Source organism: Myotis myotis, unplaced genomic scaffold (genome assembly GCF_014108235.1).
Source record: "Myotis myotis isolate mMyoMyo1 unplaced genomic scaffold, mMyoMyo1.p scaffold_m19_p_11, whole genome shotgun sequence".
Classification (NCBI taxonomy): Eukaryota; Metazoa; Chordata; class Mammalia; order Chiroptera; family Vespertilionidae; genus Myotis; species Myotis myotis.
This window is the reverse complement of record NW_023416315.1, coordinates 31,278,461-31,422,639: the sequence shown is the minus strand read 5'-3', so window position 1 is coordinate 31,422,639 and position 144,179 is coordinate 31,278,461. Positions and strand designations below refer to the sequence as shown.

The following is a 144,179-nucleotide window of genomic DNA, read 5'->3' as shown; positions in this document are numbered from 1 at the left end:
CTTGCCCTGAAGAGCAGGAGTATTGCAAACGATTTTTTTCTCCCTCTCTAAATGTGCTAGATTTAAATATCCTTGCGCATGGGCAAGTGTGTAAATCTTTTTAAAAGAAACCTGATTTTCTTGTATAAACTGATTACTTTTAGAGCTATTGCTATTGTCCCCCCCGCCCACCTCTTTTTAAACCAATTTAATGATTTTTTTGTATAGTCAGTGTTGTATAACCATCATCAAAATCCATTTTAGGCCCACCTGGTATTGCTCAGTGGTTGAGTGTTGACCCATGAACCATGATCCCCTTCACCCATTTATCTCACCCTCCCTCCCCATCTCTGGCAACCACCAGTCAGTTCTCTGTATTTATGAGCTTGAGGGTTTTTTTTTGTGTGTGTGTGGGGGGGGGGGGGGGGTCAGCGAGAGGGATGGGTGGTTGTGTGTTTTTTTTTAGATTTTACATATAAGTGAAATCATAAAATATTTGTCTTTCTCTGTCTGCCTTATTTTACTTAGCATAATGTTCTTGAGACCCATCCATGTTGTGCAAATGGCAAGATTTCGCTCTTCTTTATGGCTGAGTAATATGCATTATATACACACATCACAAGCTCTTTATTCATCTATCAGCAGACAGGATGTTTCCCTACTTTGGCTATTGTAAATAATGTTGCAATAAACATGGGAGTGCATATACCTTTTAAAGTTAGGGGTTTTTTTCTTTAGATAAATACCCTAAGAGGAAATGCTGGATCATATGGCAGTTCTATTTTTAATTTTTGAGGAACCTCCATACTGTTTTTCATAGTAGCTGTACCACTTTAAGTTCTTACCAGCAGTGCAGAAGGATTCCCTTTTCTCTGCATTCTTGTCAACACTTGTTATATTTACCAATTATAGCTATAAATAAGTAGAACTAAGAATTAATTATAATTTTACTCTTAGATACAAAACATTACATTCTCTTAGATACAAATATTACATTCTTAAGTTGATCTTTTGATACTAATAGGTTAGCAACTATTGTTCTTATGGTCAGATTTTAACACACACACACACTCACACACACACACATCTATAATAATCCCAAAATATTCTGGTAGATCATTTATACTTTCTGTATACATCTGTTTTAGAATGAAATAAAGTTTTGTTACAGTATGAGACTAAAATGGTGGGATTGAGTTCCATTTTGTGTACTGTGTCATAAGCTATTTTATATAGATCAGGACTTCAAAATGAATGCTACTTGCCTTTGTAATTATTCAACACACAGCTTTCTAATATTTCAGCTGTTTCCTGAAACACTGTTGTCTTATAATATTTAGTGTTTAGGATACCTTGGAGACAAATTTAATTTCAGAATTACAGAACTACTTGAGAACCTGTCTTAGTACAACATTTCTATCTAATGTCTTAAGCTATGATGTAAAGCAGGGTGACTTCCCAGTCTGAATATCTGACCAATTTAATTTTAGGTTCCTGAAGAAGTATACTGTCTCTAAGTTTAATAAGCAATCCAGCCTACTTTCAATTTATATCACAGAAAATTACTATTCTAAATAATATAGACCCGTTGCTTTAACGTATGATGGTCATTGGGGCACTAAGAAAACCCCCAATTTTCTATTAAAAGGCAGTTTTATCTTTAAATAAAAGACAGCAGGGCAACTCCACAACACTAGTTATTTTTGTGTGAGGGTTAAACTTTAAACTCATTTCACTCCCTGACTTTGAAACTACATCTGGATATGTCTTAGGACCATAAAATCCTTCTGGATTGAGAACGTAAATTTGTTGCCAGCTCTCAATACATTCCAGATTGATTGCTATTCATCCTTAAATCTTATATCCTCATGATAAATGAAGCATACTGAGGGGTTATTTTGCTAAAATCAGGAAATGTACTTTTAAACAGGGACATAGTGCTCTTCCATTTTTTTTTTTTTTTTTTTTTTTTTACTGCCTTAATCTGTTATAGTGGAAACCTTATGAAAGAACCTCTTTCCTCCTCCACACTCCACATCCCAGAGTGAGTCAGCATGTGGTCACAGGCAGAGCCCTGACTTGGAGTCAGCCAAGTTACATCTCCAAAACACTTGTCTAGTGACCCTCAGAAAACGAGTCATTTAACCTCATGGAGCCTCAGTTTCTCCATTTATAAAATCAGACTAAACCACACAGATCTTGCTTTCCTTATAAGGCAGTTGGAGGATAACTGATAAATAAGGAAAAATTTTTAAGTAATTTTATAAAATGTAAGTGCTCTTTATTCATTTGTTTAACAAATACTTATATTTATAAAAATGCAAATGACTTATCAAATGTCAAGTTTCTCATTAAATTAGTTGAACGTAGACAGCAATTTTATTACTTTCTTCAATGGAAGGTCAGAAATTATGAAGTCTCTTTGCTCAGTTTACCTGGTTCACACCAAAAATACTCAGTACCTTAAAATAATTTTAAATCCTCATTTCTTATGACTAAAATGCTGTTGATTTAATAAATTCTGTAACCTTTAGGAAGCTAAAAAATAAAATATCGATAAAGTATTGTGTTATCTAACAAATATTGGTGTTTTGCAAAAGTAACTTTACTCAATGCACTCCCACAAAGAAAACCCAAGGAGGAAATGACGCACAAAGACTCTAAGCACACTTAATGTATTTATTCTACAGATATTTTCTAACTTCCTGTCAGTTGCCAGGGGCTGGATTAGTATTAGAAAATAGGAGAATTCAGGTTCTGTTTGCGTCTTCCTTTGACACTGTACCACCTACAGAGGGCGCCCTTCCCACTTCTGTCTCTGATGGGCCTTGTCAGCTTGTTCTACTTGCACAGCACACCCTTCTGGTGAAAGGAAGACCATGTGTCAGCCACCTAGCAATGCTGACTCAATTCAGCTGACCAGTAGCAATTCCTTCCTCAGCCTCTGCCCAGCCCTCTTTGGGTTCTGATCATGATATTGATACACACTGAGCTGCATTGTTCACGAAATGGAGAAGCCGTCTCCCCTGCCAGAGCAGATACACCTCTTCTGACCTCCTCCTGGCAGTTGGGCAATTGCATAAAGTAATATAATTTTTAAATTGCTAAGTATGTGAAAATACAGGCTTTCCTCCAGATTTCTGTCCTCCCGTCTTCTCTAGTAATCACACCAGCCGTGCATCTATGCCAGAAACCCTGGTGATTTATCCTGCACCTACTTTTATCCACAGCTTCAATCAAGGATTTCCAGCTACTTCTCATTCCAGAAAGTTCTAAAGACCTCATTCCTAGGTAGCCTGCTTTAGTACATCTAGATCTGAAAACTGTGAAATCATTTGAGCATACATTAGAGTTGTATTCCTAAAAGACCATACATTATCACCAAATATGCTATTGTCAATGACAAATGAAAGAGAGTTAGGAACTAAAAAGTTTCAGTCACATAGAGAAATAATTTTTTCCTGTACCATTTAAAAATGATAATAAGAGTATGGCTATAAAATAGCCCTAGCCAGTTTGGCTCAGTGAATAGCGCATCAGCCTGTGACTGAAGGGTTCCGGTTCGATTCTGGTCAAGGGCACCTGCCCAGGTTGCTGGCTCTATCCCCCAGTAGGGGACATGCAAGAGGCAGCTGATCAATGATGCTCTTTCATCATTGATGTTTCTATCTCTCTCTCCTCTCCCTTCCTTTCTGAAATCAATAAAAATATCTACACATGCAAATTTGTGTCACTCTGCTATGCCCACCAGCCAATCAGAGCAACTAAGCAAATTAACCCAACAAAGATGGCGGTTAATTTGCATACACAGGCGCAGAGCGAAGACAGAAGGCTCCGGCCGGAGTGAAGGAGTGAAGACTGAAAACTGAAGACTGAAGACTGAAGAGGCTTGGCTTCTCCGCTGTGGCTAGACCAAAGGCCTGGATCCTGGGTGCTGGAGGAAAACCAGTGCCGGCAGCCAGGGGAAGGAAGGCCTATTGCGCGAATCTCCGTGCAACGGGCTTCTAGTATAAACATAAGAGAAAAGAAAATAGATACAATATCAAGCAAATTCACATATGATTTCATATAAGTTTGCCTACAATTGACCTTTCTCCCCACCAGAGCTCTTATTAGCACTGGGATTCTTATATACAACTTTCCACTTTTATTTTTCATTTTATTTTTTTATTGATTTCAGAGAGCAAGGGAGAGGGAGACAGAGATAGAAACATCAATGATGAAAGAGCATCATTGATCAACTGCCTCCTACACGCCCCACAGTGGGGATCGAGCCAGCAACCCTGGCATGTGCCCTGGCTGGGAATGAAGCCACGACCTCCTGGTTCATAGGTTGATACTCAACCACTGAGCACAGCAGCCAGGCCTGCAACTTAGACTACTTTAAAAAACTGTTGACATAGGAGGCACAAAGCCGAGTAAAGCAGCTGTTACCCACGAAAATAGCGTTTACTTTCATAATCCTGCTGCTGGATTTCCAATCATTATTTCCCTGCTACTTTCTGCTCACGATAGCATTATAATCAATGGTCGTTTGTAGCAGTGTGAGAACATCAAAATGTGCTCCCTGCTTAATAATCAGTCATGATATATCAGCCTATAATCTAAAATTCCAAGTCTAATAGAAATCTCTGCATTAAACCAACAGACCTTAGTGGTGATTCTAATCACAGGTTTGAAAACCACTGGGCTAGACCGTTCTCTATGTGTAAATCACCACCACTGCAAACCTACATGCTTATTTCAGACTTGCTGTCTTGTCTACCACATTGATTTCAGGTCAATGTTGGGCTTCCTATTGTTTGTTAATGATTCCACTGTTTTTGTAGTTACTCTGACTGAATACATAAGAGCCACATGACATCCTTGCTAGGAAGTGCTAGGAAGAAGATGTAAGGAGGGGTAAGGGATAGAGAGCGGTGGCAGGGCAGGGAGGGCAGGACAGATACCTTAGATAAGATGCTCAGAGAAGGCCTTCCTTAGGAAAGAGCCCACATGAGAGGACCAGGGACACAATGGGCATGAACTGGAATGACGGCAGTGGGTGGCGAGAAGTGGTCAGGTGTGGATGTGTGTCCACAGAACCTGCTCCTGATGAGTGTGGTGTATGAGGACAATTCCCAGGTTTTGCTCAGAGGAAGTAGTGAATCGGGTTGCCAATACATAGGATGAGAAATGCTGAGTCGGAGGGGTCGGTTTAGGAGTTGTTAGAGGTGCTTATATTCAGTTGTGGAGTTCAGGGAAGAGGTCCAGGTTTAGAGACAAATTTGGGAGAGTAAGGGATTTTTCAAATCTTGGTACTGGAGGCAATTATTTAGGGGCAAAGTAAAGACCTAAACGCTGAGTCTTGGAGAACTCCAACCACAGGACATGAAACCCTTGTCAGAGGGTATTAAAATGTTCATGATGGAAGACAGAAATGCAAAAAGGATTGGACAGAAATGGATTGTGAAATAAAATATAACACAGAATGCCAGTTAAACTGAGAAGAATCAGGACTCAACTGTTCTGATGTAATAGCCTCGCTGGGGCCCTGTTGGACTGGACATTCTCACTGTCAATCATTCCAGAAGAGGCAGGTCCAAGACAGGAACAGGGACATAGGAAGTAGGCCTTGAATGGAGGGTGGTGTCACACCTTTCTACCGCTTGGCCGTTTGGCAGTGGTGTCCAGATGTCCACGAGGGCCCCCCGCCCCCCAGAGGAAGGAACAGACCGCCTATGCCTAGAAACTGAGTGGGCCTCATGAGGAGGGTTTTGGACAGGTGTTTCCAGTGGATTCTTACCTAGGAGTCATTCTAAATGAATTTTAGATTGCACTTCCCTTCTGACATTCTGTCTTTACAGACTTGTCCAAAATTATACCCGGCTTTATGCTACAGTGAATCAAAGCGAATTAACTAAATGTGGACTCCCTAGAGTGTAATGACTAAGAGAACAGACTCTGGTGCCAGACATAGGGGACAAATCCCAGCACCACTGCCCATGAACGAAAAAAATCTGTCAGGAGGTGAATTAACTAGTTTAGGGGAGACATCTTGAGAGCCAGATGTAAGGAGCGGAAATGGAATGTGAAGAAAGAAATGGATTAAAGATGGGGTGAGGGAGGCCATCATAAGTGGGGCATAGGATAATTTTTAAAATGACTCCGAGGTTTCTACTTGAGGCTATTAAATGAATTACCATCAACCCAAGCAGGGACTAAAAGAGGAGGCCATGTTTTAGCAGGAGGGAAAATGAAGTGCTAATTAAGTTTTGAACATGCTGGGTATTTGGCAGATGAGTTCAAGAGGCAATTAGAAATGGAGTCCAGCTCAAAAACACTTTCTGATTATAAGGTAATGAAGCATGAATAAATTACCATGAGTATTTTGGTAATGAGTATTTTTGTGAATGGTATTGATACACTTCAGAAACATAAACTGCATCCATTTTTCTCCCATCATTCTATCAAAAGGCTCGGGAAAATGCCTTGTTCTAGCACATTTCCCCCAGCTTTACTGACATATAATTGACATGCAACATTGTGTAAGTTTAAAGTGTACAACATGATGATTTGATAGACATGTATATTGTGAAGTGACTACCACAATAAGGTTAGTTCAAATATCCATTATCTCACATTGTTTCCATTTGTGTGTGTGTGTGGTGATAACATTTAATATCTACTCTCTTCTTTCAAATAGCAATGCAGTATGGTTACACTATAGTCACCATGCTGTACATCAGATCTTCATATTTACCTTATAACTCAGTGGTTCGCAACCTTCCTAATGCCGCGACCCTTTAATACAGTTCCTCAAGTTGTGGTGACCCCCAATTTCATTGTTACAAATTGAACATAATTAAAGCATAGTGATTAATCACAAAAACAATATGTAATTATATATGTGTTTTCCGATGGTCTTAGGCGACCCCTGTGAAAGGGTCGTTCCACCCCCAAAGGGGTCACGACCCACAGGTTGAGAACCGCTGTTATAACTGGAAGTTTATACCCATAATGATTTGACCAATATCTCCCTTATTTCTCCTTCCCCCGCAACCCTGGGCAACCACCATTCTACTCTCTGATCCTATGAGTTCAACTTTTTAAGATTCAAATATAGGTGATATATGGTATTTGTCTTTATCTGACTTATTTAGTATAATGACCTCCAGGTTTATCCATGTTTTTGCAAATAGCAGAGTTTTCTTCTTGTTTAAGGCTAAAAATTATACATATCACAACTTTTTTATCCAAATATCCATTGATGCTTAGGTTGTTTCCATGTCTTACATATTGTGAATTATGCTGCAATAAACATGGTGTGTATATCTCTTAAGATAGTGATTTCCTTAAAAGATATACCCAGAAGTGGGATTGCTGGGTCATATAATGTATCTATTCTAATTTTTTTGAGGAACCTCCATATTGTGTTTCATAGTGGAAAACCAACAATACACAAGGGCTCCCCTTTTCTATGCATCCTTGACAACATATTATCTCTTGTCTTTTTTATAACAACAATTTTAACAGGTGAGAGGTGATATCTCATTGTAGTTTTGATTTGCATTTCCCTGATGATTAGTGATGTTGAGCAACCTTGTAACTGTTGGCTATTTTTATATCTTTCTTGGGAAAATATCTGTTCAGGCCCTTTGCCCATTTTTAAGTTGGATTATGTTTTTTTGAAGGGAGAAAATTTACCCATTTCCTCAGAATGTTGAATCATTAATTACCTGAGATATTTGTTGAAAATACAGATCACTAGTCCCTCTCCTGATTATTCTGATTTGGCATAATCTATAATTTTACAGACATTACCAGGTAATTCTTATTATTAGCCAATTTGGAAAATCAGAAATAAAGACAGAGTTTCACACAGTCCCTAGTGTCTCAGTAATTTTTTCATGGTGGCTCAGGCCGAAAGAAATAATCCAAGCTTCCATTTATATAGATAGATCCAGACACCTTAATATTTGTAGTTTTTAAAATGTCCAACAGCCCTAGCTGGTTTGGCTCAGTGGATAGAGCGTTGGACTGCGGACTGGAAGGTCCTGGACTGGATTCCATTCCAGTCAAGGGCACATGCTCAGGTTGCAGGCTCTATCCCCAGTAGAGGGCGTGCAGGAGGCAGCTGATCAATGATACTGTCTCATCAATGATGTTTCTAGCTCTCTCTCCCTCTGCCTTCCTCTCTGAAATCAATCAATCTATATCTATATATCTATCTATCTATATATATATATATATATATATATATACACACACACACACACATATATATGTATATACGTATATATATGTGTATATATATATATGTATTTTTTTAAAATAAAATGTCCAACAGATGGCACTATGTTTCCCTCAAAAAGTAAAATATTCTATAGAATCCCCATGAGTTCCCTGAGCTGCTCAGCACAGTTGATGAAATATAGCCTAAAGGGAGCATTTTCCTGGCATAGCATCTAAATATAAGATCTGAATGGGCCTTCTACAGGAACATTGTGCTACAAAGTGGACAGTGTATTTCATAAATTTCATCACTTTTTATATCATTTGTTGCAGTTTTATATGATTGTTATTGCTCATAAAGCAGGAGTATCACTTCCCTATGTAGAGCCAGAGAGCAAATATTTTTAGGTTTTGTGGGCCACAGACAGTCTCTAATGCACATTCTTATCTTTCCTGCTGCAGCCCTTTAAACATGTAAAAAACATTCTTATCTCTCAAATTTGGCCCACAGGCTGTAATTTGCCACCCCGTTCTAGTTATAAGCTTGCTTCTAACGTTAGCGTGCCGTTCAGTGGAGGTGATTCTGCAAGGCTGGAAGCTCTCAGTGTTCTCCTATCTCACCTTTCGCTCCAGGGAAGTCTCTGCAGAAATGCACCCCTGCACCTACTATGGGAAGGACCTACTTGATTCCAAAGCTTTTGTAAACAGAAAGCTGTCCTTGCATCATGCTCTTAAGTCTTGTTTTAATGAGAATCTGCAAATTTTTCCAGTTTAATAATGAATCCTGTTAAATTTCCAAGAAAAAGACTAGACCAGGGGTGGGCAAACTTTTTGACTCGAGGGCCACAATGGGTTCTTAAACTGGACCGGAGGGCCGGAACAAAAGCATGGATGGAGTGTTTGTGTGAACTAATATAAATTCAAAGTAAACATCATTACATAAAAGGGTACGGTCTTTTTTTTTTTTAGTTTTATTCATTTCAAACGGGCCGGATCCGGCCCTCAGGCCGTAGTTTGCCCACGGCTGGACTAGACTTAGTCATTGCATTAAGCCCTTTATCACTTGCTTACTGGTTATTGTATACTAGAGGCCCAGTGCACGAATTCATGTGGGGGGGCGGGGGCGGGGGGGGGCGTGTCTCTGGGTGGCCTGCAGGGATTGGGCCAAAACCTGCAGTCCAATGCCACCTGCAGCTCATACCTGCCGCTCTTGCTCATCCAGGCCCCTTCTGTGCCTGCCATGGGGTCGCGCCCAATCAGTCCAGATCAGGAGAGGCTCGCACCGCCGCCGCAGCACTCACCAGCTATGAGCCCTGTGTCTGGTGCCCTCCCAAAGGGAATAGCCTGAGGGATCTAGCTGAAACTGGTTCTCCAACATCCCCCGAGGGGTCCCAGATTGCGAGAGGATGCAGGCCAGGCCAAGGGACCCCACCGCTGCATGATCAGGCCAGGGAGGGGCCATGGGAGGGCTCCAGGGTGTGTCCAGCCCATCTCACTCAGTCCTGATCCGTCAGACCCCAGAAGCAAGCTAAGCTATCGGTTGGAGCATCCGTCCCCTGGTGGTCAGTGCACGTCATAGCAACTGGTTGACCAGTTGACTGTCTGCCCCCTGATGGTCTGTGCATGTCATAGCGAGTGGTTGAGCAGCCTTAGCATATCATGAGCATATTATTCTTTGATTGGTTGTTCGGTTGTTCTGCAGTTCGAACTATTTGCATATTACCCTTTTATTATATAGGATGGCTAATGGGAGTCCACAATTATAACTAATAAAACAAGTCTTACCTTATACTGGATTCAATTAATAACTTGGTAAAATATGCAATTTGAGGCTTTTAGCTTTATTTTCAAAATTAATGTGACTGTCTTGGAAATAGCATCATGCTTAGTTCTTAGGCTTTATGTCAGTTATTTAAAATCAAGTAGAACAAGTACTGTTCCTATGCTAGTCATAAAGGAGATAAATATCACTAGCAATAATGGTCTTGAGAAAAATCAGGACATTTAAGGACATTTCAATCAATATTTAAAAAGTGTAAACTTTTAAAAATAAAGTGCACCATATAGATTCTCCCAAGTTCCAAACTTGCAACGTCACCAAAAGATGTTTGTTCATTAATGCCTTCTCAGAACTTTAAGTACCATTCCTTCTCTATTGTCACAAAGACTCTGACATCATCAACAATCACATTTTGTTAAATTTATTCATATGGAAATCTGGTTACTTTCTTTTTCTCCCACAAGACTTCAGTATTCCAGGAGAGCAGAGACAATGTCTGCACTTGCTCACCATTCTACATCCAAGCACATAGAATTGTTCCTACTGCCTATTAGGTGTTCAAAAAATATTTGCAAATTTATGGGTCAAATACATAATTGCACTTAGTCAGAGTTATCCAATAGAAGGCATTATGCATTTAATGACTAGTAGACTTTATTTTTTAAAATCTTTATTGTTGAGAGTATGACATATGTCCCCCTTGTCCCCCGAGATTTACCCCCTCCAGCCTGCCCCCGCCCCTGCCCCAGGCCTTCACCGCCCCATTGTCTGTGTCCCTGGGTTATGCATATATGCATACAAGTCCTTTGGTTGATCACCTTCCATCCACCCACCCTCCCCTGCCTTCTTAGTAAACTTTAAAATCAAGTTCCAGGACCACCACTAATTTTCCTTGGGTCATTAGAAGCAGCCATTTAATTTTTCCGTGTATGTCCTCATCTATGAAATCGGGCTATTTCTATCCGTCGCCACCTCACAGACATGCTGCTAGGATCAAGCGCAAAGAGAGTACTTATTTGCTTTGCAAAAGAAAGGTGCGTTTCAGACACCAGTCAGGTCCAGGCCACTCAGGGCAGTGACTGAGTGCACGTCCCAGTCACCCGTTATATAAGGGGCCCGCCCGGCGGGTGTCCCCTGGAACCCCTGACCTGCGTCACGGATAGACAGACGGCGCGGCGCGGGCTGGGACAAGGGTGGGGTGTGGGTGGGTGGGTGGGGCCCGCCTGACCCTAGCCGTGGGCTGCAGAAAGCCACGGCTCGCGGGGCGGAACCCTGAAGCCCCACCCGAGCTCGCGCGCGCCCGCAGCGCCGGGAGGGTCCGAACGTGACCTTGTTTTGCGGTTGCTAGGCGACCAGCGCCCGCCCGCCCCTACTGGCCCGCGCCGGCGAGGGGGCGGGGCCGCGGCAGCTCGGGAGCGGTCGGCGGAGCACCGTTAGGGCAGCCTGGCCCCGGCGCCCGCCCGGCACCTCTCGCAGCGGCGTCTGGGCCCCCGCCCCGGCCCGGCCTCGCCGGTGCCCCCGCAGGTCCCAGCGCGCTCCCGAGGGGCAGTGAGCGATGTGGGACGCGGACGGTCCGTCAGGTGAGCGCAGCGGGCGGGCGGGCGGCGGCGATGGCCACGCCCTGTCGAGGCGGACTCGCTGGCGGGGTGCGGAGGGGCGAGGGGAAGGCTTCCGGCTGCGCGGACGCTGGGTGTCGCGGGTCGGGTGCGCTCGCCGGGGAGCCAGCGCGGCCGCTGGGGGGTCCCTCCCGCCAGCGGAGGGTTAAGGCGCCGGCGGCGACGCGGCCCCGGATGTGCGAGCCGCCGAGTGGCGCCCGTGGGCCGCGCTGCAGGTGCGCCCGGGCTGGCGGGGCGGCGGGCTGGCGGCCCCACGGACCGGCCGGGGCGCCGCTGTCCTGCAGGGGCCGCTCGGCTCCCTCCGCGGGCGCCTGGTTTTCTAACTTGAGGGCAACAGGTGGTGCGTGTGGACCTACGGGGAGCCCGGCCCCGCCGCGCTGGGAGCGGCAGTTACTCCCCCGACAAGGGCGCGGGGGCGGGCCTAGCGCGGACGAGCTGACGCGGGCGGCCAATGGGGTTGGGGCTCCTGGGTGGGCCGTGAGGGGTGGGCGTGGCCGAGCCTGAAACCAGGGTTTCAGTGCAGCGAGCGCCAGAGCTGCGTGGACATCCGAGCTGAGCGGCCGCGCGGGGCTTCTCCCCACCGCGTAGCGACGCCTACCAATGCTTTCTCCTTGGGAGAGTCCAGTTCGGGAGGTGAGCCTTGGGGGGTTCTCTGCGGGGTGCGTAAGGTGGGAGGGTACCAGTGACCTTGGGCATGCTTTTAAATATACGGAATTAGCTCCTCTAGATGGGATGTGTGTTTTCAGCCAAAAAAAGGCACTTGTATGGTTACTGCAACCTGGACTGGTTGGTGGTGGCTAGGTTGTCTCCGGGGTGAAGTCTTTGAGGTTTGGGGACTCAAGGGGGCAGGGAGGGGTAGAGAAAAGTACGCATTACTGCAACTTCACTGAATGTTAAAGAATTTCAATCAGTGATTGTTCTCTCCTTTGCCTCGGTTTGCGTACGTTTCATATCTCATTTGGTTTGTTTACTGAAGCACGTTTTATTTATCCGGTACCTCGTGTTGCTTATTTTATACAAAGAGAGAAAAGCCGTGCATTTTTTTTTCCACAAGAATAACTTATTCATTTACCCCCCTCAGCAGTCTGGTAGCTGGATCCCCTGGGAAGAAAAGTTGTAAAGCATTGAGAAGAAAGCCTTTCAATTTGGAACACTTACTTGCAACTGGAAATGGGGAATGGACTGTCAGACCAAACTTCTATCCTGTCCAGCCTGCCCTCGTTCCAGTCCTATCACATTGTTATTCTGGGTTTGGACTGTGCTGGAAAAACAACTGTGTTATACAGGCTGCAGTTCAACGAATTTGTAAATACTGTGCCCACCAAAGGATTTAACACCGAGAAAATTAAGGTAACCTTGGGAAATTCTAAGACAGTCACTTTTCACTTCTGGGATGTAGGTGGTCAGGAGAAATTAAGACCACTGTGGAAGTCATACACCAGATGCACGGACGGCATTGTGTTTGTTGTGGACTCTGTTGATGTTGAAAGGATGGAAGAAGCGAAAACCGAACTTCATAAAATAACTAGGATATCAGAAAACCAAGGAGTCCCTGTACTTATAGTTGCTAACAAACAAGACCTGAGGAACTCATTGTCTCTCTCAGAAATTGAGAAATTGTTAGCAATGGGGGAACTGACCTCGTCAACTCCCTGGCATTTGCAGCCCACCTGTGCAATCATAGGCGATGGACTCAAGGAAGGACTGGAGAAACTACATGAGATGATAATTAAAAGAAGAAAAATGCTGCGGCAACAGAAAAAGAAAAGATGAGTGGTGATAACCTTTCATATCTGTGTGGAGTAGATTTCCTCTGGTCTGATTTTGACAAATGGAAGCCTGGTTTGCCTGCCTGTCCTTCTGGATGCTGTTAAAGCTTTGTTTTGTTGAACAGTCAGATGCCCAACTCTGTTTCCTTGTGGAAGATGAGTAAATGCAGTGCTTCTTAAAATGGTCTCTTCTCCCTACCCCACAAATCTTTTGGTACTGCCATTTTGGGAAGCCAAGCAAGGATAGTAAATTGACCAGAAAACAGTTGTTGAAATTTGACCTGAAGTTAGAGAAATAAAACTTTGAAGAAGAATGTCTGCCTAGTGTTTTGTGCTTATGTTTTCTTGAGGGGCGGGGGTGGGGGAGGGGAATGGCTTTGCAAGGAAATTGCTTACAAGGCTTTTTATGTAAAGATAAAATGCTAATGGATGGAAATGTTAAGGTAGATTAATATATATACAGTAATATTGGTTATATTGGTCCACCTAGTAAGGGACAAACGGAAATGTTTGTTTTTTTAAGTTTTGGCCAAATGAATTTTGATATTTTCTGCAGTCAAATAATGTAATGCTGTATCTTATTTCTAGACAATGTTTAAGTTGGTCTAACTTAAATTAATAAAGATGAGCTATTTGAGGCATATTCAAATCAAGTGCATGGATTAGTTCTCCCAACACAGCATGTTTTGGTGTGTAGTCTTCTACTTTTTAGAAATAGCTATACATCTTTCTACACAGTCAAGTTTAAGACACCTTTTGGTGGGGGGCAGGGGATTTAGAAATAGTTTGTTATCAGAAGCACTTCTACTTGGAAAACCTAATTTCACTTAATTCTTTCATATACTAAATTTGGGCATGTAGACTTGTTATAAATGCGTATGTTTGGATGTATGCCTGGATTTATGAAAAAAGCAATTGATGAATTCAGACAAGAGGATGTAATTTGCAATACTTGGTCTTTAAAGTATTCCAGTTGTAAAATGCTTTATTAACATTCGCTGGCTAAACACAGATGTGATTTTTCATATATTTTTGTAATGTTTTGAAAGGAGCAATAGCTTTATAAACAGCACCTGATGCACTGTGGAGTGAAAAATGTAAGAGATAATCTTATCTTATACTCTGAGCTTTAATTTTTTGTTTACAAACAACAGTGTTACACAGGCAGAACAGTCCTGATTATAAGGTAGGAAGAAATGATACAGTACTGCAGAAAAGAATTACAGTTATAGAAAATGAAGGGGAAAGTAGCAAAGCTGTGTTTTGTGAAATTCACTGGTGCTGTTTACATTGGAATGCACAAACCCTATAAATTAAAAGGAGGAAAAACCTTTATCTAATTCTTATCTACAGGCAAAGACTTAACTTCCAGTGATCATATATGAACAAATCAACATAATTTCTACATGTAAAGCCAACATTTATTTGTAATGAAGATAACCAAAAGAAATTCACTTTGTTAACAAGGTATTTTGGGGTTTTTTTTTGTGGCACAGCTGAGTTTTGGAGCCTTGATTCTTGTTACACACACCAATGAAGTAGCTTCCTGTGGAGCTACTTACATATATTAAATGTACCTGCACTAGTGACAGTCACTTAGAATGTTTATATTTATAGAAATGTGGAGAATGACTACCAATAAACTACTTGAGGCAGGAGAACAGTGTTTGAGTTTAATGTATTTCCACTTTCGCTTCAGCCTTTAGTTAGGCGTGTGGTGTGAAAACTTTGACCAGCTGGGTTACCTAGTCCTATGGTAGTTGGGTTCTGCTCATGTTAAGAGAGGCACTGAAAGCTGTTTTCTGGGAGGACTATTTTACCCTTCACTGGTATGGAATCATGTATTATACTACAAACTTCATTAGGTTCGTGGTGGATTAACAAAGCTTGCTGAGAAAAAGATTGAAAAGATGCCCAGACTTCCTATACTTTATACTTGCTGTATAAAATAGTACTGTTTTAACTGTCTCTTAAAAGTTTACTTCGTGTTTATTTTTTTTTTGCATTAATATTTATTTTGTAGCCTAAGAATTTGATAAACAGTCCATTATATAAGTTTTTAAATTTAGTGAACAATGAAAAAAAGTAATGTGATCACCATACCAGCTTTTATTTATAAAGTACATTTTCAATTACAGAACTATTGTAAGATCTTCCCGGGTTGCTAAATTCAGGTTCCTCAACACTTATTTGTTAACACTATAGCTGTTAATACCATTAGGATAGTAGGATAATGAGTCAAACCCTGAAGAATAGACAATGTTTTTATATCCAGTATTTTTTTTTAAAGTTAAGGTTTACCTTTTCTAAAGTGTATTTCTAAAATATTTTCTTATAGGCCCTGGCGGGGTAGCGCAATTGGTTAGAGCGTCGTCTGTCCCCATAGGCCAAGGTTGTGGGTTTGATATCCGGTCAAGAAGCAACCAGTATATAAATAAATGGAATAGCCCTGACCGGTTTGGCTCAATGGATAGAGCGTCGGCCTACGGACTGAAGGGTTCCAGGTTCGATTCCAGTCAAGGGCATGTACCTTGGTTGTGGGCACATACCCAGTGGGGGATGTACAGGAGGCAGCTGATCGATGTTTCTCTCTCATCGATGTTTCTAACTCTCTATCCCTCTCCCTTCCTCTCTGTAAAAAATCAATAAAATATATTTTAAAAAATAATAATAAATAAATGGAACAATAAATCGAATCGATCTCTCTCCCTCTTTCTCTCTTTAAAAAATCAATCAATCAATAAAAATATTTTCTTATATTCAAGGTTATTCAGTTTAATACCAAATAAAAATCAAGGACTCGACAAATCTAATTTCAAATTGCTATTAAAGGCAACATTAAATAATTTTTTTTAAAGCCCTTTGCCCAGCCAGTAAGCTCAGTGGTTGAGCGTCAACCTATGAATCAGGAGATTCCCTGATAAAGCACATGCCTGTGTTGTGGGCTCAATCCCCAGTAGAAGGTATGCAGGAGGCCGATCAATGATTCTCATCATTGAGGTTTCTATTTCTCCCTTTTTCTCTCTGAAATCAATAAATACATATATATATATATATTTTAAAAACAGCTTTTTGGTACTTACAGTGACTTAAATGTCCAGAGTTGTTATAAAATGGATTATAAACATTTAGGGGGGAAAAAAGGTATACTTTGCCGTAGTTGGTTTGGCTCAGTGGATGGAGTGTCGGCCTGCGGACTGAAAGGTCCCAAGTTCGATTCCGGTCAAGGGCATGTACCTTGGTTGCGGGCACATCTCCAGTGGGGAGTGTAGAGGAGACAGCTGATCGATGTTTCTCTCTCATCGATGTTTCTAGCTCTCTATCTCTCTCCCTCTCTGTAAAAAAATCAATATATATATATATATATATATATACACACACACACACACACACACACACACACACACACACACACACACTTTAGCCTGCATAGCTTCACTAAGAATCATAAAAATATGAATAAATTATGAAAGCCAAAAAATGAAGTCACTAGGTATAAATATATGTATATAGAGAGGATTATTAGTCTATAGAAGAATGATGGCTATGAACAGAGGGAAAGGCATAGACTTAGAATGTTTTTGTTTGTACAAGGCATTTGACACTTAAAGAATGTTTCATTAATTATACATGTTGACCTGGAAGGAGGTCTTTGGTGGAGTGTTTCAAGGTACTATTTAATACAATTTCATCAGTAATGCACACAGGATGGCTTCATCAGCGATAACACACAAATAATGTTTTTTTTTTTTAAATATATTTTATTGATTTTTTACAGTGAGGAAGGGAGAGAGATAGAGAGTCAGAAACATCGATGAGAGAGAAACATCGATCAGCCGCCTCCTGCACATCCCCCACCGAGGATGTGCCTGCCACCCAGGTACATGCCCTTGACCGGAATCGAACCTGGGACGCTCCAGTCCACAGGCCGACGCTCTATCCACTGAGCCAAACCGGTTTCGGCACACAAAGAATGTTTAAACTTTTCAGTGATACAGCACTTAACGTTTAGCTAATACAACGAATCTTAATTTAAAGTTTAAATTTAGCAGAACATTCTACAAATGAATAGTGATGATGCTTGTGCAACATTGTGAATGTACTTAATGCCACTGAATTATACATCTAAAAATAGTTAAAATTGTAAATTTTATGTATATGTTAGCACAATAAAAAAATGTAGCAGAATGTTAAATGTACACTTAGTTTCAAAATCAGCTAAGAGCAGAGTGAGAGCAACCTGATGTAGAGACCAGATTTAATTACATTAAATGGAAGACTGAAGTATTGAACTAAATTAAAGCTGAATACAAACTGCTAGAGCATGCTAAACTAATAAAGTTAATATTAAAATGTTTGACAATCAGTCTCAACTAACCACAGCTGAAGTATTATTCTGGGTATGAGAGTTATAAATATGCCTATATGGAAGGCTACTTTAGGGGGATTAAGTGAACTAGCTTACAACAGTATGAGCTTTGGGGTCATATCAGGGTTCATATCCTGGCTCTCTTGCTATTATACATGTGACCTTTTGGTAAGTTCCTTGAAACTTGCCATCATACAAATGCCCTCCTGGTAAAATGAAGACTCACATAGAATTTTGAGGAGTTTGAATGAAATACTGTAAACTATTTAGAAAACTAGTTTGGTTAGTTACCAAACATTTGATAACTCCGTAAATGGTAGATATTATAGATTCAATATATGTTGAGAGGCAGTGTAGTATAGTTTATAATAACCATTCAAGCCCAGATTTGAATCCTAGATCACCACTTACTCGTTTTATCTTGGACAATTTATTTATTCTCAGCCTTGCTTTCTTCATTGGTAAACTGAGGCATATATATAACTACCATTTAGGTTTAATTGGTTGAAAGGATGAAATGAAACATTGTATGATATTTAGCAGAGTCCTTGACACATAGTAGACATTTAATTGATAGTTATTAATAGAATATTTTCTGACCTGTACTTAAGAATACTTACTTTTAAGGGGACTATTTCAGAAAAAAAGCTCTTTTTTATATCTTTTTTTAATTTTTCAATTACAGTTGATATACATTATTATATTATTTTGAGGTGTACACCTCAGTGGCTAGACATTACATAGCTAAGCAATCAGCCTGATAAACCTTGCACCCATCTGACACCCTACATAGCTATTAGACTATTATTGACTGTATTCCCTATGCTGTACTTTACTTCCCCATGGCTATTCTGTAACAACCAATTTGTACTTCTTAATCTCTTCACCTTTTTCACCCATCCTGCCAACCCCCCTCCCACCAGGCAAGTGTCAAAATGTTCTTTGTATCTATGAATCTGTTTTTGTTCTACTTGTTCATTTATTTTATTTTGGATTCAATTGTTGATAGATATGTACTTATTGCCATTTTATTATTCATATTTTTTTATCTCTTTTTCTTCTTAAAGAAGATTCTTTAACATTTTATATAATACTGGGTTGCTGGTGATGAAGTCCTTTAGCTTTTTCTTGTCTGGGAAGCTCTTTATCTGTCCTTTCATTCTAAATGATAGTTTTGCTGGTTAGAGTAATTTTTGTTGCAGGTCCTTGCTTTCCATCACTTTGAATATTTCTTGCCATTCCCTTCTGGCCTGCAAAGTTTCTGTTGAGAAATCAGCTGACAGTCTTATAGGAGCTCCCTTGTAGGTAGCTCTTTTCTCTTGCTGCTTTTAAGGTGCTCTCTATGTTTCTAATCTTTGGCATTTTAATTATGATGCGTCTTGGTGTGGGACTCTTTGGGTTCATCTTGTTTGGGACTCTCTGCACTTTCTGGACTTTTATATCTATTTCCTTCACCAAGTTAGGGAGGTTTGTCATTATTTTTCAAATAGGTTTCCAATTTCTTGCTCTCTGTCTTCTTCTGACACATCCAGAGGCTCCTTTAGACTATCCTCTTTTTTTTTTTAATTATTTTTTCTTTTTGCTATTCTGATTGGGTATTTTTTTCTTCCATGTATTCCAAATCACTGATTTGATTCTTGGCTTCATCTACTTTACTATTGATTTCCTGTAAATTATTCATTTCAGTGAATGTGTCCTTCATTTCTGACTGTTCCTTTTTCATGCAGTTGAGATTCTCACAAAGTTCACTGAGCATCCTTATAACCAGTTTTATGAACGTTGCATCTAAGTGATTGCTTGTCTCCATTTTGTTTAGTTCTTTTTCTGAAGTTTTTTTCTGTCCTTTCATTTGGGACATGTTTCTTTGTCTCCTCATTTTGGCATCCTCCCTGTGTTTGTTTCTATGTATCATGTAGAGCTGCTATGTCTTTGAGGCTTGGTAGAGTGGCCCGATGCATTAGGTGTTCTCTAGGGTCCAGTGGCAGAGACTTTACAACCACCCAAACTGGGCGCTCGAGGTGTGTCCCACTTGTGGGCTGTGTACACCCACCTCTTGTAGTTGAGCCTTGATTGCTGTTGGCATGTCAATGGGAGAGATTTACCCACAGGCCGATCAGCTGCAAGGACTGACTGACCACCAACCTCCGCGACAGTGGAGGATCAGCTGTGTAGGGGCCCACTTGTGTAGATGACTGGGTGGTGGTGCTTTGATGTGGTTTTTATAGTCAGAAAAATTATGAGGACTTCTCTTCCTGGCACTGGAACCCTGGGCTGGGGGGCCTGGTGTGGGGCTGGGACCCCTTGCTCCTCAGGGGATATCTCCACAGCTGAGATATCCGTCCTGATTTATGTAGGTGCGGGACCAGCCCATTCAGCATCTCCACTTCTTCTCCCAGTCTTGATATGGCTTCTTTATTTTCATAGTTGTAAGACGTCCATTCAGCCAGATTTCAGAAAGTTCTGAATAATGGTTGTTCTGCAGTTTAGTTGTAATTTTGATGTGGTTGTGAGAGGAGGCAAGCACTGTATATACCTACATTGCCATCTTGACTGAAAGTCTTCAAAAAAAGCTCTTAATATGTTTTTCTTAGCACTCGTGTACATGGCACAAAATGGGAGCTTAATAGAACATGGGAAATACTAATCATACTAAATTGTCTTGAAATATGGGTCAGTTCCTTCAATTTCTAAAGCACCAATCTATTTTAGCAAATATAATCTCATCTTTCTCTGTAAGAAACAAAATTTAAAATCATGGTTCTTTTCTCATATAGACATAATTTACTTTTCAGTAATTAAAAATCTGGAACTGTCTATATATTGTGGTTCTTCAAACTGTTTCAAGATTGATAGCAGTCAATTCATAAATTTTATCTAATGGTAAGTAGGGATCTGTATTCTGACCCTTCTGTGGAAACTTGACTGTGTTGTGGGTACATCTGGTAGATGATGGTGGTGGTTTGTGTTTGTAGGGCAGGTGTGTGTGCTGTGTTATTTATTTATTTATTTATTTATTTATTGCTTAAAGTATTACACTGTGTTATTTTTTAATTACTTTGAAATTTCAGTCTTATATCTTCTACTTATGTTTTATTGGAGTTGAGATTACTCGTACTAGGCACAGGGTCATAAACAAATTAAGTAGAAAACACTGAGTTATTAGTAAAAAATAAACCCATATTTTCTTGGGCCCTGTCTTCTCTACGTCTGAAATAAGGAAGAAGTTAATGCCCCAACAGAATTACCTGGAGCATTGTTGCTGACCCCCACTCCTCCTGTTTGAAGACTAACTCAGGTAATGCAGCTTCAACGTATACTGTATTACCTGTTTTCAGTGATGGGAATTGGTATGGGTTAATACAGTGGTTTTCAAAGCATGGTCCCTGGACCAGAAGCATCATCATTACCAAAGAACCTGGCTAGAAATGCAAATTCTCAAGCTCCACCCCAGACCTACAAATATATATTTGAGGTTGGGCTCAGCAATCTGTTCTCATAAGCCCTCCAAGTGATTGATATTTACTAAACTTAACCATTAAGTTGACAGAAAATCCATTTTTAAGTCATTTCTCATGCTTCAAAAAATTAATATTTTAAAAAGTGTGATTATGTCACCAACTGTTACATGTTTAGATACATGAGTTTCACATTTTTAAAAATTTGCTTTATAGAAATGTTAACTCTGGCTTGTTTAATATATATAATTTTTCCAATATATTTAAAGTCTTTAATTTAGAATAAAAAATTTACACAATACATTTTAGGAGCCTCTCTTTTATAAATTGAGCTACATGAATATTTTCTACAATCAAGAAGAATTTTTCTCTAGGTATTCCCTCCCCGCCCTGTTTTTAGTTTGAGACCCATACTTTGCAGTATAATTATTTCATGAAAATTTAAGTTCATATAGTTTGTGTTGGAAGACATCTGCTGTAGAATGGTCTCTGGTTGAAAATGGACTCTTGCCATCCTATTGCAGCTGTAAGTAATATCAATAAGAATATAAATAGTCATTTTTTAAATTTTAAATGCAGAAACTGAATAACTAAGCAGCAAGTAATTAGAAATCATGGCATCCAGTAGGCCAACATATTTTTTAAATATTAAAACAAGATGTACTTGTTTCTCTTAATCTTTCATCTCTGTAGATCTTCTGAAATGGGTCAATGACAAAAGGGAATTCCTTAGAACAACATTTTTCAAACTGGCTTTACTTCAAAATGGCTTAAGGCACTTTTGAAATCTCTGGACTCTACCTTGGACATTTTGAATCAAATCTCTAAGAGATGGAGCCAGTACTTTAAAATTCGAACTCTTCTTAGGTTTCCAGCACACTTAGATCAGCCAGAATTAGAAACCATTGCTTTGTTGGAAATGACGGAGGGATGTACTTTTAGTGGCAGGAAAAAAAGCATCATAAATAGGACAGTCCTAGTGAAAATTTACCTGGCTCTCTTTGATTCCCTTTCTTCTGGATGGTGGGATTTTTTTCATCAGCTTGACATTGATGTCAAAGTATCTAAACTTGAGAACATTGATCCAGGGATGTCTCAGAACAGATGGCTTAGGGCAAATTTGAGAGCATTCAGGGGAAAGGCAATGTGGAATAAACGCTTTCCCTTCTGTAGGCCTTGCATATACTTTGTGCTAAGAAGAGTCAGGTGTCCTAGAAATTAACAAGTAACCCTGCTCATCTCACAAAAGATAGAGACGAGTTAGAGATTCAGAAATAAAGTGCTAATTGGTGCCCACAATGCTGCTTTTTCATAATACTCTTGGAAACTTTGAAAATCCTGAGTTATTAGGAAAAAACCCTGAGTTATTAGTAAAGTAGAAAAGTGTCATAGATTTCAGGATCATGCCAATTATTTTGGGACTAAAGGTATGGGAAAGAAAAAGGTATATGACAGTAGCAACATCTTAAGAAAATGGGCATTGTCAAATGGCCTAGACTAAAACCTGACACATTTGATTAATCAAATAAATAAAACACTTTCAGGCTTTCAGTTTGGCAGAGAAAGATGGTCCTTCTTGCTCAGTCTGTCAACAACTCCCCATGCTAAAAACTGGGTGTTTGCTTTAAGTTTTAGAGAGGTTAAATCATTATCTTTACATGCATTAGCTGTGTGACTAAATGTAAATTACTTAGTGTCTCTGAGCTTCACCCTTCTCACTTTAAAATGATGATGCTACCTCTCTTTAAGGGTTAGGTAATGAAAGGTTTATAAGTCATCTGGCATGGTTTCTGGCACATAGATCATTCAATCAAGAAGTATTTGAATGACTGCCTCATGCTACCAGGTATTTGGGATACAGCAGTAAGCGAAACAGAGGTCCTGTGTCTATCTCCTACGCTGGAAAGTCAGCTCCAATAGGGCAGGGAATTTATCCACTGTTGTATCTTTAGCTCTTAAAACACTATATGACCCATGCATGCACATACTGCACATCCACATATGTACATAATGAACAAATGAAGCTTAATTTTCATTGGGAAGCCAGTGGTGGTGATGACCTGTAAAGCTTGCTGAGAGAGGTTGATATTAAGAGCTTGGGTTCTGGAAACTGCTCGTATTCAAATGCTGGTTTTTACCCATTTATCAACTTTGGATAGGTTACTTAACCTCTCTGGGCCACAACATTAAAGTGGGACAATAATAGTCCCTTTTAGAGTTGTTATGAGGATTACAAGAATCATTACATGTTAAGTATTTGGAATCTTACCCACTTTAGTAAGCATTCAATTTATTATTATCATCATCATCATCATCATCATTATTGTTAATCACCAGAGGATATTTTTCCATTTGTTTTTAGGGAGGGTGGAAGATAGAGGGAAAGACAGAGAGAAACATGGATGTGAGAGAAACACATCGATAGCCTCCTGCTCTGCAACCAAGGTATGTGCCCTTGTCCGGAATCGAACCTGGGACCCTTTGGTCTGCAGGTCGACACTCTATCCACTGAGCCAAACTGGCTAGGTTATCATTATTATTATTATTATTTTACCAATAAAGTTTTCTCTGAAGTTTCCCAGATAGAATAAGGTTGGTGTGGATCTCTGCAATCCCTGACATTCTGCCAATCAATGTAATTTTTAGAGATTCTTCGGCTGTCTAAATGAGCTATGACTCTCCTTTATATGACAGTCTGTGGTCTGTAGAATAACAAGCAAATGTTTATTTGAAAACTTAGTGTTGGAAAAGGGAAGGAAGACTTTGACATAAATAAACATGCAAGAAATAAAGACATTTTTCAAGAGTCAGCACTAAAATTTTGCCTCTTGGCTGCAAAAGGGAATGTTTAGGGAGCTCTGATTCAAAGGGAGGAGCAGCAGCCAGCCACAGGTTTGTCTAGGTGCTGCCTTTACTGGGTTCCTCTGACCCCATTTGTAAATGAAAGTCAGGTAGACAGAGGGCTGCATCCTGGAAGTCAACAATAATGTAGGTAGTAAGTGTTACCTCTTTAATTACACAGCCTTGCCAGAATGTTGATGGCTCAGTTTCACAGGTGTACTGTAATACTAAATTGCCTATGACCACAACAGGATGTCATTGTCATTCCTTTCAAATTACAGAGCAGTAATTTGGTAATGTGTGAACACCTGGATTTGTATCTCCTTTAACCTGAAATAAAAGGGAGAAGAATAGCTGAGTCTAGTTTTGTCTTTGGCTCTCTGTCCCTTTATAAACATTGTATTTGGATATGTGCCCCTGTATATACGTTTTTATTTTTTTTAGAAGTGCTCCTTGAGGGAACCAATACTTTTGCCATATTATATATAACAACGCGGGTGCTAGATAAATGTTAAGTATTAATAATAACAATAATAGTAATGCATAGATGAGGCATTTGGTGAGTTACCACTTACTGAGTGTTTAGTGTTTAAACTTGGTTTGGCAAATGTATTAGATTATTTCTTATATGAACTTTACTATTGGGAAATTCAACCATTGGAGTCATGGTAGAAAAAAGAGCACTTAAAATTTTTTTTTCCATTTTTAATTTTGGAACAATTTCAAGCTTATAAAAAAGTTGCAAGTATAAAAATTTTTGTATAATCTTTCCCCAGAGACTTTATCCGTGGTTGACCAGTTGTCTAATGTTCTGTAGATACGAAATGCAATCCTGGATCTATTGTGGTACCTGGTTGTCTCATTTGTTCTGGAGCAGTTCTTCCTTCTTTCCTTGACTTTCTCAGCCATGCCATTTTGGAAGATTATAGGCCAGTTATTTTGGAAACTGTGCCTCAATTTGGGTTTATTTAATGTCATCTCATAATTATATACAGGTCATATAATTTTTTGAACAAAACTTTACAGAAATGATGCTTTGTTTTTCTGTGTGTTCTTTTTTCATTGTATCTAGTCAGATGGCAGGCACACGGTGTCAATTTTTTTCATTACTTGTGATGTTAATTTTAATCACTTTAAGATGGTGTCTGTCTCTGAGGTTTCTCTACTATAAATGTGTGATTTTTTAAAAATTTTGAAGTTAATCATTATTTTGTGGGGAGAATTTTGAGACTATAAAATCCTCTTCCTCAGCCCTCATTCACCAATTAGTTTTAGCATCCATTGCTATTTCTTGCCTGATTAAGTATTATTATATTAAAGGCCCGGTGCATGAAATTTGTGCACTGGTGGGGGGTGGTCCCCCCTCAGCCAGGCCTGCACCCTCTTGCAGTCCAGGACCCTTCGGGGGATATCCGACTGCGGGCTTACGCCAGCAGTCGGACATCCCCCGAGGGGTCCTTAGCACTGCTGGGCTTGCCAGCTGTGAGCCTGGCTTCTGGCTGAGTGGCGCTCGCCCTGTGGGTGTGCAGTGGCCACCAGGGGGCAGCTCCTGCATTGAGCCTCTGTACCCTGGTGGTCAGTGCACATCATAGCAACTGGTCGTTCTGCTGTTAGGTTGATTTGCATATTAGCCTTTTATTATATAGGATTAAAGGTCCAGTGCACAGATTTGTGCACCAGTGGGGTCCTTTGGTCTGACCTGCGGGGATCAGTGGACCTCCATGCCCCTGCAGCCCAGCCTTACCTGCCAAGCTCATTGAGCTCCAGCCCGTTGTCTGTGTCGATCCCGCATAGCACAAAGTAGTGTACCAAGTGGCAGGCAGCTGAGGAAGAGCCTGAGCCTGGGCTGGGCACCTTGCTGCTCCCTCTCATCCCAGCCCTGCTGCACCTGCCACCGCTACCACTCAGGTGTGCAGGGGGAGTGTCCGTAAGAGTATCTGGCACCCATCTGTCAGCAGAGCGGCGCTTCCACTGTGGGAGAACACTGACCACTGACTCCTGCGTTGAGCACCTACCCCCTGATGGTCAGTGTGCATCATAGCTACTGTCTGGTTGTCCGGTCGCTTAGGCTTTTATATATATAGATTGGTTGAAAAATGTTGATTTTCTAATCCCTTCATTCCTTCTACATTATGAGATATTAATCTGTAAGGAAGAGCGTTTTGTTCTTCCCATTTATTTATTTATCTATAATATTGAGGATTCATGAATTCCTATTTTATTCAATGAGTTATAATTCAGTGGAATCATGCCCTGCATAATGACATTTCTGTCAACAATAAACTGCATATATGACAGTGGCCCCATAAGATTGTAATAAAGATGAGAAATTCCTATTGCCGAGTGCAATGCATTGTTCATGTGTTTGGTGATGCTGATGTAAACCTACTACGCTACCAGTCCTATGAAAGTGTAGCACATACCATTTGGTTGTTAACTCACTCTATGCTGTTTGCACAAGAGCAAAGTCACCTAATGAAGCATTTCTCAGAACATACACCCATCATTAAACAGTGCATGGCTTACTGTTATTATTTATTTTGATGCTCAAAATTCCTAGATTTGTCCAGTAAGAGCCCCTTTATTGTATAAAGTGTGTTTAAAACATACTTATTGGCTAAGCCTCTCAACAATGTGGAAATGTGGGTTGATTTTACTGCTCTCCAAATAAAAGTTATTGCTCCATGCCTTCCAAGAAAGGAAGGTAAGGTACTTGGAGAAATTGGTTCAATTTTCCATGCTGCAAATAGAATGAATCAATCCAGATGAATGATCCTTGACCTGTTTTCTCCCTCAACTCATCTGAGAGATAAATAGATGAAATTGAGTGTCAAATTCTACCTCAGAAAGCCATGTGCCTTGTCAGTATTGGCCTTCAAAAATTTGAAATGCTCAATTTTTAATTAAAATCAATTCACATTAAAAAATATTCTTTGAGCTTACCAAAAAAAGGGCAATTGTAATGTAATTAAAAATCCATTAAAACTCTTTTCTCTCTGCATTACAGAAATTGACAGCTCTTTAATATTATATTAACCCTGTTACACCACCATTGTATAGGATGTCCCAAAATTCACGCAAGATTTGAATTTTGCGTGAGCATTAACAACAACAAAAAATAAAAGCCTAATTTTACTTGGTTTATTGAATCATGTTCTAATATCTGTTGCCCTTTGATTTCAGTCCCTTCAATTTGATAAGCATTACCAAGTACCAATTATGGCTCAGGAGCAGGGACAATGAAGACCAATGAAGACCATAGCTTTGCATATGTGCCAGCAAAGCTATGGAGGCCATTTACCCAATGTGCTATTCCATACATAACCCTATACTATATACTTTATGAATCAATAAAAATTTACAATTTTTAATTATAAACCTGTGTGTTCTATCAAAATTACTTCTTGCGTGAATTTTGGGACACCCTATATATTTTAAAATATAAAGATATTTCTTAAATGAAGGACTAGTGTTACTTAGAACTGCATTTGTCTCTCTATATTTGATATGGGGCATGGATACTGATCACATCCTGACAAGGATCTCAGGCCTGTTGAAAGCTGATTGAAACTCAGGGTGGAGTCTGCAGGAGAGGCCCATTATAATTACACCTTGGACACAGCACAGGGACACTTTCCTTATAGCTTACAAGTTCACAAAGTTCATAGGAATTCATATAAACAAAATGCATGAGTAGCCACATAAAAGGCAATTTGTACTTTGGGGGCACCTAGGTCTCAGTTTTTATTCATTTCTATGTATCTAGAAATTGTCACGGTTGTCACCTTGGAATCCTGTCTTGGTGGAGGTACAATAAACTCTCATTACTTGCTTTGGATTTGGATGATTTTAAAACCAGAAAATCACTAAGTCCAGCACAATCACCTTTTTTATTCTTTTAGAAATTTCTCCCTACTTCCTTTGGTTTCATTTTTAACTCTGTTTAAAAAAAAAAAGTCATGTAAGTAGAAAAGAGTTTTTGAAAATCTGCTTTCAAAGCTGTTAAAGGAATATACTTTTCTTAGATTTCCCTCCTGGATCGCTTTAGTTGGTAGAATACTATGATACATTATTTTCACAACTATTTTATCAAGCATAATATTCAGCAAATTATAATACTAACCTTATCATACAGGGCCTCAGGAAATAGGTAATAAGTATTATTATTTTGTGCTTAGTGATAGAAACATTAAGGCTGACAGTAATGAGTGATTTTAAAATAATCATTAAGTTCTAGCTAAACTAGTCTTTTGACAAGCATTTACTGAAAATACGTATTTGAGAAAACAGCAGTGTAATGATAGCGATAATAAAACATAGCAGGATAGACTTGCTTCTTGTATGCCTATGACTCTTGCAATGTGTGTAATTAACAACCATCGAAACCACTGAAGGAACATCCTATAGCATGGTTCAGAGAGACCTTTGTCCTTAGATTTATTAGCTAATGATATTCTATAATGACTTGGTAAATCATTGAATCCTATTGATTCTTAAATATGTGGGAATATATAGTTTGACAGAGGACTTGAAGTTGGCACCTTTTCTTTTAAATTCCTCACACTAGCCTTCCAACATGTTCTCAGCTTTTATGGAATGCCTACAGTGTTTGTCTCTCAATAAAGGAAATGAAGTGTCAACAAGAGACTTTCATTTTGAAATCCAGCAATTTCATCAGCCCACTGAAATTATGTTCATTATTACAAAACTCCACTAGTATAAATATTACATAACAAAATCATTACTTATTGGTAAGTCAATTCCTTTGAACTTTTGTAACACAAACATCAGGAAACAGCACATTCTGCATTTTTTTCTGCCAACAATATCTAATGTATTTTTAAATTATAATAAATGTCACAGGACTTTGCAAATACACTGGGTGGAGGGAGGCAAAGACGGGGGAAATGGGGCACATTTGTCATACTGTCAGCAATAAATTAAAAAAAAAACAAAAACCAAAAATATATATGATTTTAAGGAATAAAAGTTGTATGAGGTGTACCAACTCACAGTGGTGGTGAATATTACTGTTAAACTGAAGTATAAAAGTCTGGTTGAGGATTTGTTAAAATAGGTTTGTAAAATGTGTTTTCAAGAAAAAAACATATAAAGATAGACTGAAAGTATTTTGTTTTAAACAGCTAACAATGTAAGATAATAATATTACTTGAAGACCTGGATCTACCTAAAATATAAACAGAAATCAATAGAAATAAACATTGAAAAGACTCATCCTAAAATTAAAGATATACAAGCATAAAAGCATTCATTTTTTTCCTTTACACAAGATATGCTCTTTAAATGAATAATAGTTATGGCCCTAGCCAATTTGGCTCAGTGAATAGACTGTTGGCCTATCGACTGAAGAGTCCCGTGTTTGATCTGGTCAAGGGCATGTACCTAGTTGCAGGCTAGATGCCAGGCCCTGCTCAGGGCTTGTGTGGGAGGCAACCAATTGATGTGTCTCTTTCACATTAGTTTTCGCTCTCTGTCTCTCCCCCTCCCTTCCACTCTCTCTAAAAATCAATGGAAAAATATCCTCGAGTGAGGATTAACCAATAAATAAATATATATAAATGAACAAACAAATAAAGTAATAATGTAACACAAATAAAAATGGTGACAGGCTCAACTTCCTCTCTAACCCTAGTCTTTGAATACATATACCTCTGCATCTAGATGTAGATACTTCTTGTTTTGTTTTCTACCTCATATGCCAACTTGCCTTTATCACAGTGTTTTTGGAGATCTTGCTAGGTTGGTCAACTGGTCCAGGTTTGTAGGGAATGTCCTTATTTTAACACTGAAAATCCTGAGCACTGCCCCGACCCCCAATTCCAGACAAAGCAAGATTCTGGTTACTGCAGATCTCTGTCAGCATATGTACGGGCACCTTAAAAAATGTAGCTATCAGTTGTTAAAATGTGTATACATTTTCTCGGGACACCCTGCAAATCTGTCTATCTATCTATCTATCTATCTATCTATCTATCTATCTATCTATCATCTATTTATCTAATCTATCTCAGTTTTAATAACTGCATAATAGTCCATAAAAGAGGAATGCTTCAATTTCTAGTTACTGAAATCATTTTCAATTATTTTTGCTATTATAAACCACTAGAAGCCCGGTGCACATAAATTTGTGCACTCGGGGGGAAGGGGGTGTCCCTCAGCCTGGCCTGTGCCCTCTCACAGTCTGGGACCCCTCGGGAGATAATGACCTGCTGGCTTAGGCCTGCTCCCGGGTGGCAGAGGGCAGGCCCAATCCCTAGGTGCAGCCCCTGGTCGGGCTCAGAGCAGGGCCGATTGGGAAGTTGGGGCGCCACCCCTGTCATGCACAGAGCAGGGCGGATCGGGAGGTTGCGATGGCACCCTCAGTCACGCTCAGGGTAGGGCTGATTGGGGGGTTGGGGCACTGCCCCCTGTCACACTCAAGGCAGGGTCGATGGGGAGGTTGCGGCGTCACCCCCTGTCACTCACAGAGCAGGGCCCATCAGGGGGGTTGGGGCTCCGTACCCTGTCACGCACAGAGCAGGGCCGATGGGGAGGTTATGGCTCTACCCCGTCACACATAGAGCAGGGCCTGTGGTTGGGGGGGGGGGGGGGAGGGTTGGGGCCCCGCCACTGTCACACACAGAGCCGCAGGGCGATCAGGGGGTTGGGGAGCTCCCCCCTATCAGGCACAGAGCAGGGCTGATCAGGGGGTTGGGGCGCCTTCCCCTGTCACAAACAGAGCAGGGCCGATAGGGAGGTTGTGGCCCCGCCCCCTGTCACACACAGAGCTGCAGGGCGATCAGGAGGTTTGGGCCTTGCCCCCTGTCACGCTGATCCCGGTGCCGGGAGGTCTCGCGGCTCCGCTGATCCCGGTGCTGGGAGGCATATTACCCTTTTACTATATAGGATAGAGGCCTGGTGCACGGGTTGGGGCCGGCTGGTTTGCCCTGAAGGGTGTCCTGGATCAGGGTGGGGGTCCCCACTGGGATGCCTGGCCCACCTGGCTGAGAGGATGATGGCTGTTTGCAGCTGGTCACACACCCTTCAGGGTGGGAGTCCCCACTGGGGTGCCTGGCCAGTCTGGGTGAGGGGCTGAGGGCTGTTTTCAGGCTGGGGGTGACTGAAGCTCCCAACCGCTCCTTTTTTTCTTTTTTTTATTCTGGGCCAGCTTTAGCTCTGAGGCTCCAGCTCTTAGGCCTTCTGCTGCTGAAAGCAGGTATTGGGTTTGTTTCGGTTCTATAATCGAAACAATGTATAACTCCAGCTCTGAGATCCCGGCTAGCTGAAAGCAGGTTTCTGGGGTTTTGTTTAGCTTCTATATTTGTTACAATGTTTCAAACTGCAGGCTCAGAGGCCGGCAAGGCAGGCGGGGAATGTTGGTTTCCTCTGTCACTGAAGCAAGCAAGCCTCATGTTAGTTTCAAGCTGCCTGGCTGCAGGCCGCCATCTTGGCTGGCAGTTAATTTGCATATCGCCCTGATTAGCAAATGGGAAGGGTAGCGGTCATACACTAATTACCATGTTTCTCTTTTATTAGATAGGATTAGATTTTAATTTCTTTTATCAATTGTATTTGTTATACATCAGGTATACGAACCATTCTTGCTCTAAGAGAGAGTAAAGCAATGACCTATTCAAGCCTCTTAATTGTTTTTAAAATACCTTGCTTTCTGATTTGGTGAATAATTTTAGGAAATTTGATCAAATACGAAAAGTATGCAGGACCAACTTTAGATTACCCTCCAGTCATATCTCGAGGTGTCGTGTGTTGTGGGTGGCACATATTTTGTGCTGGTCCCCAAGAGTGTTCCCACCCCTTCCTGTTGTCTCCTTTGAAGTATGGAGTAGAAAATCCAGGCTTCCCTATCATTAATTGTTTTCTCCTTTTTTCCAAAAATTGCTGTGTTTGTCTCAGTATATTCCATTTCCTTCCCCCTCTTTTTTTTTTTTTTTTTCTAAAGAATTAAGACAATTTTCAAAAGGAATTACGTTGTGAATGGGGTAAGTTTAAAGTTATGCCCTGTATGACTTTCCTGATGATACAAGAAAATCAATTAAAATCTTAAAATTTTCCTAAGGAACTCTCATTTATGGAGCCTCTCTTCCTAAGTAGGTTCTTCTGACCTCAGGTTCACACATTTTTCTCAAAGTGCCTCCTCCTCCTAGCCTTTCCAGTGAGGAACTCTAATATGCTACACAGAAACTCCAAACCCTGCCCACTCTGCAGTTGCATTCACTACAGCATCTTTCCTCTCTCAGTCCATCTCCATCCTACCTTCTTTGTTCCCCACGTAGGACGTCTCTGGTACATGGTGAGAAAGTGTTTTCTTGGTCAATTCTGACCCTCACAATTTCTCAACACTGTAATTTGCACACACACTGTTTCTGCTCTAGGGCTTTCGCTATAGCTTATATCTGGCATGTTGTCAGTATCACATTCTCATGGAGGCCTTTCTCAACCTCCCAGTTTCAGAAGTCTCCCAGGTAGGTATTCAGATAAAGCACAGGAGTTTCAGATAAGCAATGTATGTATTTTAAATAAAAGTATGTCCCAGATATTATATGGGACATATTCACACTAAAAATTATTTATTATTTAATTCAAATTGAACTCAGCTTCCTGTATTTTTATTTGCTAAGCCTGGCAACCCTACCTCTATTTATTTATTTATTACAATCTGTTGTAATTTTCTTTTTTGCAATCTCCCTTCTTGTTGATTTAGTTGCTTATGTGTTTCAATGCCTGCCTTCCTCCACAGGAATATAGGGTCCGTGAGAACAGCAACTTGTCTGTCTTATTTCCTACTGTTAGTCCCAGGATCTGGGTGGGACACTGCCTAGTATACACTTAGGTGTTCAATACACTCTCTTCAGGGGGTAAATACACATCTTCCAAAGACAAATGTCATTTTAAAGGGTAGTATTATTTTTAATTTCAATTACAGTGAACATTCAATATTAGTGGTTAGATATTTATATAACTTATGAAGTGATTCCCATGATATTTCCAATATCATTAACTGTATTGCCTGTGCTATACTTTATAGCCACAGGACTATTTTCTAACTACCAATTTGTACTTCTTAATCCCTTCACCTTTTTCACCCAGTCCCCCAAGTCCCCTCCCACCTGGCAACCATCAGTTTGTTCTCCGTATCTATGAGTTTGTTTGTTTTATTCATTTATTTTGTTTTTTAGATTCCACATATAAATGAAATCATCTGGTATTTGTCTTTCTCTGTGTGACTTATTTCACTTAGCATAGTACTTCTCCAGGTCCATCCATGTTGTGTGAATGTTAAGATTTCTTTTTTATGGCCAAGTAATATTCCATTGTTCATGTGCACCATTTCTTTACCCAATCATCCATCGATGGACACTTAGGTTGCTTCCAAAAATATTCTCCACCGGCCTCATATTTTGTAAGGAACCTTCCTTTCATGGATTCCAATTATCACATCATTATAGGCAGTGTAGTTTATCTTTTGCTACTCCCCGTTTTGCACTTCAGAACTTCTAGAATAAGAAAAGAGTCATGTAATCCAGTCAGAGTAAGAAAAGCTTTAAAAAGACCAATTTAAAAACACCCACCCAAACCCTATTACATTATCATATTTACTAATCTAGATGAAGGGAAATCCCATATTTTACCAATTATATATATTTTAACTATTTTTTAAAACTTTAATGAAAAGACTCATAAATATATAAAATTTTAACCCACAGGATATTGTCAGCAGATTAGGTTGTTCTGGGGCTAACTTCAAATGTTTTTTGGCAAAAAGCTCACAATAAAGCTTCTTTTAACTATCTTCATATTTTGGAACTTTTTTGGGGGTAAATGTACCATTATGTTTAATTCATGAATTTTTAAACAAAAATTAATTTGGCCCTGGCAGGGTGACTCAGTTGGTTGGAGTGTCATCCCTCGCGCCAGAAGGTTGCAGGTTTGATTCCCAGTGGGGGCACATACCTAGGTTGCAGTTTTGATCCTGGTCGGGGTTCATGAAAAAAAACACACAATTTCTGGAGGTTTCTCTCTCACATCGATGTTTCTCTCTCTCAATCAATAAACATATCATCAGGTGAGAATAAAAAATTAATTTGTTCTTAATCAGTTTTCTGGTAGTTTAAGAAAAGGTAAATCAAGTGTTTCTTGTTCATCCTAGTACATTTTTTTCCTGAATATATGTTTATTTGGATATAAGCTCCACAGAACATTAATCATTTTTAAAATTTTTATTTATTGACTTGAGAGAGAGAAAGTGAGAGAGAGAGGGAGAGAGGGAGAGAGAGAGAGAGAGACATTGAGACATTGATTTGTTGTTCCACTTATTTATGCACTCACTGGTTGCTTCTTGTAAATTCCCTGACCTGGGAAAGAAGCCGAAACCTTAGCATATTGGGAGGAGCTCTAACCAACTGAACTACCGGGCCAGGGCAGAACATTAATCTTATTAATAGAATATGAAGTTCTATCTGGTCTTTATCAGGAAAAGTTTCCACATCTTTAGGTGAAGCTGACTAAGTGACATTTAGACAAAATGATCTGAGTCAAATTAGATTTGAGCAATTACAAGGAAAATCTAATCACTATGGCCTGATTTTGCATAATTGAGACCTCCTTTTTTAAAATTTCAGATACATGATCAGAGGATTTAAATTACCTAACACTTTCTAAAATGTGCCCTGTTTACTCGTGAAGCCTAAATTGGTGGTGGTAATGGTGAGTGCCTGTGGAGAACCTTCAAAAGTACCTGAGCAAAACCTTGCTAGATTTTAACTCACCAGTTAATTTGTACGAAATGAATGTGTAACTGTCAGTATTTTGCTTTCAAAACACAGGTCTCTTTTGGACATTGATAATCAAAGCTTCTATTTATAATGATATTCATTGTAAGACACATGCTTCCCATTCATCTCCATAGAATAGAAACAGCATGTGGCCAGGCCCTTCCTGAATTTCCCAGAGCAAACAGGATGTGGGGGGTGGGGAGAGGGTAGGAGAGCTGCACCATGGCTGCTGGCACATTTTACAGGAAGATTCCCCAGGGGGAGGCAGCTAGAAAGGTCTCAGCCCCATATGTTAATGGCCCAATGGGAAACAGCAAGACCTAGGCGACCTGTGGGGGGAAAAGGCGGTCTCACAGGGCTCAGCCAATGAGAAACCGGGGGAGGGACTAAATAAAGAGGCTGTGTCCCTGCCCCACCTGTGTCCCTCTACAGTGGGCACCCGCTCCCAGAGTGTTATTAAAAGGCTCATTTTCGCCTTGCTTCTGTTCCCCAGTCCGTCATTTGAAATTCGGACCGGTGAGCCATTTCTCACTTCCCTAAGTCCCCCCAATATTAACTGGGGGTGTTTGATGCGCCCGCCTCTTTCACCGCAGCTGTGAGTGGTGACTGAGCGCAGTAAAGGGCCCCCCTTCCCCAGTCCCTGGAAGCAACCAGGTTTCACTTGAATGAAACCAGGATGAGGCAGGGGCCTGGAGAGAGGTTGCCAAGAGCGGGTGCTGGGCTCTCCCCGAGCTCACCCCGGGCTGGTCTCGTCCTCTGCTCGGTGCGCGAGCACGTAGCTGGTGACCCCCCTCCGGCCGGCCGGTGACAGCGCAGCGGGGCGGGGGCCGCCTCCGAGGGCTCCGGAGGCCGAGCCCGAGCTTCCTTTCCCACCGCTTTCCGCTGAGTCAGTTCACGGCCGGCTCGGCGGGAGCTCCGGGCCTTTGTGTTCAGATTATTTTACTCGCGGCCGAAGCCACACCCTGTGCTACACAAACAGAACACTGTGTCCTTCCTGGAGGTCTGGACTTCGACCGCAGCCCTGGGATTTCTAAGCGGCCTCTCCGGGGCTCGCCTATTGTGATGCAGTGTCCGGCCGGGGAGATTCTCTGGGTCTAAGGCAGAGTCTTAGGACTGGGAACTCAGGGACTCACAGGCTGGTGAAGGCTTTGAACGAAGATCCACTCCATCACTTAAAATAGGCTCAGAAATCCATCTGTTATACACACAGGGAAAGTGCAGTGACAGTGAGAAAGAAGTGGGCTGATCTGTGTTTTGATTTAGAGAAATTCATACTTTTATTTGTAACAACACATTCATGTCTAGCAAATACCCACTTCTGTATGCCAGGATAGTAAAGGAACCTTTGGTCTCCACAGGCAGCTCTAGGAAGCGGTGTTAGCCCGGGAGGGCTGACCTTGGAACCTGACCCGAAACTGGAGAACTAAATCTCCTGCTTCCCAATCACCTCTAACAATCACCTTCATGAGATTTTAATCATCTTCCTAGTCTCCTCACACCCTGTTACAGGTTCAAATGCATCCTATGTCACATTCCATTCCGAACTCTATTGTATACGAGAGATAATACAAAACTATCTTTTATTGAATGCTGATTACAGGCAGCGTGCTGAATGCTGTTAACCACAAAATTCAACTAAGTAAATGTGAACATTTTATTGGCTTTATTAAATGATTCATGAGTGAGGCCGGCACCCCATTAACAACCTTCGGGGCACTCTGAGGAGTTGTACAAAATGCAAGGTTTTTATAGAAAGAAGGGTGGGGCAAGGGAGCTATTAACAAAAGAAAAAAAAAAAGGTTATTTTTAGACCAGGATATCTTCCTTTGGAGGAAAGGAAGTGGCAAGGATTTATACCAGGCAGATTGCTTCTTCTTCCTATGGGGGATGTGGAGGGTCCTTGTGACAGCTTACGTCACTGGTGCTTGACCAGAAAATTCCAGACTGGTTGATGGAAATTACATTTCTAGGAGAGATTGAAACTGCAATGAAATCAGGTATTAAATCTAGGTTTGATATCATGGGCTTTTAGCACAAGTGACACCATTTTGGGTCTGTGGTTTTTGCTTTAACCATGCTATATTCATTTTCTCATTTAATTTTCTGCATGATGTGGTGGGGTAACTTCTATAATCCTCTTTTCACTAACAAGGAAAGAGAGGCTTAGCGGTGTTAAGTCTCTTGACATGGCCACTCAGTTAATAATGGGAAGAACTGGAATTCTAACAAGGCCTGCCTGGTAGAGTGCAGAGCTCAAGATCTTAACCAGTAAGAAATTCAGCCATTCATTACACCAGCCTTTGCATTAAAAGGCGGGCTTGGGATGTCGGTCTGCTCAAACTGGGGACCAAAGGACTTCCCTTGAAGGTGGCACAAGAAGCTTGTTGTTTTTATTTAGATTGGATACTTACTGGAGGAGGGGATGATGTTGATAGATATTATTACATAGTTAAGCACCTTCCCCCAGTGGCCTCACCCCACACCTAGAATCACCATGGTCTCTTCTATAGGTTCACAGACTTCATAGACAATTTGGGATTATCGTCTTCACTCCAGCCAAGTACACCTGATTGAAGTTTTCCTTTTTATTATCAAACCCCCTTCTCTGGGATAGGTGTTCACTATTGGCCATCAAACTATATCCTAATCCTTCTGCAAGTGAACCTCACAAAAACTTGTTATCATCGACATTTTTCTAAAGTCTCACACTTAGACTAATCCTGCAACCAATTTCAATCATTGCAAGAAATATTGTAAGGCAACTTACTCCTGCCTTTTTTTTTTTTTTTCTTAACAAAATCCAATTGGGTCTGGTCTGAGGCATTGTAAAATATTTTTGGTTTATGTATGCTTATGTTATTTTTAAAATTTTTTTAAAATTTTAGATATGTGGCTTTAATTTAGCCAATACCAATAGCGCTCATTTGGTGAGCCCTAAACTGAATGCTAGTAATTCTAAAAAGTGTTTCTTTTTTTAGGAGAGATGACTTGCTCACCTGTTCTGGAAGCACTCTGTGCTCAGGGCTTCTGTGGCACCGCAGTTATCTTGTTTTCTTTCTGCCTCATTTGCTATTTCTCCTTGCTTGTCTTTGCTAGTCTTTCCTTCTCTACTCACCTGCTAAATGCTGAAGGACCTTGGATCTGGCTGTGGTCTCCTTCTCTATCTATTCTCTATCTCTTTCTGATCTCATCTGACCCCACAAATTTCAAAACCTTCTCTATGCCCATGAGTCTAACATTTCTCTCTTCAGTCCTGACATCCTCCTTAGTTCCAGATGTGTAGTCCACACGCCCTTCATCTGTATAATGACAGTGTTTTTAACGTGTACCAAGGAAGACTTTTTTAAAAAATATATATTTTATTGATTTTTTTACAGAGAGGGAGAGGGATAGAGAGTTAGAAACATCATTGAGAGAGGAACATTGATCAGCTGCCTCTTGTACACCTCCTGCTGGGGATGTGCCCGCAACCAAGGTACATGCCCTTGACCGCAATCGAACCTGGGACCTTTCAGTCCACAGGCTGACGCTCTATCCACTGAGCCAAACCAGTTAGGGCACCAAGGAAGACTTTTAATTTTCACTATTTCACTAATTCATTAAAGCACCACCTACCCTATTGTTCAGGCTATTTCATGGCCTCTTGTTTCTATACCTCTCCTCTACATCTCTTTCATTCTTTTCTCTAAAGACCAGCTTTTCTGCTGTATATTACTTCCCAGTGCTAGCAGCCAGGAGAAGGACTGAAGTATCTGAAACCCAACTCTATTCCTGGCTTAGGAAAGCAAATCATTTGGATGAGCTCTTGTTCCCTTTCTGCCCTGATTCACAATTGCCAGAATGGGACCAAGATCTTGTTCTATAATCAGGTCTGGTTATGGGAAGGGTGTTTTTCAGAAAGGGGGAGTTAGTGGTACATGGGTTAGTCCGACATCCTAATAATATTTACTATACAATATTACCAAATTTTCAATAATTTTTATACTCATGACCCCCTTTACTTGAACATTCATGTAAAGAATCATAAAAGTTAATGTTTGGCCGTGGCCAGGTAGTAAAATTGGTTAGAACATCATCCCAAGTTTGCTGGTTCAATCTCAAGTCAGAGCACTTATTTATGCATTCTTTGGTTGATGCAAAGAATGCATAAATAAGTGGAAACAACAAAAACTGGTCTTCCTCTCTCTCTTTTTAAACAAAAGTAATCAATTATAAGAAATAAAGGATAATGTATTTTTTTGTTGTTGTTATTATTAATGGTTGTTAATCCTCACCTGAGAATATTTTTCCCATTGATTTTTAGAGAGAGTGAAAGGGAGGGATGGAGGGAGAGAAAGAGAGAGAGATAGAGAAAGAGAGAGAGAGAGAGAGAGAGAGAGAGAGAGAGAAAGAGAGAGAAAAGAGAGAGAGACATCAATGTGAAAGAGACACATTGATTGGCTGCCTCCCACATTTACCCCAACCAGGGCCAGGGATCAAACCTGCAATCTAGGCATGTGTCCTTGACTGGGAATCAAACCTGTGAGCCTTCAGACACTCAAACCACTTAGCTACACTGGCCCGAGATAAGATAATGTTTTTATCAATAATGATTGTAGACAAAAGACTTCTTTTTCTGCTCCATCATTTCTTCTTTCTCCTTACTGATTAAGAAAGAATTTAGACTACATGATTCCCCAACACTCCTTGACATAAGCTCTTTCTCTGTCCTCAGCCCTACAAATTTTATTTTTATTTCTTCCCTGAACATGTATGCCTAGTTTAGACTGCCAACTTTTGCCTAGTATGTCTTTTGGGAGTAATCAAATATAATAGGAGTGGATGGTGATTAAGTAGCCTCTAATTCAGTGGGTTTGGCTAAGGTTAATTTAATTATAAATTTTATAATATGATCTGGAGTAACTGACAAAAAGTGTACAACTGCAGGAATTCCCCCAAAGAGAAGGAATCTAGTTAGAGAGAACAATAGAGCAAATACTCTTAATTTGGACAATTCAGTGAAAGTCTATGGATGGTATTCACCTTTCCTTTGGATGGGATTTTGATCCATATCAAGTCAGTGTGCATCACAGAAGGAAAAGCTGGATTGTACACGATGACTCATCTTTCTAAGAGAAAGTGCATTCATGCCAGAAAAGAAGGGGACGGCCTCTCTTTTCATGAACTGGAATTATTCATCTTATTTCTTACCTCATCAACCTCTCAATAGTACTTTTTAACGGAAATCTACCAGTGTTTTTTTTTTTTTTTTTTTTTTTTTTTTTTTTTTTCTGGGATGGGCCTTCCTGTCTAGCAATGCCGCTATTTTCATTTAATTATTACATAATTATTATGGAAATTCCCCTTTAAAGGCATTACTTTAGAAAATTGTGCAATATTTCTGCCTAAACTTCTTCTTTTTTTATATCTTCACCTGAGGATATTTTTCCATTGACTTTTAGAGAGAATGGAAGCGAGAGGAAAAGACAGAGAGAAACATCAATGTGAGAGAAAAACATTGATTGGTTTCCTCCTTCATGAGCCCTGACCAGGGCCGGGCCCAGTAGGAGCCTGCAACCGAGGTATGCCCCCTTGACTGAAATTGAACCTGGGACCCTCAGGCCGATGCTCTATCCACTGAGCCAAACCTGCTAGGGCCTGTCTAAACTTCTTAAAGAATACGTATGTTGCCCCAAGAATAAGAGATGTGAAATTGCTTCTCTGTGACACTGTTGCCTTTAGAGATAAATTAAAACAAGTTTTAGTAGCCTGTTACTTTACAAAATAAACATCATCCTTGTCATTCTTTATTAATTGATTTTTGTCTTTTTGACGACAGAATTTTTCACATAACAGTTAAATTGTTTTGATTACTTAAAATGTCACAGTACAAAAGATGGTACAACTTAACTTCCTCACCTTTTTTTCTTTATCTAATCCAGTGATTTTCAGCCTTTTCACCTCAAGGCACACATAAACTAATTACTAAAATTCTGCAGCACACCAAAAACTATGTGTTTTTGCCAATGTGACAAAAAAAGAAAGGTCTTCTTTTGATTTATTCACATCAGACAGTTATTGTTGTGATTTTTTTATTTGACGATCTAAGGCAGTGGTCAGCAAACCGGCTCGAGAGCCACATGTGGCTCTTTGGCCCCTTGAGTGTGGCTCTTCCACAAAATACTAACTTCTGTGCATGGGCTACGAAGTTTCAATTGCACTGTACATGCGCGTCCGCACATGGTATTTTGTGGAAGAACCACACTCAAGGGGCCAAAGAGCTGCATGTGGCTCGTGAGCCACAGTTTGCTGACCACTGGTCTAAGGGAAAAGAAATTAGCGTCCCTGACTAAATGTCAGGTATTGCATGTTTTAAAAATTCTTGCGGCACACCAGTTGAAAATTGCTGATCTAATCCAAATTGTACACCAAAACTGAGAAAAACAAGTCATTGGATATTGGAAATTCACAAACAAATGAAAACTGAATAATAATAATAATAATAAAAAGAATGAATCAAAATGTATCTTGTGTTAGATAAATTCTGTTTGTCCTCACGAATGATATTTTTATAAGTTTTCAAGCAAATTGATAAAAAGAATCCTTAGCAAAATGATAAAGACTATGGAGAAGATTCAGATAAGGCCCCTGCTACCTTCTTCCTTGCTTTCTTTAATGACAATCTCATTGTTGAAATAAATGGGGAAGGTTCACGGATAAAGCTTCAACATTTCCCCAGGACAGAATTCTAAACTCTTTTCAGAATACTTGCTTTGGCCAGATGAGTTTAGGGATCACTGGTGTATACATACTCCATGATTTTAGCAACGGCCCTGAAAGTGTCAGCCCATACAGCCAGCTTTGTAAGATGTCCTCCTGGAAGCCCCACTGGCAATGCAAACCCCAGAACTGAACTCACAGTTTTCCCCTGCTTTCCTCTATTCATTTCCTGCCAGATATTCATTCCAAATACCTTTCTCTTTGTTACCTCCCCTTCCCATCCACCTTGGCTGAAGTTGTCCAGGTCTTTAATTTTATGCCTGTCTGATATTTCTGACAAACTCTTTTTTCAGGTTACTGTCCAGGCTCTGGCCTGTCCAGCCTGCATTCATCCTCTTCTTCTAATTCATCCTTCACACTGTCGACACAGATTTCCCATGCAAATCTGCCCCAGCCGGTCCCCTATTAAAATATTTAAATGGTTTCTCTTCAGGATGAAGTTCCTACCTCCACACTTTTCCCTCAGATCCCCATCTCCATTACATGAATCCTGTGCTTCACAAGTTCCCTGAAATTGATGCTCTTTTTTTCCATCCTGACTGCATGTACTGTTTTGCAGAAAACACCCTTCCCTTCCTTGTATGACTGGCCAATTCCTTCTCTCAAGGCTCAGTTCTTGTGTAACCTTCCTGACACTTCTGTCTCAACCTTTCTGAATAATGTGCCCCTCCCTCCTTTAGGCTTCTGAAACAGGGCTCTGACGTAACCCTAAGAGGCTGAAAGATTATTGTCACTGAAATCAGACAGATCTGGGTTTGAATTATGAGTCTTCCATTTATTCTACCGAAACTCACACATATAGTTTAACCTCAATACATATCAAATTTTTATTTGTAATTAATTATATTAATAATACCTGCCATAAAAGTCCATATATGTTTTAAGTAAAATAAAGTTTATAAAGCATAAAAGAAATAGTACATGCTGTGATAGGCAGATGTAGTTGGATCTCCCCTTAATCGTGGTTATATGTGTTCTCCTTTGGGTTTTCAAACTAGAACAGAATTGGCCCTCATATAATGCTGATAAGATGTCAGCATTTTACACTGTTGCCAACTTTCTCTTAAAACATATTCTCCTGACTTGGATTTTCTTAGACAATTCTCATCTATATGTCTCCTATCATTCTGGCTGTTATGTTTCCATACATTTCATTGGGAGTTCCTCATATATAAAAGGGGTGAAAAACTTCCTCTACCCTCTTAGGTTCAGTCTCAGAGGACTGCAAATTAAACTGGCAAAAGACCAATTCACAGGAGGAAAAGCAAATAGTTTTATTTTTTACTTTACTTGCATGATATGTTTTTTTTTAAAGATATTCTTTTTTTTTAATATATTTTTTTATTGATTTTTTACAGAGAGGAAGGGAGAGAGATAGAGAGTTAGAAACATCGATGAGAGAGAAACATCGATCAGCTGTCTCCTGCACATCTCCTACTGGGGATGTGCCCGCAACCCAGGTACATGCCCTTGACCGGAATCGAACCTGGGACCTTTCAGTCCGCAGGCCGACGCTCTATCCACTGAGCCAAACCGGTTTCGGCGCATGATATGTTTTAATAGATGCAAAAAGATAATAAGTTCAATTGAGGAAAAGATTGACCTTGTCAGGGAAGATACCGGCCTAGGAGGTGACTGACTACCCACCATAACTGCTTAGCTAAAGTTTAATTTCAGACCTTCTTTCATGGTTACTTTAGGTCTTTGAGTTTGCGGGACTGCCATGCAGTCCTGCCCTGAGCTTGTCAGGTTAGCATGTGGCCCCTTTTGTCCACAAGGCAGAAATGGGGAGGGCAGAGAGAGCTTTTCTCTGTCTGTTCTTTCTCAATTGCCTTCAGCTCAAAATCTTTATGCTAAGTGGTATATTTTGTGGTGGTATATTCTTATCCCCTTCATATATTTACCCTTTATTATTATGTTTATTTATTATATATATTATTATTATTTTAAATCCTCAACTGAGGACATCTTAGAGAGAGGAAGTGGGGAGGGGAGAGAGAAAAGGAGAGAAATATCAGTTGCCCTCCTGCCCTCCCCGTATACACCTTGACTGGGGATCAAACAAAACCCAGGCATATATGCTAACGGGAATCGAACCAGCACCTTTCAGTGGCAAGCCTCTTCAAACTTGCAGCCAGTGGGCCACATGCCTTGTTTATGCTGGCCGGCCGTGAGTGTGCCATGCTTGGGTACAGGATGATGCTCAACCAACTCAGCCACTTTGGCCAGGCCATACATTTAGCCTTTAATTGGTAGAGTTCATCAGATCCTGTCCTAATCCTCCCTCTTGTTATTCATTCTCTCCCTCTTTCAGAGTTTCTTAGAGTTTAATCGGCCAAGTGTATAAAAGTCACCTGTCATCCCCTCCCTGGATACATGCAGAGTAGGAAGAGTCTGGGTTGGAGGGAGGTGGGAGCACGGATCTGCCTTTCTAACAAGTTCTTCGAGTGAATCTGGGACAAATTGCACTTGAAAATTTTGGCCTTAGAAATTTTATTCTCTCCTGTGGCTTTAATTACCATACATTTGCTCAAGATTTTCAAATTTCTGACTTCATTCCACACCTTAGAGAACCAACAGCCTCTTGGGCTTTTCCTTTGGGAAGGCAACTTGTTCAAAAGCAAAATTTTTATGTTCCTCTGCTCAGTGTTTCTTATCTTCAAGGAAGCAACATCTACCCAAATGTTCAAACTTAGGGCCAGCTCTCTGCCTCCTCTTCCTTCCTCTTCTCCGGCATCAGAATGCATGCCGTATCTCATATCTTTACACTTTTCTCTAACTCCATTGTCACACCCCCTAGTCTAGGCCACAGTTATCTTTTATCTGAATTTCTATAGTGGCCTCCTAACTAATCTTCTGGTATCCACAGTAAATAGCAATAAAGTGAGGGCTCTGAGGTCTGACTTCTAGGTTTCAAAATCCTTGCTTGTCCATACCTTGCTTAGCCTCAGTTTCTCCTTCTAGGAAATGGGGATCAAATAGTATTTCCCTCAAAGGGTTTTCATAGGTAATGTGTGTAAAGCTCTTTGTATTGTGTGTGGCACTTAGGAAGCTCACAATTGTTAGTTGTTGCTACGATCCAGCTCCACTGCTACCCGCTTCAGCCTATCAACCACCCAACATTAGTGAGCTTTTAAAAATGCACATCAAATGGTCATATTTCTACTCAAAACTTTTCAGTGACTTTGAGACAGATTTAGAATATTGACCCTTATACGATTTACATGAACCTTCATGATCTGTCTACTGTAATTTAAAGCCCCGATGCTATCTCTCACTACTTTTCCTTTTGATTCTCCCCACCCCCCAAACCCACCCTCCCACTGCCCCCAGCAATTCTGGATTTCTTTTCATTAAACATACCCCCCTCCCTTTTGCATCCAAGCTTGTCTAGCATAGTCCTGCCACCCACCACCCCAAAGTCCTTCAGCCTTTAGTTGTTTAGAAAATTCTACTTTTCTGTCAGTTTTCTTTTAATAGATCTTAAGGGGGAAAAAATACATCTTTCTTGGGGTGGGCACCTTCCTTTGGATTCAGTTTTTCCTTTTTGTAGCATTCATCACAATTATAATTTTTTCCTTTGGCCATCATTCCCATGTCCCACTTGGATGATGGGGAACAGATCTCTTTTCTTCATGACATGTTTCCCAGCCCACAGCATATTGAAGGCATTCAATAATATTCATTAAGTGAATGAATAATACGATCAAGGTATTGATATGTTTTCATTTCTCCTCTGTATTTTTCTTCTCTCTTAAGTATTAAATCAACATTTTATTTTCTCTAGAATCTCACTTTGATGATCATATTTGAATTAGTAGTAAGAAGCACTGAACAGTGTTCTAAACATCCTGAGATTGTTTTTTCCTCAGAAATGTCTACATCTGCACAATTTTCCCTAGAGAATAAGTTCCCAGGAATTACACATTTTCGATGTTTAATAAATAAATTATTCATTCAATAAAATTGAGTGTTCTTGATTATAAAAACATTTTAAATCATGTTCAGGGGATATTGCTATTCTATTTCATATGACAAAACTGCCTTCAGACATATTTTACCCTCAAAAGAAGGATGTTGGGTTTTATTTGGATATGACGAAACATTTTATAAAATTTATTTTAATTATGTTTTGACCTTTCCTAGTCTTTAATGTGATAGTTTATACACAGAGAATTGTCAGTTCTGTAACCTAATGGAAAATCTGGGGTCTATTGTATTGAAGGAAGTGGGACTCCTTAGCTTGTTTTATTATTATTTTAACAGCAAAGAGAATCTTTAGCTTTTTCTTCCTCCAGACTTGTTCACAGCTGCACCTTTCACCATTCTGTTGTTTTCTTCACCCTTTTCAAAAATCCTCTCCCTTGTCTCACACAGCTCATTAGAACCCACCCTTTTAATTAGTTACACTCCCATGGACCCTGAGCTCCCAAGCCTGCACCCACATTGCCTCTAAGATTGATAGCCCTGGGTGGTAGCCATAAATAGCTCATTTCTATCTACATTTAAGTGTTTTTTGTAGTAGTTGTTGTTTTTAAGGAGCGTTGCTGTGGGTAAGGTCAGAAGTAAGGTTCAGTGAGTTGTGGAATTCTGGTAGGACTGCTAACCAGCTGCTAAGTAGAAAATATGAGGAGAGCCCAAGGTTTTCACTGTGCCTACACTGTCATAAATCTTGATTCCTATGGCTCTTGTAACATTTATTTCAGCGTCCTTCTGTGCTTCGGATATTAACTCTCTCCCAGGATGTACATAGGTATTTCTGAAGTGAAGAAAGCACCTATCAGATCAGCATGGTTGAGTAACGCGCCCAGATTCCCCTGTACAGTAAGTTGTGGGGTGTGGTGTTCAACCCCAGACATTCCCGACCGTAGAGTGTGTTCACTTTCCAGAGAACCTCAGTGCTTCCCCTCAACATGTGGAGCAAGACAGCTCTGCATCCAAGTGGCTGATTTCAGGAATGGTCCTTCCCTTTTCATGCCTAATGCAGTTCTCTGACCCTTCCCCACAGGTGGCATCCATTGGCTCCTCCTCGGTTAGCTTTCCCCTCTACTCAACACCTCCCTTCCTTGAAGGCCAGGTACTATTTCCGTTAAGAGATAAGTCCATGAAGAGCAGAGTTTGTTCATAATAAAATAGACTGTTTTTGAACAAAGTATAAAATGAGGGAAAGCTTTAGCCAAAATATATTCACAGAAATCTCATCAATAAATCTTCCTTTGACTTTACAAGTCACTCACAGCTATGTAATTTCCCTGGAGGGTTAACACTTCTTGCCACTATTTAGCTTAAACTGAATGTTTTCATCAATAGCTTTCCTTTAATCAATAAGCTGAGATGAGCTTTCCTGAGCAAAGAAAGTTGTTGTTTTTAAGATTTTTTTTTTTATTGATAATCTTTAAGGGAGAGAGGAAGGGAGAGGGAGAGACATTAAGGTGAGAGCTAGATATTCATTGGATGCCTCCTGCGCACCCCCTACTGGGTTCGAGCCCACACCCTTTTGGTGCATGGGACAATCAATGTCCAGCCAACTGAACAAGACTGGCCAGGGCCCGAGTGAAGATAAGTTTTAACGTGGGGTGGGGTAGGATGGTGGGAGTGGGAAGGAGGACATAGGTAGAGATGGTGTTACTGTATTAGAAGTTCAGTTTTGGAGTAGAGGCTTTTCTAGGAAGAGCAGTTCTGGAACAATGCTATTTTCTGAACACTAGTTTTGCCAGAGGTTGGCAAACTCTGATGTGCCTTGAGAGCAGGTAACATGAGACACAAGGAAGATGTCTGGTCTCAGTCTTGGAGATAAAATGTTCTCCAATGTGGGTTAAGGGCAGTCCCTGAACTCTGAAAATTGTTTGCATTCCCATCTTCCCCGACTAGTTTTCCCATAGCAAAAAGGCTTCCATCTGAGCATACTTTGTTTCATTCTAAGTCCTATCTGTCTTGGTGCGAAATTACTAGGTTGCCGTGCTACCCACTCAACCTGGCTTAGGAATTTTCTAGGGAGCATCATGGTGGCTCTCATGAAAGAAAAGTGCAGGGCATGTAACTGGGCTCACACAAACTGGACGTTGGTTAGGAACTGACTGACTCTCTGTTTTCATCCTTTCTTGGGCCACAGGGACTCTTGTCTCAGCTTCTCCCTGGGAGTTAGCTGTATTCTTTGGTCTTCAGAGACTAATTTCCTATAAACATTTCCAAAATTTCTGTATAGAAAGGGTTAGAGACAACATTCTCTGGTGGTTGTGGTGGGAGTGTAATGGGACTTGTACAGAAGATTTGAGCAAACAGTTTTAAATTAGGCTGTATGTTAATTTTGGATGAGATTATGGGGGTGTTTAAGCCACCCACTTGCACACCATCACGCACCCCCTGCACTGGGCTGCCTGTGAGCATTCTGGCAGAGGACTCGATGTGCCCTTTCAGCGTCCTGATTCCAAGTTCCCAGGCCAGGGAATATTGTCCCAGCTTCAGTTTCCATCTGGTAAAAAAAACACATCACATCAGCACTCAGCCTGTTGTTCATTTTCCCTTCCTCTTCCTGCATGTTTCAGCCCAAATCAAGAAAAGCTGGCACGAGGTTGCAAGTGAACAGCTTTCACCTGAAAATGCTTGGGGCTAATGCCCTCCTAGATGTTATCACCTTGGGATTTCTGGTTCGTACATGTGGAAGGCAACGCATGTATCCTGACTTAGCATGGAAAGCAAAACAAAAGTGCCCACTGGGAGAAGCCCTCCTCTGATTCCCTGAACCAGACATCTCCCATTTCCTTTGCTTAAGCTCATTTCCTGACATCCAGCCTTACGCCTGTCTGAACCCTTTTACTAGAGTTTACGAAAAAACAAGTGGTTCTCCACACGCCTCTTTGCACGCTGACATCATCTGCAGGAGGTTGTTTCTGAGACTTTCCTCTGTGTGAATTCTTTGATGTGATTAAATTTTATATACACGTTAATTTTAGAGTCGCTGTTCACTAATACTTTTGAAAGTCTAGAAATATAATTGTTGGCAAAATGATATGCCTTTTTATTTTCAGATTTTCTTCTTAACCACCAAGAAAAACATTGAACTCTTGCAGACTTACTCCAAGGAAACGGTTTTCTTTCCTCTGTAGCTTCCGGCAGGAGAGCAAACTGATTTTTAATTTTTTAAATTTGTGTCAATGCATGAAGTTAATATTGGTGATATGTTTGAGGATTTCTTTCAATAAGTTGGACATGCTTGACTCCTTTCTTTATTTCTTTCTTCTTTAGCCATGCTATTCTATGATAATCATTCACCTAAATTTATTTCTTTTTTTTTTTTTTTTTTTAAATATATTTTATTGATTTTTTACAGAGAGGAAAGGAGAGAGATAGATAGTTAGAAACATCGATGAGAGAGAAACATCGATCAGCTGCCTCCTGCACATCTCCCATTGGGGATGTGCCCGCAACCCAGGTACATGCCCTTGACCGGAATCGAACCTGGGACCCTTCAGTCCGCAAGCCGACGCTCTGTCCACTGAGCCAAACCGGTTTCGGCCTAAATTTATTTCTTATAACATTAGACAATCATCTAGAACTCATTTTTCTGGGGTTTCTCTTTTAAATAAATAAAAGAAAACTTCTGTCTGTGTGTAGGTCAAAAAGTGTGTGATCATTCAAAGCAAAACAAAACTAAACCACACACGCAGGCTACAGCTCTGGCCGGTTTCCAGGACTCCCTCAGCCAGACAATGGGTGGCTCTGGCTGACAGGCGGGAGGTGAGGAGGGGGGGTTGTCTTACCCTCTGTGGGGTGTCAGGACCCCGAGCAAGGTCAGCAGCAGGTTGAGGCTGGGAATGGGATAGACCAATTGTTTTATAAATGGTTAGTGATAAATATCTGCATGGCCTGCTTCACTTAAACTTGCATTAAAAATGAATTACATTTAGTAGTGCATACTTAGAAATCCATTATACAAGTTTATTTCCCCCCCTCTTAGAACTGTACAAACTAAACCATGGCCAATTTTGGAATAACTACAGCCAAGCAAGGGATGGCTTAGCAGGAAGCCAAAAATAGATGTCTTCCGTTAGATTTTTTGTCTTGTTTATTTAAAAAAAAACAAAACTTGCCTGTGTATTTGGGATTATAGCCTGAAGACTAAGTTAGTCAAATAAGATAATGAAAAATGCAAGGAATAGCATTTTCTTGCATAAAAAAAATTGCTGCTTTCTATATTTGAATTTCTGAATTCTTAAGAGAGGATATTTTAATTTTTAAACATAACATATAAAACTCAGTTTACCATGTGTTATTTCAGTTACTCCTCCAGGTAAACCTACAGTTCCTAGAATGTATAATCCACCAAGGTGGGGGGCTTGGATTACTAATCATGGCATCCACAGACGCGGGAGAAGTCTGGCTTCCCAGCACCAACATGCAAGCCTCTCAGAAAGGGAAAGGGAGAAGAAATCACTTTCTGAAGTAGGACGTGCCAAAACTATGTTGGTGTTTCCCATACATAATCTCATCTCCTAACACCCTCAGCCACCCTCTCTTCGCCCCAGAGTTAGGAAATTTTATCACATTTTACAGATGAGCAAACTGAGGTTGAGATAAGACTGACCCATTCTTATTGAACATTTCTTTCCTCTACTTCATTCTAAAGCACAACACCACAAAAATTATATGCTGCAAGTTGCACAGCTTCTGATTGGCAGACCTCGTACATCTACCCACATGTTACATTTCCAAGTACAGTCCTCTTTCTCCCAAATGTCACCTATTTACTGTATTTTTTTTAAACCCATCATTTTATAGACATGGAAAAAAAGGGAGACATCATTAAAACTGGGCTGGATAGACAGAATTTAGGTTTCACCTTGGGAGATCTGGCAAGGGTTTGGAAGGAAGATTGAATCTGGGAATGGGATAGACCAAACCTATATAATGAACGCCTAATATGCTAAGTGTCAGGTCATCCAGTCATCCGTTCAGCCAATCAAAGTGTAACATGCTAATGATATGCTAAGGCCGCTCAACCGCTCGCTATGATGTGCACTGACCATCAGGGGGCTCAATGCAGGAGCTGCCCCTTGGTGGTCAGTGCACTCCCACAGGGGGAGTACCGCTCAGCCACAAGCCAGGCTCACGGCTGGTGAGTGCAACAGTGGTGGCAGGAGCCTCTCCCGCCTCTGTGGCAGCACTAAGGATGTCCCACTGATGGATATTCCCCGGGGGCTCCCAGACTGCGAGAGGGTACAGGTCGGGCTGAGGGACCCCTGAGTACATGAATTTTGTGCACTGGGCCTCTAGTTGTTTTATAAATGGTTGTAATCCCTCCCAGTAAGATTACAAAGGGTAGGAAAACAGCATATATTCCCCAAATTGGCACACCTAGCAGCAAGGTAGGAAAACAGGATCCAGTCCTTCAGCATCCCTGTGTTGCTCCTGCCTTGCCCACTGCTCTTTCTCTGTTGTGAAATACTCATTGTTTAAGATCTACTCCTTTGTCACCCTCCTCTTTTCTCTTCTCCTCATCCTTTAATGAGTAGCTGTCTACCCCAATCTTTTAAAGAAAAAACCTAGGGCCTTCTGGCTTGGGCTTGGAGCAAAGGGTGAGCATCTGGGGAGAAAAAGATTCCCAAGTCTTGTGCATCAACATGTGTTGACTTGCATATCTGAGTTTCAATTTTAAGGGTATCCCAGTCACTTTACAAAACATTCATTCTAGGTCAGTGATGGCGAACCTTTTGAGCTCGGCGTGTCAGCATTTTGAAAAACCCTAACTTAACTCTGGTGCCGTGTCACATATAGGAATTTTTTGATATTTGCTACGATAGTACAACAAAGACTTACATTTTTGATATTTATTTTATATATTTAAATGCCATTTAACAAAGAAAAATCAACCAAAAATGAGTTAGCGTGTCACCTCTGACACGTGTGTCATAGGTTCGCCATCACTGGTCTAGGTTATTTCTAGCATATGAATGTGGCCAGGCAGGGGGAAGGCAGTGCTGATACATCAGGAAGAAAACACCACACACGGGGTAAGGCAGGCTGTTTTCTGTAAGTAACAGGGTCTACATGACCTAAGGAAAAAACAAAAACAACAAAAATTGTGGGCACAGTTCACATAAGTTTCTGTCTGTAACAAGAACAAAAAGAAATACTCTAATTTTCTTTTGCACACTCGTTATTTTTTTTAATTTATTAAATTAATTGGGGTGACATTGGTTAACATGAACATATAGGTTTTAGGTGTAGTGTATACTTTGTTTCTAAAGAAAATATATTTAAAAATATCTAATCCTTACTGTGTACTCATTTTTCTTCATTTCTTCTATTTTTGTTCTATTCTTTTATAGTTTAACATGTTTTATTCTGAATATAAATTTGGTCTAATATATTGGTAAATCTAGATTTCCTGTTTTGAATTTTAAGAGAAACTAATACTAGTTGAATTCACAGAGATTTATTTTCTTTTTAATAAACAGGTTTCTATGTTTGTTTTGGTTTTTGCCTTTACTTAGAACATGTTTGTGTGTGTTTTTAATCAAAGGACTACAGGTTCTTGAACCACACCCATGCCCATGAAGTCTCTTGAAAATATTGATAAAGCTAAAGCTGTCACTATAGACACATTTTTAGGTAAAGGGAAATTAACACATTACTGGTGTTGGAAATTTGTATTTTAGAAAAAAAAAGTATACTCTCTTTAAGTTCAAGGTCTAGCAAAATATTAGAAAATGTGTACACGTGGTTGCATTGATATACACTTTTTAAAATTGCCATCACACTTTAGATTCTGATTTTACTCAACTTCACTGAACTCCTCTGAGACATTCTGACTTCCACAAGTAAATTAATTGTGTACAGAAGTTTACAAACCCAATTTTGGTGAAGTGAAAAGGTTAGTACAATACAAGTAATGATTCAAAGTCAGGTATTTTGAAGCATCTATTATGTCTAGACTATAAAACAAGTACAGATTAAAAACAAGCGTACCTCTAAATTCGTCAGCAGCTGCTATTGTAAAGGAGGATTTGAAGAAAAAGTTTGCATTCAGTGGAAAAAACTGGTTATTAGCTGGTTATTAGCTTATTATCATCTCTTTATTTTAACATGCAGAGTACATCAGTCTAACCTGCATATTTCCCAATTAGTTTATAGATATACTCTTAAACTTCTTCAATCAAATTTTTTTCTTCAGCCTTTCGACTTGGTTGGTGTATCGGTCAGAGTTATCCAGAGAAACAGAACAAATAGAATGTATGTATCTGTCTGTCTATCTATAGATCTGTTGTGAAGGAGGAAAAGTAATTTCCCCGATACTCTTCTAGGTTCTTGGCTGAGACCCTCCTGTAATAAAAGACAGGTTAACAGGAGGAAAACACACATATGTGCCTCTGTGAACATGGGAGATACCCAGGAAGTTGAGCACCTCCCTGAAATGGCCCATGCCACCATCTTAAAGTCCATCTCCAGCTAAAGACCAAAGAAAGCTGTTGGCGGAAGGGAGGCCAGTTATGGGAGGCCACCAGGAAAAGCACAGTAAACAAGGGTAGTTGTTATGGGGGTTTAAGTTGGTGCCTTTTCCACTCCTAAACGTTTCTAAAGATTTGATAAACCTCCTCTTTGTACTGAGGGAGACACCTTTACAAATGAAGATGCCCCTTATAAATATAAGTGTCTCTTTTAAAGGAGTAAATTTTACTTGGTTTTCAGAGCTTCTGCTGTGTCTGCAGGAGAGGCGCATATTAAAAGTAGCAAATATAGCAAATACTGCATTTTCAGGGATTGTTTCTATAGTTCGTTAAAAATGGCAGAGCAGCCCTAGCCGGTTTGGCTCAGTGGATAGAGCCTGCGGCCTGAAGGGTCCTAGGTTCGTTTCCCGTCAAGGGTATGTGCCCTGGTTGCAGGCTTGATCCCCAGTAGGGGGCGTGCAGAAGGCAGCTAATCAATGATTCTCTCTTATGTTTGATGTTTCTATCTCTCCCTCTCCCTTCCTCTCTGAAATCAATAAAAATATATTTAAAAAAATGGCAGAGCAGAAGAGAAGAAGGAGTCTGGTTTCTTGAAGGATCATGGAGTTAATGCACTGGCCCTAAATTTCCCACTTTAGAATTTCCTGTTATGTGAAAATGTAAACTTTACTTGCTTAAGCCACTATAGTTATGTTTCTATTACATGAAGCTACACAGAAGCCTAAAAATTATTGATTTCTGTCAGTCTTTTGGAATCAAATTCAAGGAATACTTTGGTCCATTTCTGTAGGATACACATTCCCCTCTTCTTGTCTATGAAAAACAATACTTTTTGCTTCCTGATTCCTGAGTGAGTTTGGAGATAGATAGAATTGTGTCCAAGCCAGTCTTGAGGAAATGATAGCATTTTTTTCTTCTTTCCTTTTTTCCTGTATTCTTTGTACTTACATACACACATATGTGCTTCAGCATAGTGTGAGGAAGAGGGAAAATTCCCCTTTCCTCTGCTTCTTTATGGCTGGCCAAATTGTCAAATCAACAGGAGGCAGAATGACTAGAGAAAATCACATTTAATCTTTTGCCCACAGGAAGCCCACATACATGAGAGAATCGGAAACCCTGCATACATTTGAGGTTCAGAGATAGAAAGGGGGATTGAAGTATATAAGACATCCTGGGCTTGGGATGAGGTGGGGTGTCTTGGGGGCTTCAAGAGGTCATTGAAGGGTAAGAAGAACAGACATTAGTAATTAATAAATTAAATGGCTGGCTCAGTGGTTGAGCATCGATCTATGAACCAGAAGGTCAGGGTTCAATTCATGGTCAGGGCACATGCCAGGGTTGCCAACTCGATCCCCAGCAGGGGGCGTGCAGGAGGCAGCCAATCAACGATTTTCTTTCCCTCTCCCTTCCTCTCTGAAATCAATAAAAAAAAATATATATATATTTTTAATATATTTTATTGATTTTTTACAGAGAGGAAGGGAGAGAGATAGAGAGTCAGAAACATCGATGAGAGAGAAACATCGATCAGCCGCCTCCTGCACACCCCCCACTGGGGATGCGCTCGCAACCCAGGTACATGCCCTTGACAGGAATCGAACCTGGGACCTCTTAGTCCGCAGGCCGACGCTCTATCCACTGAGCCAAACCGGTTTCGGCTGAAATCAATAAAAATATATTTTAAAAAATAGTTTGTTCTGGCCTATAGAAAAGCCAGAAGAAATTATTTCTTATAGTCTCTTGTAGGCAAGGCCTTTAATTCAAATTCTTCTGAATAGTTAGAGAGAAAGAAGTTTCTCTTAAGCCTGAAGCTAAAATCACCTCTAGCTCAAAGTAATCTGCAAACCACTGATGTACATCTCGGGGTGGCTTGTTCTGGACCCCAAGAACAATAAATTTTGTCAACTACCAAAATAAAAGGATGGTTTACACTGATAACAACCATGGGAGCAAGAAAAAGGATTCCCTTTGAATCTGCCCCAAACCCCTATCTTTAAATTCTGTTCCAAACTCTGTTGCTCCTTATTAGACCAAGTAAATTTAAGAAACAAGATTGTAGTCAATTACTTTTCCATGAGATCTAGTGAAAAGTAGGCATTATTGAAAAGTAATTCAATAGGATTTAGTAGTCTGTGAGACTGTACTTGGAACAAAGGGGAAAAAAGTACTCTTAGTTATTTCTAGTAAATCAAGTATTAGATACAAGTTAATCAGGTGCTTGAACAACATGGATAATCGTGGTAAACATGAATACAAGTATTTCTGTATCTAAAAAGTAATGCAACTCTCTCATGAGAGCCAACAGAGTGTATGTTTATCAGATACACTATAAATTTAGTTACCTTCAAAGGTACATTAGGAATCATAATCCCATACGAAGTCTTTATCATCCACCCATCCTGGACCTCTGCTCACTTCAAAGTAATTTGTGAGTTGAAAGGCTTATTTGTGGCAAGTAGAGGATTATATCTAGTCCTTTTATTTTAATTAATTTTTAAAATATTTTTATTGATTTCAGAGAGGAAGGGAGAGGAAGAGAGAGATAGAGACATCAATGATAAGAGAGAGAATCATTGATCAGTTGCTCTCTACTGGAGATTGAGTCCACAAGCTGGGCATATGCCCTTGACCAGAATCAAACCCTTCAGCCCAGGGCCGATGCTGAGCCAAATCAGGGCCTCTCTGGTCCTTTTAGATCAACTACAGGTAGAGGACATAGTGTTTGTTTTAAACCAAATAAAACTACACCATCCAACCTTTCTAAACCCTAATTTATCAGGATAAAAAAAATTAAGATGATCATAAATGCGACTCATTTCTGAGGGATGTTAAAATAATTTACAAGAAAATATTAATATTCTTTGTGCAAGAAAACAGGTGTTCTATCATATAAATTGTTTCATATTGTTTTTCAGGATATAGGAAACATATTTCTTTGGTGAATAAAACCATATTTGACAATAGTCAGGAAGTAGGTATATGAGTTTTATCCCTGAAAGGAAATACAAAAAATAAGAATGTTTTAAAAGCAATTTGTTTTTTGGACAATATATATTGACCATTATTACACTTATAAATTACACTATTATATATAGCTTATGAAATTTTAGAGAACCCAAACTTAAAAGACATGAAAATAATTGTATTTTTCACGTTAATCGAATCACTTAATGTTTTAGATTATAACTGTATTTACAACACAGTAAATTTTAAACTACATGGAAAAAAACTACTTTCTGACTTAATGTTATAGGGGTCCAGGATGAATGACCCTTACATGCGACTCTGTGGCCTGAGATTATTTTGAGCAAAAGGGAAGTTTCCCATAGAGGAGAGCTTCTTTCTCCTCCACAACACAATGACATCAGCTCTGCATTACTGATATTATTGAAATAATACCTGAAGTTTATTTAAAATTAAAATAAAATAAAGTTTTATTTTAAAATTATTTAAAATAACACCTAAATTTCTTTTATATAGAAAAAGATTCTAGTTCTTAGAATTTAATGAACTAACAGCCCAGATGCAGCTGTGCTATGTGCATAACCAGAAAATATTCTTATACTCTACTTTAAGATCTAAGAAAAATGTTTCAATCTTTGATAGGAAGCAGAGATTGGTATTCCCTGTGTTCTTTTATAATTTTAATATTTACTTATTTACAGATTAAACAAATAGGGGAAAATGATAAAATAGAAAGCTACTAAAAGGAGGGGTAGGGAATGACAAAACCACCCTGGCACTGTTTTTGGTCACCTCACATTTAGTCTAGTTTCAGATTTTTGGGGTTATTCCTTAGGGCTACAACAGTGATTGGCATCTGTACTTTGACCAAGTCCTTTTGCCAGATTAAGTAGTTCCAATTTGTGCTACAAAGACCTGTGTATATCAGTCTTTTTCACTGTGTTCTTCATATAGCAGATTTCAGTCTATTTATAATTGAAACCTAGTCTCTTCATCATATTCGGGGTAAAAGCCAAAATATATTCAGTGACCTACAAGGCCATACATGAGCAAGACCTTGCCTAATGTCCTGCTCTGGCCCACTTGGCCTTAGCTCATGTCGGATTTCTTGCTGCCTTAATGCAGGGCAAAGTTTGCCCTTATCTGAGTCTTTGCAGTGCCTTCCCCACTGCCTAACACACTCTTTGCCAAAGCCTTTTCTTATTTATCTCCATCACATCATTAGGTTGTTTCTCAAATGTCACCTTATTGAGAGATTTTTCCTCTAAAACTCTGTTCCCTTTCTACTCTGCTGAAATTATATGGTTTTTAAATATATATATTTTTATTGATTTTAGAGAGGAATGGAGAGGGAGAGAGAGAGATAGAAACATCAATGATGAGAGAGTCATCAATCAGCTGCCTCCTGCATGACCCACACTGGGGATTGAGCCCGCAACCCAGGCATGTGCCCTGACCAGGTGCAGGAAGTCACCCACTGCCCATACTATCATGAGAGTGCATCAAGGAATGCGGAAGGCTGATGGACCTTGGGCGTTAGCAGGGCTAATGTCAAGCATCATTGTTCTGTTGAGATAGTGGTGGCTCGAAGCAATTTCCTGACCTAATAGCCTCAAAGTAAATGTTTACTGAACCTTACTGATCTTTACTGATCTTTATTGACCTCAGAGACGGTCTCTTTGCTACCTGTTTGCCGTGCTTTATTGAGGGCAAGATGTGTGTCTAAAATTGAATAAAAAGCAGACAAGGCCAGGTTTCAGTGTGCCTCTCCAAGAGAGAGGTCTCCACCTGGCCTCCCATGCCTTCTAAATTCATATTTCTTGTCTAGTGTTTTCATTTGTGCATTGGTCCCTTCTTCAGATCCTGAACCCCCACCACAAAAGGTTGCGGCAACTGGGAATCGAACCGTGACCTCCGGGTTCATAGGTTGACACTAAACCACTGAGCCATGCTGGCTGGGCTGAAATTATGATTTTAAAAACATGTTTGGTGTCACTACCTGAAATTTTATGATTCACTTATTAAATAAGGGTGGCACCTAATTTAGCTTTTTCACATCTTATAGAGTTAGCACCTGGTACATAATTAATACTCAGTGGGTGTTTGTTGAATTAACAAAGAATCTATTAACACTGTGTGCGTGGTTTTGTAATTCTTAGTGCATGGAATTGGTAGGAATCTCTTCTCATAATGTTTTATCACAGACATTTTGAAATTGGTTATTCAACTTGTATATTTCTTTATTCTTTCTTCAGAAATGTAGTGAGAATTTATTCATGAGCTTTGTTGTTAAAAGGAGAGATTTAGGCCAGAGCCTAGCATTCCTGCTATGATCGGGTTTACTTACCTTCCTAAAAATATGTTATCTCATTTTGTTTTTTAAAATGGTATAGTACAATTTCTTTAAATTTTTTAAAAATTGATTTTAGAGAGAGAGGAAAAGAGAGAGAAACATGGATTTATTGTTATTTATGCATTGCTTGATTCTTGTATGTGCCCTGGTCAGAGATTGAACCTGCAACCTTGGTGTATTGGGATGACACTCTAACCAACTGAGCTACAAGCTGGGGCTGTTACGTCATTTTTTAATTTTAAAAGCAGGGGTAATGCTTCCTACCCTTTTGAGAAAATATTGACAAATAATATATTTAATTGTGTCTATTATAGAATTCTGCACGTCCTCTATACGTGGCAGCCTTTCCCACCATTGCCCCACACCGTATACAGCCTTCACACACATTGAATTTTTTTAAAAAACAAGGAATAAATCTGGGCATTTGAAGGTTATGTGATAAAGTAAAAAATCCACTGGGTCAGGAATCAGAGACCTGGCCTCCAGCTTTCCTAAGAGGTTAAAAGCATATTAAACCCTTTGATCCTTTGAATCTTCATATATAAATTGAAGGTTGTGGGGTGGGCATGGAGAGTGGAGAATAACTGTCTTATTTTTAGATTTTCTAGGTTCCATCACACTCTATAAGTGCTGTGATTCTATCTTTATGGAAAGCTGTTTTCCAGTCTCAAAAGAACTTGATGAGAGTTTCTGTGTCAAACTTCATGTATTTCAAAATGGACATTTCTCAATGCAGTTTGCATTTCTTCATCATTTGTGGGGTGATTGAGATAAGAGTGTGGGATTGAAGCCACTGGTGAAAGAAACTGATGTTTCCAGAGATTATTTGCACATATCTCAGGCTTTCATTCTAGTTTATCTAAGATGTTAACTGCAAGTATTGAAAGCAGGTGTGACTTGCTGGCCTCTTCAAGCTTGATTTTGGAAAATGGGATATTGGCACACAAAATCAGTCATTTTGGTCACTAGTTGTGTGTGAACAGATAGGTCAGATGAATTTAAGCCTTCTTCATATGTGATACGTCTGTCAGGGTATTTTCCATAGTTTAAGTGAACTCTGACATGCTCCTAAAATATGTTATGATATACAGAATAATGGCTCCACAGAGTTGCCCATGCTCTAATCCCTGGAATCTGTGAATATGTTACCTTGCAGGGCAAAAGAAAATTCGCAGATGTGATTAAGTTAAAGATCTTGAGATAGACATATTTTCCAGGATTACCTGGATTATCCTGATGTAATCACTGGATCCTCATCAGAGGGAGGCAGGTTAGAGGAGAGAAGAGGCTTTGAAAGTGGAGGAAAGGGTCACAAGACAAGGAATATAGTTGGACCCTAGAAACCAGAAAAGGCAAGAAAACAGATGATCACCTAAAGCCTCCAGAAGGAGCACAGTGCTTGGACCTATTTTATGCTTCTGATTTTGGGGATTGTAAAATAATGATTGTTGTTTTAAGCCATTAAGTTTTTGGTAATTTGTTATAACAGCAATAGGAAACTAATACATAAAAATGTATCATAAAAATGACTGTATGATGCAATTTTCATTAGAAAATCTTCCTACTAATTTTTATAATTAGAAGGTTCAGTGAATAGTTTTAATGAAAAACTTTAAAAAAATTTTTAATCATCTGGAAGTGCTAGCATATGTAACAAGTTACCTATAGCTATATTTAGCCACCAGAAAACCACATGGAGTAACTCTTTATTATGAATCATACCCTTTTTAAAAAATTAATTAATTATATTTGGTAAGAACACATAGCATAAGATCTACCTGCTTAACAAAATTTTGAGTGTACACTAGGATATTGTTAACTATGAGCACAGTGGTATACAGATTTCTAGAACTTATTCATCTTACATAACTGAAACTTTATACCCTTTGCATTTCCCTCTACCTTAGCCCCTGGCAACCACAATTCTGCCTTCTGCTTCTATGACTTAACTGTTTGACTTAGACTACTGATATAAGTGGAATCATGCAGTAATTGTCCTCCTGTGACTGGCTTATTTCACTGAGCATAATATTCTCAAGGTTCATCCATTACTGTTGCATCTGGTAGAATTTCCTTCTTTTTAATGGAGAATTATTCATCTACTTTTTGAACTTTTTATTTTGTTAACTTTTATTGATTTCAGAGAGGAAGGGAGAGGGAGAGAGAGATAGAAACATCAGCGATGAGAGAGAATCATTGATTGATTGCCTCTTACATGACCCCTACTGGGGATCGAGCCCACAACTTGGGCTTGTGCCCTTGACTGGAATCAAACCCAGGTCTGCAGTCTGATGCTCAAACCTGCTAGGGCTTCATCTACTTTTTGGATGGAGATTCCAGATATTGTATATGAGATTGCTGAGATAAGTGAACTTCACATAGGTTTCCCCTGTGTGATAATTTTAAAATATGTCCACAAATTCCAAAGGTTGAACACAAGATTCCTAGAAGTCAGAAAAGGCAAGACTTTAGTTAGTGGGTTGGCCTAACTAACTTGCTTCTAATAAAGAGAGAATATTGCACAAATGATGGCATGCGACTCTCAGGACTAGATCTGAAGGCATTGTCCATGCCCGTGCTCTTATCCTAGGAGAAATCAGCTTCCATGTCATGAGGACACTCAAACAGCCCTGTGGAGAGGTGCCTGTGGTGAGCTGCTCAGGCCTCCTGCCAAAGGCCGTATAAACCTTGGAAATGGATTCTTCAGCTGCCGTGGTGCCTTGAGATGACTGCAACCTTGTTCTAGGTCTTGCCTGCAACCTCCTAACAGACCCTGAGCTGGAACCACTCAGGTGTGCCACTTCCATCCTGACCCTCGGAAAATGTGTGAGGTGAATAAATGTTTATTGTTTTGCATTGTAAAGATTGGGATAATTTGTGATGTATTAATAGAGAAAAATACACTCTTTCATAGTACTTTTCCAGAGCTAAGGAATACAGGTCAGGCAAACGTAGATGTACAGTTGTTCATATGAAAAAAGACATGCAGGTCTTGATGATTACAATAGCTTTATTCATTCTGTGTTTTGTACATACTCACAGCTGTAAAACCATTTTTGCCCAACCATGTATTATTATTATACTATGTGAAGAAACTGTTCTAACATTATTGAGATGGTTCACTCTCTCTCTCTCTTTTTTTTTTTTTTTTTTTTTTTTTAAGAGTACAGAGAATGGGAATGAGCCAGCCTGGATTGTGCTTACTATTTAGAAAAAGTGGAAAAGTAAGAAATCACACATTTCTTTTGAGAAGCAAACTATAGAATTCACAGGAAAGTGACTAATGAGGGATGAAAGGGTCAAAGAAAAAAGGCTTTTCTTCTGCCTCCTTTATTCTGTCTGCCCAGCAATTAACATCATTTACCTTCACAGTTCACAATCAGTTCGTATAATTAGAGAAGGGTAAGCTCTTCTCTCTGGGAGAGGATGGTTAATTTAAACTGTTTGGAAACTACTTAAAAAAAAATCACTGCTCTGAGGGATGGAATCTAGATATTATGGCCTATATGTAACCAAAGCCAGGACGATAACTCTACACCAGTACCTGTGCCAAATTGTCTCAAGGTGAAATCACGGCAGAAAATATTTGTTATTTGTAGTTTGTCTGAGTCTAGAATGTTGCCTTTCATTGCTGCCAGTGTGTGACTGTCTTACCACTTATTGACAGGACATCATCATTTATGTCAGATAGTATGATTAGAGTTCACATAACTAAATTCTTTAAGTTTTGTTTTGTTCTTAGATAGTCTCATTCTTTTTGTATTTATTTTGAGTATCTACAGGTGTCAAAACAAGGATCCTAGACATTTCCCACTTGGTAGGTGGAATGACTTGAAATTTGTACTTTGAAGGAAGTGGCAGCAGTAGCCTACCAGCCTCTGAAACTCAACTGTGAAAACATTGAGTGGCAGAAGGACACTGTGAGAACGTGACGTCTCGTCCTCAGTGTAAGCGTCCAGCTGCAGAAATAGATTATGTTCAATCTTGTCGGTTGCTTTGTTGAATCCAAGTCCTCAAGTAAACAGAAAGATCGCGTGATAAAAGTCTCACTGATAAAAGCCTGAAATTGTGTGTCTGGCACAGAGGTCAGACTTTAAACACAATGGAGATCACTCATTGTCCTTCATCTGGAACAATGTGATTCCTCCAGCTATGACAGGGGCAGGAGACGGTATGAATATGGCTTCAGTCTAATCCTGTTAAAATTCTCCACTTCTTTCTCATTCTCAATGAGAGCAGGCACACAAGGTCCGGGTTTCCAATGAGAACTGCCTTCTAGAGCCTGTTCAGCCTTATAAATTAGTCTACAGCTGCATTTGCAACTGAATCTTTGAAGGATCTTCCTTCAATCCCCAACCTGTCTGTGTGCCTCTTCAGTCATTTTATTATAGACTAGAGGCCCAGTGCATGAAATTCGTGCACTTGTGGGGGTGGGGGAGGGGGCTCCCTCAGCCTGGCCTGCACCCTCTTGCAGTCTGGGAGCCCTCAGGGGATGTCCAGCTGCTGCTCCCCAGAGGAAGTGGGCCTGAGCCAGCAGTCAGACATCCTTGTGGGGAGCGGGCCTAAGCCGGCAGTCAGACATCCTTAGTGCTGCCATGGAGGCAGGAGAGGCTCCCGCCATCACCACTGCATTCTCCAGCTGTGAGCCTGGCTTCTGGCTGAGTGGCGGTCCCCATGTAGGAACGCACTGATCACCAGGGGGCAGCTCCTGCGTTGAACGTCTGCCCCCTGATGGTCAGTGCGCGTCATAGTGACCGGTTGTTCCGACATTTGGTCGATTTGCATATTAACCTTTTATTATATTGGATGACAGCGTTATTGATGGCATGAAAGAAAAGGCAGATGGAGGCCCTATTTTGGTGTCACCAGTTCAGGCAGCCACATCCCTGCACTCCTAAAGTGGAGTGGTAGGTCTGGGACAACATTCCCAGCATAGAAAATGCATGAGAAACAAAGAAATCTGGCTGACCATGGAGACACTGTGAGCTCCAGGTCACACGGAATCCCTGCATCACTTCATTGAGAGATGTTAGGCTGCAGCTGTTTCCTCTAATTCACTCATATTGTGGCTGTGGGCCTAGGTCAAAGCTTAGTACTCCATTCCCCCCGTTGAAACCCCTGATGTTCCATCTCCTCTCTGAATGTACTCCAGGAATGCAAGAAAATAAACCTCATTTTATTGAAAGCACAACAGATTTACTGCGACTTATCAGACTATTTATTTAACCATACTTACTTAAAAAAAAAAGAAAAGACTGCAGTAAATGACCATGATTTTTCTAGGAAAAAAAAATAGAAAGAACTCTGAACATGCCAAGCTTTGCTGGAATTTATACAATGATTATATTTGAGTCAAATATTAAGAGCAAAATGCATATTTTTGTCAAGTTTACATGTACTTTCCTAACATCCTAACTTGGAGATTTTTTTACTTAATTTTTTTTACTTTCTCCATCTTTTGTTAAAAAATTTCCCCCCTTACATTTGACCCACTGACCACTATTGGTTCCTGTCTAGAGGACACATATTCAAAATGTATTTGAGGAAGAAAATAAAATAGTGTTAAAGTTGAATCAAGATGTTAGAAATATCCCATGTGACAGCAGGGTAACTCCTGAATACTTTAATTTAAAAATAAGTAAAGAAAAGAACCAAAATCAATATATACATTTCTCTTTTTCACTAACCAAATTAGTCACTGAGAATGATCGAGTCAGGCTATGTTGCCAATATTTATATTCTAGAAAACAACTAATCTTCCATGAGAATAATTCACCTGCTATGTGAATTTTATTTGATTGCCCCAGAAAACCCAGCCCTGTTATTAAACAATGTTCTCAACATTTCTCCTTGGATAGTACTTAACACAAATAAATTGTAAGATTCATTACTAATATCCTCTGTTCCCACCTTGCTCTCTTCCTCCATCCCCCAAGTTCATGGCATTAATGGTTTTGTCACTGTTTCTCAGCTGCATTGTTGTGAGCATATTTGTAAGACAAAGAATAAGCAGAATAACCAAAGAGCTTCTAAGATGGGATGAATGCAAGTAGAACTGGCAGGAAAATAAAGCACCATTTACAGCCACTTCAGAATTCTTCTTTTGAGATAGGACAGCTGTGCAAGTTAAGGAAAAAATGATAACCATTAATCACTGTTAAGGAATGGGTGTGCTCATTTTCATCACATACATCAGTAGCCAATAGAGTAAATAGTGGATGGTATGGGGACTAAAAAAAAAATAATAATAAAATAAAACTTTTCCTCCCAACTCCCAAATTCTTCTAGCTGGGCTAATCAAATTAATAGAGACAGATTAATAGGAGAAAATGAAATTTTAATATGTGTACATGGGGAATATAACATAAACATAAAAATCCCCAAAGTGAGGTAACACCGGGTATATATGTTATTTTGGACAAAGAATAAAGCGGGTAGGGGGGCCTAAGCTTCCAAAAGTGAGAATGGGCAATTTACAGGTAACTGGGGAAGAATGGAACACACACACACATCTCAGGTAAACGCTTCCTTCCGTAGAACACAGGGGGTGAGCTAGTAAACAGGCCCCTGCTCTCCCACTCACCATATTTACTTCAAATCAGGATAAGGGCAACACCCTAAGCTTTTCTTCCTGGAGTAGGCCTTTCAGATCTCTCCTTTAAGAGTTTTATTTCTTAATAACCAGCTTAACATCAGTAAACCAAAAGGCAGCTTTACGGTTTTGGTCCCCCTCAATGGTTATAATGTTAGCCTTTGAATGTGCAGTGTCATTGAAAAATTGAGCACTGTACTTTATAGGAAAATACTTGTTTATATGCTTGGATTTTTCAGCTGACCTGACCCACAAAACTTGTTTCTTCATCAGTTAGATATCACAGGTTGGGTTCTCTCGGTAGCAGATGCTAAAGCAAAGTTTAGGGTACAGGATGTTTATTAGGAAGTGTTTTGGGATTAACATCTGTAGAAGAAAGAAGGAAACAGGACTGGGTAGAGGAAGAGATTGAATTGCTATGCAGATCTCAATAGTCTTGGTTGACTCCGTAGAAAGATATGTTGCTAAAATGTCCTGTCAGAGTTGTCTTGGTTTGGAACAAAATAGCCTGGTCTTTTTTTTTCATGTCAATTGTTGGATGTGGGACACCCTAGGAAGGGTGAGATCTTAACTGAGGTGTGAGGTGGGCCTACAGCAGAGACCACCCTGAAGGGGCTGATAGCTGAAGGTGTTTGATGACAGCCTTTTTGCAACTGGACATCTGGGTGGCTAATCTTCATGTCCATTACACCAAGTCAGTGACTTTCAACAATTTTTTACTAAAGTCCACAATAAGAAACACCTTTTACACCACCACCCAGGCACACATGCATGCACACATACAAAAGTTTCACAAACTAATAGTTTAGTACTTGTCTCTGTTGTATGTGATATACTCTGATATTTTCTATTTCGAATTTGGTTTGGTTCCATCACGTATTATTTTATTTTCCTTCACTTTTAAAAATGCTATTTACAACACACTAATTTGATTTCCACATGCGGTTTGAAAATATGGAATTGGATTGATTATGGAAGTAAACCAATATTGAGCAAGTTCTCTAGTGTAAGTAGAATGGGCCAGCAGAGTGTTCCTGCACGTGGTTGGATTATTTGCATTTCTAGGAAACAAGAGAAGTGCCACAGAACAGCTTTGCAGATCTGTGGGCCCAGAGAGGGTGTGGTTCATCACAAATCTACAAATCCTCGAATGCCTCGTTTCAGGTGGAGTGCCATTTGGATTACTTGTTTTAACAATCTGAGCTCCAGGCAAGATTTTCAAAGAAGGATCATAATTACTAGGGAATAAAATAGTCACTGTCAGGGAGTACCATGGTTTCCACTTACTTGTAGAGTTTCTGGATGAGGTCAGGTATAAATACCTTAGTTTTCCAGGCAGTGGATACCTGTGATCTGTTTTGTATTACAACTTTCTCAGGAGAGGAAGTACTAAGAGAAACGTTTGATGTCATGCTATAGAGCATATGAGTGTTGAAATATATAGGGTAAATGCCTGCATGGCATCGTATGGCTAAAAATTAAAGTTAAGAAAAAAGACTCAATTTTTAGACAAAGATATAAAAAAGATCAAATTCAGGAAGATGACAAATCAATAAATGTTTTTTCTCTGGGCCAAAAACAACAGTAACAAATGAAAAGAAGTCCTGTGTGCTTGGAAATAAAGCAATGAGTTTAGGGTACTTACTTGTACGACATTTACACAGGAGCAAAGTAGAAATTTTATTACATGCACTTAAAATTTAAGATATATAAGCAGAATAAATATGGTTCCATTGGAGAGGTATATAAGCAAAGATGTAGTAAGATATCTACTACTTTTCATGTTTTATGCGAGGTTGTCTACAATTTGTATCACATTAATTCTTGCAGTGACCTTCCAGGTAGACTTGGCAGCTTCCAATTTTATAAATGAGGAAATTGAGGCTAAATTGTAAGTGACTTATCTAGCTTGGTGGATTCTCTCTTATTATTGATGTTTCTGCCTCTCTCTACTTCTCCCTTCCTCTCTCTGAAGTCAATAAGAATATATTTGAACACAAAAATCCAGCAGCCAGGTTTTTATCAACTCAAAATAATAAGGATGCTTATAAACCGAAGAAAGGTTGACATTGAAGTCAACAAAGGATCTGAAAGCCAGTGAAAAGTTTTATGGTATGGGAGTCCAGAATGTGCCACCCAGATATGAGCCTTAGTGGTATACTGATTACTTTGAGCTAAAGGCAGTTTTAGCTTTAGGCTTAAGAGAAACTACTAGAATAATTTGAATTAGGGGCTTTGCTCATAAGAGGTTATCAATGGTGACTTCTTTTGACCTATCTATAGGACAGGGCAAACTTCTATTTACTAAAGGTTTGCTCTACTTATCATCCTGCACTGACCTTTTGAAGGCCCTAAGGCACCTTACCTCATCCCTAGTTCAGGGTGCCTCATGTACTTCTCTCTTTCTCTCTCTGAATCTCTCATGTATGTGGGATCTCTGATTCTCTCATGTATGTGGGATTCCCTGTGTGCATGAGATTAAGTTTAATTTTCTCATATCAATCTCCCTCCTATTGATTTGAGTATTTGGCTTGCTGAAAGAACAAGAGGAGGGAAAGGGGAATTTCCCCCTTCCTCACAAAAGACACATTCCATATCAATTATATGTATATAGTAATATCTAATATATCTAATATATATATTTAATTTGTATCTCTCCAATGCCTGGCTGTTTTCAAGCACATCACATCTAAAAACCGTATATCATTTTTAAAGGCAATATCAGATTATGTTTGATTTGGCAGGGTATATCCACTCATGAACTTATGTTCGCTTCAAATGTTACTGGTGTATTACTAACATTAGTTCTACAAAAGGCGAAAGAAGTTTATAAAGGACAGATTTTAAAAAATCATTATTAGCCCAGTTCCCTCAAAATAGCACAAGAAATTAAGTGATTGACCTCATTAAATTGCTCACCTCACATTTTTTATTCTCCGAAATTAGAGGACTGAGCACTGTTAGAGGACAAATTTAATGTCAACAATAGAGATGAAAAATAAACTAGAAAATGAGTTCAGAAGTTGATGGAGATACTAGAAAGGGTAAAACATAATCACGTTTTCTGTTTGTTTTGTTTTTTTTAATTCTCCCCAGAGGATAATTTTTCCATGGATTTTTAGAGAGAGTGGAATGGAGGAAGAAAGAGAGAGAGAAACATCAATGTGGGGGAGACACATGGATTGGTTGCCTCCTGCACTTGCCCTGACCAGGGCTGGGGATCAAACCTGCAACTGAGGCACATGCCTTTGTCCAGGAATCGAAACCAAGACCCTTTGGTGTTCCGGCCAATGCTTTAGTTGCTGAGCCACACTGGTTAGAGCATAATCACCTTTTCTCTGTTCACATTATCCATACAAGTGAAATTTCTGAGTTGGGCTTGTTGTGCAGTGGCTTTCATATTTCTACTAGAGGCCCAACACAAAATTTGTGCACAGGTATGGCCCTAGGCCTGGCTTGTGATCAGGGCTGTCTTTTCCAGCTGCCTGCAGCCAGCCTCACCTCCTGCCACCACCAACCCCTGGTCCCCCATTCACCATCAGGTGTTTGGTGCCTGATGGCCAGGGGGAGGGACCGAGAGGTTGGCTGTTCCTGCCCACTTACCGGCCCCGCCCCCACCATGGGTGGCCATCAGGCGATCGGAGCCTGCTCTGGGGAAAGGGACTAAGAGGTGGTCAGTGCACCTCATAGTGACTGGTCCAGCGGTCATTCTGGTATTCTGCTGTTAAGGTCAATTTGCATATTACCCTTTTATTATATAGGATGACCTTGATTATGCAACAGTTTTTATATTTCTCTTAACTTGGTCAAGTCATAACACTTCTGGGTCTAACCTTTCCTTCCTTGTAAAAGGGCCAGTATTTTTTAAAAATGTGTGTTTTGAGCTACACTATTGTTTTTTTCAGCTACATTTTTCATCAGAGGAGTGATTATAAGAGACTGTATGACGATTTTCAGAGTCTTATACTTGAGGAACAGAAGAGAGCAGTTTCTTGTTTGAATTCTAATGGGATTCTTCTATGTGATCTTGAACAGGTCACTTAAATTTTTTGTGACCCGATATCCAAATGATAAAAGGGAAATTCTAATTCTGGTTGAAACTGTTGTATTTAATTAAAGTTTTATTATCAAATATTAGGAGAGCATTTTAACTTATTTTTTTATTTAACAATTGAATCCGTACAATGACTAAGTACTGTGCTTTTCACTATGGTACCAGGATAACCAAGATGTGTCTTATATCTTCAAAGTTGTTTCTAGTTGAGTTAGAGTGAAAGGCATGTACCAGGATAATAAAGGGAATGAGAGGAGGCAATGGCTGATTAGGGAGATGATGTGAACGAGGGTGGAGTATGGAGCTCCCTATTATCCCCAACTTAAATGCTAGCTTAACGATGCCAATGTGCTGACTACCCCACCCAGCCCCTTGATTGGCTTTGAGAACCCTCACCAAGGGTGCGCCTGTGTTTTACAAACTCATGAACATTTACGTGGAGAGTCATTATGATAGAATGACTGGTTCCAAAGGCTTTCTTATAAGAGAATCTTTCTGTGCTTAATAACAAAATAATTCAGAACAATCTAGACATCACACAAATTCTAGCATCTCCTGACACATGTATTTTCTTTCTCTAATCCTTAACGTCAGCATTTAGAATAAAATGAAGACAGCCACTTCACAAAATCATGTGACATAGGAAAAAGATGAAACCATGAGAGACCGCCACTGGCTCAAATCCTGGCTCTGATATCTAGCTCCCAAATGACGTTGGGGGGAATTTCTTTCCTTCTTTCTGCCTCTCTTAGAGCCTGTGAAACAGTCTTATGGCATCTCACTCAAGGGATTATTGTGCGGGAGGTAGCATGTGTACTAGTAAGTCTAGGTTCCTCCCTTACATCATCCCGTGGAACCCTGCACTTCCCTTTGATAGCACATTTTGCACTTTGTAATTCAGTAATTGTAAAATGTGATCTTGTATGAATGTCTCCTCTGCCTTCTGCTGGGAGACACACTTCCTGAGGGAAGGAATCGTATCTCTCCTACTTAGCAGGTATCTAGCACCTCCTTGAGTAAATGCTGACTGGGCGAAACCAGAGCAGTGTATGGCATGTCTGACCCTGTTAGTAAACATTGCCTCCCTTCCTTCTTAGACCAGACACCTGACAGTCTTCTTTTCTTGTTCTGTTCCTCTGTGCATTTTGGGAGTTTCTGTGCTGCTCTTACAATACATGGTATTGGTATTTTTAGCATATTGCCTGCTTATAATGCTTCATAAGGGCTCCTCATATGTAGCATGGGCCTTCTTCCTCAACATTAAACTCTTTCTGAACCAAAAACATTATCTCTATGACTTTTACTGGTCCTTAAAATGGGATTTTTCCTGAGTTGTTTCTAAAAATGATCAAGTGATTTCAGTATCTAGTTATATGATTTTGAAATTTAAAAAATTTCATTTCATTTAAGTTCATAGGATAAAGATTAGTCTGATCATTGGTAGCTTTGGATCTCACTGCTATTATACTGTTTATTATTAAGAAACCTAAACCTTATAGATTACTATATTATATTTAACCCAAAGGAGAAAATTAAAGGTGTCAACTGATGCACTGTATGCTCATTTTACTCATTTTCATGTTGACTGGCTTGTTTACGAATATAACAATTATTTCTTGCCATGCCAAGTCATGGCAGCATTAAAATAGATCACAGCTCAGGTTTGTCTTTTGCTTGCATTCCAGATGAGGGCTCTGAAGAATTGCACATTCCAGGAGTGCAGTTTCCATAGCAACCTGGACAAAGGCATAGCAAAATCATTCTTCGAGGCCCACAAGGAAAAAATAAATTCCACCTTGCTTTTTGTTTAGGGATCTGTGCCCCCTGAGCAGTTCAGCTGGCTGGCACTGTCCCTGCTCTCTAGGAATCCCTGTTTGAAATTTAGATACAGCATTATGCATCTCTGGAATCTGCAAAATAGGATTTGGTGAGAATGACTAGAAAGTTATTTCTCCTCGAACCCAGAAGTTTTTTACAATAAGATAAAAAAAAGTATACATTTAAGCAGCTACTGAGCTTATGAACATGGTGTTGCTCTTCAAATTATAAAAATCTTTGAAATAGGTCTTGAAGAACAGAATTTTAGAGTAAATAAATAGAATTAATTATTAGAGGCAATTTGCTATTTCAAGATTTTTTTTTTATTAGAAAACTAAGATCAGGTCAAACTATATCTGATGAACTTATAGGTCAGATGTCTTGAGTAAAAGGCAGTCATAGAGTCTGTATGAATTTCTTTGGAAAATGATGTCTCTCCCATTGGTTTGCAAGGTTTCAAAGCAGGCTGGCTGTCTTATTCATGTATCTTTCATTGTACTGCGCACAGTACTTTGAAGCTATTTTAGGGCCTGGATTGATGTAGTGAATAGTCCCACAATGCTCTTCTACAGAGGGTTCTTTAGCACCACAGTCAGAAACAGAATACTCTGTGCTTCTGAGGCACAGCTATTGGCCCTACTTAATAAACTCATAGCACAATCCATACTTCACTTTCTTTTCTTTATTGAATTTAATTGCAACCATGTTAAAAAAATATGTTCACTCTTTGAGTCATTTTTTCAACAAATAACTTTTGAAAAATGATTGCACACTAGGTACTATGCTAGGAACATGCCCTCACGGAGTCCACCCAAGACTGCCAGATTAAAAAAAATAAAATAACAAAAAAGAAACATACAAAAAACAAAATGTGACCATTACTACACACTCTAAAATTCCATCATATTGAGGCTTTTTCTGGGTTTTCTGGGGGAGAACAGGGGCATGTCTCTGCTTCAGGATGGTGGTTGAATTATATGGGGGTTAGATCAGGTGAGGCCTTCAAACAAAGACGAAGTCTGTTCTGAGTCTTGAATCAGGCAAAGTGGGGGAAATACTCAGAGGAAACAGATAAAAAGCACAAGGATATTGGAGAAAGTTAATGACTTAGGCACTGGGCATAGGTCCTAACGTAGGGAGGAAGGGAAGTGAGCATGGAGAAGAAGGCAGGAGCCAGGTCCTCAAGGGCTTTGCAGAGCTAAGGAGTTGAATCTTACTCTAATGATTGGGAAGCCACTGAGCCAATTCAGCAGAAGTGTTAAATCTGTACAGTTGGTCTGGGGAAATGTTGAGGATGAAGATAGTCACTTGTAGCAGGGAGACCATTCAGAGGCAAAGGACAGTGTGGAAGAGAGATGATGAGGGCCAAAACTAAGGCTGTGGAGACAGAGCTGGAGAGGAGAGCTCAAGTTGGAAGGAAGGATGGACTTGGTAACCAATTGTTTGGGTTAAGGTACAAAAAGGAAAGGAAGACTGGAGTGGATTTTAAGTTTCTAGTGCAGGTGCTGGAAAAATAATATTATTAAATAAGTTAGTATGAGAAGCAAAAAATCCATAAAAATTAAGAGTAGGGCTTGAATCCTTGTGCTGCCCACCTCTCAAGTGACTTCAGGCAAGATTCTTAAGATATGCGAGCCTCAATTCCTTTGAAATGATCCCATGGGGATTGTTTGGAGAATTCAATGAAATAACACTTATAAAACATTCATACTTTTGCTCAATCTACATTTTTGAGCATTTATTATGTGCCAGGGTAAGGGGTTCAGAGGGGTAGAAGACAAAGCCCTGCTGGAAATTCTACTGGATGAGTGAGGAGGTCGATATACACAAATTAATAAATAAATAAATGAGCCAATCAATGATAGATTTGCAAGAGACACCCAGGGGACTGCGTGCACAGACTTGTTTGGAAAGGTCAAGGAATAATTAGGGGCACCGCCTTCGGCACTCCCCTAAGTCTCTCCTAAGTCAGAATTCCGATAAACAGGGCAGGCGGCCTTCCGCACACTTCCCTTTTCTCAGAATGTCCTCCTTACAACTTTTCAACCAAGTCTCTTGTGCTCCCCAACATGTTCCTATTATGAATGTAAATAAAATTGTTAGTGGCAAGTGGGGAGGAGCTCTTTAAAGGAGAATTGAGGTTTATTGGCCAGGAATTCCCATGGGCACATCGTAATTAATAATATTCTTCTCATGCCCTGGCTGGTTTGGCTCAGTAGATAGAGCGTCGGCCTGCGGACTGAGGGGTCCCGGGTTTGATTCCAGTCAAGGGCACATGCCTGGGTTGTGGGCTCAATCCACAGTGGAGGGTGTGCAGGAGGCAGCCAATCAATGATTCTCTCTCATCATTGATATTTCTATCTCTCTCTCCCTCTCCCTTCCTCTCTGAAATCATTAAAAATATATTCAAAAAATATTCTTCTCAACAGCTCTAGAAATATATTTTCCTTTTATTTTTTCCAATTATTATTATTTTTTTACTAAAGTTTTTTTATTTCAAGAAAAATGATTTTAAATATACTATTGTTACATGCAATCAACATTAATATTTTAAGAAAAATGATTTTAAATATATTGTTACATGCAATAAACTTTAATATTTTAAGAAAAACGATTTTAAATATAATAATATTACATGCAATACTTTTAAAAATTCCCGTTATTTTTTAAATTTCTTTGAACCTGACTCAACCTTAAGACCAGTTTTTCTTTCAAAGATGGGAGACTGTTAGCTATGTTTTTGAAATCTGAAATTCATACAGTCATATGGGAAACTGTATTTTAACCTTAATGCTTTTAGTTGGGCTCTCTATTATTCACTTCTACATTTTTTCTGTGCAGCAATAGAAGATATATTATTTGCATGATCAAAATATGATTATTCAACATAGATTTAGTGTTATGCATTTTTAAAATTGTAAATGGAGAATGTTACATAAGAAAAACTTAAGTAACTACACTATCCTGTTGTTAAGCATCATGTCTAAGAATTTATTGTATTACATGCCAAGAAAAGATTATAAACAACTTCTGTAATACACCCACAGAGCCATCTAAAGTTCATATGAATCCTAGTTGAGATTTTCTGCCACTTATTCCACTTACTTAAAAAAAATATTTTTATTGCTTTCAGAGAGGAAGGGAGAGAGAGGGAAAGAGAGATAGGAACATCAATGATGAGAAAGAATCATTGATCGACTGCTTCCTGCACATCCCACACTGGGACTGAGCCTGCAACCCAGAAACATTACAGTTTGATAAAGATTAATGCATGGCATGCATTAAAACATAGTGATAATATAAATTAAACATTTAAACATGAAAGGAGTAGCTAGAAAAGAATGAGCTAAGTAGATACAGAACTGTATAAAACAGGGATAGTATTGCTCTAGAATTAGGTGAATGACAGCCCCCTCATCTATTCACAGTGAATTCTAACAAAGAGCTAATGAAGATGAACAGTCTATTTAAGTGCTGCTGGAAAATTCCCCTTCAGCCAGCAGCTGGCTGGACTGTTGTCATTCAAAGGGCGTAAGTAAATATCACATAATTGAGTCATTGAGAAACTGAGATGACAATGAGCTACATTCCATTAACACTGTTTAAAAATTCTTCCTTGGACCATTAAATAGATAATGTTTAATAGTGGTATTAAGTAAAGAAAAACTACAAGAAGTCAAAGTTTAAATAGGTCTCAGCTTTTTAACCGGAGGTTCCCAGGGAAGGTGGCTGTGGCTCTTGCATGCTAGGGCAAATGTGTTTCTATGAAACGACACTGATAAGATTTTAAATCACCATCTTTTCTAGATGTAAGAAATACAAACTTCATATGAGACAACTAGAGGCCCGATGCATGAAATTCATGCAAGGGGCTCGGCCCTCGCAGCCGCAGCGGCTTGCCTCGGCCCTTGCAAGCCCCAGCTTCATCTAGAAGGTCGTCTGGTCTAATTAGAATATTACCCTTTTATTATTATAGACTAGAGGCCTAGTGCATGAAATTCATGTGTGTGGGGGGGTGTCCCTCAGACCAGCCTGCACCCTCTCCAATCTGGGACCACTGGCTCCTAACCGCTCACCTGCCTGCCTGCCTGATCGCCCCTAACCCATCTGCTTGCCTGCCTGCCTGATTGCCCCAATTGCTCCCCTGCCAGCCTGATCGCCCCTAACTGCCTCTGCCTCGGCCCCCACACCTGGGACCCAGGCTTCTCTCCTCCGGCCAGCCGCAGGCACCCAGGACATGGGCTTCCCTCCCTCTGGCCGGCCACAGGCACCAGAGACCTAGCCAGGCCTGCTTTGCCAGGGCTGGCTGCAGGCACCCGGGACCACGGGCGGCTTCACCTGGGCCCGGTTTTGTCAGAAAGGATGTCTGGAAGGTCGTCTGGAAGACGTCCTGTCTTATTAGCATGTTACCCTTTTATTAGTATAGATGTGGTGCTTCAATCAGGTACAAGATTGCCATATGTTTGCATAGACAGTGTCTTCTAAATGCCCTTCCCACCTCTGTACATGAGAGGAAGAGTGCCCTCCTGTTTTTAAAGGAACCCTAGGCCAACACAGTGCTCTTTGCCAGAATTAAGTTGGATATTCTCTTTGTCCCCCAATTTCCTGCTTCCTCATTTACCTTTGGCTTTCATCCATGACTATTAACTCATATACTTATGCATTCATTAGTTGGTGTCTTCTAGCTTGACGTCATAATTGACCTTGGCTTTGTCTCTTGATTCTGTCTTTGCTTCTGGGATGCAATTGAACACTGAGTCTTTGGAATTAAATCCACACCTTTTCCTGGTTTAGTCTTGCTACACCCTGCCTATAGTACTCTAAAAACTGAGAGATGAAGTCTTATATCTCACCCCCAATTTAGCAATATTCCCCAGGTACTGCATAGGCATATTCATTTAATATCAAAATCCAGCAAAAGGTCTGGGCTTGGTTTTTAGAGTTAGGCTTACTTTTATTTTCTTTGTTTTTGGCTTTAAGTTTTGAAAATTCAAAGACCATCAGACATGCCCATATTATGTACACATAGGGGTTTTTTTTAAAAAGGGGGGAAATCCCACTAATGTAGATAAAAGAATTTCTAAATACCCAAAATGTCATACACACGTGCAATTGCAAATAATATATAGGGATAGGATAGAAGGTTTATAAAACCCATTTTAGAGAAACTTAAATAATAGAGGCTTTAATGTCAAATCCCATACATCCTTTAGTGACAAATAGAAGTAGAAAATTTCTCCACTTTTCAAGTACAAAAATGTTCATAGCAAATTCTCAGAATATTAACAGCTACTTGTGTTTGAGCTCAGTGGCATAAACTATTCAGTTAATATGTAGGAAGAAAGAAAGAACTCACTTATAACAAGCTGACTAAAGAGATTGTCCTGCATATAATCTGAATATTTATAGAATGTTCATTGAGGATGTCCTTAGTTAAGGACCAAAAAAAGTAAAATTAATTTGTAAACATCACTATAAGTTACATATAGTTGATGTGTTAAAAGAAACCACTAAAAGATAAGTTCTAATAATTCATAACATGATTATTATTTTAAATCAAAATATAGTCGAGGTTATCTTAGATATATGAAATGTGTTATGATGGGAGACATCTGATTACATGGCCCACACTTAAATAGCAGCCTCCCTGTCTTAGTCAGATATAAAACATGTCCAGTAGTGAATGTTGTTGCTGTATCCCCTTTACTGAGTCTGACCACCCAGTCCCCAGCTTCTTTGCTAACAGTGTTGCCACTGACAGCTGTCACCTGCTGCCCTCTTCCACATCCTATCTTTGGCCTGCTGAGCTGCTCTGCCCAGCAGCTGGGAGACTGGATTGCTGGAAGTGTCTGGGAGTTCACACTCGCCGGGGTGGACCAGGCCAAAAGGCCTGACTGCGCATGAGTCCACAAGCCCAGTTCCTGGGCAGGACACAGTCTGACATTTACTACCATAGACAGTCTTGCAATGATTCTAAGAAGCACACTTTTCACATTTTTACATGTTTGAAGTGGGATGTAAGTTACAATTGATTTGTTTTACTTTAATTGGTACATATGGATGTATCTGATGGTTGATGGTGAGTTAGAGTTAATGAAATCAAGGGCTAGAAAAGTGAACAAAAACATCTGTTTGAAAAGAGTCTGGAAAGGATTTAGGGAAGAACTAGCATCTGAACTGGCGGCATGTGGAAGTATTAGGCAGATTGTCCTATTGTTTTGAAGATGCACTCAGGTGGAAGTTAGGCCAATCATAGTTTAGGTAAGAAGTTAAAGGGAAGGAGTCACTTTTATTTGGGTTCCTACTATGTGTCTAGAGCCGTGGTTGGCAAACCGCGGCTCACGAGCCACATGTGGCTCTTTGGCCCTTTGGGTGTGGCTCTTCCACAAAATACTGACTTCTGTGCATGGGCCACAAAGTTTCAATCGCACTGTACGTGCGTGCGTGCCCGCATGTGGTATTTTGTGGAAGAGCCACACTCAAGGGGCCAAAGAGCCGCACGTGGCTCGTGAGCCGCGGTTTGCCGACCACGGGTCTAGAGCTTAGGCTCTCTGCCTGGAGAAACTCTTTCATTCTCATAATAACCTTTTGGGCCATGAGATAACATATTAAGAAAGAAATGTTATATGGAAGATAGTAATCCCCAAGCACATGCTTGGGAATCACTGCGTCCATTGGCATCAAAATGGTTTTGCAACCATCTGCTTTTGATGACTTCATTTCTCCCAGCAGCCAGACCCCTAAGACACTAGCTTTCAGAGCATGCAGATTTGGGTCAAGCTAAATGCTTTGATTTAATCACCACATGATGTTGAACAAATTACCATTTAAAAATAATTCAAAACAAATTATATCTATCCTTAGCCTATAGTACATATTTGCACTATATGCATAATGAATATTAGTTCATCTTCCTTTCCCTCTACTCCATCCTTCTTATTTAAAATACTAGTGGCCTGGTGCACGAAATTCATGCACGTGGGGGGATTCCCTCAGCCCAGCCTGTACCCTCTCCAATTGGGGACCCCTTGGGGGATGTCCGACTGCCGGTTTAGGCCCGATCCCAATTGGGCCAGTTTTGGGATTGGGATTGGGCCTAAATTGGCAGCCGGATATCCCTCTCACAGTCTGGGACCACTGGCTCCTAACCGCTCACCTGCCTGCCTGCCTGATCGCCCCTAACTGCCTCTGCCTGCCTGCCTGATCGCCCCTAACTGCCTCTGCCTGCCTGCCTGATCACCCCTAACCTCTCTGCCTGCCTGCCTGATTGCCCCTAACTGCCTCTGCCTGCCTGATCACCCCTAACTGCCTCTGCCTCAGCCCCCATCACCATGGCTTTGTCTGAAAGGAAGTCGGATGTCTGGAAGATGGCTGATCAACCTGGTCTAATTAGCATATTACCCTTTTATTAGTATAGATGTTTTCTTAAATAACAAGAAGGCAACTGAGGCCAGGAAACAAACCCAGGGACTTGGGGAGCAGCAGTCAAGTTCAGTGGCCATGCCATGCCCTGGGCCACAAGGACATTCTCATCTGTCATTGGGAAGCCAGTGGTCACAAAGAACTGGACTGTACAGGTTCAGCCTGTTGTATCCATCCTCTCCAAGACTGGAATTGGTATGAAGTGGTAAAGAACCTACAGTTTGGAATTAGAGTTAGAGAAATAAAACATTTCACAATCAGGCAGACCACCTGTGGAGTCATTTACAGTCTGTTAGTCACATTGTAATTTTATTCTTCTCATGAACTGCAGTTATTTGAAGGGTTTTTTTCTATCAAGTGGCATTTAATCATAATTTATGGTCCCATTTTTATTCATCTATAACTTTCAAATGGAGCTACTGAGCAGTATAACATATGCAGGGTTGCCACTTTAGGTGGATGGATATAATCCATCCATCCTGTCATCCATCATCCTTTCCACAGACACCTCTTGTTCCCTTTCTGTGTACAAGTAGCGTGTGGGTAGAGAGAGTACAGTGTGGACACTGCTGCTCTCCTGTCTTGAGGCATCTACCCTTCAGTGGAGGCGAATAACATCGGAGTGTTTTGATCTTGGAATGGGATCAGGGCACTGTGGGCCCTAACGGAGGGACTGCCTTAATCTCTGTTGTGATGTGAACCTCTTCTGAGAAAAAATAAATACATGAAAGAAGATGTATATAGTATTACCAAGGAAATGGATTATAATGAAATAAAATCCTGCCCATGGAGGCCACAGGTCTCAGATTAAGAATGCCTGGGAGGAAGTTTGTTCTAAGCTAAGGGAAAACAGCAGGAAGAAGTAGCCAAATGATGGCAAGGAGGCAGAAAAGTGTATTCTAAGCGAGACAAGCCTTTTGTGAAAAGAGCCTTCACTAAGAGGACAGGGCACAGTTTGCTTTCTGAACTCAAAAGTAGAGGCTGGTCTGGGTCCAGAGACGAGCAAAGGCCTTTGTTGTTTTGAATGTCTGTGCAGGTGCATTACAGGCACAGGTACAGTTTATATTAGGCTCTGTTACATGAACAATACATAAAAGTCTTCTATAAGTTGTTCTCTATGACTATATGCTAGTGAGAGAAAATAGTTAAAGTATTTTAATATCTCAAACTACAAATTTTACTATGCCACCTTTCAAAATAAAAATGACATATACTGATCTGAAGCACTTTTAATGTAAATTATTATATAGAGAATCAAGCCACAGCTGGGGACCTATGTGTATAAATCCTCTGATCCCAGAATATTTACTCTAAAACACCTTTGGTAGAAAAACAAAGGATGCAATAGTAGGCTTCTGTTTTTCTTCTAGCAGGTTTCTGGAAATTAGGGCATTATGCAGATTTCTTAAAAAAATTACATGTATCAGCTATTATGTGCCTATCACTTGGGCACTCAACAAGTACCTATTGAAGAAATACTTTTCACTAACTAGGCAAGAAAAGGCCATGCATTAAACATACAACAGTTCTCTGCGAGGTTATAGAGAGAGCCACTGAGTCTTTAACATCAGAGAAACAAAAGAGTCTGAATCATGACCCTGATGTGTACTCACATGTGTGCCTTAAAATCCTTCAGCCTCAGTTTCCTTATTGGTAAAGCAGGGATATTAATAACTACACTTTGGGGTTCAATAAGAGAATATATGCAGAGCACTTAATACACATGTGCTTTGTGCTAAGTGCCCTCTTCTTTTACCTGGAATTTTCTGACTTTTCTCCACTTACTTGCACAGAACTCAGTCATTTATAGAAATGAGTGCAAGATGAGGGGAACAAGGTTTGAATGGAGAACAGAGACTGCAGTTTTTATGTAACATTCTCTAGGCTGTTGATTTGAAGATCATGCTTCCCAGGCACTTTACAGATATTTGCGTTAAATATGTGTGAATTTTAATCATTTAGGGATCCCATATACGTTGGTTATTTCTATGAGACTGTACTAAAGGGGCAGTAAGATTAGGTAGATTAAAATGTCTTCTGGAACATATTTTCTGAGACAGAACACATAAACTAAAAACTACGTATACCTAGCAATTATTCTTCAGATATATTTTGAATTCTTAAGCTTTATTCAATTTGGCACTATACTCAGGACCTATTAGGTGTCAGGCTGTGCATGCAGTACTTCAGATCCCAAAGTAGATAAAATATGCTTTCTGGCCTCAAATAAGTCTCAGTGGAATTGAGAATTGGGGTGCAGATGGGGGGCCAGGGTGGGTGGGTAGGGGGATGGAGGGTGAGAGGCTGTGGGGGGACAGAAATCACTAAAAATTTAATGCCATGAATGTAAGTATAGTTGCAGTATAGGGACACAGGTAGATGGACTCTTTAATTCTGCCTGGGGCAGGAGGAGGAGCCTCTAGGAAGGTGACAGGCTCTGGGACTATAGGAAGAATTCCATAGACCCTTGTGGGAAACAAATGCCCTCGTTTGGGGCTGAGGACAAAACCCAGTGTGAAGAGAGATGAAGATATTTTCTCCAAAAATCGAGACAGAATGCTGCATTATGACAGAAATGAGTGTTCTAGTGTAATGGTCTTATTTTGTCTCCCAGCATACTTTTGCACACACACACACACACATTTGCATTCTGCAGCACTTTGAAAACTTTGTTTCTGTGTTCCTTGTCACCTCAGGGCGAAGTGAAGAGTGACCGAATTCCAGTGTCTGTCACTCTGTTACAGAGAAGGAAGGAGTTCGGTTTGCACAAAGGCAAATTGAAGCTTTACTCACCTTTAGGTGGGCCTCATTTACTTATGTAAATAGGTTCCAGGAGACTATTGTTAATGGGCGCCCTAATCTTCATGTTTAAGAGATCTTTGGGCCCTGGCCAGTTTGGCTCAGTGGATAGAGTGTCAGCCCGTGGACTGAAGGGTCCCGGGTTCGATTCCTGGTCTGGGCATGTGCCTGGGCTGCGTCCCCAGTATGGGGTGTGCAGGAGGCAGCTGACCACTGATTCTCATCATTGATGTTTCTATCTCTCCCTTTCCATTCCTCTCTGAAATCAATGAAAAAATATATATAAAAATAAAAAGAGGTCCATGGATGGCGCTTCCCCCCGTCCACCTTTAAAGCATCTGCTTCCTAGATTTCCTCATGGTTCTTTACAGTGTACTTGTTCATTGATTCCGAATTCAAATGATCCAAAGCAAAAAACTACTTTAAAGTGAACAAATGTGTTTAATTACTTAATTTTGAGGAGCAAGGCAACCAAGAAAGGCAAAATCAGTTATGCCACACTACACCAACAAAGATGCCTTGGAAAAGACCACTGCCATTTCAGCAATATTTATTGTTTAGTTTTAATTAGAAGCTATACCCAAAGCTACAGCCCTCTTCAGAGTGAGGAATGTAAAGATACTTACAAATGCAATCACCCCATTTTGGGCTTGTAGATTATTTATTTATTGTTTTTATCATTTTTACCATCTATCCGCTCCTCTTCCCATGATCATGCCTAATATTCCATTTCTTAAGAAGACCTCTTTTTGTTTATTTTGTTCATTTATTTGTTGCTTTCTGCTTTATATATCATATGATTCTTTTCCTTCTGATTTATTTAATGTAGCATCATACTCTTAGATCTGTTCATGTTGTAATTGGCATTAGTTCATCTTTTCTTATGGCTGAGTGATGGTAGGAGCACACAATGCAATATACAGATGATGTATTATCATATTGTACACTTGAAACTTATATAATCTTATTAACCAATGTCACCCCAATATATTTAATAAAAAATAAATTAAAAGGTTGAGAAACCCTGAAAAGAAATGAAGACATCTTGTTGACTAAGCAGTTATTAGTTGTGACCCCCATAGAAGCTGCAGTCACCGGGGTCTTCTGGCTTCTGCTGCTGGGGGTAGGGAGGAGGCACAGGAGGGTGGTGAGTGAACAGAGATATTCCAGAACAGTGGAGCCTGCTGTGGCATTCTGCCACTTTTTCTTTCTATCCCTTCTTCTTCTGCTGGAATCCTCTGGCTTCCCTCCAGTCACCCCACTCACTGCACAGATAGCTTGGTAAGTGATAGAAAGGGATAGAAGTGAGGTAGAATTGAAGATTCAGGCAGATAGATTCTAATTTCCATGTAAAATCTCCTAGGCTATTGATCTGAAGGTCTCAGAATATACCTATTCATTTTCATTGCCAAAGTTACTTAAACTTCTATGTAAAAGCGTCACATTCTAAGGGATGTAAAAAAGAACATGTCACTTCTGCTATGAAAGGATAATTGCATACCATCATCACAGTGCCACCAACAGATGGTTATTTTTTTTTTTTTAAGTGAACTAGGGCTTGCTAGATGATAATTAATTCTAGTCCATGAGACACTCTTCCCTACTAGCCTGTGGTTTATTGTAGCATTTTCTCTGTTTAGCTTGACAAGTTCACCCTCCAAAGCCCATCCTTTTAGGGCACGTTCAGCTTCAGATGCTCCTTCCTTTGCAGAACTAGATTGAGATTTCAATGGTCTTTCTAGAAACATCAGTTCTCTAGCATTTTTACTGCACAGAAGTAGCATTACTTTTTCTTCTTTTGATTTTCTATAGACATAATTAACAAGCTGTTCTATTTTGTTGGCTGGCTATTCTGTAACTTCTGCTCCACATGTCAAAATGCAATAGAGTTATCATAATAAAATATGAGCAGGGCAGTACAGCAGGAAATATTTTAATATATTTTTGTAACCAAGGCTTTGCATGTGAAAAGTTCCCAGATCTCTTCATTACAGTACCAGCTGATAGTGTATTTCTCAGCTTGCATTGGAAAAAAACCCACACACAAACGTTGTGGATGTGTGATTCTGCTGAATAAAGCTGTATATAAATGAAGTATCTGCAACACAATCATAGGAAGCATAGTTTTTGTTTCACCAGCATTTGCTTGTGTTACTCATATGAATAATATGATTGATTTTTACTTTATCTCCAACTGGCAGCATAGTCATAAATCTATCTGTGAGGTACCCAGTACTGAATAAAATGTTATTTTTCCTCACTGTGGTCTCATTTGATTACAATTGCAGCCTTGCCTGGCCGCATTCCATCCATAATTAATCGTCGCTTTGGTTTCCAGTTGCAGGGAGGCCAGGGCTGTAGCTGTTCACATCTTTAGATAACGGTCTACTATGCCAGCTGGCAAATGAATGGAGACCTTTCACACTGAGTCTAATGGGCGCAAAGGCCTGAGCTTTTGTCAGGGGCAGCTCTTGAAATGATACTGGGCCAGAGAAGGTCCAACTTGCTGTGGCTGACAGTCTCTTTGGCACCTCACCCTTCTGAGTAAACACCATATGCAGAGAGGTTTCATTTTGCCAATTTATTTTAGTGCCTCTCATTCTATGATGATAGAAATTATTCCCGGTCGTGGTAGGATATTGAATTTCTTTCAGGCTTTACGTCAGCATCCAGGTCACTCTCTCTCTCTCTAGAGATTACTATTTTGTCATCACAGTTATTTGTTTTCTATCATATTATTTATTTATGGGGCATAGTTTCACAGTACTCCCAAGGGAAGAAGGTGAGGTATACTGGGCTAAAAAGTGAGGTAATTATCCCTCCACAGCCAACGCTGACATTTATTTTTGAGCAAGAGGGCATGCTTCAATTCTTGCTACAAAGATATATTAGATGTAATTTTAGATAAGATGTATTTAGTTACTTGATTCACTCTCTGCAATGTTACCTTCAAACAACAACACACTGCATAGCTTAGTTTTATTTGCTATGAATTAGGGAAGAATCTCATCAATTATCAGAATTCTCAGTCGTTTGTGATTATCCAAAGAAAATGTAAGCCAGATTTTCAAACCCAAATGTCTTTAAGAGCCACACAGGTAACTCTGAGTAAAGTGGACCAAGTATGAGATTCTGAGAGACCAGATTCAAAAAATTAAAAAAAGGGAGCTGATTGTTGGCATGTGAGGGAACTGAAGAAATGAAGGAAAGTGGGTTTAGTCATGCCGGATCTTTTAGCAAAGGAAGTCAGCTATTTAGATTTTTATCTGACACCTCTTGCTTTTACATGATACAACTACAAATAGTTTAATTAAAAACAAAACCAAAAATTATTCCATTTGTGGAAATGGCTGGACCTGCAAACAGACTTTACATTGTACCAAAAGTCTTATAACAGAATAAGACATTTAAAATATGCCTCTTCCTTTAACAAATTTACAATCATATGTATTTCAAGCTGATGTTTAAATGTAAAAAAAACAACAACCCTCAAATTCATAACAATAACAGTGATTCATTTAAACAAGGCACTATGTTTTGAATGTCTATAAAATCCTTCCAACACAGCTGTCATCAAAGGATATATCTTCTATGGTTTTAGGGTGAAGGAATGTTAGGCTGATCTGGAGAGGAGATGGATTGTATTGCTTCCATGAGCTGTGCTGTTTTCTTCCACATTCTTCTCACCCAATTTGCAGACATGGCCATATAACATGAAATGACTGATGAAAATAATTAGAATTAAAGATTGGCAGAAAATCTGATACTGTTAATGCAACAATATATTCTGTAGAGCAATCATAATAAAACCTAGAGTTGGAATACAACAAATACACTACTTTGCTCATGATTGTAAAGAAACTTTCAAGGAGGAAAGTATAGTTCAAAGCAGATTCTTAGGAAGAGATAATGTACAAGAGTGGTACATGGAAATTCAAGGAACTTGGGAATATAGAGATCTTTCTTTTTTAAAGGGAAGTAGAAATAAAGATGTGAATTCGGGACTTGATAGTTTAGGGGAAAAAGGGATATGTAGATAAGAGGTATAGTGAATAACTCCAAAATCTTGGATGTATACAAATTGAAACATTTCTTCAAGCCAAATTTAATTTGATGCCAAGCCTTTAGTCAGCAGGGCTGCCAGGAGGAGGTCCGTGGGCTGTCCCTCTCTCAGATTTCAACAAGGATCCAAGGGTCTAACACAGAGTGTGGCACTCAGTGAGGGTCCTCTGGTCTTTGCGTCTGCTGGTGCCTTTGAGATGCTAAGGTGCCAACTCCTCCTGAGCCCTTGAAGCCAGCCACCTCCATAGCTTGTGGTCTATTCTTGGGCATATGAATGTTGCTCCAGGGCTGGGGTCGAGCTTTCGAGGTGACACAGACCTCTGAGGTTCCTCTCTCCTGGCAGAATACAGTCAATGAGCAAAGGCTTATGTAAAGAAAGCAATGAAAAAAAGTGAACAAATCTCCACACTCTAATATGTATTCTTAGATAGCGTCAAGGAGAATTGCACGTAGAAAGCAAGAACAGAATGCAATGAAAAGGAACATTCAGAAGAACAAGTGTCCTTAAAAGTTAAAAACATAATTACCAAACATATTGATATTAGTGATGAAAGATAAACTCAATGAGATTATCCAGGGAACATAACAAAAACACAGAGACAACACAAGAGAGAAAGAAAAGAAACAACAAAGTCAACCCAAAGTGTCCAGCATGTCAATAATTGGTATCCCAGCCTGACTGGTGTGACTCGGTGGTTGAGTGTTGCCCCATGAACCAGGAGGTCACGGTTCAATTCCTGGTCAGGGCACATGCCTGGGTTGTGGGCTCGATACCCAATGTGGGGTGTGCAAGAGTCAGCTGATCAGTAATTCTCTCTTATCATTGATGTTTCTATCTCTTTCTCCCTCTCACTTCCTCTCTGAAATCAGTAAAAAATATAGAAAAAATTGGTATCCCAGAAAGGGAGAAGAGATGAGAGGATACTACAAAAGTGATGCTAATATTATTACTACTAATGGTGATTATACTACTGATAATACTAATATACAACCAATGGTAATAACAGTAATAATATAATGCTCTGCTATTTACTGAACTGTATTAATTAATTAAATCCTCATATCAGGTAAGTTATAAACCATTTCCAATGGTCTGAAGTTAGTATGGTGGTAGCATGACACTAGAGGCTATGCTCCTAACCAGTGATGAAGAACATTAGTCAGCCCTAACTGGTTTTCTCAATGGTTAGAGCATGGGCCCTGGGATGGTTCGATTCTGGTCAAGGGCATGTACCTCAGTTGCAGGCTCCATCTCTGGCCCTGACCAGGTCGAGAGAGGGAGGTAATCAATGAATGTGTCTCCCTCACAATGATGTTCCTCTCTCTCCCCCTCTCTTCCATTCTCTCTAAAAAAATTAATGGAAAAAAATATCCTTGGGCGAGGATTAACAAAACAGAACAGAAAAGAACATCAATCAGTGTTCAAGTTGATAGGACCCACGTGCCTAGGTCAGTTATTGAAAAAAGCCCAACAAGAAGGTAGAAAATTAGTCAAACTTAATGTTATGAAGGATAAGTAATAAACTTAAAAGTTTCGAAAGAGGGAAAGGAAAATCAACCAGAACTGGTTATCAGACAGATATTATATTTTCAACACTAATCCTAAAGTTAGAAGACAATGTTCAAAGTTGTAGTAAAAAAAAAGGTGCTCAAACTAGAATTCTATACTTAGTCAAAATTTAAAATATGACTAAAGGAAAATAAAGATATTTTTAGATATCTAAGGACCACAGTATTTAGCCCTTCTTGGGAAGTATCATTAGACTGTATTCCAGGAATATTAGGATACATCTGACCAAGGACTGCATTTAAAAGATTTGAAAAATTTTTATGACTCAATAATGAGAGAATCAACCCAATTAAAAATAAAAAAATATATGTTAAATAGGTACTTCACGAAAAGAGGTTTTTAAATGATCAATGAAAACCTATGTCCATGTAAAGATTTGTACATGAATGTTCATTGTGGTATTATTCACAACTAGAGGCCTGGTGCATGCAATTTGTGCAAGGGTGGAGTGTGGAGGGCTGTCCCTCAGCCCAGCCTGCGTCCTCTAGCAATCTGGGACCCCTCAGGGGATGTCAGGCCTAAACCAGCAGTCAGACATCCCTCTCACAGTCTGGAATGCTGCATGCACCAGTGACCATACTTTTCATACAGATGAAAGGCATCTTGCTGTTGTATGGGCAGCTACATTTTTTTTGCCCTGATTATAAGACGTAGTACATAACATGATGCTTCTGAGGCAGTAGTACCATTTCCCCCATCTTATGGGTGGAAAAACTGAAGCAGAGAGAAGTTAAGTAATTGGCTTTGTCCCACAGTTATAAGTGTCAGAATCAGGGCTGACCATAAAATGTGCAAGCCAGAGTCCATGCATGTCATCCCTGCATCATCCTGTTTCTTCAGTGTTAGAGTAGCCTTGCCAGGTTTTAATTTTTAAATCTAAGAGACTGTTCCCATTATATAGGGTAGGGTCCGTAGGCCTGACCAGTGATCAGGGCCATCTGTGGGGCGACCAGTGGGTGGAGCGATTGGTGGGCCCCCTGCTGACACCAGCCTTGGCTGGTGGCCTCTGTCTCGGTGGGCAGATGCTCAATGTAGGAGCTGCCCCCGACCAGTGGTCAGTGCACATCATAGCAACCTGTTGTTCCACCGTTCAGTTGATTTGCATATTAGGGTTTTATTATATAGGATAGTCTCCAAGTGGAAACATTAATAGGTGAAATAAATAAACAAATTGTGATATAGCCTGGCAATTTTCAACTGGTGTACTGCAATAATTTTAAAACATGCAATACCTGACTATTTAGTCATGGCACTGACCTCTTTTCCCTTAACTTGTCAAATAAAAAAATTGACAACAGTGAATACAATAATAGCCATCAGGTGTGAATGTATCAAAATTATATCTATTTTTTTTTCGTCAGATCAGCCCAAAATATATTTTTTGGTGTGCTGCAGAATTTTAGTACTGAGCTGAAAAAGGTTGACAATCTTTGAGATAGCCATATAATCGGTGCAAACTACTGATGCAGTAACAATATGGTTGAATCTCGAAAACGTTATACTAAGGGAAAGAAGCCAGACACAAAAGAATACATACTGTATCATCTTATATATATATTTTAAATTAAAAAAGAAAATATAATCTGTAGTAAAATAAAAGCAAAAGAAAGTATTTTTTGTTTGTTTTTTGGCTGGACCGGGGAGAGTTTGAATGGAGATGTACATAAGGAAATTTTTCTGGGTGATAGAAATCTTATATTGGTGGTGGTACACATTTGCCAACTATGTATATCTGCAGAAATCAGAGTGATGTAATTGGAAGGTAGGAAGAGCCAAAGATAAATTTGTTCCCACCCCGCGCCCACCCACCCCCGACCCCCCCCGAGCCTTTGGGGACCTGCCAACACCTTGGTTTCAGACTTCTGCCCCCCAGAACTGTCTGAGAATGATTTCTGTTATTTTAAGCTACCTAATTTGTGGTGATTTGTTACAGTAGCCCCAGAGAACTAATACAGTAACCACATTTAAAAAAAAAAAATATATATATATGTATGGAAGTAACTACAAGAAATACCCAAAGCAGTTAAAAGCTATTGTCTTTAAGGAGAGAGTTTGTGAGAAAGGAGAGATATTTTTCTTGCTTTTGGTGTTATAAAACCATTTATATTTGATTTAACACTTATAGGTATTACTAAATTAGGCATTTTACTGGTAAAAGGAGTAACTAAGTTTAAAAATATCCAGGGTCAAATATAAGTGAGCAGATAATTAGGTAAAGTTCATGTGGCTGAAAAAAAGGGCCGATTTGCTCTGAACATAAAGACTTGAACTTCTAATAGAACTGAGTATCCCAAAGGGCACAATGGTATAAGCTAATTGCTTTAGTAAATGACTCAATAACTAAGCTGAATTACTCTAATTTATCTAAAGTTTCTTTGGTTTCGCAATGATAAAAAGAACTTTGACCTCCATAGTATGTAACTAAGCCTATGATGTGCTAAGGTTTTCTCTGAGGGATAGAAGGGAGGCCAAAGTCCGAGAGGATTTTCCTTCTCCAGTATTCAGGCTCTTTGCGGAGGAAAAGAATTGGACATGAGAGCAGGGCGCCCATGTTGGGGGATACACAAGCGGGATCACTCTAGTTAATGCTCTTGGTGCCTTTGCTGACTCCAAAGAAGCCTGTCGAGATTGTAGCCTGCTTTCTATTCATTTCCCCACCTTGGCTTGTTCTGCCTCTGGATGTTTCCAATGGTCTCAAATGATCACGAACCCAAATCAATTTCACATTGTTTTGTGTTAACCAGGAAATGCATGACTGACAAATATATGTGCGTGTGTCTGTATATGTATATGTTTATGTATATGTATATGTATATGTATATGTATATGTATATGTATATGTATATGTATATGTATATGTATACCTAGTTAAATTTATTGTTATCTACCTGGGCATCACCAGAGATTCTGATTCAACAGGTGTGGGATGGGGACTGAGATTCTGTATTTTTCACACAAAAAATTCTTTCTTGAAGTTCCTATCAGGGACAAGACTGATTCTTTGCCTCTAGTACTAAACTCAGCACAAGTTGCCGCAGAACAGATTTTAATCCATCCCTGGTCTACCAGTCCTTGGCTCCATGCACCAGCGCCGCTTCAGCGCCCGGACCTGAAAAATCAGCCAATCCCTGAGCTGCTGGCTCCCCCTAACCGTGGCATGAACTGGGCTCTTTGCTTCACTCAGAGATTGTTTTCTGCCAGCAGTTTCCCCTTAGCAAGTAAGAAATTCGACTTTGTATTATATATTGCAGGGGCAGTCTCTTCTCTTGACACTTGTCAAATGAATCTCAAGGCTTTACATATGTCATATTTTTTCCCTTTCTTCACTCCCTTTTTTTTTCTAGAGCTGAAATATGCTCAGAATCCCCTTGGCAAAAGAGTAATCTGAGGCAAGCCAGCCTTCTTTTCCTGATTCTAATGCAGTGGACTTTACGCTTCAGGGGGGTGGCCTCCAGGGCAGGTCTCAGCACCTGCCTTTGTACGTGGCAAAGCTTTTATTAGTCCATGGAGAGATGAGAGAAACAAGGACAATCTTCATAAATCAGTTCATGTTTGTTGAAGTAAATAAAAATGATCCCCAGAATGTATAGTATATGGATTTATTCTCTAGAACAGCCGTGGGCAAACTACGGCCCGCGGGTCGGATCTGGCCTGTTTGAAATGAATAAAACTAAAAAAAAAAAAAAAAAAAAAGACCGTACCCTTTTATGTAATGATATTTACTTTGAATTTATATTAGTTCACACAAACACTCCATCCATGCTTTTGTTCCGGCCCTCCGGTCCAGTTTAAGAACCCATTGTGGCCCTTGAGTCAAAAAGTTTGCCCACCCCTGCTCTAGAATAATTTTATAAAACCATTACCTTTACAAGGTATTTCAAGTTAAGAGCATTACAATACAAAATTCAAAAGATGTATTGAAAGAAAATGTTCCACACTTAAAGAATAATTGGTAAGTGTGCATTGTAAAGTAAACAGGAAAAATATCCTTAAAAACATATTAGAGAAATTAAACTTCATCATAAACCTTCCTTTTCTTAAGAGAATGAAAGACAACCATGAATAGGAAGAAAATGCATGTATGACAAAGGACGTATATCTAGAAAATATACATTACTTTCAAAATTCAATATAAAAATACTACCAGCAATCCATTTAGAAAACAGGCAAAGGACAGGAACAGATGTTTCACCAAAGAGGATATAAAAAGATGGCAAATAAGCACATGAAAAGATGTTCATCATCAGCCACCAGAGAAACGCATATTAAAACCACCAGAGATCACCACACCCCTATCAGAATAATACCCAGCGCTGGTGAAATTGCAGAGTAACTGGATCATCATGCATTGCTGGTGGGAGTGTATCAAAGACACAGACACTCTGCAAAATAGTCTGGCAGTTCCTTAAACTAAAAATGCGCTTCCAACACAGCCCAGCCATTGTACATATTTCAGAGAAATGAAAACTTATTTTCTCACAGAAATTTGGTCATGAATGTTCATAACAGCTGTAATAGCTAAACACTGGAAACCACCCAAATGTCCTTCAGTGGGTGAATGGTTAAACATCCAAACCACGGGATACTAATCAGCAACAAGAAGAAATAGGCTATCGATACACACAGTAACTTGCATGAACCTCAGGGAAATTACGCTGAATGACAAAAGCCAATCTCAGAAGGTTACATACTACATGGTTCTACTTATATAACTTTTATTAAATAACACAATTATGGAGAAAGAGAACAGATCAGTAGTTGCCAGGCCTTAGGGTTGGGGGGTTGATGTAAAGGGGTATAAAGGGGTAGTAGCACAGGCTGTTTTGTGATAATGGAACTTTTTATATTTTGACTCTAATGGTAGATACATGAACCTACACCTATGATAAAATTGCTTAGAACTAAACACACATGTGCACACAAAGGAGTTTATGTTAACTAGTAAAATCTGAATAAGCATTTTGGTTTGTTCAGATGTTGACTACCTGGTCTTACTATTGTACTGAAATCATGTAGGATGTTAAACATGAGCTGGTAGGATCTTTTTGTAAAGTTTTTTTTTGCAACTTTTGTGATTCTATAATTATTTCAAAATAAGGAGTTAAAAATATTAGTAATGCAGTTTGTTTCAAAGTCTGATAAGTCGTTTATAATTCTTGTGAGTTTATTAAACCATGTTTAAACATATTTGCTTTGGGAAATTTGATGATGCAGTCGTTTAAAAAAATAATTCATTACTTCTGTCAAATAATAGAATTCCAAAAGCAGTATAAGCTAGAGATCAACTGGAAGAGATCTATGATACAGGTCCACTATGCTATCAAGAAAGTTTGACGATTTCTTGGGATTTATTTAGTGCTTAACTCTGGGCTTTCCAAGTTGTTTTCTGGCTGTGGTAAATGTATGCAACAGACTCAGCAGTACCTATTTGAGGACAGGCCATTAGCAGAAGGAGCGGGATCCTGCTCACTGATAAATCTGGAGAATGCGTTAGTTCTGGCCAATGCTGCTGAAGCCTAGCGCTTGTACCCCAGTGACATTGGAACATGACTTCAGGTGTTTCAAGGAAACATTTAAAAAAATAGTTATATATTCATGTTACCATGTATCATAACACAACTAAACTTTAAATAAGTGATTTCACATATGTTATTGTTTAAGAGGAGTAAAGTAAAGAAGCACATTTGTTTAGCCCTGGCCGATGTGGCTCAGTTAGTTGGAGCGTTGTCCTGTGCACCAAAGAGCCACGGATTCGAATCCCCATAGGGCACATAAGCAGGGGTGTGTACAGAAGACAAACATGTAGTTGTTTCTCTCTCACCCTCCTTTCCTCTCTCTTTAAAAACAATAAACATATCCTTGGCTAAGGATTAAAAAAAAGGGGGGGGCAGAAGAAAATGAAATGTATAACTAAATAAGCAACTGTTTACTGATTGTTTTCCCATTTACACTTCTTCAAATCTATGAAGTAAGTATTGTTATCTATATTTTGCAGGTTTCAAAATCTCAAGTGGTGGAGCAAAATTTCAAATATAGGTCTTTCTGCTTCCAAAGCATAAAACCAGATAGACATTGAGGAAGCTGTGCCGGATTTCTGGGGCTGCACACCCCACTTCATACACTACACATACACCACACATACAGATGCACACACACAAAACACACACATACACACACCACTACCATGCATACACACACGTCCACATAGTCATGCCTTAAAAACGTGTAAATGAAGGCAATAAATTTCCTATTATGGGCAATAAACTGCCTACTTAATCTACGTTTAAAAGCTCAAAGTTGAGATATATTATGTTGCTTCAAAGCCCTGTTTCTAAATGTATCAGAGTGTAAGAATCAGCTAGGGTATTTAAAAATACAGTCTGCCCTGGATGTTTGGGCCCACAGACTGAAGGTTTCAGGGTCAATTCCAGTTAAGGGCACATACCTTGGTTATAGGCTGGATCCCTGGCCCGGGCTAGGCAAGTGCAGAAGGTAACCAATCGATGTCTCTCTCTCTCTCTGTCTCTCCCCTTCCCTTTCACTCACTCTAAGAATGAATGGAAAATATCCCCGGGTGAGGATTAACAACAACAACAACAACAACAACAACAACAACAACAACACAGTCTGGGTGCTGCCTCCAATTCGGAGCAGAACCCGCAGAGAAGGGTCTGAAATCTGTATGTTTAACCCCCTTCGAGAGAGGATGGTCCCCTACTAAGGCTTGTCTAACTTGCTTGAGGCAGGGTTCTACTTATCCAACTATGATGAAGCTTAAACTTCAGGACCCACACTCACTAGGCTCTGCTCAAGGCCTACTGTGTTCTCGGTGGAGAAAGATGGCCAAACCTGGGGGTTAGGGGTCTGTTCTAAACTGGTTAGGGCCAGTCTTGGGGCCAGGAGTGGGCCTCCACTTCCAGAAATATCTCCATGGGCCCATGTGGATCTGGATACATCATAGCACTAAGTTTGACCCCAAGGAGAAGATCTGGACTCGAGGCTGAAGAGCAGTTTGGAAGCTCCCACAACCCAGGTTCATGGCCATCTTCTTCACTCCTCCGAGCAGGACCACAGGGGCAGAGTGGGTAGGGAAGTGAGACAAGGGCTGATGTTTGTGCTGGCGCAGCTGCAGCAGCAGGGCGCTTTACGAGTCAGGGAGATCAAAGGGCTGGGGTCCTCCAAGGGGGTCCCCACTCGTTCCCCGCTGCCTGAGCAAGAAACCAGGGAGGAGGATACAGATGTGGCATTATAATAACAACTTGAGAAAGTAAAATAAACTTTTCTAAACTTCTATAATACAAAACAAATTTTGATATGCCGTGCTAGAGGAAAGACCTAAGTATCTTTCTATTCTCTCTCTAGAAAATGATATTGCAAAATTATAGTCATATGAAGAAGGAATTCAAAATGTAAGAAAAATATTAAATGGTAATCAGGCAGTTAGTTAATATTAATGCAAGTATATATTTTTTGTAGATTTTATAATGTTTTTTTATATTTATCAGCTCCCTAAAGTTGTAAATGTGGTTTCTTTTGTCCTTCTAAATAAGTAAACACTTCTATATCTAATTTTATATATATTTCCCTGAGGGAAAATTCTAGTATCAACCAAATCTGGGTCTATTCATGGAATTCTAATGCTGATCAAATCTGGGGCTATTCATGGAATTCTAATGCTGATCAAATCTGGGGCTATTCATGGAATTATAAAAAAAGAATAATCACACAATCAGTACCAGCTTCCATCAAAGAACTCTTTATCCAGGGGAGATGTTAGCTTGCCCAGCTTATATAGCTTCCTGGTTACTTCTCAAAAATATCAATTGTGTAGAATAAAGTCTGTGTCTGTCAATCACAGTGAGATTCCACTAAAGGACCAAATCATATTCCACATTCATCCAGCCACTGCCTGTTCAATGGAGTAGTTAGTTTCATTGGTTGACACTTGCTATACATTAATAACCTGGTTTATTTATCAGTCTTTAGGGACTTTTGTTAGTGTGAATTTGTATTCTTGAGAGTAAACTATTCTGGAACATAATATCAAATTTCTAAGCTGGCAAAGCTACTGAGGAGCAGACCTTGAACTCTGGTGTATGTGCCAGAGCAATTACCACCTTATGGAGTACCTGTTTGCACCTGGCAGAAGGTATCATTCCAGTAAAAACTGTCCCAAGGCACAGTTTTATTTTCTTATACAATATACTCATTTTTTACAAATCCTAGTATTTTATGAAAGTGCACAGGCCTCTTGTCAAGACAAGTATCTCATGTCTCAATTGTAACTTAAAATGAAAGTGAATTATTGTCTTTATTTTTCCCCTTTTGTTCTTTTCCAGAACTCTGGAAGGTAGTATTTAAAAAGTTTTTGTGTGATGTGTAGTAACTATCCTCTTGACATATATTGTTTTAACACATGTCACAGCCAAATAATATTTTTTTCTCAGATTAGAAAAATGTTTCAAGAAAATTGAAATGTAGTCTCAAGATATGTTCATTTCTTTTTCAAACATAATCCATAACCCCCCACTGTGGTTTTAGAAAATGGCCTGTATTTGTTCTTATCTATTCTTAAAGTTCACTTTAGTTATTCTTGGCCTAGAAGATAAAGGACATCTTCTGAGTATCTTCTAACGGGAGCATCAGGAGAAAATGAACTCACGGGAACTTGTAAGCTGAATTAATCCATTTCACATTTGTCCACAAAAAGAAGCTAGAAGAAGGTTGTCCAGTGTCCTGAGAATCTTTCTGTCTTTTCTGCCAAATTGCAATATGCACACGATATTCTTCCCCACCCCACTCACCTCCCCATGCTGTCCATTTACTTCAGATGGGCTCTTCCACATTAAGAACCAAACCACACTACAAAGTTAGGACAGGTTCAATGAAAGCCTATTAGGAAGTAAGGATTTTTTAAAAATTATTATTCTCATTAGGTGACTCAGAGATAAGTTCAAAGAATGATTTTACAGTTCAGACTTCCAAGAGAATTGGTTGCATGCGAATTATCATAAGATGCAAAGATGATTAGTTTCTTTGAAATTATTTTTAAAGATATGATTTACTCTATCAGTTCTCTCTCTGAATTTTATTTCATGTTAGTTTATGAGAGATATATTGATGGTTGTTATTATAGAGATGCTAAAGTTTAAACTGTTTGGCTTACTAAACTAAATATAATGCTATTTCATTTAGAATAATATCCTGAAAATCCTAGGCTTGTGAACATTTTATCACTGTAATGGATGCTGTGGAGCACTGCGTGTGTGCCTTCCTTATGATGTGAGCACTCATTGTACCACTTGCTGAAGGCTCACACATCTGAGTGTTTCTCAGGACATTGGCCTTTGCTGAAGGGAGCTACTTCACCCAAGTTTACAAACTTTCCCCAGCACTGGGCCATGTCCCTGGTGGAGGAGGGGAGCGGAGGAGGCCTGGACTTGTTGCCTCATCCAGCACAGCTCTGAAAGGCCACTGCGTTTCCATAGCACCCTGTGGGAAGCTTCTGTTGCTTTGAAGTTCAACTTCTGCCAGATCCTGCTTCTCTCATTCCCCTAAAGGGACTTCATCCCCAGAGCATTCCCCAGTAAGATTACTGCACTCAAAGGTCCGTTCCTTGGTCTTTTTCTTGGGGACCCTCTGATTTTCATCTTGTCTTTAGTAGTAGTACCAACAAAATAATACGTTCCAATCACGGTCAGTAGTCATAAAATGGCTAATCTGAAATCTCTTTATAGAATCATTTAGGCCGAAAATATATACTTAAAGGCACAAATGCGTTCATAACTAGTAGGATCATCAATGACTATTAAAATGCTACCAGTGACATATTACATAGTTTCTTGATGTTCTGTTTAGTTTCTTTTATAATCCATTTAGAAATTCCAGTTTGTGCCTTGAGATGCTAGGAGAAATTTAATTCAAGATACATTCTATTTCAGTGTTCCCATCCCCGCAAAGCAATAAGAGTACCTAGATGGTGAATGGGGTTGTCAGAGGAATTACATGATTTAAAAAAATTCTATGATTTTTGAATAAAGAAGATCATGAGAGAAATAACATTCCTATGGTTTGGTAGATAAAAGTCCAGGTTACTGCTGCTTCATAGGCTAAGAAAACACGTGCAAACAAAATATTAAGCTATCTCCACTCATGGCATAGGTCCCTCAGTCGCTAGCCAACTTCCTGTTACCTCTCTTACGTCAAAGTGATTTATGGCTTTTTCCCAAGGACTGTTGTTAATAAAAGTGAGAATAATGACATTTCTCTGTAGGGAAATTGTGTATATTGTCACAACCTGTTATTGCTTATTTTAATTTGGGAAAATCATAACCGTCCTTTGTATATGTGACAGTTGAGAAATGTGGTAAATCTGACCTTTTTTTTTTTTTTACTTATGAGACTGTTTAGAGGCCAGAAATAAAGGCTTATGAAACCCAGTTCTGAAGCCAAAATTTCTCTCCAGTGTTTTTTTGAGTGGGGACAAAAGTTTATATTTATTTAAATTCAAGGGCTAGTCACTTAGAAATTTTGTCTGAAACCAAATTTTCCTTATTACAAAAGTATATTTTTTTACAGAAGTAATAGTGAATTTCTTTTTGCTCCAGCTTTGTTTTATGAAAAACTATAATTATTTTATCAGCAGTATATTGGTAGGATTTTGGTACAATATTTAAATAGACAAGAAAAAGTTCAAACAATGTAAAATATATTTATTAACAATAGTACGTACTATTGAGGGATGGAATTATAATTGCACTTAGAGCCAACAAGATATTTAAAAAATTGAATTTTCTCTACTTTTGTGTGACATGAGGACCTCTCTTATTATCCAAAGAAATGTCATGAAATTATTAAAATATACAGTTGTTATTTTAGCCAAATCACTAACATGTGAAAGTCATTGAAACCATAGAGTGCTCTGAGGTGGGGAAAAAGATGTGTTTGGACTTCAACATAAATTTTTATATTGCAATGAAAAGTCCATGCTGTCCAAGACCCCCTTCGCTGTCTCACACAGGATTGTGTATCCTTATATATCCCTTATGAAGTGTGGTGCACTTTGAGGATAAATTCCAATCCATTGAAAATATGGCAAACCCTGAAAATTATGTCACATGAGATGAGCTTTATTTAGGAAATTCATTCTCTAACAACCTTTCCCTCTCTTGTGCTTTGAGTCCAATCCCACTCTGTTAGACACATCTTTGTCTTCAGTTTACTCATTGTTTTGCTTCCAGTGTAATGATTCGTCCCCTGGGTTCTTCTGGCTTTCAGTCCTTCTCATTGCAGCAGTTCTTGGACTGACAGCATAAGCCTGCCTCCTTTAGGCTCTTCCCCAGGGATTTAGCTTCCATTCCCTCTCCCAGCAGCCCTCTTCCCTTCCCTCGCCCCACCTGCACCCATATATGTGTGTGGGCCTCCAAGGCAGCTTTAACTGAGTGAGATCCAGACCTCTTTTATTTTTGTTCCAAACTTAGAGAGATGAGCCATGAAAATCACACCCCTTTCCTTATCCTGGCTCTACTTCTACCACCCTGCTTTGTTTATCTTGATCACTGAGGGATTTTGGTTGTCTAAATGCAGACGTGTTGTAGTAGTGTGTGTGTTGTATTTGTGTATTTATGTTTCAAAGGATCAGTTCCATAATTCAGCCACTTCAAAGCAAGATGTTATTCTGCCAGTTACGTTAGTTCCTACCCAGCTTTGAAAATCCATTTGACGTATCAAACTGTTTAAATATAAATAGTAGAACATTCTTATAAGGAAAATTATAGTAATCTATCTAAGCAGAGGAGTTTGCTCATTTTCAGAGGAATAAAATGAGATGATCATTGTCCTACTTATATCTTGTGGGGCACACTGAGTTTTTTCTACTTAGTACATCAAAGGAAATGCTACTTGCTATGCAAAGAGGCATACCTACATGTCCATGGAACTAAAAACCCAGAGTCATAGAATTTCACCAAAGAGATACTGTAGACAAATCCTTTCAACTTTTTAAAAGTGGTCTCCAACCAAAATCTCACACAAAAATGGAAAATGTGGAGTTGCTCTGATGGTGACGATGGTGACAATGGTGGTGGCAGGGTTATGTGGAGGCCTAATTGCCACCTCCAACAATGGCTACTGAGTCACCCCTTCAGAGTTTTGAATGCTCTTCAGATCATGATTTCAAAACTATATATTAGTCCAACCTGTTCATTTTACAGAGAAGGACTCTGAGGCATTGTAAGTGATATGACTAGGTAACCTGTGGTAGAGACATGGTTCAAATCTTGTGACTCTGCCTCATAGACTAGGTCAGGGGTGGGCAAACTTTTTGTGAGTGCGTGCCAAAACCAGCAAAAGATTTGACTCAAAATTCTTCTGCATGCCAACCCTACTTTTTGGGAACATGTTACACCTACTTGATATCTCTTAAGGTGTACGTATGTGAAGAACCTTGAAGAAATAATAAAATTCATTCGAGCGACAAAAACACAGTATATGATGATGAAAAATACATTTACTTTTTTTAAAATATATTTTATTGATTTTCTACAGAGAAGCAGGGAGAGGGACAGAGAGCTAGAAACATCAATGAGAGAAATTGATCAGCTGCCTCCTGCACGCCCCCCACGGGGGATGTGCCCACAACCAAGGTACATGTCCTTGACCGGAATCGAACCTGGGACCCCTCAGTCTGCAGGCTGACACTCTATCCACTGAGCCAAACCGGTTCGGCAACATTTACTTTTTAATGTATATATGTACACTGATAATCTGACAGAAAACTTTATGACTCTGTTTGATATTATCAGTGGGACTTTTGCTGCTGCATCATTGATGACAGAGATTTTACACCAGGTTTATATTTCATGACCTTCAGAGATATGCACGAGCTACTACTTTCATCCGTCAGGCTACTCCTATTACGAGACTTAACAAAATTCATCACTGAGAACAAAGATTCACAAGCGTATGTGGATGAAACCAAAACACTGGTCGGATCTAGGAAGGCAGGGAGAGTTAAAGCAGAGGCATAGAAATTGCTCTTCCCCTCTCTCGTCAATCCATGTCTGTGGTCTTTAAGATAACTTGTTATGTAAATTATTTATGTATCTAAGATGCACCTACACTGAATTTATCTGAAAAATAAAAAAGTCGATATTAAGAAAAAAAATTGTAAATGGAAGATTATAAAAGAGGGTTTCGCATGCCAGCAAAAGTTACTGGTGTGCCATGTTTGGCACGTGTGCCAGGGGTTGCCCACCCCTGGACTAGGTGCTTTTTCATCACATGTACACACAGACCCTTAAATGTCTAATAGTACATATGGATAATAACATAAATATTGCACAACATTTAAGTTATGACTATATATGAATTTTTGGAGAGAAAGTATTTTCAAAACATCCCCAAATTTTCAAACAATGAATTCATTCTCAATATTTGAATCATTTGAGTAATTTAATGAGGCCTAATCAGATATTTGATAAAAAAAATATTTCATGAGTTAAAGAGTCTCCTTTATTTAAGTTACTTCTGAATTAAATTATTCTATGGATGGCAAAGGAAATATAAATAGCTCAAAAGCATTTCTGCATTTATCTAAGACCCAAGTTGATTGCTGGTTGGCAGTTTTAAGCTGATAAAGAATAAATACCACTCTATTTTAAGCTCTTTACCCAGTTAGCTGTCTGAAATGATTTCACAGCTCAGGCAGAAAGGCTAGCTGGGTAAACAGAACATTCTCAAATAAGTTCTATGTGGAAATTGAAGAAGCCATGAGAATGTCAGGCCTTATGACAACTGTGGAATTTGAGTCAAAAATAAAAGTACTGCTTGTGATTCCCCATTGACTCAGGGAGTGGTTGCCCAGCCCTAGAAGTTATTTCTTTGTGTTCTTTTTTTAGAGGTTTCTAGCTCTATTTAAAAAAAGAATATTGGAAGGCTTTAGCAGGGTATTAAATTCAGCTTTTATAAAAAGATGAAAAGAGCATTACTCCATAATCTTTCTTACTGGTCACTTCCGGTTGGCCATTTTTGCCCATGGGGAAAAGCACAGATGTGCGGATTTTCTTGTCTGGGGTCTGAAACCATGCTTTCAGACTCCTTAGAGCAGAAGAGAACTCACACATATTTGGGCTCCATGTTGTTTGTTCTCTAGGCCAGTGGTCGGCAAACTGCGGCTCTTTGGTCCCTTGAGTGTGGCTCTTCCTAAGCCTTAGGAGTACCCTAATTAAGTTAATAACAATGTACCTACCTATATAGTTTAAGTTTAAAAAATTTGGCTCTCAAAAGAAATTTCAATCGTTGTACTGTTGATATTTGGCTCTGTTGACTAATGAGTTTGCCGACCACTGCTCTAGGCAGACGAATCCCTAGTCAAGCAGCACATTCCCTTTAAGATTTTCTATGATATCATGATGTCTGCCTGGAGTCACTGACTCATCTAATTCTATCAAGATGTAAACTCATTGGCAACAACATCCTCCTATGTGAGTAGGTGTGATTTTAATTTTACTGTAACAACACACGTGTACAAAGGCAGGTGCAACTGAGATAGTCATTGCCCCTCCGGTAATTGTAGTGAACCTACAATCAATTGACCATTGCTCACAGCTGTCCTACAGCAAGTAGGAACAGGGGAATCTGGGAGGCTGGTGAAAGTATTACTTTGGGTGAGGCATTGCATCATTGCAGACATAATAAAATGCTTCCTCTGTGGAAAGGTGTAAATCTCAGGTGCAAAGTCCATAAGCTCTGAAAAATGGCAGGGCTGTCTCAGCAAGAGAGGGGAGTGGGAAGAACTCAAAGATTGTATTGAATCTATTTCCCTTTCTCCTTAGACATGAAGCTCCTTCCTAACTAACCCACTTCCTTAACCTCTAGGATTTCCCCTTTAATATTCTACCAGATAGACATTAGATTCTGTACAATTAATCTTCCCCTTTTATATCTTTAATTGGCTCTTGCTCTTCCTACTTTCTGCTAGGAAAATGTTAACCTGTTTTGGATTAAAGTGCTCAATAGCAATGTGGTGAGGGATGAACTGAATGGACTTTAGAATCAGACAGGCCTGGGTTCAGTGATTCACCTTGTATTCTCTGAGTAAATTTGGAAAAATTACTTGAACTACTCAAGTCTCAATTTATCTTTAAAATGTGGGTGATAACTGATAACTCATAGGGTTATTTTTAAGAATAAACGAGATAGGCTATGTAGGGGGGGCTTGTATTAAAAAATATTAGTTCCTTTTTTCCTTTCCAATTCACTACCAGTGCTATCCAACATTAGATTTTCAGCAGTATTACATCTCTGAAGTATCAGATGGTGGAAATTTTGAACATGAAAGACATCAATAAGGTACAAGTTTTCAGGGAAAATTATTTTCGGAGTGTTTTTCAAGTTATACATGTAAGTATATTTGTGTGTTATGGAGCATGTGTAGGCACAGCAATTTAATCATATGTGTTGGGTATGTTATTAGGCCTCCTTTTTCTATCTTGATCTTTGCCCCAGGAAGTTGACTCATTTATACTTTATCAACTGGCGCTGTGTCTTCTGGCTCTTGGTTAGGTTTGGCCATCGGAGAATCGCTATAGGGAATCCCGGCAGCAGAACCAGAAGTATTTATTCTCCTTGATACCTTGTGGAGAGGTATCCTCAAGTGGCACTGGTGACTAAGGCCATTAAAGCTGCCATTCCCTCTATGCCTTCTGTTGGGTTGTTGAACTGGAGACAGGAAGAGAGTGACCTCCCTGACAGATGCTCTGAAGCTGGCTGTACTCTCCTTGGAAGGTCGCTCATCCTTTTAAGGGGGATGTCTCTGTATGACTCTCGTCTGCCCCATCCAATGACTACTCCTTCTCAAGTCCTTATGGACATAGGGTGTCAACTTGTGACCAGCTCAGCATTCTCACACTATCCTTTGTGACTCTGATACCCACACTTCTGTAAATAGTCCCTTTGTAAATAAACCCTCCTCAAATTATCCCAATTTGAGTGCACCATCTGTTTCCTGTTGGAATCCTAATTTATACACTAGTAAATAGAATGGAATTGGAGAAGAGCACTAATTCCAGTAATGTAAGCTAACAAGGTTTGTACATCAGAATTCCAAAATTTATTGTGTGTTCTGTAGGACATGCTTTGACTTGAAGTGTCTCTGAGTAACAATCATTATTGTTTAAACTTCCTCTCTGATCTTGCTTAATACTTAATCAATGTTGCTTGGGAAGCAAAATACAAAAACAGAAGAGAAACATGAGCAAAGGCCACAGGGTAAATACAGACGTGTGCAGCGTACTTTCATGCAGATATTCAAATAAACCTGTTGAAATAAATGTAGGTTGTCCTTTGCAATTGTACCCTTAATTATAATGCATTTCCTTTTTAATCTCTTTGAACTCAATGTTATATCTGGGATATAGGGTTCCTCAAACCCCTTACACTGGATAGTAAGAAAAATCCCACCCAGACTATTGGAAATGAAACAAACACTATTAAGACATTATTTGCTAATTCTATGAGTCTTCTCTTAGTGTTACATCTGTTTCCTTTAGGTTTAGTCTTGGAGAGATTTGACGAGGCAGTACTAGATAGAACAAGACACTTTATGAGCATTTATGAGCCTAATCTAGGATGATAGTGGCATTGATGAAAGGCCACACCCAGCCCAGACATGGAATTAATCCAGTAGGTGAGGAGAGAGGGTCTCTTATTAGGCCCAAACTTAAAAACCCAGCTAGTATGGGTGAGTGGATAGAGCATCAGCCTGTGGACTGAAGGTTCTGGGTTTGATTTTGGTCAAGAGCACATGCCCAGGCTCCCAGCTCGATCCCCAGTTTAAGTTCTTTTCCTAAGTGCCCATTGTTTTTTGGTTTCATATTTTATTTTGAAATATTTTATATATTTGGAATTTATTTTTATATAATGATCTTATTTACCCTCACAAATAACTAGCTAATTGATTAATACAGCTTTTTCTAGCTTATTTGTAAAGCCATCCTTATCATATACTAAATTATCACATGCATTTTGCTCTATTTTGGGGTTCTACCCTGATGAGCTGTTTGTTCCTGAAGCATGTTTTAATGTATGTTTTAAATACATAAGGGCCTAGTTTTCCATAACTGCTATTTTTTTATGTCTATTATAGCTATCCCAGCCTGCTTATATTTCTATATTTTTCATTTCTATTTTCCCCATAGAATTCTTATGAAGTTCCAAAATATAAAATTTTATTTGTAATTTTGTGGGTAATCACATTGACTTTATTAATTAATTCAGAGAGATCTGCCATCTTTACAATATTGTGTCTTTGTATCCAAGAACAAGATGTATTTCTATTTATTTTTTCCTTATTAGAATTTTCAAGTTCTCTTTACCCTAGACCCTGTTTTAGAATATTTTACCTGTTATTCCTATTATTTCAGAGTTGTGTTGTTTTCTCAAATGCTAACATCCCTTCTTTTGTATTGCATATATGCACATATATATTTCAGTATAGGAAAGCTATTGATTTTTGTGAACTAATTTTTTAAGTAGCTTAATTAGTAAGCTACTTATGGCTTCTCATAGTTTTTCAGTTGATTATTTTTTATTTTTCAGATAAATAGAGTTTTCCCAGGAAATTATATCTATCTATCTATCTATCTATCTATCTATCTATCTATCTATCTATCTATATTCACACACACATACACATATACATACATATATGCATACATATATGTGTACATATATATGGCACTTTTTAGTTTTAATTTTATGTTTGAACAGATAATATATCCATATGGTTCAAAAATTTTTGAAGAACAAAAGATACACAAAAGAAAAGTATAAAAACTCTCTCCTACACCTTTTCCCAGACCCCAAAGTCCCCTCATATGAGTTAAAATGTCTTATTAGTTTTTGTTAATTCTTTTAGAGTTATTCTATGTATATACAAGCAAATACAAAAATATTTACTTTTCACACAAATGATGGTATGTTGTATATACCGTTCTACACTTTATTTTGAGGCTAGAAATACCTGGACGAGGAAAGTAAAGATATGTTTGGGGAAGAGATCTGTTTTCTTCAGTTTCTACTCATAGTCTACTCTCTGTCATAGGTGTCAGACATGAATCCTTGGGAACTGGGACTGGAAAGCAAATCAAAGCGACCGAGACCACAGAGGGCTGTGCTCCACCCTCCTGACATGCTCTGGGTTATTGGGCCAATCTGCTCTGCCTACTGTCCTCCTCCCGTTGGATTTCTGCCATAAAACCCTTCATTTCCCCATGTGGCCAAAGCAATGATCTATCAGCCATGCCCAGACCTACCTGGACCCAGTTGTGGGCTTGAGACTAGTGTGCTAACTGGGACCAGCAAGATGATCAGTACACGTTTTTGAAGGACTGGGCTAGTATATTCCAAAATGTTCACTAATCCAGCCCCAAGTCTCTGCAGGATGCCACTACAGTGATTCAGAAAGGTCACTGCACTCCCTTCAACCATGATACCCCTGGCTTCTAGCATCATTAGTCTTCTTTTACTTCCGCTCCAACAATGTTCTTGGCACCTACTTTCGGAATAAATGTGGCTTTTGTGTGTGTCCTTAGCAAAGGAGTTTAGTTCTGCTTGGTAATTGAATAGCAGAATGGTTTGTGTAGGATGAAGTAAAAAATTTTAAGGACCTAGCATAACCAATGGACATAAGACACTGGGGGGTAGGGGAGGCCAGGGAATTGTCAAGGGCTGGGGGAAAAAAAGGAGACATATGTAATACTCTTTGTAATACTTTAAGCAGTAAAAAAAAAAATTTAAGGACCAGATATATAATCAAATTGAATTCCCTGTATGCAACATTATATGATTGAGAATACAGTCTCAGAGGCAGGGCTTGAAGATATAATTTGTTCTGCATAGTTTCTTTTTAAATGCATGCCTTAAAAACAGCTTTATTGAGATATAATCTAAATGTATAGACTTCAAAATTTAACATGCACAATTCAATGGTTTTTAGTGTATTTTCACAATTGTGCAACCATCACCAAATCAAATTTTAGAACATTTTCATCATCCCCCCAAAGGCTTACGTATGCACTTTAGCAGTCACTTCCCACTAGCCCACCTTTCTTTCCCTCTCCGGTACTGCTGCGCAGCTCTAGACAACCACTAATTTATTTTCTGTCTTTATAGGTTGGTCAGTTCTGTACACTTTATATGAATGGAATCATTTAATATCTGGCCTCTTTCATTTGCATGATCTTTTTGAGGTTGATCCTTGTTGGAGCATTACTAATACATTCTTTTTGTTGACAAATGTTATTTCATTGTATGGATATAAATATGTCATATTCAGTTTGTTCATTCACCAATTTTTGGACATTTGGGTTGTTTCAGTTTTTTGGCTATTATGAATAATGCTGTGGTAGACGTTTATGTGCAAGTGAACAGATGTTTTCAATTTCCTTGGATTTATTATCTAGGAGTTGAATTGTTGGGTCACGCGTTAACTCTATGTTTAACATTTTGATGCATTATTTTTCAAAGTGGTTGCACCATTTTACATTCTCACCAACAGTGTATGAGAGTTCCAACTTCTCTACAGCCTCATGAAAAACTCATTGTCTGCCTTTATTTTTATTTTTATTTTTTTTATATAATAGCTATCCTAATGCTTGTGAAATGCTATCTCATTATGGTTTTAACTTCATTTCCCTAGTGACACATGATGGTGAACATCTTTTCATGTTCTTAGCACCTTGTATATCTTTTTAGGAGAAATGCCCATTAAAATGAATACCCGTTTTAATTGGGATGTTTATCTTTATTTAGATTAAGTTGCAGGAGTGTGTGTGTGTGTGTGTTTTTTTTTTTTTTTTTTCATTTCTTTCTGGATATTAGACCTTTATCAGATTGATTTAAAAAATATTTTCTCTCATTCTGTGTGTTGTTTTTCTCTTTCTTCATGATATTCTAATGCAGCAAAACCACTTTTAAATTTGATTAAATCTAATTTATTTTTTTGACTTTGTCACTTGTGCTTTTGCAGTTAAGACTATGATCCAATTTGAGTGATTTTTTTTCAGAACGGTGTAAGGTAGGTATCTAATTTCTTTCTTTTGCATTTGGGTGTCTATAATTTTAACTTATGTGAATGGTACTCAACATGGAAGTAACTGCCTTCTCTTGAGATTACTTGAGACCTTTAATTCTCTCTATATACTGTGCTTAGACTTGACATAAGATAGTTCAATAAAAGGTCTGCAGGGATAACATTTAGGCTTATGTATCACATTATATCCTGTATCAAATTCATTCATTAAAATTAGTTTTGAGGACAGTTGGTAGCATGTTTATTTTCTAAAGTTATAGAAAGTCTAATGCCACCGAAGGACTTAAAGCATAGCAGGAATGGAAACCCTTTCTTTCTAAGTCACGTCTTTGTTCTAGTGCTTGCAATAACTCATTTCTATATTGAGCCTAGAAGTCAGAAAGTTTTCTCAGATCAAATGGTATGAAGAAAATTTTATAGCAAGAAAGAGTAAAAATGAAATTGTCATTTTAACTGCTTTGGGATGGTATATTTACTTAGCCGGTCTTATCTTTGTTTTCCTCCTGGGTTTATGATTCAAACCCTTAAATTTACATAAAAAAGATTTTTTTTTTTAAAGTTCAAGTTTGTGCACATGAAAAGGACAATGAATCTTTTTAAAGGAAATACATTTTATTAAGTGAATTATAATATTTTTTTCCTTTCAGTTGGGAACAACATTGATGTAAATGGAATTTAAGGTGCCACATTTTGAAGAAAGAGGCAACTGACATTTGTAGTAACTATTATAAAAAACATATTAAATGAACTTTAATACATAGAAGTTAAAGATGGTCAATGCAAATCAATGGCAAGACCATTTAACATGACTTCAATAGATAATTTTTGGTGAAGCAATTTCACATAAATGACTTTGAGTTTGAATACATCAAATTTCACCCTCATGGCCAATAGAATTATTGAGAACTAGTGTCTCAGTACATGGATTTGTGCACATTGAAAGGAAATTAGTCCCTCCGGTGCAAGGACTAATGCAGGCGGTCCCGGGTGGTGGCAGTAGGGGCAGGACTGGACAAGATGGGTGGACATGCCCTGAAGCCAACCTCCCGTGGTCCCTCCCCTCCCGGGGCCCCTCTGGCAGGTGGGGTCCCTTGGCCTGGCCTGCAAGGATTGGGCCAAAACTGGCTCTCCAACATCTCCCGAGGGGTCCCGGAGTGTAAGAGGAATTGCAAGGAATCGGGCTCCTTCCTCTTTGGTTCTGGGGTGCATCACCCAAGAACCGCCGCTGTCAAGTGACCACAGCTTGGCAGCTCCTGTGTTGAGCGTCTGCCCCCTGGTGGTCAGTGCGCATCATAGCTACTGGATGGTCGGACAGTCGGATGGTCGCTTAGCCTTTTATATATATAGAATGTATAAATTATTAAGTCCATTTGTTTGCATATATTCCCGGTGACTATCCAGGGAACATAAAGACACTGGACCAATAATAGCAATTCATCATGACTTAATTTAGTCTTCACCTGCTTAGCATTCAGTCTTAAATAGACATCTTCTCATTCTCTCAATTATTGATGGCAACTAACCCAAAAAAGTTTTGGTCCAGTACTTCAATAAGCTTAGATAAACAAACACGTCTCTGTCTCTCTCGCTCACCTAATTATCTTTTTTTTTGTTGTAATTAGTTATGATGTTTCTGTCCTGCTTTTGAATCCATTATAACTACTGGGAGTGATTTTCCTATAATTTGTTTCCCTCTGGCTGTCACGGAGGCAGGATGAGGTGGAGCTGGTGATTATTATGCTCAAAATACTAGGGGATGAGATGCAATTATCCCAGTTAGCGTGGACTTCGGCAAACTCGTGCTGCTTCCTTTCAGTAGAGGGATTATTTTTAGATATTAAGCTCCTTTGTATGATGTTAACTTGTTCATTTAGGAGAAAAAAATCAGAAAACTCCAAGGGTGGAATTAACCTTGATGAATCAGCACTACTTATGAAAAGTAGTGAAGCAAAAACCAAAAGGTAATTTAGCAAAATGGCTCTTGAAATGATTAAAATTAATTATAGCCTCTGGCAAGAGTTTAGTCTTGAGCCAAGGCACCTTGCATCTCCTCTCTAGTCCACCCTAGCCGGCCAAGTATTCACCTTCAAACACTCCAATTCTGTCCTACCTCCCTTTCTTTAGTAACTCCCCATTTCCCCCAAGTTGGCTGCTTGATGTTCCTGAGGGCCCTTTCACTTCCTGTTCAGCACCCCTTTTGTTCTGTAATAGACTAAGAATTATCCCAGTGCTGCTTCGTATGTTATAATTAAATATATAGGTATGTATGCATTATATATAACATATATAATAAGTAAAATATAGCATATATAGAATGATACCATTTTATAAAATATTATCGCCACATGACAGATTCATAGAAACATTCTGGAAGAATAGATATTAAAAGTTTAATGTGACAAAGGAATTGTGGGTGATTTTATTTTATTTATTTTTATATCTATATTTAAAAATTAAAAAAAAATCACATGAGGGAGATATATTAGTCTGCGGCCAGAACAAAATATTTCCACTAAAAACCTGTCAAAGTTTGGGAAATTTTCTTCAGAGGCCCCAATTTCATTATAAAGAGAATTAAAAAAATACTTGAATGACAGTAGCATTACTGGAAAAATAAGTACATATAGTACAAAGAAGGTAGACTATACTTTTATATATGTAAAAGGTTGGTTTATTTTTAGAATTCAAATAAGCACTATATTGATTTTTATTTTTTGCCCCGAGCATACTTGAATTGTTACTCTCCACATTCAAAATTAATGGCAAATAAGAATTTGCAGTATTCAAAAATATACATCAGTTTACTTTGGCTTTGGATGAAGAGAAAAAATTCCTCATGCTTAAATAAGTTCAACCATTCTATTAAAACATTTAAAATGACATTTTTATCCTCATTGGCTTCTTCACTTAGTTGACAAGTCTGGATGACTTTGGTTTTGTTCTAAGTGCAGAGCCAGTGGCCCTGAAGTGCAATGAAGTGTTTTTCAGGCTTTCTCACAGCTTTGTACTTTGATCTCACTCTTCTGTTCTCTTGGCCAAATCCTTCCCTTCCTTTTGTATCCCACAAAGCTTATTCCATATCTGAGTCCTTTGAAGTCAAAGGCAAAACAAGACTTGGATAAGCTGATTTTCCCACATCTCTCCAGATGAGTTTTGCTAGAGACCGGATGTATTACCAAGGCTCAGGTAGACATGTTCTCCAGCAAACAGCTACGGGTGATTCCTAGTGATTGTCTGTGATGAAGAATAGGGAGGAAGCATGGGTGTATATGTGTTTATAGACATAGGGTATAGCTTCCAAGTATATTCTCTGTAAAATTAATGGAGGAAAAGCTATCATAAGTGTGTTTGCTGGAGAAAACCTGTAGACCAAGATAGGGAAAGAACTCCAGAGCTATGCGTCTTTTAAGATTCCTTATCCTGCCAAAAATGAAAACTCTTTTTTTTTCTTAGCAGGAAGTCAGGTTCATTATAAAATTATTTGTTATGTTATCATTTATCATTTTGTCTTTATTTTTAGGTAATTTCATTGTAATCTATAGAAAGTCAATAAATACCTATGAATAACTATTTTATTATTCATGTATTTGTTCAGATTAGTTATTAATAACTTCGAGAAATCCTTAATTCCAATATAAAGAACTGTTTGAAATTAATATACATAGCAAAGGAAGATAAATTGGATATAATTAAGTGATTTGGAATCCCACCTCTGCTGCATAATAATTCTTTTTTACCTTACTTTCCTGCTCTTCATACATTAGGATGAAAAAATGCTTTTTATAAACTTTTTTGTTTGTCATTAAAGGGATTTCCTAATGTCTGGGCTAGTTGTACTGCTCTTCAGAAATCTTTGGCTTTTTGGGAAACTGTATTTTGGAATGAATACTACAACTCTATTTATATTGCAATAGTGCAGTATTAAAACTTACTGTTGTGATTTTTTTTTTTTTTAAACTGTGATGCAGATGGTTTGAGTGGGCAAACATTTATCTATCAAACACCCAGGATTTCCACAAATTGTTTTAAAAGCAGCCAGGATTTTATTGGATCCCCAAACAGTTGTTGTTGCTTTTTCCAAAATAGAGTTTAAAATAAAGATATTTATATAAAACACTCAAATTTAATATTTAAAATAATTTTTTAAAATTTTCTTATATGAGTGAGAAATCCTTCAGGGGGTAAGCAGTAATTTTCTAGAAACTTGTAAGGTTTCCTTTTGAGTAACTTTGGATCATTTGTGATAGTTATATTATCTATAATAACAAAAGCATAATATGCGAATTAGACTGGACAGCCAAACAGCCTTCTGGACGTCATTCCGACGTCCTTCCAGACGAAGCTGCAGTGGTGGGGGCCGAGGCAGAGGTGGTTAGGGGCGATCAGGCAGGCAGGCGAGAAGTTAGGGGCATCAGGCAGGCAGGCAGAGTGGTTGGGGGGCAATCAGGCAGGCAGGCAGGCGAGTGGTTAGGAGCCAGTGGACCCAGATTGCGAGAGGGATGTCCGACTGCCGGTATAGGCCCGATCCCTGGGGTCCCAGATTGCGAGAGGGTGCAGGCCTGGCTGAGGGACCCCCTCCCATGCACAAATTTCATGCACTGGGCCCCTAGTTCCTATATAATTATTTACACAGATTACCTATATGTATGCACAAGAAACAAAAAGATTCTGCATGAGAAAGTTGCTAATTGATGCTTTAAATGTATTGTACTCATTACTAATTTCTTTTCAGTTTAGCTCATGACTAGATAATTATATCTTTTGAGGAGAGTTAAAAATTAATGCAAGATTTAAGAATGTGGGAAGGATGCATAGGAAACTAAAGAGTATTGAATCTAAGTGGAGTAAAACTACAGGGTTTTTTTTTAAGTAAAGGGACTTTTAATTTTTGCTTTTTATCCTTCGAATAGCTTGAGATTTTTACAATTACTATGTTTTACAATTATAATGAAATCAATTAAAAAATGCTGCTGGTGTGCTATTGAACTATTCCAGAAGAGAGAAATTTCATATGCATGTAGCATTTAGTGGCCTGTAAGAATCCAAGAATAATTATATTTTAATTTTAGTAGTTGCCATTTGGGTCAGGTTCTCAGAAATCTGATTGTAAATAAGGGAAATTTCCTTCATAAAGATACACATAGATTTCCCATCAAATGACTTCTGTCCCATTCCCATTTTTACATAGAACTGGTAATGAAATTTTCAGAGGCTGTCACTTAGTATAAGCAATGTTATTGTTTAATAGTTATAACTTTTACGGTGTCCTGCTGTAGGGAGGAAACAATAATTTTCCCTCTACCCTTGAGTTCTTAGCTGAGACCCCCCCTCAAATAAAAGACAGTTTAATATGAGAAAAATAAAAAAAAGTTTATTAACATGCACAATTCATGTATACCTGGGAGATACCTAGAAAAAAACGAGTTGCTCAAAGAGGTGGTTTAGAATTCAGGCTTCAATGTTGTCTTAATAGGGAAAGGGATGAGGGAGTACAGGCCTCTTAAAGGAGAATAAATGATTTTTAGGAAAGATTAACGGACCTTTAGAAGATAGATGGGAGGAATGGTAGTTTGTGACAAAGTTTGTCTGGGTGAAGTATGGACTGACTTCCAGTCTTCGCTCCTGTGATGAGAGTTTATTTTCCCTGATTGATGAAACTCCTGGAGAGGGAATTTATGACAATTGAGTTCCTTTTGAAGGACCTGTCTTTAGGAAGATAAGGGAAGTTCAGATAAAGCCTCTCTCTGCATTTGCTGTTTTTCAAGTGCTACACTTTAAAATAATCAATATGCCAAAGTGGCTTATTTTGGGGTGGCAAATTGTGCTACCCTCCACTGCTTTTCAGAATAACCATACTTACACCACAATTCGTTGATTTAATATCCTGTACTAGGAGCTACCTTCAAAGATCAACAAAATCTTGAGAAGAGCTAACTTGTGGCTCTCTAGTAAACAAACCCTTATATCCTAAGAATTTTTTACCCTTTTGTCCTTCATGGTAGTTTTTACCTAGATCCAGGAATCAGAGTTTAACCAAAATATAACACAGAGCATTTTCAATGGTATTTGAAGGAGTTGGTCAATATCCCTAGACTGATTAACTTGATAAACCAATGCATAAACATAAAAGGCAATAGCAAAAAAAATTAAAAATAAACCTAGTTCAAAAAAATCTTGCCAATGTGTAAGGGAGAATTCCAAAATAATTTGCTATTGAATTGGATTTTTAAAAACACATGTGACTCTTTAATTACTATTCCAATGTCTAATCTCCAAATTTAGAAACCCATGAGTACTGAAGCTAAGTTCACATTCATAAATAAAATCTCCAGAGCAGAAGATTAAAAGCATGAATGAAGATCACTTTACTACCAGGTCAGTGCAATCACTGGGTGGATTCCGGGACCCACCGAGTCGCCTGCAGATGTTGTGTTGGTCTGTAATCCTCATGAAAGCCTGCATTGCTATTCTCACCTTGGCATTCACATGGCCACACCTGGTATTCTCAGTAGCACAATGTGTTCTCCATGGAGTGCTTTTTTTTTTTTTCTTCTTTTTTTTTCCCCAGCTTTAAATGTGGTACAGGAAAATGCTGCATCTCTGACTTTGTCTTTGGGACATTGTCATAGTATTAAATATAATGGCATGTCATTTTGTGACACCAGACAATCTATTCAAAACTTTAAGAAAAAACAAGCATCTCTCAATTAAGAGACATGATCAGTTCTGTGAAAGTGTTTTATATCATGTTTATTTCTTTCTTTCACTAATGCTACATTTCAGAAGTCCTTTTTTGTATGAAATCTTTTCGTGTATATTTCTTTAGTTAGAAAATAAGTGAAAAAATGTACTTGAAAATAAGTCATATTGAAAACAGTATAAAGCCTATATTTCATATTTGAGTGAAAGAGTAGGGAAAGTTATATATATATATTTTGGTGCTGATATTAAAAATATGGATATTCATATACATGATCATTATCTTTTCTTACATGGGCTTTATATCTGAATGGTTTCCAAAATTAGTAGGGGCAAAGTAGAATTTAAATTGAAGTTATGAGTTATGGCCTTGAATTAATATAAATGAAATTTCTTCATTGCAAAGCTCAACCACCATCTCTAAACTTAATCCTTTTCCTGACTGCTTCTCAAGGCTGCTATTATCTTGAACCTATTGTATTTTCTTTCAGACCTTTTTATTCCCTCTTCAGAGCTTGTATTTAGAGTCCCAAAAATCCTTAAAAAGAAGTCAGCTTGTGGTAAATTTTCACTAAGATTGTTACCTATATTTAGATTTTACCTGGAAGTTATTTTTCTTTGAATCAATAAGATAAAATATTTTTCAGTATGCTGCACATTTGCCATTAAAAAGTATTTTCTTTAGAAGAAATAAAACTTGAAATTTACAATGTAACAATTTTCTTCCTCCTAAACAAAACAAGAAGAATAATTACTTGCTGAATTATAGATTCAATTGCTAGTATAAAACCTATATAATTCTATTAACAATTTTTAAATGATCTCATTTGAAAAAAGATTGTACGTAGATTCTTTTCTTCATTGTTATTTGCTCTTGTAAGTTTTAATAATTAAGTATAATTTTGATAAAGTATGTCAGGAAAGAGGTTTTTAAATCATAGCTTTTTCCCAGAAGATACACATACATGCTCCCAATAATGAATATCTAGGGAAAAAAATGATTTGAACCCTTTTGTTATAAACAAGGAATTTCCTACCAAGAAAGTTTCCTCTCTTTTTCATTTCTCCACATTTTTTACATCTTCCAGAAACAAATATCATTAGGTAGTGTCAGCATAGTCAAGATACTAAGGAGAGGCATAACATAAAGAAACCAAATCATCCAAATGTGGTCTTTAGAAAGCAGAATGTGAACAAATAAACATTTTATAAAAATACCTGGTGTCCCCTCAAAAATGTATACACATTTTTTCTGATAGCTCAATTGATGTTTCTTTATTTTCAAATGTAATCAATTAGAACTAATAATTATTCAAAGTGTGTACACATTTTTTTGGGACACCCTATCTATACATATATATTTAAAAGGTAGCCTGATGCACGTAAATACTAATGAAATATGGCCTATCCCATAGAGAAAATGCTTTGACCCACTAGTTCATACTCAGAATGGCGTAGCCAATTGTATAATGTGCATAGCAACAGTGGATAATAAACTCTGGTTGCTTAGCCATAATGATAATATCTCATTGTTGAGTAGTACTTTTACAGTTTAAATATAGTTCTTTCATATCTCAAATAACATTATAAAATAGTTGCAATCTCTTTTGGCAAATGAGAACACAGATGCTGGCAGATTGCAAATGTTCTATGGGGTTACTCACCAAGCAAATGCAGGCCATGCCTGAATCTCAAGGTTGTCTAAATTAAAAACGTTGGCTCTTTCCTCCAACTCATGCTGTCTCAATCTTGCAATGAAGAGTCCAGAGTCCACTAGTAATGATTTGGCAGTTAAATTCTTGGCAGGGACTCTGGCTCCTGAGGTGTGCATTTTCAGCCCTGTTATCTTTCTCTTCTCAGCCACAGCTTGGTTTGGTCTGCGTTTGCATTGCCCCATAGGCAGCAATAGGGCATTTAGTCCTGCCTTTCCTGGAAGACCTGAGTGAAAGGTGAGCCATGAAGTCCACTCAAGGTTTCAGTTCCTGGATTATCTGCAGGGAAAGAAAATGACCCATGTGACACAGGGCTTCTTCAAATCTGTACTGTACAGACTGTAGTGACTCAGAATTGTAGTCTACTTCCAACCCTTGTTCTGTGCCTTGGAAGAATTCCTTCAGTGTTTCTTTTTAATATTCCCTGAGGAAGAGTACAGCTAGTTCTGGAAGTGGAAGGCTGAAGGTTGAAGGATGAAGACCCTTTCTGTGAGAGGCAGTGCAGTGCAGCAGCTAGGAGCTGACTGTGGACTCTGGGTTCTGTCTTTGTCTCTGTGGCTTTCTATCCCTGTGACTTTGACATTACAAGTCTCAGTTTCCCCATTTGTAAAATGGAGATGATGATGATGATGATGGTGATAATAATACCTATCTGACAATGGCCTTACGAGATAGGTATCTGTGACGTGGTTACAGTGGTGCCAGTGGTTGCAGTGGATATAGTGGGTACAGAAGTGCTACATAAATGTTGGCTATCATTTGGCATTGAAGAACTTTTTCTGCATTTGAAAAAAATAGTGGCACAGCATATTTGAAAAAATATTGAATTTATTAGGGTGACTTTTTAAGTATACAATTCTATAATATATATGTACTAGAGGCCTGGTGCATGAATTCGTGCACGGGTGGGGTCCCTCGGGGTGGCCTGTGGGGATCAGGCCCCAGTTCGTACCCACAGGCTTGCAGCCTCACCTTACACCCCCAGCCTTGCAGCCCTGCAGCCCCACATGGCACCCCACCTTGGCCTGGTGCCACTCCCTCACCTGCTCCACCATCCTGCCTGTGGGGTGATCAATTGGGGCTGGGCCCCCTACTTGGCTCCCACAGCACCTGGGAGCCGGGCAGTGGCCCTGCCCCTACAGCCGCTGCTTGTCGCCATCTGTGGGGTGATTGGGTCCCTGCTCACACCCACCTTGGCCTGGCACCGCCTGCTCACCTGCTCCACCATCCCACCACAGTCCCACTCTGTTTGGGGCCTACTGGGGGCCAGCAGTGCCTCCATTGCCGCCCACTGCCAGTGCTGCATCGCCTACACTCACCATGCTCCGCACCGCCCCCTGGTGGTCAGCGCACATCATAGTGAGTGGTTGAACTCCTGGTTGAATTCCTGGTTGAACAATTTGCATATTAGGCTTTTATTATATAGGATTGTATGGTGTGTTCACTACCCACAGGTCCCCTTCTGTCACCATTTAGCTTCACTTTACATGCTTCTACCTGCCCCTCCCCTCCCCCATACTGTTGTCTATGCTGTGAGGTTTATTTTTTCTTAATCCTTCACTTTTTTCCTCCAGACTCCCTTCTCCTCTGACAGCCGTCAGTGTCTGAGTTTATTTCTATTTTGTTTGTTTATTTTATCATTAGATATGAGTGAAATCATATGGTATTTGCCTTTCTCTGCCTGGCTTACTTAATTTAACATAATACTCTCTAGGTCCATTCATGCTGTCGTAAAAGGTAAGATTTCCTTTGCTTTTTATTTTTTTATGTCTGGGTAGTATTTTATTGTATAGATGTACCACAGCTTTTTTATTCACTCATCTACTGTTGGGTACACTTAGCCTGCTTCCAAATCTTGGCTATTGTAAATAATGCTGCAATGAGGTTAGGGGTGCATATATTCTTTCAAATTAGTGTTTTGGGTTTCTTCGGGTATATTCCCAGAAGTGGAATCGCTGGATCATAAGAAAGCATATCTTTATGATGCCTAAAGAGAATGTTCAAAAGTATAGCAAGAGCACATTTGGTCAAATATATCCAGATCATTGCACTGGAATAGAATTACCATGTGTACATCAGAACCAAGTACATGTACATAATCCATGCATAGACCTAGGGATACTATTTGCAGTGGCTGAAATAGTGAAAAGGAAGTGTTGGGTCAATGATTTACAGATAGTTTGTTAAAGGAAAACCTCTCTAGTTCAATAAATCAGTCCACTAGCAAGTATCTATTGGTTTATGACTTCCAAAAAACTGATAATTTTTCATGCTAAACTCACATGCCTGAAGAATCAGACAGGGAAACTGCTTATGGCAGTCTACAAACTTCTTATTTCAAAGTTAAAATGAAGAGCCCTAAAGCTGGTTTGGCTCAATGGATAGAGCCTCGGAAGGGTCCCGGGTTCAATCCGGTCAAGGGCACCTACCTCTGTTGCAGGCTCCTCCCTGGCCCGGGCCCTGGTCAGGGCTCATGCAGGAAGCAACCAATCAATGTGTTTCTCTTACATGGATTTTTCTCTTTGCTTTTTCCTCTCTCTTCCACTCTCTTTTTTTTGTTGTTTTAAAAATATATTTTTTAATATTTTATTGATTTCTTTTTTTTACAGAGAGGAAGGGAGAGAGATAGAGAGCTAGAAACATCAATGAGAGAGAAACACCGATCAGCTGCCTCCTGCACATCCCCCACTGGGGATGTGCCCGCAACCCAGGTACATGCCCTCGACCGGAATCGAACCTGGGACCCCTCAGTCCGCAGGCCGACGCTCCATCCACTGAGCCAAACCACTTTCGGCTCTTCCACTCTCTTGAAAAAAAACAATGGAAAAATATCCTTGGATGAAGATAAAAAAAAGAAAAAAGTTGAAATGAAGGGGCGGAGCTATAAAGAATTACATATTTTAAAGGAGCTTCTAAGCCTGTGTCTTTCTGTTTACTCAGCCATCTGAGTCATGTGAGAGGCAGCACATTCTGGCCACTTTGCTGCCTGTGAAGGGCCATGGTGGGCTTCAGCCCTCTCCGAGTCTGAGTCCAGCTCTGCCACTTGCAAAATGTGTCAGTTTAGACATTTTAATCTTCCCTACACTCAGCAAAAATGGTCATGAGAGTAATAATACTTACCCCATAGAATGGTTTAATCTATGTGAAGTGTCTAGATCTGTTAACAATATAATTTAACTCTTTTAAATGAATAGTTTAATCTCCCACTCTTGATGTTATTTCTCTGGGGTTCCCAAGACAGAAACCTGGGGATCATCTTCTATTTATTTTTCTCTCTTAAATCACTCCTAACGCACATTCAGTTGTTTAGCTAGGGTCTTGCCAATGGTAATCTCCCTGATCCATCTTATAGTTAGCCTGTCATTTCTGCTTCCATTTTTTCTTGATGGGGTTTTTTAATAATCTCTTACTTTATCTCCCACTCAATAAGTGTATATTGTAAGTACTTTAACTACTTATGGGTGCAAGGGTGGTATTTGTTTATTTTTTTTATGTTTATAACCTAATGCCATCTCAGTGCCTTATACACCATAGATACTAAATACACATGAGCGCGCGCGCAGCGCACACACACACACACACACACACACACACTCACTTTTTAAAATTTCGGTTTCATAATTTTATTTGACAATCAGTGATTAAGTTCCATCCATATTAACAGTTTGTAGGTGTTTTAAAGCGGTGACAGCTACGTAGGTAACCAATGTATGGGACTTGTTTGGTGAATCTTCATCCTCATTATGTTTTCTGGACAACCACACCTGGATGGGACATTCCTTATTCCTTTGGCCCAGACAGCTTTGTTGGGCCTGTTGTCAATGCACACATCTGGAGTTCCCATCTCCTTCAGGGCAAATTTCCAGATCTCTTTGAGTGCCCGAGGGGCACGCTTCTTGAAACCCACTCCATGGATGTGCTTGTGAATGTTGATGGTGTATTCTCTGCTCACTACCTCGTTGATGGCAGAATGGCCCTTCTTTTTGCTGCCCTTGTTTGTGGGAGCCTTTCTACCAAGCCCAGGTTGGAAAGGAACACACACACACACACACATACACGTGCACACACACACACTTTTAAAAAAATTAACAAAATAGTTGAATTACACTCACTGTCACTGAAATTACTCTTCAAAATGTAAAATGGATCATGTTATTCTCTGCTTACAACCTTTTGGTGATTTTCCTTGTGTATTAATTGGGATTCTCAGAGAAATAGTGACACAAAATTAACATTGACATCATTGCTCAGGAAGTAATATCAAACTCTTGGCATTGAATTTAAGACCTTTCATGATTTGGTCTGTCTAGCTCTTCAACTGCATTGCCCACCATTCGAAACCACTCACAGTGCCACTCATGAGTCGTGTAACATTACCCTCCTGAGCTGTGACACCTGCTGCTTCCTCCACACCGAACTCCCTGTCACCTTGCTACATGCCTTTACTCTTCAAAACTTTTAAAAAACATTTTTCCTTTTCTGAAGGCTTTCATTGTGTTTCTCATTCTGTCTCACTTGGAAGATTTGGGCCCTGCTAGCTTATGCCTCTTCTGTTCCATGTGCATATGGAACTGATAGCATGAGTGTAATGATTGTTTCGTGGTTTCTTCTAGGACTTTCCTGCAAGCAAAGTCTAGGACTTCCCTGTTTTAGTCATCTTTTTTGTTGTTGTTAATCCTCTCCTGAGGATATTTTTTCCATTGCTTTTTTGAGAGAGTGGAAGGGATGGAGAGAGAAACATTGGTGTAAGAGAGACACATTGATTGATTGCCTCCCACATGTGCCCCAACCAGGGCCAGGAATTGAGCTTGGGATTGAGCCCGCAACTGAAGTATGTGCCCTTGACCGGAGTTGAACCTAAGATACTTTAGTCCATGGGCTGACGCTCTAGCAACTGAGCTGAGCTGGCCAGGGCTGTTTTGGTCACCTTTTTATTTGCATCTCTATTAGGAAGACAAGTTCTTAGCAGGTGCCTAGTTAATGTTGTTTAATTTCTTCATGGGGAAATGAACTAGTGTATTGATGATTTTTAAAAAATAGAACCCCCCATTTTTCTTATTCTTATTATTCTGTTTTTCTCTTTTTAGAATCCAGATCACATTTTGAATTATTGATGTTACAAGGTACTGTCTATCCAAACTTCAGAGAGTTTGAAATTCTCAGCAATAGAACTTCCAGAAGCTTCTATTATATCACAGACATCACCTCTGAGGGTTAACATACTAGTATAGGCTGGTCTAGGGAAGAGAATGAAATCTCAAGGGAATAAGAAAGAGCCTTAAGAAAAAAATAGGTCATGAATAATAAAATTGTCATTTTCACAAGCTTTTTTGACCCATGTTCTAGCAGCGTGACTTTTAAGTTTTCAATGCACATATAAATAAAAACATGAATTTATGAAAGAACCACAGACTCAACTATCCATGATAATGATAAATAACCTCTGAAGAACAGGAGGGTACAGATAAATTTTCTCAGTCTAGTAACGTCAAAATCATTTACATATGCTATTCAATTATTTACTGAAAGATATATACTGAGAATTGAAGCCATCAATTCAAATATATTTAAAATGTAACATTGATGGACCTGGTAAGATGAATAAATTACTTAATCATTTCATGCTTCATTCTTATAATTTTTGTGCTTTTTCAATTCTTATACTTTTTTTGGGAATTTTAGCTAATGTATAATTGGTGCTGGCTTTCCCTTTTCTCTAAAAAATGTGTAACTTTAAAAATAATGTTTAAAGTCCCATTCTACTTAGAGATTAAAAGCTTATGCTAGTTATTCAGAGTTTATACTTAGGTGAATGCTGAAAATATTTCTGTAGCTATTATGGCTCTCTAGAATGAAGATTCCCTCCATCCCTGGCATTATAGAATAGGCTGGAAAGGCATGATAACAAGTATTTTTCATTTATTTGCTTTTTGTGATAATTGAAACCAGGAACTGGGACATAATTCCTGCATTATATTCTGTGCTGCTGTGGCACCTATTCAGACATTTCTCAGATATTCACACTGCAGATGAATTAATATTAAAAGGAAGAGGTGACCCCATTTCTTTTGCCAAGTTTCAGCTTCAGGAGGCATCAGAAAATCAAAGAGAATTTTCCTCCCCCGAGCTGTCTACTCCTAAGGTGATCGTTGGTAAATCAAGCTAAGCCGGTGTGCTTTCTTAGAGGGCGCTTTGTTGTTATGGGGAAAGCAGTCCCATTCCTCATACTCTGGAGGCTAGCACTGGCTTGAAAAGGGCAGCGTGTGTATTCTTTAACACAGAACTTCATGGCGCTTGGAGTCAGATGACCAGGTTCAAATTCAGGGCAAGTTATCTAACCATTCTAGAATTTCATTTCTTTAGCTTGAAAATCCAAATGTTTAATATTACCAGTTCCTTGCATTGTTGTGAGCTTTGATAATCCATGTACCCTTGCACTAAGTATACAACAAATATTATCTATTTTTTAAAATATATTTTTATTGATTTTAGAGAGGAAGGGAAAGAACAGAGAAATAGAAACATCATTGTTGAGACAGAATCATTGATCAGCTTCCTCCTGCATGTCCACATTGGGGATCAAGCCTACAACCCAGGCATGTGCCTTGACAGGGAATCAAATCGTGACCTCCTTTGTTCATAGGTTCACGCTCAACCACTGAGCCATGCCAGCCAGGCCAAATATTATCTATTTTTATGATTCCCTGCCCCCCCCCCCCTGTTTGGTTTTCTGTTTTGTTGTTTGTTTGTTTTTATTAACAAGCATTTTTGGAGAAAAGTCAGAGCCTGATTTTAAAATTTGGCAATCTTGGCAGTTTTATGAGTTATGTTTTTTATTGCAAAGATGCAAATTTGGCTAGTTGGTTTGATATATATATAAATATATATATACAAAACTTTTAGTTTATGTGTATAATGTCACTCCCCCCTTCCCCCCAATCTCCACCAACTCCTCACATTTAACATTTTTGGCTAGGATATATAAGAAGTTAGAGGCTGGGGGTGGTTTTTCTTCAATATTTCTCTCTATTTCTAAAATTAGTCTTTTCTCTCCGGTATATTTTGCTCCAGGTTCACACGTATGCAGGGAACTGATGACGAGGCAGTGCCATTCGATGCTGTGTTCAGACTGGTGTGTTTATCAGTGGAGAGTCTGGCCGCCAGACCTAGATAAACACATGCTTATCAACAACCAACACCATATGGCAGGAAACAGCCTCTGACTTGGGCAGTGGCATCCAGGATCGGCCCTCCTGGTGTCTGCACGGGGCCCAGCTGCCAGAGTACAAATTAATTGCTTCTCTTCTTTTTGCTCCCCTGGAAGGTACTAGTATATATCCCAAAGCTTTTGTTCTGGCCATCATACTATTTTTACCAACCATTCTATGCCAGTGCTATCCTTTCTATGACAAGCAACTCCTAGTTGTTTAATCCATTAATCAACTAATTACCGTAAATAATTTATTAAGGTACCAAATTTAATCAACTTGGATTTGCAGAGGGATAGCTCAAGAGAATTATTTACTTTCCAAAGTATACAAATGTAATACTTAAAAAGTTTTTAGATATTTCTGATGTATTGAAAAATAATGCTCATTTAGACAACAACACACCAAATGATGATAATGAAGTTAACTTATAAAAGCAGTGGATCTTTGGTTCAGAGATATGTTTAGAGAGGCAACAAGAATTTGAAGTACCATTAAAATATGAGTCAAAGTCAATTGCCTGCTTCTTTTTCTTGGTCAATCGAATTGTCAACGAACATTCTTGAGCCATTTTCTCATGAGAACTGTCCCTCCTGTGAAGGCCATGTGCTTTCAAATATTTTTCCTCCAGGTGTTTTGCCATCTTCCTGCAGGAATCAAGGGTTTGATGTGTAAGGCTGATGTTTTCATATACTGTGGGAAGGTTGTCCTCTATTTCTTTTCTTTTTTCTTTTTTAATATATTTTATTGATTTTTTACAGAGAGGAAGGGAGAGGGATAGAGAGTTAGAAACATCGATGAGAGAGAAACATCGACCAGCCGCCTCCTGCACACCTCCTACTGGGGATGTGCCCACAACCAAGGTATGTGCCCTTGACCAGAGTCGAACCTGGGACCATTCAGTCCGCAGGCAGACGCTCTATCCACTGAGCCAAACCGGTTTGGCAGGTTGTCCTCTATTTCTAAGTGGTAAATTCCCTTCTCCTTTGAAGTTGCATTTCATGTTCTGGATGTGGATCAGGATGTCTGTGGAGTCTTACCTGAAGACTTTGAACTTCACTGTGAAATTTTAAATCTTCACATTACTCTGGTTGGAGGTTTTAAAATTCACACTATAAATAATTTGTGCAAGTAGTTTTCTTCATGTAATTGAAGATACCCCTTGTTTTTCTCTTTTTGAGTTTAAGGTAGCATTTAAGTTAATATAATCGATGAGTTTCCTCAAATCAACATCTGACCGGCAATATTGGTCTCCATTTTCTGCTTCACTCTTGTTTCTATTTCCTGTTGCTGCAGTCATGTAATGTTTTATAAAGAGAGCAGGTAAGTTTATCAGCTTCAGTCCGGATGCAGTCATGGATTTTAATGGACTCTCTATCCTGTTTTCTCATGTGTTCAAATGTTCAAGCATTTCTTTCTGTTCTTTCAGCTCTGCCACTCCTTTTTACTATGTCTTTATTGATTTTTTTAGAGGGAAAGGGAGAGTGAGATAGAAACATAGATGAGAGAGAAAAATTGGTTGACTTCATCCTGCACACCTTCTACTGGGGATTGAGCCTGAAACCTGGGCATATGCCCTGACCAGAAATCAAATTGGCAACCTCTTGATGCATGGGACAACGCTCAACCAGCTGAGCCACACCAGCTGCCACTCTTTCATACCATTTAGCAATTTACTGTGTTAAGCAGGTTTAGGCTTTCCTGAAGCTGAACATTTTCTTCAAAACCTTTAACTATTTCTCTCTGATGCTGTTCTACATTCTTCTAAGATCCTTTCAGGTTATTTTTACCTTCAATCACTTGGGACTAGAGAAGATTTTATGTCTCTTTGATGACTATTTTTGTCCTTTAAGATGAGGCACCTTAACTGTATGAAGTAAAATTTTAGGAGACTTACTTTTCTGTTATTAGTTGAGAGATAACCTACTGTATCCCCCACAGGAAAGGTGGACCTGTTCACATCTCAATCTAAGTGCTGCCAAGCACAGAGTTTGTAACGTCAGAAGACTCACCGCCACTGCAGGTGACTCGAGGGCAACAAAGGCTTCTGTAATGAGTCTCATTGTCTCACTGGTTTTATGATACTTTTCAGCTCTAGTAGAAAATCTTTGCTGGCTTATTTTCCCTCAAAGGGAGGAGACGGAAGCTAGGTAGTCAGGAATTGGGACCATGGGAGGGAAGGAAATAAAACCGGGGCACCCAGCTAGGGGGAGTTACTAAGGCACCCCAACTGGGCAGGGAAAAGAGGGCATGGGTGAGAGACTTGACATGACCTTTAAAACATACCAACTTTGCTGAGACAGACAATGTGCAGATAACCAATCACAAGGCAGTAAGGCATATAAACCAATCCCAAGGATGTTGCTAAGGCAGAATTCTTTGAAAAGACCAATTAGGAGCTCGCAAGGCTGTCTCAACACCCTAAATGAAAAGGTGCACTCTTCTCCCCAACCCGCAGTGGCAGGGGAGCACATCCCAGCGCCAGTGTGGCTTATGGCCATATGGGACTCTATACATGGACTAATACACTTTAATTCCCATGGATGCTCTCAGTAAACTTTGGTTCCAATAACCATTTTTGTCTGCAACTTCATTCTTCGATTTTGCAAGACTATGAACTCTGACTCAACACCCCACATTTTGGTTTCAAAAGTACATCAGCATTTTTACTATCCAAATAATCGAAGCAGTACACATCAGAATTTCCAAGGGAAATTGCAATAGATTTGAGCCTTGTGTCCATAATTCAGATCACAACATCATTGCATAGCTGCCACAGGATTAACTGAAAAACTTTTTTTTTTTTTTGGTGACCATGAGGTGGCCTTCCCTGGCTCCACTGGGCACTTCAGCTCTGCTTCTGACCAATGGCTACAACAGCTTTCTCAACTGCCAATTTCTGACAACCAGGATAGACTACTAGTGGGCTACGAGAGGGCTCCATGTTAAAAAAGTATTGCTCTTTAAATTTGCTCTGACACTGCACACGTAGGAAGAATTCTTATTTGTACAGTGCACTGGGGGCAAGACCTGGCTGGGTAAGTTACCTACTCTCTCCGGAGCAGGGTTTCTGTACCCTTCTCAGAAATGCTCCCTTTTCTCTCATATGCCGCCCTCAGGAAATGACATAATAAAAGGTGTAAGCATTTGACATTCAGTTCTCTAATGGATCCTGTCTCCTTCCTTTGTCTGATTAATTTCTCTGCCATTCAATTGGAAAAATTCTCACAGAGGGATTAGAGTTCTTTTCTGTCTCTCTGCCTGTGTGTGTGTGTGTGTGTGTGACTTACCTTTAAAGTAATGGATATTTGAGGTAGTTCATCTCTATTTTTCTTTACTTTTTATCTCATTAAGAACAGCAGAGTAAGGTTACTTTTCATATGCTCACTAAGGGAGGGAGGCACTATGAAAATAGTTTTGAATAAGGGAAAGTATTGAGTGTACTTTGGAGCATGGGCAGCTATATAGTTTTCAGAGAAGTGAGGTCGTGGACACGATGAACACTGCTTCCCTCCAAAAGTGTTTGCCTTAGGGAGTTAGTGACTAACACCCGTAGGTCCTTGTGTTGTGTTCATGATACTCAGGTATATACTATTAGAATACTTTTCAAAGTGATTGCTTTATCAAATCCCATTTTTTCAAGAGAGTTATGTGGTATAAGTAATTTAATCCAATTTGCTATAGAATTCCAAAAGTTTCAAAGTAATCCTTCTCAATTAAATCCATTTGTTGATTCAGGTCATACCTAATTTGCCTTAGTAGCGAATAAAGTAACTGCCACTTAAAATACATTTTTTTTTTAAGAATGCTTTATCAATGAGAAACTCTGAAACTCATTTTAAGAAACTCTTATTTAAGTAAACTAGAGGTCCGGTTCATGAATTCATGCACGGGTGGGGTCCCTCAGGGTGGCCTGCTGGGATTGAGCCCCAGCTCATGCCCCCAGGCTTGCACCCCCCCAGCCTCACAGCTCCATCTGGCACCCTGCCTTGGCCTGGCACCGCCCCCTGGTGGTCAGCGCACATCATAGTGAGTGGTCAAATTCCCATGGAACCACTGCCTGAGGGGTCAATTTGCATATTAGGCTTTTATTATATAGGATTAATTTGGAGGATTTACAGGAAAGCAAATATATATTATGTATAGGGGATCATATACTGAACATAATATGGAGTGAAATTGAAAAGTGGTAGCTACAATAAAGTTTGGGTTAACGTGAGAATCTCAGGAGCTTGGGAAGGATCAGACTAATAGGGAATATGTGCATGTACTGTGGAGGGAATGAGTGCAAAGGTCTGTACAGGTAGGTGATTGACATCTTGTGAGCATTGTATTGTGGCTGAGAGTGAGAGAGAAGGTGAAGTGTGTGGATTTGTAAAATTCTCAGTACACACGTTCTACATGCCTTTTTTCTAAGGTTACACAGAGTGTAAATATTAACGACGAATCCTTAAAAACATAAGAAGAAATGGGGGATTAGTAAAAGAATACAGCTACTTATTATTCAGCAGAAATACTGCCTTTATGCAGATATTTAAATCAGTTATTTCGAGTAAAAAATTCTCAAATTTAAGTATGGGCTTGGTAACAGGGAAATATACTGGGCATTATGTCCAATCGTAAAACTCAGTGTTCCCCAAGAAACTCTTTTGTGCTGTATATACATATTAAAAACCAGATGGAAAATCCTGTCCATTTTTTATTGTCCTCAGGGTGCTGGTGTTTTATCACTTGCCAAGTCATGGCCACCTGTGGCTCTGCCTTGGCAGCTCTGTGTTTAATAGCCCAGTCGTCTGTTCACAGGAAGGGCCTCCTGAAGCCCAGCCTAAAAGCAAATCATTCACATGACGAAGGTTCTGATAATAAGAATTTGCTGAATACATAATCTGATGTGTTTTGCTTTGAACAGACACACTATCCTGTGCTTTTGTTGGCATCACTGCCAAAGACTTTCACACACAAACAATTAGTAGCAAGTCGTTTGATTTTCCACACAGGAAACCCAGCACAGAACAGTCAGTCCTCTAAAGATGTACCTTCTCTTTTCCCATTGTTTCCATTCTGTTATACCCCAGCCATTAATGCATTAATGGACTGATTACTAGGACATGGGACACCCCGCCCCCCTCCGGTATAAAACAGTCATACTCCCAAGACTCTTCCCCAAATTAGGCTTTTCAGAATCACTTAAAATGCAAGATGGGCTTAGATGATTTAGTAAATAATCTGACCAGAGGGTGAAGAAGCAATAACTAGATAAGACGCATTGGCTAGTTCTTCTAAAAGATTCTAAATGTTGCCATATTTTTATCTATTTTTGATAGTCTGAAAACTTTCTTTTATTCCCCCCACCCACACACAGATTATTTTTTTAATTCAACTTATTAGGATAACATTGGTTAATGTTATATAAATTTCAAGTGTACAACTTTATAATACAACATCTGTACACCTTATTTTTTTGTATTATAACCCAAAGTCTAGTCACCTTCACCCTCTGTATCCTCTCCCTGTCTGGTGCACAAAAATTTGTGCACTCGGGAGGGTCCCTCAGCCTGGCCTTTGCCCTCTCGCAGTCTGGGACCCCTTGGGGGTGACCACCTGCTGGTTTAGGCCCGCTCCCTGGGGAATTGGGCCTAAGCTGGCAGTCAGACATCCCTCTGGCAGCCCGGGAGCCCTCGGGGGATGTCCACTTGCCAGCGGGGATCAGGCCTAAACTGCAGTCGGACATCCTTAGCGCGGCTGAGGAGGCAGGAGAGGCTCCCACTACCACTGCTGTACTGGCAGTCGTCAGCCTGGCTTGTGGCTGAGCAGAGCTCCCCCTGTGGGAGCGCACTGACCACCAGGGGGCAGCTCCTGCATTGAGTGTCTGCCCCCTGGTGGTCAGTGTGTGTCATAGTGACCAGTCATTCCCTGTCATTCTGCTGTTAGGGTCAGTTTGCATATTACCCTTTTATTATATAGGATAGAGGCCTGGTGCATGGGTGGGGGCCGGCTGGTTTGCCCTGAAGGGTGTCCCGGATCAGGGTGGGGGTCCCACTGGGGTGCCTGGCCAGCCTGGGTGAGGGGCTGATGGCTGTTTGCAGCTGGTCACACCCCTTTCAGGGTGGGGGTCCCCATTGGGGTGCCTGGCCAGTCTGGGTGAGGGGCTGAGGGCCGTTTTCAGGCTGGCCAAGCCCCCCCGGTGATGGAAGCTCCCAGCCTCTCCTTTTATTCTTTTTTTTTAAATTCTGGGATTTATTTACGTTCTATAATTGAAACTTTGTTGCTTTGAGTGGAGTTCAGGGCCAGCCAGGAAGCTTGGCTTCCTCCATCACTGGAGAAACCAAGCCTCCTGCTGGCTTCAGCCACTTCGTGGCTGCCGGCCGCCATCTTGGTTGGGTTAATTTGCATATAGTCGCTCTGATTGGCTGGTGGGCGTCGCTTAAGGCATAGCAAAGGTACGGTTAATTTGCATGTTTGTCTTTTATTTGAGTGTATATATATGTATATATATGGTTGTTTTGTTTGTTTTATTTGTTCATTTGTTAGTTTTTGTTTTACATACCACATATGAGTGAAGCATACAGTTCTTGTCCTTTACTATATTTCACTCTCAAATCCATTCATGTTGCAAATAGTACTGTTTCATCTTTTTATGGCTGAGTAGTATTCCATTTTCTACATGTACCATTTCTTTATCCAAACATTGAAGGACACAGGTTGTTTCAATGTCTTGGCCACTGTGAATAATGCTGCAATGAATATAGGGATACATATTTCCTTATGAATAAGTGTTTTCAAATTTTTTTGGGTGGATACCCAGAAGAGGGACTGCTGGGTCATATGGTAGCTTTATTCTTAATTTTTTGCAGAATCTCCATACAATTTTCCATAGTGGCTGTACCAATTCACACTCCTACCAGCAGTGTATGAGGGCTCCCTTTTCTCCACATCCTCACCAACACTTATTTCCTGTCTTATTGAAAATAGTCATTCTAACAGGTGTGAGGTGATATCTCGTGGTTTCGATTCGCATTTCTTTTCTTTTTAAAAATCGTTTCTTCTGTTCTTTGAGTCCCTGTGCTAGACGTGGCCTGACCTATAATATGGAATTTACTCAGCCATTTAACTTTGGGAAAGACCATGGAGTGCTTAGGTCTCAGCTATACTCGCCTGTAAAACAGAGGTTGCGGAATTCATCTGAGGACGCTTTCGGTGGTTCTCACGCTGGTCTGCACATGAATTCACCCAGGGAGCTTTGGAAAATGCTCTTGCCCATGTCCTACCCCTGGAGATTCTAATTTTATGGTCTGGTCTGGTATCAAGCCCGCGTAATAGAGCATAAAAACTTGGCTGCACAGTAGAATCATCAGGGAGCTTTTAGAAATCAATGCCTACTCTGCAGCATTTCCTAAAACTTGCCAGGTGACTACGATGTGCTGCCAAGGTTGAGAGTCACTGCTCCAAAACAATATAATCTGTCATTTGAACAAAAATCAAGGACCTATCTGGCTATGTTGGCTGCACAGCGTGCATGTAAGATCACTCATGCCGTCTAGCTGATTACATTTTTAAAACCCACGCCCGAGGATATGCTTATTGATTTTAGAGAGAGGGGAAAGGAGGGAGAAGGAGAGGGAGAAAAGAGGGAGAGAGATTGGCTGCCTCCCATACACTCCTGGACCAGGGGCTGAACCTGCAACCTCAGTATGTCCCCTGACTGGGAATCAAACCTGCCACCTTCCGGTGTATGGAGGATGCTGCTCCAAACATGGTCATTCATCCATTTCCTCAGAAAACATTTACTGACTCTTCAGTGACTGCTGTGTTTACTAAGTATTGATCATTACGTTTATAACGCTACCACTTGAATTAAAAGATTTCTTAAAATCACAAAATTAGAAAAACTGCAATAGTTTATATTATGGGGGCAAAATTAAACTTCACTTCCAGACCAAGAAGTTCATGAATATACTTCACTTAAAAACTAATATGTAACCTGCAGAGATGACAATTTAAAAAAATAAGTATAACCTTTGACATAGCAATTCTACCCCTAGCACTTTACTTTAAGGATAAATACACAGAAATATTTATCCATCTTTTGAAAAGTAGCCCCAAACCCTACAGAACAGTTAATATAAATTACAGTACATCTACACTATGACATAAATCATGATCTTAAATATGTAATTATTGATAGTAATATTTCCATGATAACATGGTCTGGATGAATGTGTATAAAAGAGATAACTGTTTTCCATTGCAGTAAGATTAGGAATGCTTTAAATTTGTAAGTTTTCTTTTACTTAAAGTTTTAAAAATGCTTCTGGGAACAAAAATCAGTTAAACGCTAAAGCCAGTTGTGTCCCATTAAGCATTTAGTTGGCACTCATTTATCTTTTGTTTTACCAATTCCTAAAAGGTCTACTAATTATTCCATAAAGTTTCTTGTAATGTTCGATCTGAGAGAAACACACATGCAAGGCCAGGTATTGTGAATTATTTTTGGGGGGAGCCCAGAAAAATAGTGAGCTAGTTGGGATTTTAAGGAGTACTGAGAGAAAGAAAGTATTGAGAGAAAGTAAGGTAGGCAGAAGAATCCCTCCCGGTGAAGATGTCCACACACTAATTCCCAGAACCTGTGACTATGCTGTGTTACGAGGCAAAGGGCACGGAGGCTGCAACTGGGATTAATTCTGCCTTGAGAAGTGTAGCCGGGATGATCCAGGTGGGCCCAATGTAGTCACAAGCGTCCTTATGAGTAAACAGGGTCTTGGGAGAGTCAGAGTGAGACCGAGTGTGGAAGACCCGACTCGCTGGACTGACTTTGAAAATGGAGAAAGGGGACTGTAAACCGAAGAATACAGGCAGCCGCTAGCAGCTGGGAAAGGCAAGAAACCATCTTCTCCCCTAGTGACTCCAGAAAGGAACACCCCTCACCACACCCCGATTTGAGCTCAGTGAGACCCATCTTGGACTTCTGGCCTTCAGAACTGTAAGTTAACCCATTCGTGTTGTTTTTGCTCATTCAGTTTGTGATAATTTGTCGCAGCAGCAATAGGAAACTGATAGGAGTGCTTATATGGTAGATATTGTAAAAACAACTACTCCCTGAAATATTCATACTTTGCCTGTGAGTAAACCCCCTTCTCATCCCTTTCTTCATGTTGCGCCCCCCCACCCCCCAACCCGCCCCAGTCAGATGAAACTTCTTGCTGCTGTCCATCCTGTTTGCTGCTAAGAACAGTGATAGGGGTAGTGGGGAAACAAAATTTGATTTTCCTAAAAACCTGGGAGTTGTGGAAGAATGGAATGCATGTTATGAAGTGCTGATTTGGGAAAGAGAAAATTATGCAAGGGATTTGATTTTTAAAAACAATTTTTTTTTGTCATAGTCAAGGAGTTATTCTATTTTCTTAAATAAAGGAAAAAAGAAAAATTGTAAATAATTATATGAGTGAAAATGCAAAGTAATCTAGGCTAAGGAAGTTATTTTCATTATGGCTTAAGTGCAAGATAAAAATCTATTTAATTGTATGAGGGCCTGGGGATTTTGCTTTATTGTGGTTCATTTGCTTGGTTGTTTTTTTTAATTTTTGAATGATCAGGCGAGTTAGAGAGAAGTCATAAGGTCATAATAAGAAAATGCCAAAAGTATCAACTTGAACTAAATTCAGCGGCTGTAGCCAGAACACTGGGAAGCGGGGTTCAGTTTCTAAGGAATATCTGGATGAAAAAGTCAACAACAGGAAAAGGAGGTGGTGACCTGTCTGAATTAGAAAATAAAAGCTGAGTGTTAGTCAACAAATTGTAATCTCATGGCTGTTTCTGAGAGAGAAGACTGTGAAACTGGCAAACAAACAAACAAGCATTCAAAAAGTGATAAAGATAAGGTAGATACACGTGAGTGGCTTTAATTGCTCTGTTAATTATTGAACTAATTAATATCTAGTAATTTGAGGCCACTGTTGAATTATTTGGTAAATATCCTCAAGTGCATCCAAAACAAACATTAGTTTTAAAGACAAAATATTCAAGTTCTAAATAAAGTCTGAATTACTTAAGAAGAAGGCACAACTTCACAAGCAGGCTAATAATTTGGCATGGCAGAAGTTCCAAGAGATGCCATAGTAACTCGCTGCCCTTGGAGCAAGTCTGATGCCTGACTTCATCAAGCCTGGAGTCAGATGGGCGTGCAGTCCCATTCCCACGTTGCCACCTAGAAGCTATTTTGTTAGGCTTCTCTGAGTCCCTGTTTTCTCACCTATGAGATGATGGCAATGGCAATGATGGTAATCATAATACAAATAATCATAACAATCAAAGCAAACACCTGTAATGTGCTTTTCATGCCCCAGGCACTTTACTTATTATTGAATAATTTTATTCTTGCAACAACATTATGAAACATATACTATTCCTACCCTTCTGTTACAGATAAGAGACATACACAGAGGTTAAGTTACCAAATATTGCACACACAGAAAGCGTGAGAGCTGAAATATGAATCCAGAGTGCCGCCCACAAAGCTCGTGCTTTTAATGAAAACTTTATGATGTTTGCAACTTCTCACCGCACTCATGGAGGCCTAATTAAATAAACACGATGAGGATATGGAGTAATAAAAACATTCCTTTAAATTATTAGGTTAGCAGCTCATTTTCACCCTTGCTCTTGAAAGGTATGATTTCTTTGTGTAGGGCAATGGCCAACGAAGTGATTTGGGCGTTGGAAGTTAGGAACCAGTTAGCTACCTCACACTGTTCGAATGAAATGTGGAAGGGGATATCAGTGATACACGTTCACAGAGTGTAAACCGTTGAACTAAGAAAGTAAGGATCTCTTTGGATACAGCAGAAAGTGGCTCATAGCAGAGATCCTATTCCAGTTTTCACTAGAGTAAAAATGGGTGTCTTTGATTTCTCCAATGATCATCGCCCTCCTCCCTGTCCCCACACGGCCTGGGTTAGAGATGAGGCATGGACTCCCAGAGGACTTCTTCCTGGCCCAGGAGTGGGATCTGGGTGTGTGTTTGTGTACACTCATAGTAGGTTGGAGTCTTTTTAAAAAATACTTGGCACAAAGCATATCTTGCTCCCTTTCAATGAAAAAAGACTGATGTTTCACTTCTATCTTATAATAATCACATTCAGATCATAACTATAATCTAAGGGTTAGAATACAAAGAATTTGCTTGGCAGAAAAGTTAGTCACAGTTTATGGAATAAAAATGAAAAATATATGTGAGAAATGGTTGATTCAAGAATATACTAATTGAAGAAATGCAGAAAATTCTATGTATCTATATATCTTTAAATTTACCTGTGTATTCATATCTGAGATACCTATAACAATCATTTATTGTGCCATTAATTATCATTATAAAAGTGAATGCAAAGCACTTATTAGAGAGATTGACACATGTTAAGAACTCAGTATAGTTATAATTTTTAAAAAGTATCTATCACTTTCTGACTGCTTACAGTAAGTATTTTGAGATGGTTAAGTTGAAGAAAATGATGACAAAACCTGAATGTGAATAACTGGAATCTAATACTAATTGCTGGCAAGAATATGTTTGAAGATCTAAAAAGGAGTAAGATTTTTAAAGACCTGTTTTAGGGATAAAGAAAGCAAAAGTGTATGGTGGGGTGAGGAGGAGAGGGAAAGAAAAGCAGAACTGAATTTAATAACTGGGACACAACTGATCATTTGGGATGGAAATGGAGAAAAGAATCAAGTACAAAAACTCCCAAAAAACATGGGAGTGGATAAATGTGGATAAATGGTAATGCAATAGAATGAAGAAAGGGGAATTTAGAAAGGTGATATTGAATAATAAAACCATCTATAATAATAAAAAGGTAATATGTAATTATACTGGATGTCATCCGGATATCCTTCCTGATGAAGCCGGGGCTGCAGAAGCCAGCGGGGCCCCGGGTGCCTGTGGGTGGCCCAGGGGGAAGCCAGCCGGGTCCTGGGTGCCTGTCAGTGGCTAGAGGAGGGAAGCCCGGGTCCTGGGTGCTGGAGGGAAGCTGGTGCCAGCAGCTGGGGGAAGGAAGGCCTACTCTTGCAAGAATTTTTGTGCATCAGGCCTCTAGTCCTTAATGTTTCTTTATAATTAACAAGGTAAATACTAGTAACTTAAATTTTTAAAGAAACTTTCCCAATAGGGGAGGGATAAACAGTTTTAAATAGCCTTAATTAGACTAGATTTCTTTGGAACAGCCCTATTGAAAATGATTCTGGATAAAGAATTGTTGAAGCTAAATCATTAGGAACAAAAGATTTCTGGAAGCAAAATATTTTAAAGGATTACTGACTTAGTTTATTATATCTACTTGGCTTTAATGAGTTCATACCCTTTTGGTGCTGTTAGTTGGGTCACCGGGTTTCATTCCTGAGGAAAATCTGTTGTAAAGCAACAAAGTAATGACAGGCCCAAAATACCACATGAGCTTGTACAGAATTTAAATGTCAACTAGTACAATGTGTTGAAAGATGATAACTGGAGGATTCCAAAGGCTAAGGCTTTACATAAAACCTTTAATGTCAGGAAGTAATATATTATAAAATGTCATTCTTTCATTTTAGGAATGAGTCAACTACAGAGTCTTTCATAATAAAATATTGTCTTCAAAATAATATACATTTCAATATTGCTTCTACTTATTAAAATAGGTTCAATTTTATTTAATCCTCAAATGGGATTTTTAAAAGGGCATATACTAGTTCTCTCTCTCTTTTTTATTTTATCATGCTTCTAATTCCTTATATTGTCAGTAGGAAGTAGACTTATTTTGTAAGAGGAAATTTATGCCACATGCGAATAAAATTTCAAAAACTTAAAAAATTATAAAATCCTAGAGACCGGGTATACGGATTCATGCACCAGTGGAGTCCCTCGGCCTGGCCTGTGGGGATCGGGCTGAAACTGGTTCTCTGACATCCCCCAAGGGGTCCCAGATTGCAAGAGGGTGGTTCTCGGGTGACACACCCCGGAATCGGGCTCCCCACTCTCTGGTTCTAGGTGCGTCACCCGAGAACCGCAGCTGCCAAGTCACCACAGCTCAGCAGCTGCTGCATTGAGTGTCTGCTGCCTGTTGGTCATTGTGTGTCATAGCTACTGGTTAGACGGTTGAACGGTCAGACGGTTACTTAGGCTTTTATATATACATAGGTAATATTTTCAATTTTTACATTATGTGAGTATATAACGATGTATAATGATGGAGGGTGCTGCTAAGGTAAAGGGATATTTCTGTAGCCATAGTGAGGGTGTGTGTGTTTTTGTATCTGTGTATAACTCATTAATAAAGATTTTCGTTTTATGACAAACATATACATGGAAAAAAAATTTTGTTCATGACATTCTATGTTAAAGTTTTATTCTTTATAAATTTTCAATATTAGCACATCAACAGAAATGAAAAAAAATATTTTATATAAATACATGAAATATCCACCCCCCTAGATACTGTTAAGGGAATATACCCTTTTAATCTTTAGAGGGCTATTTTTGCTGCATTAAAGTGTATAAAAATGCCTGGTAACAAATTCAACAGTTATAATAGCATTATAGCATTATGGCTTCTTTTAGAAACAGTGTCCAAGTCTCAATCTAGAAGACTCTTCTAGGGTTTATATTTCAAAAATTTTCATAAAATTTTCCCAAGTTCATCAACTTAGTTATAATATGAGATCCATAGGCCTCCTGGACCCTCATTGACACAGATCTTACAACTGACATTCCATTGGCCAGAGATCACCTTAGTGCAGCTCCATTGAAGAATTTTTTTTTTTTTTATAGTAAAGACTCCTAAGTAGAAAGAATAGTAATTAAATACTATTTTGTTTATTTTAAAATGCTTTATTAAAATCTTCAGAGTGGTGGTTGAGCAATGAAGCAATATTATCTAAAAAGTGCTCCAAGTTTAGTTCAAGGAATCCTAGTTGTGAGTACCATCTTCTCAACCTACTCATTTCCTTCAGATTTGATAGTGGCATCCTGGATGAGATAGCTCTCCATTCATTAATTCAGTGGAAAGATTAGCTGATTTCACGTCCTCTTTTTTTGGTAAATGATTGGGATGATTACATAGGGTATACAGTAAAGATCAATAGGGATTGAGACTCTCTGCCTCTTCAAACAAAAATCAGTGAGAAAGTCAATTTAAATAATAAAAATTTAAAATTTTAGAACTATGTGCCATTTAATGCTAGTGTGAGGGTTTACAATTTATTTATCTTAAATTTATCTAAAATCTTAAGAGTACAGAGAGGAAAGCATGAAATACATAAACCAATATAGCAATATTTCCATGAAATCAATTCAATTCACTTAAGTGAAGGACTTGTGGAAAGGGATATATTTAGAAAGGTTAGATAAGATATCCCCAAAATACATGTTTTTGAAGCAGATGGTGGAACAAAACAGACAAATTTTACTAGGTTGTGAGTCCACTCATGGAATTTATCAGTGATTAGTGACTAATGCTTCTGGGGCTAAGTAACTTTCAGTAACTTGATACGTTACTGAAAGAACCAGCTTTGTAGAGCATCTCTGTACCTAAATTCAGGGCTCTAAACTTGGATTTGAAACTGATTACCTATTAGATTCAGTGCAAAATTCTGATCTCTTATGAAGTTGTGGTAGTAAATATCACAATGACATATTTGGGTTTCTATAACTGTAATAAACATAATGGTCAACTGGTCAGATTTTCTATATAGAATTCATGCTATGAAGATGATCTGATACATAACTCTTTAGTATTCATCTAGTTTAGAATGGATTTTAGTTCATTCCTGCTATATCCGTTCTGGAGTGGAGCCTTTAGTCTGTGACTTAACAAGTCTGGTACTGAAAAAAAAGTGACATGTCATATGCTTTCATCCAAATGCTATTAAGTTTCATTTTGTCAAGATTCCATTCTAGTTGCTTGGTGATACTGTGTCGATATCAGCAGATTCCATGAGACACTGGCAATTAACCAAATTAAAAAAATTTTCATTTTCTCCCAATTTTATTTTGTATAGGTTTTGGGTGTATGGCTTAGTGTTTAGATAGTCATTCTTTACATGATGCTCGCCTCGATATTTCCAGTACACCATACATGATTATCGCAATATTATTGAAATAATGATTGCAATATTATTTCCTGTGCTTTACTTACACCCTCATGACTATTTTGTAACTACCTATTTGTGCTTCTTAATCTCTTCCCCTCTTTCAACCAGCCTCCAGATACCCCTTTCATCTGGCAACCACCAGTTCTCTCTCTGTATATGAGTCTGTTTCAATTTGTTCATTTATTTTGTTCTTTAGATTCCATAATATAATTGAAATCATGGGACTGTATTTCTCTGACTGACTTATTTCACTGAGTGTAACACCTAGGTTCATCCATGCTGGTGCAGAAACAAAATTTCAATGAAAGAATACAATGAGATCATGCTATTTTGATATCAGGGCCTCTTTCATATTCTGGGACTATCAGCAATGTCAGAACAGGGTTATAAAAATTGTGGATAATTTAAAATATATATTAGAGCATACATTTATCCAACTGTAAACTTTGGTATAGAAAAAAAGGGTTTTCTTTAAGTGAACTTAATCTCTATTTGAGCCCTCATTTATTTCTAATGACAGAAAACATCTTGGTAAATTTCTTATTTGTCCCAGTTATTTTGTGAATTTGGAGTGCAAAAAGCAACTATTTTTCTATAGTTCAACTTAATTTCGATTTCAAGTTTCTATTCTACATTGAGACAGAAAATGCAGTGGGGAAAGGCATTTGTCCTACGGTTCTCAACTTGTGTCTAAAGTGGCATAAGCGAGATGTTCCGTCTCGTTTTCTGGTGTCAGCCTCCTCCAATTGGCGTAAGGCTCAGGTACACTTATTTTTACCTGTGCTTCAGATGACAATCCATGCTCGTCTCCGAATACGTTTTTGTCTGAGTTGTGTCTTTGATATGAATTGGAATGCAGCGACCTTGTCTTCTCCTTGGAAACACATGGAAGGTTCAGCTGGTCCACTTCCTCCAGGTCAAGGCCACAGAAGATTCTGGGCTGCCTTGGGTCATTTGTGATGATGGACAATCTATTTAGCAGCCTCTATTATTTTTACTCTAGTATGACCTATGAAACATTTTCCAAGGTGTCACTTCCCAGGTTTCCAGAAAGATATTGGACCCTGTCCTTTTCTCTGCATAATTGAAACTTTTAAGGAATGTAACATGCACGAATCTGTATTGTCTGTTTCCTTTCCGTAGGATTGCTTCAGAGCCAAGTGTGCAGAAGCTCATACTCTCTGCTTCTCATTCCTTCTCTCCCTAAGCTCTTACATTCTTCAGGTCAGGGTGGGAAAACTGATACGTAACATCATCATTCATTCTTCTTAAATATATTATTCAAGCATATATTTGCTTCCTTTCATCTTACTGTCTCTGCCAGGACTTTCACAAATTTCATATTGATGTGGAAAGGTTGAGAACTGACTCTTTTACCCTCTGTTTTGATCAGCTATGACTTCACCTTTCTGGGGTGAGAAGCCAACACTATCCTAGCTGTTAACTAACATGAGGGTCCAATCATGATACAAAAGGGAGTTACTGAGGTTTAATAGACACATGACTAATGTGAAAATATTATTCCCACTACATTTTCATTTACAGTGAAATGTTTTTAATAAGAAAAAACACTTGTAAGATTCTATCTAATAAAAGAGAAACATGCTAATTAGCCGTACAACCGCTACCCTTCCCATTGGCTAATCAGGGTGATATGCAAATTAACTGCCAGCCAAGATGGCGGTTAACTGCCAACAAAGATGGCGGTTAATTTGCATACTCGCAATGATGGGAGGTGAAAGGGGAAGGACTGAAGAATGGTGATGGGCAACCCAGGCGGCAGGCAAGAGCTGGGGGGTGAGCAAAGGCCACCTTTCCCCACCCCCCAGCCGGTGATCGCCATCGGAAGCGGGGTTGCCCGCTGGCCTGCAGCTGGCGATCGCCATGGCGATGGGGGGGGCGCCTGAGTGCAGCACAGGTGGCAACCATGGACCCCCACCATGGTGATCGGAGGTGGGAGGGCTGGGCCGCAGGCCAGGAGGCAACCCGGGTCCCCGCCATGGTGATCGGAGGTGGGAGGGCCGGGGCCGCAGGCCAGGAGGCAACCCGGGTCCCCGCCATGGCGATCGGAGGCGGGAGGGCTGGGGCACAGGCCAGGCGGCAACCCGGGTCCCCGCCATGGTGATCGGAGGTGGGAGGGCCGGGGCCGCAGGCCAGGAGGCAACCCGGGTCCCCGCCATGGCGACCGGAGGACGGGAGGGCCGGGGCGCAGGCCAGGCGGCAACCCTGGACTCCCGGAACCTTTCTTAAAGGTTCTCTTAAAGCAGTTGGCGAGGGACCTCGGAGAGCCCCAGGGGGCCCTGGTGCCAGCAAAACTGAGACCTGGGGCGGCTCTCCCCAGGAAGGTCCAGGGAACAGCCACTGCAGCCCGCCCCCACCCCAGAGCAAGGCAGGGCACGCTGGGCCCGAGGACCCATCCCCTCCCAGAGGCCCCTCGCTTGCTCATGCAGCCCTGGTTATGTCACCGGAGCAGCTATAAGGCACAGAAAGCACCAGGGACGGCTGCTTGCCCCCACCCGCATTTGCAAAGACAAGGCTGGAGGGTGTGAGGGCCGGCTCACATCTCCTTCTCCCTCCTTTTGCTCCTCCTCTGGCTGCTTAGCTCGTCCAGCTTCTTATCCAGGCTCCTCTGCAGCTGTGCCCACTTGGCGGGGTCCAGGGACCCGTCCTTGGCCTCACTGCCAGCATACAGCACTCCCTCCCGGCTGATTCTCTGCCGGGCCTGGGCACGGGCCCTCTCACACAGCCATGGGTCTCGGGCAGGCAGTGGCTGAGACAGTAGCGGTGGCTGCCGTGTGGGCAGAGCTGGCCCAGAGTCACCATGCTGGCCCGGCACTTGGGGAGGCCACAGGTGTTATCAGCCTTCATGGCGGCCGAGACCAGGGCTTCGAAGTCCTCCATTGGAGGGCAGATCCAGGGCCGGGGTCCTTTTGCATCTTTCTTCTTTTTCTTTTATGGCAACTTCCGCAGCCCCGGGCCTCCACGCGTGGGCCCTCCTTGGCTTGCTGCTCCTGCCTGCCCCTCTCCCTCTGCAGTCGCTCCAGGTGCACAGCCCTCAGGTCCACGCTGCTTGGCTCTCACCTGGGGGGCTCTGTCTGCATGGGGCTGGAGGGCTCAGGATGGAGAGGGGCTTTGCTGTCAGTCCCTTCCAGGACAGGTGGGACTGGTGGAGCCGATTTTTTTTTTTTGGCCGTGTGCACATAGATTTAATTCTTAAATAATTTATACTCCTCTGAAACAAATAAAACTCTGTGGCCCCGTGATGGCCATGGTGATCGGAGGGTGGGAGAGCCTGGACACCCCAGCATTTGACATGCAAAGGTCGGGATGAAATGACTTTTCCCAACCACATCTGCAAATATCCTGGGGAAGGCATCACTGAAGAGTTTACAACAACTCTCTTACTTGGCAAGGAAGAAAAAAGTTGGCAATGGAAACAATCCCTTACATCAAAGTTAAGGTCCCTCTGGGTAAAAAAGAATATTTCCAATGTAAAGGAGGGAGCAGGCAAAAATAATAGGTTCTCATGACTTCCACTGAAGATTGAGCATGACAGAGTCAAAACGAAAATACAAATTAAAACATACAGTGGACATTCAAATGACCTGAATCAACTGTCACTGTTTGTCCCAATAGCAGCAAGGCTTATGTGATAATATAGTTTAACAGACATATAAAACAAGTCACATGATAAGATAGGTTCGGCTTCTAAAGTAAATTGAATATGTTCTTTTAAAATTCTAATGTCCTTTCCTCTGACTATAATTCTTAATTTTCCAATCAGAAAATTACCCCAGGTGATCCAGTAACATGTAGAACTCCAGTAACCTAATTTATTTAAAAAACAACATCATCCCAACCATTTTTAAAATATTTAAATTGATATTTTGGGGTTAAAATGATAGAAGATATTTAGATCCAAATATATTTTCTGAATATTTAATATATATATATATATATATATATATATATGATACATTTTCCCAAGGAACTCTGAATTAATACCTTTCCCCCTAACTTTCTTCAAATTGAGAGAATCTATGGAGTTCCCTATACTGCACAAGTTTTAATGAAAGAAAATAAGACTTTCTAAGAGCATCAAATACATGTTTTCTTATTTACAAACATATACACTCTTCTCTCTCTCTCTCTCTCTCTCTCTCTCTCTCTCTCTCTTTCTCTTTAAAATATATTCTTACTGATTCAGAGAGGAAGGGAGAGGGAGAGAGATAGAAACATCAATGATGAGAGAGAATCATTGATCGGCTGCCTCCTACACACCCCGTACTGGGGATCAGGCCAAAACCTGGGCATGTGGCCTGACCGGGAATCAAACTGTGACTTCCTGGTTCATAGGTCAATGCTAAACCACTGAGTCACACTTGCCAGCCTCAATTCTTATTTATAAATTCATTCCAAGGACATATACAGCTTGAAAAGCTTTGGAAGCAGTTTCAAAAAATCTAGTTTTTAAGTAACAAGAAAACAGTTATAGAAGAAAATTTAAATTAAAAGAAAAAAATTGTTTTAATTTATTCAAGAGTGGGAACATCCTCCATGAAAATGTGTGCCTTGACTGTGGATGGATGGGTGGCCTTATCACACCTTAGGAATTCAAATGCTTTTTACAATGACAAGAGAGTTTCATCTCATTTCTCTCCCAGGGTAGATGTCTGTCAACAGAAGGTGGACATCAATAAAAGGAGGGGCTTGCACAATCAATCCAGAAAGTCAGCAATCTATGAATAATCCAGAACCCAGTATTTATCTCCTCTGCCACACACCCTCCCTCCCAGCCAGTGAGCAAGATAATTACCCTCAAGTCAAGCTAAGTGCCCCCCAGTCACAGTGGCCCAATGCTGACATACAAAGCATACAAATAATTCTCACTCTGGCATAAAAGTGACAACTTTCTTGGAAGAAAAGCAGATACTGTAAATTTCTCAAAGTCTTCCTGAAACACTTTTTAAAGTAATTTTTACTTCTTTAAAAAAAATGCATACATGGCAAACCACCTATAATAAAAGGCCCATTCTATAAAATTTTACCTGGTCCTACTCATATCTGCAATCATAACCATATTTACAGACAAATATATCTATACTAATAAAAGAGTAATATGCTAATTAGACTGGGAGACCTTCCAGGAGACCTTCCGGACGTTCTTCTGGACAAAGCCATGGTGGTGGGGCAGAGGTAGAGGCGGTTAGAGGCCAAGAGGGGAGGGCAGCTGTGGGTGATCAGGCTGGTTGGGGGTGGGGTCATTGGGGGTAAGCAGACCAGCAGGGGGGGCAGATGGGGGCAAGCAGACCATCAGTGGGGGTCAGTTGGAGGTGATCAGGACAGCGGGGTGGGGGGGCAGTTTGGAGTGAGCAGGCCAGAAGGGGGACAGTTGGGGATGAGCAGGCCAGTGGGGATGGAAGGTAGGGGCGAGCAGGCCAGCAGGGGGGGCAGTTTGGGGTGATCAGACTGTCAGGGGGGCCTTTGGGGGCAAGCAGGCCAGCAGTGGGGGGGAGGGCAGTTGGGGGCGAACAGGCCAGCAGGCAGAGTGGTTAGAGGCAATCAGGCAGGCAGGCAGGCAGGCAGGTGAGCGGTTAGGAGCCAGCAGTCCCGGATTACGAGAGGGATGTCCGACTACTGGTTTAGGCCCAATCCCTGTAAACTGGCAGGACATTTTTCGAGGGGTCCCAAATTGGAGAGGGTGCAGGCCAGGCTGAGGAACACACCCTCCCCCATGCACGAATTTCGTGCACCGGGCCACTAGTGTATTATAAGCATTAAGTAATTTGGAATAAGCTATTTGGGGAAAACAGCAAAAATCTAAACGCTTTCTTAAGTGTGAATCAAGACAAAATGGTTCTCCTGGCCCTATGTATGACAGGTCTTGCTTTGACCCACTCAAACATAAAAATAGAAGTATTGAAAAGGAAAGTACAAATTGCACCCAAATCAATATTGTGTACATAATGAAAGTCAAACCCAAAGCAATACACTTGGCTGGCAAGTCATTCAAGAGAAAATTTGTGCATCTACAAGGCATACATAGGTCATTGAATTTCATTAAAAGATTGGAAACGCAAGGTTGGTATTCTTGTGTGAAGTGGCATTTGTTATATAAAGCAATAACGTACATTATTTGAGACTAACTAATAAGCTGTTTGACAAAGCGAGTGAAGATGAAAAATCAATCTTTACATTAATTTTTTTTAAAAAAAGGCATTTCCCCCTGTCTTTTCATGTCTACGCCCCATTTGATTTTTAGTTAAGGTTTCTAGTTTTCTGCTATGATAACTTTGCCTGGAACAATAAGCATCTAGATTAGAATAGATCATTTTTTTCTCTCTGAAGATTTTTGTGTGTGTTTGTCATAGTCAACCCACTTTTATTACATAAGGAAGGGAATGAAGATGTCTGGGGCTCTCAATTATCTTCACATGGTCTCATTATGACTTTCAAAATATGCTAAGTAAAATTCCAACTCCTATTTAACACACCCTGGAGGTCTCATCTTCCCTAGCCCCCCAAAGCTCATTAATATCCTAAATAGCAAACATTATTAAGAGACTCTTTTCCTGATAGACATATCACTTCACCTGTAAAAAGAAGCACAATTGGGCGATACTACACACAGCATGACAAACAAAAAAATCACATGCAATCAAATAGCCCAGAGATAATTCTAACCTTTG

The 144,179-nt window shown here is 39.6% G+C and overlaps 1 protein-coding gene and 2 long non-coding RNA genes across 6 annotated transcripts; 2 read left to right on the top strand and 1 right to left on the bottom strand.

Annotated features, from left to right (window-relative positions):
* The first annotated feature begins 11,395 nt into the window (after positions 1–11,395).
* Positions 11,396–14,830, top strand: ARL4A (ADP ribosylation factor like GTPase 4A). 4 transcript variants are annotated; one of them, XM_036328022.1, is made up of 2 exons: positions 11,396–11,553; positions 12,671–13,999. In XM_036328022.1, exon 2 carries the CDS (start codon positions 12,760–12,762, stop codon positions 13,360–13,362), a length of 603 nt encoding a protein of 200 aa, XP_036183915.1. In that variant the 5' UTR covers positions 11,396–11,553; positions 12,671–12,759; the 3' UTR covers positions 13,363–13,999. The 4 variants fall into 4 exon arrangements, with proteins under 4 accessions (XP_036183915.1, XP_036183917.1, XP_036183914.1 ...); XM_036328024.1 differs by having other exon boundaries at positions 11,397–11,553; positions 12,674–13,999; XM_036328021.1 differs by lacking the exon at positions 11,396–11,553 and adding an exon at positions 12,102–12,222 and having other exon boundaries at positions 12,671–14,830.
* A 13,718-nt stretch (positions 14,831–28,548) lies between these two features.
* On the top strand, positions 28,549–125,501 carry LOC118666170. The gene is made up of 13 exons (XR_004970880.1): positions 28,549–28,774; positions 52,749–52,807; positions 58,942–59,103; positions 60,933–61,173; positions 61,506–61,566; positions 89,635–89,877; positions 106,689–106,736; positions 113,034–113,126; positions 120,250–120,285; positions 122,234–122,486; positions 123,558–123,693; positions 124,312–124,393; positions 125,191–125,501. It is a non-coding gene; the product is annotated as an uncharacterized LOC118666170 (long non-coding RNA).
* Positions 112,127–115,437, bottom strand: LOC118666171. The gene is made up of 3 exons (XR_004970881.1): positions 115,115–115,437; positions 114,052–114,179; positions 112,127–112,457 (listed from the first exon to the last, which is right to left on the bottom strand). It is a non-coding gene; the product is annotated as an uncharacterized LOC118666171 (long non-coding RNA).
* Positions 125,502–144,179: the final 18,678 nt, after the last annotated feature.

Coding starts and splice junctions, on each gene's coding strand:
- ARL4A (XM_036328021.1), top strand. CDS start 12,760: ATGGGGAATGGACTGTCAGACCAAACTTCTATCCTGTCCAGCCTGCCC.